Source organism: Netta rufina, assembly GCF_964035555.1.
Source record: "Netta rufina genome assembly, chromosome: Z".
NCBI lineage: Eukaryota > Metazoa > Chordata > Aves > Anseriformes > Anatidae > Netta > Netta rufina.
In genome coordinates, this window is record NC_140126.1 from 2,152,774 (window position 1) to 2,296,952 (window position 144,179).

Genomic DNA, 144,179 nt, shown 5'->3' on the forward strand with positions numbered 1-144,179 from the left:
GGCTCAGATTGCTCAAGTTGTTTGCAATAAATTGCAGGCCAGGACATTCAGGGGTAGCACAGAAAATTTACATCTATTAGCTGCTGGCTAAGTTTTCCCCCTGCTCTTCAGAACTTTGAAGGACGGTCAAAAGGGCACCCTCAAAAGCTGAAACTGCATAGATAATATTGATGAATGTAAATTTAACGCTAATTACAGTAAAAGGAGTAACAAAGCAGCTTGTTCAGTGCAGATGAGAAAAGAGGGATAAAGGTTTCCTAGCAAAGATGAAGGCTTGCTTCCAGGATCCAAAATGAAATAATATGTTTCGACAAGTCACCAAGTTAGGCTCATACATTAGTCTTTTATAAAATCCAAGCTCCTATTACACCTTATTTTGCAGATGGGTAGGGGGAAAAGTAGCTAATTTAATTTTATTTGACAGATATCAAAGCTAAGAACAGCATTTTTAGTGATATTATGCTGAAGCTAGGAGGCTTATCTTATCACTTTTAATACACCTGTCCATTCTTAATAGTATAACAGTTGAAGTTGTTAGCCAATTTCAACCAGCGAGGTCTCAAGGACTTTATGGGTTTCATGGAAATGAATCTTTAATCAAGAAGGGAGAACTTATTAATTTCTCTGGTGCTTAAAATGGCTGTAGTCTGAAAGCAAGAATCATTAAAAAGTAAAGCCACACCAGATATTTTTATGAAATCCCTAGCTTTAGGAAAAAGACAACCAAAAACCCATACCATCACTATTTGTACTTTAGCAAGCCCCCAGAAATTCAGCTAAGAGTCTACTCCATAACATACTGATCTCCAGTTCTTCAGTGGTTCCTCCGGTCAAAGAACAAGTGGTTATGGTGTATTATTTTGGGACTACAGAATGACACTTTGGAAAGAAATATGACAAGAAAATGCTTTCCTAGACTGGATTTTTGCTGCTGTGATGTAGAACTTACTATAAGTAAAATTTGAAATAGGCACCCTGAGCCACAGCACAGGTGAGCTTTCCTCATCCTTTAGAAAAAAAAAAAAAAAAAAAAAAAAGAATTAAAGAAGAGCTTTTTCTTTGCTCCCGGTACTGAGCCACTGAATTATCCCCCCTAGAAGCAGCACATCATTTTTCATCTCTCTTACCAGGTGACCTGTAGGCAGTAATTTCCTTTGGCAGGGGTCTCTTTTACATACTTAGAGGCAACGACACACAACTTACAGTGGCAGAATCAGCTCTACAGACCTTCAGGGGGAAACTCTTCCTTTCAAAGCAGACTCATGTACAGCTATTTTATGCTGGATTATTTTCTGTAGCTAATAGTATTTCCGTATACTGTAGTTAATCTGCTCAACAATACAGCTCCACCAGTTGAAAAAACTGTTCTGTAAACTGAATTGAACTAAATATATATGTACAAATACATCTAGAGATTTTACTACTTTGGGAAAAGGGAGAAAACCCTAATGAACATGATCCCATTTGTCAGCATAACCAGGTCTGCTTTCATAGCAAGTCACTACATGGAAGAAGGGAATAATTAAAGAGAACAAAATCAGTATATGCTTAGTTTTAGAAAAACGTCCAATCAAAATGTCCAATGAGAGTCATTGACTCACTAGAGTATAGGCTAGACTGTCTTATGGATTAAAACTAGTTTTTCAGAGCTCTTTGTCTTCAGGAATGCTATCTGTAACATCTTCCACCAGTCGATGTTCACATGCCTTTTCTGCAATGCATGATAATGTGAGCTCAGGTACAATTAGTAATTAGCAGCCAATAGGCTACAACTAATGGATATGGAAATGGGTTCTGATTTTCCTCTTTTCTCTCTTCATTTTTCAGCAGAGCATTTGACTAGTCAGGAACAGGAGAGATTATACTTTAAAGCCAATTAATATCAACCAATCACCAAAACTAGCTGTTTTGGGAGCTCTAATAAACGAGTTCAACAGCTCGGTGGATTGGAGCAGACAGCAGGATTCTGGCCATCTTCTTGCTCTAAACCAGGAGTAATTCTGGAATTAATGGTCTGGAAAAGGGCTTCAGTCCCTGGTTTGCAGCCTGGCACCCAAAAATGTCCTTGACTTTGGCCCACCTTTTTTCTGGAAAAGTTTTATAAGTAGCAGGCAACTGATATGATATGGCTGGACTGATCCCATGTGATGTCTGAGTTTCCTGAAGGGCATTATACTTCCTCAGAGCAAAGCCATCTCACTGAGCCTGCCATGAACTGAGATCACCTGCTCTCCGATTCCTAATTTAAGTTTCAGTCTTCTTTAAACCTTGTGAAACAGGCAGAATATTGTGTTTATCCTGAGGCACAAACTTTAAGGTCAAAGACAAAAGACAGCAATTGAGAGACATGTCAAAGTCCTGCATGGCACAGTGGGTGGTGTCAGCACCAGGGACATTCTAAATTTTCATTAAAAGACATTTCAAGCACTTTTTTTTTTTTTTTTTTTTTTTTCCCCTTTTAAGATCTCACTACTTAAATTAAGATTTTTTTTTCTTTTTTTCTGCATCCAGTACTGTTCCCTCATGTTTCTTTTGTGTCTGATGCTTTAAGTGTTCTGTCATCACACATGATGGAAAAATATTATCAAAGCAACCAGACTATAGATGAAGGGATTTAGCCACTTACATCTGTGTTCAGCTCTCAGATGAAGCTCATGACAGCTGCAGAAAGCAGCAGACTCAGTTGCCAGGCACAGCAGGTCAGTAGCCACCCAGGGCAGACCTGCGTGTGTTGGGGAAGGCTGGATTATGCGTAACACACTCAGAGGAAGAAATAGATGATATATTCCATAGGGTATTTCTACTCAAACAAAACTCAGTTTTTCCAGGTAAGTTACTAACCTAGATTTCCTCCTTTTTAACATCTCATTCCAATAACTTGCAATTCAGGCAACAGGAGGAAAAAAACAGCCTAAAACCAATACGGACATATAATTGATCTGGGTTCCTAATCGCCACTCCACAGGGACAGCAGTGCTTTAAAAACAAGATGTATTTAATCACGGTGTCCCACTGACATCAGTTCAGAGGCAGTTTCAGCTGCTCTCATCTTCAAGAGAGAACTTTCTTGCCCAGACTTCAATTAATCCCCATGCTGTCTAATTTTTCAACATTTTCAACCTTGTACATTCTTTGCACAAAATCCTGTCTCTTTCACTTGTTTTCCTCTCAGTTTCAATATGCAGGTCTTCAGCCACAAGGAAATAAGAAAACTTTCTTATGCATCAAAACTTTTCCTTCCCTGCACTATGATAAGACCTTAGCTGCTTTTTGATTTGCTTTATTTATTTATTCCCAGGACTCAGTCTCCTTTGTTCTAGTCCATTATAGAGATTGTCAGTTTTCGGTCTTGTGCAAATTAAGTTCTTTACTATTTTGCCTATGAATTAGTGATAAACTGTTTCTTCATCATATATTCCAGATTTTCCTGAAGATTCTTTTTTTTTTTTTTTTTTTTTTTTTTTAAAATGAGAAACTCTGATCTCCTAGTAAACACATATACTTCTATGTCTTGCAAAAAGAACAAATTTCCTAAGTTCCATTTGACTCTGTCATTTTATTTATATTTATATGAGTCAGACGTATATCAAGTCTCTGAAAAGCATGCTACATTTTCACTCGTAATTCCATAAGTTTTTTGATATGGAATTTTCTGTTTTATACATTTAATTTCAATTTTAAACATCTTGAAACAGAGTACTAATCAAAAGAAGACATGGGAGTTGAACTTTCTTGCTCAAATCTGCATCTATGCAAATACCTTGTCTCTACTCAAGGCATATTTTCCTTCTCTAAACTAGACATCCATTTCTGTCTTATAGTAAGATTTATTATTATTATTATTATTATTATTATTAAAGAATTTTCAATGAAAAAGTATCACATGTTGCACATTATTGTACTTCTAAATGTATGACCATCTATGCAAGGTCAGCTCCACCACTGATCAGTGACAAAAGCCAAAAGAAGAAGAAGAAGGAGAAGGGTAGAAATATGTTAATACACCTCTGTTGCAGTCTCTCAGTTTCCAATGATTTGTAGGTTCAGGAAATTCAAGGACTGTATATAGTATTGTGTTTAACTGACCTTGATGAATGTTTCTTCTGTGCATTTATCTAATCGCTATTTAGCATCCACAAAACACTATGAAAATGAGTTCCACAGTTCAATTATGCACTGTGTAAAAAGCACTTTTATTTGTTTCAAACCTTTCTCTTGCTAATTTCCTTCTGATACCATCTGTTCATTAAGAGAACAAACAATCCTTTCTGTTTCACTTTTTTTTTTTTTTTTTTTTTTTTTTTAACGTATTAGTTAGGATTTTCACAAAATCACTGAGGATGGGAGAGGGCTCTTGAGACCACCTAGTCCAACCCTTCTACTCAAGCAGATTGTCAAGAATGGTACCTCCACCGGTGAACACCTTAAAGTTTCTATGGGCAACCTATCCCCATTAATAAATAAATAAATAAATAAAGTTTTCCTGTGTTTTCATTTGTGCCCATTGCTTCTTGTTTTGTCACCGGGCACTACTGAGAAGAGTCTGGCTCCCTCTTACCATCAGGTATTTATGTACATTATGTATTCCCTGAACCTGCTCTTCTCCAGACTGAACAAACCCACCTGTCTTAGACTGTCAGAAAAACAGACAAGTCCTATGATCATTTTTGTAGCCCTTTGCTGCATTGATTTGCTTGCATTCAGCATAGAGATGCACATGTATACAAGCAGTGGGCATGAGGATGTTTTCTGTACACTCCCTATTCCTTTACTAAAAAATTCCTAACTTTCTATTGCTCTTTGACTGCTACTGAGCATGAAAAGATGTTTTCCTGAAACTACGTATTTGAACTCTAAGACATCTTTCTTGAATGAGCATTTAACAGATGGGGCTGTATAATGCCAATTTTTCCATATGGTATTATTATTATTAGAATCACTTCTGAATGTTTCCTTCTATTCTTCCTTCAGTTTTTGCTTTGCTTTCTCAAAAATTGAAAAAAAAAAAAAAAATTGATTTTGCATTAGCATTTCAGCCCCTTTTCAATTATTTTCCAATAGGAAAACATGAAAGCAAAAGGAGGAAAAATAGATAAGGATAAAAAGAGTGGAAATGTGTAAAGACATGGTATTGAAGTAATGTATTGATTCTATAAGTGATTTTCATTTCAAGATGGTTACAGCATAGCTTTTTGCCTTCTACACTCACATTCTGGTTTACGTGCTGGTCTAGAAAATGACAAGAGTAAAAAAAGGTGAGACTAAACCCTACAGGATTTGATAAGAAAGAGCTGTTCTGGGACAGAAGAGGTATGTCACATTATGAATGAGGTAGGACTTCATTCCAAAAGGATAAGAAATACCGAAAACATAGTGAGGGTCAAAGACACAACTATTTTTCTACAGGCAAATCTTAGCTATTTGTTTTTGCAAACCAACATGAGCTTCTTGGCATAGTGTCAGAAACATACAGGAATATATTTCTACCATCTTGACAGTAATATTTTTCTGACTGAAGTTTAAGAAGGAATTTCTTCTCCACATAAGAGTAAGGGGTGCAGAGATATTTGAATATATTTTTTCTTCTCCACCATAAGCTATCAGGTACAGTGCAGCAGAATGACAAAGGATTTCATCGGGTGCTTATACCCTTCTCACTTTGATATTGAAAACAATTCCCCCATATATACAGGTTGACCAAAGTGAAAGTGTGTGAGGTAAATTATTTCTAGCACAATGTATACACCTTTTTCAGAGGGCTTCTCCTATGTTCTTTGAAAGGTCCCTTCTCATTTTACAGCAGATTAACCAGCAACACCCAGACATATTATTTACATGTGCCTTTTGACTTGAGCTTGGACTAATAGTTCTTTCCATAATTGTTTCTATTACAGGGGTGCTCAGAGATTCCAGGCATATGAGAATCACTTTGCAAGTGTAGTATGATCCTTGCTCAGATGAGCTTACAAATTTAAAAGGTCATGAGAAGACAACACAGATGCAACAGTTAAAATAAGAACCACTTGGATCCCTGATGCCAGGTATATAGGACTTCAAGGAGACTGGATAAAAAGTTCATACATATGAAATGGCAAACAGCTGCATGATATCCACAGAGCACTGGGATCAGGTCCCTTCTTTATTGTGCCAGCAGAAATTCACTGTAGTGATTTCAAATTCCTTTCGAGTACAGCATTCCTAATTTATTTTGATCAAAAACTCAAAACCAAAAGCAAGAAGTAGTCTTCCTTCCCACCCTCAGTCACACTAGATTTTAAGGGATTAAACAAAATAAGAGGAATAATCAATGAAAGTTTCAAGACATTCAAAAACTGCAGTCAGTACAAATTCACCTTTAACTTCAGATTCATTTTACATCATTAAAGTTAATACTTTATGACTCACTTAGCATCATTCCAATACCAGTATCTAAACACATTTGTTATTGCAAGCTTCACAAAACACCTGAAACAAGAGATCAGAGCAAGCACAGCTGAAACCTTGTTACCATTGAAATTGGATGCTACGTGTTGGTTTAGAGCCCAAAGCTGGGCATAACAGTTGATCTCCTAGGGCAATGCAGTCATCTACTCAGATATAAACTTGGCTGATGTGCCTAGTTGTGTGAAACACTTTTGACTCTTCTCCAGCTTCTGAGAAGATGGCATTTCCAGAAACGTGGCACCCTCTGCTGCAACATCATCCAGTAATAAACTTAGGTAAAAGTGGTCTGTCTTGTTGGGACAACATCATCTGCAGTTCTAGGGGGAGATCTCTCAACCACACCATGCTAGTTAAGTTCATGGACATCTGAATGTGGGTTAAGTATCTCAGTGTTCAGCAAAAATGTCTGTACTCTTAGTCCTTTACTAAAGGTGAAGCTCTGGACTTCTGCAGAAATTGGGTTCATGGAAATAGGTCTTTTTTAAAGATTAACTAGATGAAAACCTGACAGAATTAGCCCTTTCTCTGAAGATTCCTGTATCCTCAAAAAACCAATATGTGTGACTGTACAGTCAAAGTAAAGCCTAAATGTAAGTTGGATACATACTTAATCCAGCATGATCCATGGAAATTACTCAGTGCAGTAAGTGAAATCTAGTAGTTTCAGAATCAGCTCATCCTACAGCAGGCACATATGCATTGATGCAATTTGGCTATAACTAAGCATGCAGTGCCATCATTTGAAATGGTTTGGGGGTAGTCAAGACCTCCATGACAGGCTGGTAAATATAACATGGAAACTATAGGTGGTTCATGGTCTTCTGCAGCTGGAGTCCACGAGAGATACTGGCTAAGTCTGTTACCTACTTCTAACAAAACTGATTTAAAAATCGTCATCTACATGTATGAACCAAATATCACAATATAAAGCTAGGGATGATGATCCTTATCTGCTTGACTAACAAGACAAACTGGAAGGAAGAGATCATTCAATAGCTATCCAATGGCAGCAAAGAACTGACCAGGATCCTGCAGATGCTCTTGCCCACAGGATTAGAGCAGGCACACAACCAGCAGCTTTTGTCTTGTTATCTGCCCCCAAACTGTGTCTGTATGGCACTGACTGCACAGCTCCCAGATTCCTTTCCCATGCTCCTGTATTACAGTACAGTATGTTGCTCAAATACTTGTCTACAGCTTTCAGTGATTGGACTGTGTTGCTGCCATCTTCAGAGTTATTCTTGTCCAAGTTCAACACGCTGCAGGCACAAAAATTAGGATAACTGGTAACCCTACCATCGTACCTGTCCCTGCCTTTGTGCTGGTACTAACACCATGGCTGAGAAATGGCAAGCTACAACAACAAGGCACTAGAGCTCAGTACGTGAAAAACTGAGCAAAATGAACAGTTCCTATGTCTTGAAAGGCTTAAAACTAAAACTGCTGTTGAGGAGCATTAGTTGGTACACAACTAGGGATTTTAACATGTGCTGCATAAAATAATGAAATAGCAGGAAAACATATTCTAAGCCTTTTGTAAACATACATAATGGAGGTGTAAGACTGAACTGTGGGTATGCTGATTTACAACTCTTAAATGAGTTGGACTGCTCACTTATTATAAAGCTTTAGCTGTAAATGAGAAAGTTGGAACTCTCAGTTCTTAGCTGTACTTGAACACACCCATTTACAATCTATGCAGTGCTAAGCTAGAAAATCTGTACAGCTTTAAGCTATCCTTCTGGCTATATCTCATTATTGAATAAAAGAATTTATCTGTTGCTGCATATTGCATCAGGATCAGGTACCCATAAAGCTGATGATGTTCATGCATAAAATGTGGACCCTGATAAAAAGGGCCTGACAATATGCCTTGTGGCTATTGCTTGCTTAAGCTGAATACACAATCATCACATTTTGCTGTGTTTCAGTTAACTTTTTTTTTTTTTTTTTTTTTTAATATATATATTAGTTAATGAAAGCAAAGGAACATTCTAATTCTCCCTCTTTTTACTACAGCTTTCTAATATTGACAGAACCAGCAAAGCAATGTTTGACAGGAACATGAGCTCCAGCAAGTACATTTCTTCAGGCATCTTTCAGCTGTAACGTATGGGATGAACACAAGCCAACAAACCAAGGCTGAATGCAAAATACAATCAAAATGAACTGCTGCTTGGCAGATTATAATAGCGCTTTCTGGATCCATCTGTAATTAGAGCCCCAAGCTATGGTGTTTTTATGTGAGAAGTTAGAAATGGGTCTGCACCACCAAGTTTACAGAGCTCAAAGGGAAATGGAAGTTCATAACTTGAAAGATCTTCAGGGCCAATGGACAATGAAAGCCACAGCCAGAACTGTAACACAGTTTCTCGACTCTCATTTCAAAAGCAGTGCCTGTCAAATTTGAAGCAAAACTGCAGCCTAAATCTGTCATCTCATTTGTAGATTAAGATGCCACTCAGCACCTTGTTGATGGCATCTTGTTTGCAACTTGGAAAACAGAAGTACAATATAGCCCAATATGGCAAGCACAGATTTTAGTAAATTGTGTAGACCAGCCACACAAAACACCTCCAAATTACGTAACACCACTTTTTTCCTCATTCATTATTTAACAAGTACTGCTCTTGTGGTAGAGAGTTCTCTGCTGCATATTTCATCTCTAGTAAGGCCTCATTCTTCCTGCTAATGTCCGCATTGTTGCTGTGATCTCCCTTGGAAAAAGAAACTGAATTAAATTCTAGTGTAATTCTGCCTTGGCAGAATCTGGTCAGAAATCTCAGCTGAATCACTTCTTTAAAGAAAGCTTCCTGTCATGTGTGCTCTTGTCATAGAATCATCAAACGGCTTGGGTTGGAAGGGACCTTAAAGATTATCTACTTCCAAACCCCTACCATGGGCAGGGACACCTCCCAGCAGACCAGGTTGCTCAAAACCCCATCCAGTCTGGCCTTGAACACTTCCAGGGATAGGGCATCCACAGCTTCTCTGAGCAGCATGTGCCAGTGCCTCACCACCCTCGAAGTTCTGAGTGAAGAATCTCCTCTAAAGAAAGGCTGCTGGAGCCTTCTTTTCTGCAGGCTGAACATCCCGAGCTCTCTGTCTTTCTTCATAGGAAAGATGCATCAGCCCATTGATCATCCTCGTAGCCCTCCTCTGGGCCTCTGTCTTTCTTGTGCTGGGGGCCCTGACCTGGGCACAGCACTAAGTGAGGCTTCACAAGGGCAGAGCAGAGGGGCACAATCCCCTCCCTCCACCTGCTGCCCACCCCTCTGTTGATGCAGCCCAGGATGCAGTTGGCTTTCTGGGCTGCAAGAACATACTGCTGGCTCTTGAGCTTTTTGTCCACCAGAACCCCCAAGTCTCTATCAGCACTGCTCTCAGTGAGTTCTTCTCCCAGTCTGTGCTCATGTCCAGGATTGACCCAGCCCAGGTGCAGCACCTTGCATTTAGACTTGTTAATTCATTCCCATTTTCTGTTAGGAAGCTGTTTATATATGACTGTGCCAGAAAAGACGTCTATTAAAAAAAAAAAAAAAAAAAAAAAAAAAGCCATTTTTCTTTCACAATGTGGGTTCTTTGTCTCTAATCAGACAGAAATGCTGCATTAAGCAGACATGGGAGAGAAAAGCCTTTAGTTACAATTAACTTCACAGTCTGTTTCCAAGTAAAAGAAGACACTGAAGAAATGACTGCACAAAATAATCTCTGTTTTATTGATCAAGGACAGAAGCAGCAGTTAGTTTGGAAAGTGTATCTGTACGATTTACCCATTACATATTCCAAATCATGTTTAAACACCTAACAAGATAGGAAAAGAGCTGTTGTACACGTTGGAGAAAACTACAGCCTGCCCGTGGAAGAACAGATACCAGAGCTCCCCAGAGACCCCCACATTGTCTCAATCCTCTCTTCCTTGTCACTTTATTTATTGTCTGTCACAGTTTATGAATAGTAAATCCTCCTCTTGAACAACTCTATAAAATCATCTTCTGATCCATCAGCACTGATGAGGAGGATGGGGAAAAATTTTGGATAAACACGTCTGTGAAGGGAAGTAATTCATATTGGTTTTGTTATGTTTTGCACAACCTCTAATTGTGAAGAGGTTTTATTCAGAATGCAAGTACCTTGCTGTCGCAAAGCTTAATCCACTTTGAAAGGATCATCCCACACACCAGCTTAACTGATTAACGTTGGTGCATGGATGAGCTATGAACTCCTCTCCAAGGAACACTCCTGCAGTTTCAGGTTAGAATCCGTACAGGTGAACCACTTCATGGCTCAGTACTCTAGAAACAACTGCCATTAGGGATATTCCTCTCCAAAGAGAAATGTATTCTCTTAAGGAAGAGTCCCTTCTAAATCACGGAAGCTTGGAAGGACAGGAGGGCACCAATATTGTACTCTAAGCAGCTTCACTATTACAAAGAATCATCACATCAGCTGAAGGGGTTACAAAAATCTATTTTAACACAATCTGCCTGCAATCTGTTTTCAATGACTCCCTTAAGACTCCTTAGATGTACGTACTTCAGATACTTCATAATAACTGCTGTATTTTCCATCCACTGATGATACTAGGTCTTGTACGTAAAACCTCTGCTGACTACAAAAGAAGTGTCATTTAGCAACATCACTCCACTTTGCTACAAAGACATCACGACGCGGTGCTAAGATTCACATTCTCTGCTCCTCCTTCCCCTTTCCAAAGTTATTATTCCCCCAAAGACTTACAAAAGTGCACACAAGAAGGCAAGATAACTGTCTATAAGAACAGGCACATCTCCTGCTGAAGAATATATGACTTTTATATTAAAGCTAAGAGCCCCTCCTTTTTATTTTATTTATTTATTTTTTTTCCTTCTCTCCATGAAATATATATTTGCAATTACTGCTTGAAGACACACATACACCCCAGAAAAAAAAAAAAAAAAAAAAAAAAAAAGGAGAAATTTGCACCACTTTCTGCTCTGACAATTGAAAACAACCATGATGAAAGGGCATAGGCAGGGGAGGGAAAAGGAAAAGGAACTATTTATTTTGCTTCCTTCACTTTCAAACCCAACAGAAAGACCAGACTGCAGGAAAAAATAAAATGAGGGTGAGACCATGAAAGGCATGCATGCCAGTAGGCAAATAAAGAACTCACAAGCTGGCTTTCTAATGCTTTTTGTCCCTAGTTATACAAAATACAAACGCAGGGTAAAACCAGACCTTAGCAAAACTATTTTCTGTCTGTTGTATTTATTTTTCTCTGTAATGCTTCCTGGAGAGATTTAACAGGATGATTTTTGACAGGTTACTCTGTGACTCAGCTGGCACAGCCTGGTTTTCTACCAACTACTGCTTCATGCTTTGATACATATGATGGAGCTCACATCCTGACTCTATGTAAAATTTTGTGCGTATTCAAACACGCTCTCTCCATGTATATGTACAAATACTTGTTCAGGGTGATACTGCTGTCTGACATTCCCCTGGGAGCTTTCTTCTATGATCTACCTTTGTGAAACATGTAGGGATTTCACCTTTAAGACTCGCAGCATCCCTCAAGTCAAAATTGGCAGTAGTTATTCAAGGGATTCAGAATTTATTGGAGACAGACACATAACACATGCTCACAGTACTAGATTACATAGAGCCATGATAGAAAACATGTTAAACTAAGCATTTTTTATTCCTGTTAGACAAGGTTTCAGCCTAACATACTGAAAGATAACTCCTCATTTAATATAAAATAGATAATTCCTTCCAAATTCTACTTTTGCTTTGCTTTAAATAATGCTGCATAAAATGCTGATAGCTGTTAGATTTTACAAAACCAAGTTGAAATCAAGAACTTATTTTGTGTATCATGATTTGAAATATATCTACTAAAAACAACTATATTGATTTATATACTTCTAAGTACAATTTTCAATGATATTTGATGATTTTCATACAATACTTTAAGTAATGAACTTACCTACAACTAGTATATTGTAGCAGTCAGCCTGAAGACAGTCATTTCTTAGATCAGAGACACACCTGGACAATTTCTTAGCACTCAGCTGGTGTTTATCAAATTGTTAGGAAAATATACTGAAAAAATGTGTGGTTAATTGACAAGTAGAAACAGATAAAGATACTAGTTGCTTCTCTTTCACTGACTCACACAACCTTTTTATTTCTGCTACATAGATTCTTCATTCATAATGTGATTTATTGTGAAATCAGTGTCTTCCTAAGCCTTGCATATCATACTTAGATCTCATTTTGGATTCACGTGCTGACATTTATAACTGAGTTAATGTACGGTGTTTATAGGTTGCTGCACAGTCCAGCATACAAACAAGCCATTATATTCACTTTAAACCAGATGAAATAGTGAAAACCCTCTATTCGTTTGTAGTGTTTATATAAAAGTTATATTTAACACTTTATAAATACACTTGAAAAGTGCTGTATAGTCAGGCTGATGATGCCTTCTGGGTTAATAATAAGGAGTCATTCCTGTCTGGAATAAGGAGTCAGCCTGCCTGGTCAAGTGGTACAGCCTGCCTCAAGCCTACATGTTTTCATAATTACTGTTATGCAGGGAGAACAACAAGATCAACACTTGGAGTAGAGTTGAATAACAATGATCAACACTTGGAGTAATGTAGTTACTTATTACTACATGTAGTAATTACTACATGGCTCATATAACTATGAGGCTTTTATCTCTAGTAGAGTATAGCCTTCAACAAATCCACTGATCAGTGGAGATCAAACTGTCACCTGGCAAGTGAATCACCAGCTGGAAAATAGGAAATTCAGTACGTGTATTCCTCTCAGACACCATCCTGCAAGTCTTAAATTCATGTGGTCTGCAGCAGCCACATCCTCAAGGTTATGCAGGGCTTTGCACAGACTCCCAGTCCAAAGGGGTTGTTGAAGTGTACCATTCAGACACTGCTCAAACAACCCTGAAACACCTTTCACGTAGCTATCTGTAGTACAGAATGTTAATTCTCTCTTCCTGCAGATCAATTTCAATCACCATATGAGAATCGTGGCCCAGTTTCACTGCTGAAGCTCAAGATGACAACACTACAGAATTCCTAAGCCTAGGGACACCAGAAGGTTCAAACACCAGAGTGCACATTGGCTGTTGCTGCTTGCTGTTTTTTAGCACTGGACTGAAGCTTGCATTTTGAGTCAGAGAGTATTTTCCTTCACATGCTCAATGCCTGTGTGCAGCAGGACAACGGCTATATTGATGGACCACAGGACAGACGATTCTGACCGCCCAGCTGGCTGGTCGGTATGGTATTGCAGTCAAGTGCAATGACTGCCATGCTGTCTACAATCTGTGTTAGGGTGCTAATAATTTTCTTTCACAAGGGTCTCAACATCACTCCCTTTGTGTATGCCTGGCCCTGCCTAGCACTCACAGCCTTGTGACATGACAGATAAGTCCACCTGCACACCCATATCTCAGAGTAGAACAATTTGATGAACAGCATTCTCCTAGCTGTGAGGACTCCTGCACCTCAAGCAACTTGCAAACATACACTTTCTCTTCACCCTTTCCAATCAATAGACCTCCATCAACCGTTCTCCCCTTTCCTTTGGACATATGTGAAAAAAACCTAGAATTATCAATCTTCTTTATACATCACAAATGTTTCTCACCTTGCAGGTTCCCAGAACCTTTTATTCTGAATTGCACTTCCAGTTCTCTTTGCAGCAGGTCACATAGCACAAATAGCTTAACTGACACCCTGAACGAAAACTCTTGCACTGCTTAATGGACTGGAAATGAATTCACCAACATGCATCAAAGCATAACTACGGACCTTCCCAAAACATGATTGTAAAATTTAAAAAATGGTATTACTCAGTGCTGTGAATATAAACTCCTAGTAAATAGCCAAGTATCTTCATCACAAGACAGAGAAGGACAAAGTGGTTTACTGGTGGAAGGGGATGGGGAGCAGACTGTGGCCCTCACAATCCATGAGGAAATGTTTAGTGACCTGCTACGGCACTTGGACGTACACAAGTCGATAGGGCCGGATGGGATCCACCCAAGGGTACTGAGAGAACTGACGGAAGATCTGGTCAAGCCACTTTCCATTATTTATCAGCAGTCCTGGCTATTGGGGGAGGTCCCAGTTGACTGGCGGCTAGCAAACGTGATGCCCATTTACAAGAAGGGCTGGAGGCTAGACCCGGGGAACTACAGGCCTGTTAGTTTGACCTCACTGCCAGGGAAGCTCATGGAGCAGATTTATCTTGAGTGTCATCACGCGGCACTAGCAGGACAAGCAGGCTATCAGGCCCAGTCAGCATGGGTTTATGAAAGGCAGGTCCTGCTTGACAAACCTGATCTCTTTCTATGACAAAGTGACGCGCTGGGTGGATGAGGGAAAGGCTGTGGATGTGGTCTACCTTGACTTCAGCAAGGCTTTTGACACTGTTTCCCACAGCATTCTCCTCAAGAAACTGGCTGCTCTTGGCTTGGACTGGCGCACGCTTCGTTGGGTTAGAAACTGGCTGGATAGCCGGGCCCAAAGAGTCGTGGTGAATGGAGCCAAGTCCAGTTGGAGGCCAGTCACTAGTGGCGTCCCCCAGGGCTCGGTGCTGGGGCTGGTTCTCTGTAATATCTTTATCGATGATCTGGGTGAGGGGAGTGAGTGCACCCTCAGTAAGTTTGCAGATGACACCAAGTTAGGTGCGTGTGTGTCGATCTGCTCGAGCGCAGGAAGGCTCTGCAGGAGGATCTGGATAGACTGGAGCAATGGGCTGAGGGCAACTGTATAAAGCACAACAAGGCCAAGTGCCAGGTCCTGCACCTGGGGCGCAAGAACCCCAAGCAGAGCTACAGTCTGGGAGATGAGTGGTTGGAAAGCTGCCAGGCAGAGAAGGACCTGGGAGTATTGGTGGATAGTCGGCTGAATATGAGCCAGCAGTGTGCTCAGGTGGCCAAGAAGGCCAACAGCATCCTGGCTTGTATCGGAAGCAGTGTGGCCAGCAGGGCTAGAGAGGTGATCATCCCCCTGTACTCGGCTCTGGTGAGGCCACACCTCGAGTAGTGTGTTCAGTTTTGGGCCCCTCACTACAAGAAGGACATCGAGGTGCCCGAGAGAGTCCAGAGAAGGGCAGCGAAGCTGGCAAGGGGTCTGAAGAACAAGTCTTATGAGGAGCGGCTGAGGGAGCTGGGATTGTTCAGCCTAGAGAAGAGGAAGCTCAGGGGCAACCTTATCGTTCTTTTATTAGTACTTTAAAGGAGGCTGAGAGAGGTGGGGGTTGGTCTGTTCTCCCACGTGCCTGGCAACATGACAAGGGGGATCGGGCTAAAGTTGTGTCAGGGGTGTTTTAGGTTGGATATTAGGAAGAACTTCTTTACTGAGAGGGTTGTTAGGCATTGGAACGGGCTGCCCAGGGAAGTGGTGGAGTCACCATCCCTGGAGGTCTTTAAAAGACGTTTAGATGTAGAGCTTAGCGATATGGTTTAGTGGAGGACTTGTTAGTGTTAGGTCAGAGGTTGGACTCGATGATCCTGAGGTCTCTTCCAACCTAGACAATTCTGTTATTCTGTGAAAGTCTCCTATAACAGAAATGGGATACTGTCCCTGATTTTGGGGTTGATGATTACTGCAGTGCATGTGAACACTATAGAGCTAAGCCTGGAGCAAGTTCTCTCAACTGCTAAACATCTGCTTCTGAAGTTTTCTTCAAAAGAACTGGAGGAAAATTTCAATATATTAAGTGCAAAGGACGGGATCAAAGTGAAGAGGTGAGATGAATGAAGTGCGGCTACATCACAGAAATCAACAAGTTTTATGAGCACATAGGATGCCCCTTCAAAACAAATTTTTTAATTTTTTTTTTTTTTTTTTTTTTTTTTTGTGCAATGTTCCCTAAAAGTAGCGAAAATCCCAAGCTCTCAGAAATACCTTAGGAAGATATCAAAAAGTTCTGCATGTAGGATGAAACAATGGGAAATACAAGCAGTAGAGAAATCCGTATTTCTGACAGATAAAGCAAGACTAAAAAACAAAAACACCCCACAACGATAATTAGTGCTCTTCCGAAGAGGAGTCAGCTGAAGATTGGAGGTACTGCTGTGCCCCCTCTGCAGCAGTTTTGCCAGCTAACACAAACATTAACTAACAAGGGTAATATAGATCCTACTAAGTAGCACCTTATATGGAGAAGAGGAGCTGAAACAATGTTGTGTTTAACTAGCTAATTTGGGTAATATGCTGAAATAACTAAGGGCCTATTACAGCCATTGCTGGATTTTCCTCCATCAAAGCACTTCTCATGTTTGCAGAAGCAGTAAAGTGCAAGACTTGATTCACAAATACCAGATTCAGATTCAAATCAGTCCTTCTTATGTTCATAATTGGGAGGGCTCTCCTCCTGACAAACAAAAAAAGGAGTGTAAGTGCACTCTTTGAAAAGATCCACACATTCGTGAAAAGCTAATTACACTGTTGATTATTCAAAACAGAATCATTATGCACTCAACATGTGGCACAGAAGTCATTTTATTAGTACCCTTATTCCTGAATCAAACAAACACAGTAGTGAAAATCCTTGCAGAAAGCCAAGAGTTATGAACATAATCCTTTAGCATGCCACATCTCAGCAGGTAAGATGAAAAAGACAAAACAGAATACCTCAAGACTGCAACAACAAAGAGTTTATTAGTCATGAATATATAATTGCTGTACAGAAAACATTCAGATTTAAAGTGTGAAATACTGAACGCCTCACTGTGCATTCTTGTTGCTGAGCCCGTTAGTGATGATTTAATTGACTGCCTACAGATGACTAACTTATCAGCACTTAAAAACATTTTTGTAAGCAGGGAAGAAATGATCGTCCTTTCTAAATGATAACATTGCCCAAGGTGGGAAATAAAGGAACACACGAATCATGTTTAAAACTTACTCAAGGATTAGAGTTAGTAGGAGGGGAGAAGAGGAGATTAACATGGTTTCATGTTTTTCTGTACTGAAAAACTGTAGACTCACTGCTGTGCTTTGTACATACACATATTCAGTGTAGCAATGATTTCCGTTTTTAAATAAGAAAATATTTTAACAGGTACAAGAATCTACCATCAAATCCAGCCTTTTCCAGTTATCTTTGGCTTGGGAAGATACTCACTTCAACCTTTGAGGCTGACATTTTCCTTAGAAAGAAATGCCATCGTATGTGAGCCTGAAGGACGGTATAAACATTCTCCTTTTTTTTTTTTTTTTTAATTAAAAAAAACCAGGTATTTTTAAACCTTTAAAGAAATGAGACTCAAAAAGCTTCTTTGCCTCCTGAGTTCTCAGTTCTCCATGCTACCAAATCTGCAGCTTTAGCCTTCCAAAACTGCTTAGTGAAGTCCGTAAGGGCTTGAGAAAGTCTCTTTCTTGAGCATTTGCTGAGGCTTGTTTCCATCACAGGAAGGTGACGGGCTTATTTTCTCCAATACTACAAGGGAAGAAAAAACAGAACGGAATTTATTTAACCTGGCTTATTCTCAGGGACCAAAAGTTATGTGTAAATTGAACTGGGTTTAAAAACCATTGAACACAATCCTTCAGGAGACCAGACCATTTGGAAACCAACACTGTCTGACACTGGACAAACAGCTTCATCCAATATGCACGGTCCTGGTGGTAGATTTTCCACTTGTTTTATTTTCAGCATGCAAGACAGGCTTCTCCAAAAGGAGAAAAACAGAAGCCTTACTATGAGTGAAAGGAACCACAGCAGCACTTGGAGCACAGCTTCTGAATATCATAAAACCTCTTTACGTTTACAGTTTAAATTGAGTTTGCTCCTTAAAGAGCAACTGCCTATTAGTACAACCTCAATTGCAATACTATATTTTAGGTGGGACACCCCTCATCCCTCAAGTTTTCACTCTTCAAAAATCACTGATTAACAATGCAAATTACTTAAGCTGTAAATTTACAAGGAAAAAATGTGAAGTTAGTCACTTCAAATTGAGACTGTTTCCCTTCTTGGCAGAAATAAATAATGCTAGAATGAAAGTGACTCTCCTGGGAGAAGTGGCTAGCCAGTCTTCATTAGTATCAAGTGAAATTACTATGCGCTTTTTCTCATCTTGAGCAGTTGAGCAGTATTATACCACACCATTAACTTGTTCTAAATGTTAAGTTTATTTACTTTTGAGACAAGTTTGTTGATAACCATTAAGAAGGAAACAAATACATAGCACATAAAAGGGCCTGTAAAATATCTAGTATGACAATAAATTACAGATACATTAGAAACTAAGGTTTCATAGCAGAGCTTTGACATGAACCCAATTTATAATATTGTTACAAAAGAACAGGACCAAGATGATGCCAAAAAATCTAAGAGTGCTTTACTGAAGAGCTCCACTTTCATAGGGAGTGACGCAGAATGCTCACACAATGGTCACTACAATAACTAACCTTATTAAAAAGCTCTTAACTACTGCAGTAGATATCACAGATTCCCTGTAGACCTATTCTGGAGGCAGCAGGATAATAAATATCTATTGATAAATTTAAAGAAAAACATGCTTAAGAGCATTTCAAATGAAAAATTGTGTGGCTTTAGGTCCAAATCTGCTATTTAAGCAGGTGTTATTATACCCGCATAGTTTTTTTTTGTTGTTGTTGTTTGGTTGTTTTTTTTTTGAGACAGTTTTTATTACTATTTAGAGCAAGGTAATTCAATGCAGCATTATACAGGAACAAATTGAAAGCTCCAACTGGCCATTGTGTAAGATGACCGCTTTACTGCAAATTCAATTATGCATTAATTGCTCATTTGTTCAACGATTTAAAGACTCTGAAGACTTCAGCAGCAAATTCTTCTAACAAAGACAGTCTCAGAAAAAAAGCAATGATTTTGACTAATGAAGTACTAAATATCACTACAAAGTGTCCTACCTCACTTGTAGTATAAAGATAATAGACTTATTACATTTAACTTTGATGGATTTTTGGTGATTTTTTTTTTTAATACACGAACACATTTCAGAATCTTAATACACGTCAACTGCCAATTCATTTATGACTTAATTTCATGTCCTCCTCATGCTGATACTACCCAATATTCTTGCAGGGGGAAGCTTGCAACTGTAGCTGTTTACAGAATATGAATGAAGGCAGAAATCAGAACTCTGAAACAAGAATCCTACATTGCAAGAGGTTAAAAATGCCTTAAGCATTTAATATAACACATTGTTGTTCACATTTTAATGTGCAATTTCTTGTGATCCCAGGAGAGAAAAAGGACACCTTAAAGGACAGAAGTGTCAACTCTTCAGCAGCACATAGAGTTCACAACCTCATGAAAAACAGCTTGTTACTTAAACCAGGCTTCCTTGGATCTAAAATTCTTGGGTTCAAATTCTTAGTTACTTTACATATCCTGAACAAATCTGTCTTGCAATTTTAAAAGCAATCTTAAGTGTTGAAGAAAGGTCAAGCAAGTATACTTCTGAATGGAGAAAGGAAAGGTCACCTAAATCAAATCCATAAACTTTGACTTACTAATACAGCTTCAGAAATACATTAACAATTATCTGGGACAGACTGCCAGTCACCTAAAACCAATGAAGTAAAAAGATGTCTTAAATAAACTGTCGGTATGTGATAAAAGCAAGGTCTAGGCACATACTGGAGTCACTTAATTTTAATCTTTTAAAAAGATTACATCTTTGTAATGGTCTTGTTTATTCTGAAAAACGTGAGGTAGATGCTAGACTTTTTCACTTTGTCTTATGAAATTACCATCCTACATCCTATGACCGAAGTAATCCATGAGGAATAACAATTTTCGCAATACTTTTGTGTAATTACTCTTTTTTTCTCCCACACTGTGCAAAAGATCACCCTTGTTAAACACATATGCAGACAGAAAAGATGTTTTTACTTTTTAACCTGCACTGTAGTGAAGTTATTAAAAATAAAAATTTGATTTGCAGGAAAGAATAGATTAGTTGGAAAACCTTCAACAAAACAGATAGCCATAGAAACCGAGAAGTGTTTTTATCAGATTTTGATCAGTTTTGAATGAATTTTTTCAATTCTATTTCTTGTCAGGAGCCTAATACTTAAGGCAAATAGCATACTACCTTAAACGCCTGCTAAATATAAACTAGCCAGAGAGCTTTGAGGAAGAAGCATTATAAATTCAAAAATGAAATTTGAATAACAACTTTCAATGTAAGATTTTTTTTCCTCCTCTCATGGAACCCCATCCTTCCAATTTGCAGTTCTTACCCCTGGTAAGATGATGAGTTACACTCCAATTGGCATGTTTGCCAAGAAGTTTATAAGAATTTCCTAGTACCACTGCAAGCTTGCACTCCAGTCCTGGCAGCAAGAACACTTAACTTGTATGAACTACGACATCATTAACAATGAGCTCCTGTCTTGAACTTACCACTCTGGACCTCTCACCTTACTCAGTTTTCAGTAAGACTACCAACTGAGAAGCTCTCTCACCTGTGCAAACTTATGTATCTGTTCCACCACAGCTGCAAAAAGGGCATGGACACTTTCATCAATTAGACTCTGCATATAATGGACAGCTTCTTCATCAGACAGGTCCAAACGGAACTTGTCCTGCACCTGGAATGAGTTGGGGAGACAGAAAAGATGACAAATGTGATTTCAATCAGACTTACCCAGTAGCAGACATGATTTAAGCTGTCAAAATTTAGTAAAGAATCTGTATTTTACTTCATATGTATTTTACAGCAGATTACTGGATATTAACAACTTTCATTTAAAATGTCTGATTAACTTTTTCATAAAAATGAGTGTTTAAATAAGTGAGAAACCCCTCCCAACTCCCCTCCATGAACAGTCAGTTGGAGACACTGCTACCCCCTACACTGTTTTTTTATTTGACAACATATTTTAACTATTATCATTATTGTACCAATAACATATCTTGCTTGGTACTTACAATTTCCCTAAGAATTAAAGCAGTGTAATTAAGAATAGAATACCAAGATCTATATTCCTCTATTACAGCCTTGGTAATGCCCTGACCCATGAATATTTACAAAGGTACAGTGGATGCCTTTTTGTGAATTCCAGCTAATTCCATGGCAATTGTTCAGGACTGCTCCAGATGGCAACATCTCATAAGAACCATTACTACAAACTTTTCTTTTAATATTCAGAACCTCCATACATAGAACTGGCAAGAGCTTCAGCAGTTTCAGAAAAAGAAATAACATTTTGCTTTTTGGGAGCCAAGTTAGTTTTGCAGACATGCCTTTTTGCTCAGAACACATAAAAGGCAGATGCTTAAGTAAGCATTTTGGGTGAGTTCATGTAATTTGATGCACAGATTCAGTAAAATGATAAAAAATATCAAGACATCATGATTTTCTAAGTTTTATGAGGTGATGTCTGTAAAGCAAGACTTGCAAACAGGAATGGTGAGTGTTCAGATTTTTTCCAGGAAAAACAAATCTCTTGCGTAACAATGTTACCTATGGGAGGTCAATTTGGAAAGCCTTTTGTGCTGTTTAAGAACTCCTAGCAAGTCCTGATTTCCCTAAATAAAATTAAGGATGCTATGATCCCAGCATTCTTTTTGCAAAGTAGCACTGGTCACAATATAAAAATTCCTCAGCAAATTTCCAACACTTGCAGAAGATAGTTGCAGCCATCTAATCACTTCCTTTATGTTCATAATGGTAAATTTCAAGGGATGTGAGCTCTTCTAGAGACTGTCGTATCCATCTACTCAGTCTCTTGCATAATGAGCTAGGTAAAATAGTATAGACTTGATGCAAAAATTGTTTGATAATTTCCAGTTTATTTGTGACAATCTCTTTTACAGAGTCTCTACAGTGAGAGGGAATGAATCACATCCTAGGTAGGTTGTTTCAATGATTAATTGCCTTGTTTAAAAATTGTGGTTTATTTCCTATCTGAACTTGTCCAATTTCCATCTCAAACAGTTGAGCTCATTAATTTTTTTTTTTACATTAAAGAGCTGTCTATCACAAATATATTTCACGTAGGCAAATATCAAATGATTTAAGTTGCTTCTTAACCTTATCCTGGCTAAGACTGAAGAAACAGATTATGAGACAGAATAACATCTCTCCTGAATATTTTCCATTCATTTACCTTTACACATTGAAAAGAAATACCAAATTATTTCAGCAATGTTCTTAATAAAGACATTAGAGTGATAATACCACCTTCTCTTCTCCTTTTGCATTCTTTTTCAACATTAAGGATACCACATAGACAACCGCCCTCTTTATGATAAGAAAAATTCTGAGATATCAGTTAATTATTACTCTGCATCCTTTCCAAAGGTGAGGTATTGCAGGGGAGTGCCCTTCAGTGCCACCATAAAAGCCTAAGTTAGCCTGCCAGGTACAGAAAGACAACACCACTTCACTCAAAATACAGTTGTAACTCTAAACTTACTTCAAACATACTGCTACAAATTGAGTTTTTCTGCAACTTCAAAGTTTCATCAGTATGAAAGCCTAGATTAAGCTGAAAAATGTTCAAACTCCCAAGGAAGCAGATCACAGGGAGGAAATTAAAAGGGTATTTCAGGCTAATTTTATACAACTTTCATTTTCATAACAAACATAATAAAAGGTTTGTTATCTCCCACATATGTTAGAAGTTTGACAGTCAATAAAACATGCAGAAGAATCCAACTGAACTTGGACTACTCACATGCCTGCAATTATACACAAGCTCAAATACCTCCCCAAATGAGTCCACAGATATCTGTCACACCTTTTTAAATGCTTGTAGAAAAAGTGATGCAATGAGATTTTAACAAAATTTCTAACTGCAGTTTAAAAAACAAAAAAAACCCTAACACTCTTAAAACTCTAGTAATGGAGCACTTCAACTGTTTTCTAATCCGTTCACAGAACTGCAGCTACTGATGTTAAAATGCTGCTTTACTCTATGGGATTTAGGATTAAACTACTTCCCACCTTCCCCAAGAACAGACTGGCATACTGATATATGTGGAAAGAAATTTAGCCACAGCTAGACCCTAAAATCAGATTGCAATTAACAGCAGGATCAAATGCTGCTGAGCACTAGATCTTTGCCTGGAAGTTTTTCAGCACTGCAATTAAAAATGACTGCTGCAACTTAGCTGAGAAGAAACATGGCAAGATGACAAATTACCTCTTGAGCTGTAACAGCAGCAACAAGATTAATATATACTGACTTATGGTTCTTGTAACAAAACCAATAGTAATTGTTATCTGAAATCTCTCAGCTCCAAACTAAACCATATATTGTGAAAGACAGTGGCTTCTCACAGAGGAGGTGAAATTAGCAAGAGATTTCTGCATGGTGGTAGAAGGGAATTTGGGGGTCAAGTTATGATGAGTTATACAATTATCTCATTCTACACATTTAAGAACAAAATTTATCATTCTACACATTTAAAAGAAAACGGTCACCATGAATGCATCAAAAACATGCCACCTGAATTATTTACCTGGAGTTCTTGTTTTGGCAATTGAATTATATTAGTCTTGTTAACTTGCTATTAGCATTAGTCAAAAAGAGGAAAGAAATATACTTGATGAATCTAGTTAAGCTTTTGTTTCCAGAAAGGAAAGTTTTAAACCCCATACTGTATGCACACGATAACTTTAAACACATTCCTTTAAACACGTCTCAACAGTAACCTTGAACATTTAAGGGTGAAAAGGCTGTATAAAGAATGACAGAACCCATGCAAATACTGACATTCAGCCTAAAGGTTTCAAATTGCCCACTATCTATCCACCTGCACAGTGGATAATTTCGTACTAAATACAGGGTAAAATAAAAGAAGTGCATAGTATATGAATTTACGTGACTAGGAATTTTATTGTTGTTCAGTTAAATTGACAATCACTTCCTGCAGTCACATGGAAGAAGAGGGAAACTTTGCAAAGTAACAAGCGAAAAAAAAAAAAAAAGGAAAAAGTTCTACAATGTAACCATGAATAAATACCAATCATCCCATGAAAAATCACAGGCTTCTCACCTATGATAAGTTTGCTGGTGAAGCAAACTCAAGTGAAAAGCAGTACAAGAGGAGGAACTGGATACTTAGCAGCCTCTGCACCTTCCCCAAATTAGAGGTCAAGCACAGGTAGCAAACAATATAGTAACGGAAATAGGATGTTTGGTTGGTAGGGTTTGGTAACTGATACTGAAATATCAAAAGTCTTCACACAGCCTTTAACTGCCACTCTGCAGAGAATTTTTCAGTATCTGCAGAGACTGCAGATTAAAGCATTAAATGAAAGGTCTTCCTTTTCTGTGTAAAGATAAACTCACACAGCACTTTTATTATTGTCTAAAACTGCATTTACATATTTTAAACAGGTCACAATTTGCAGCTATATAATTATGCTTTTATATTATTATGCTTTCTAGAAAAGTTTAAACAAATGGAAAGGTGTTAACATTTAGTGCACGTGGGGTGGTAACCAAACAGTCATCAGTTCTGAGTACCCTTTTGCTGCAGAAATACCTGTGCTTCATTAGAAAGCATTCTTAATTTCATTAGAAATGGAATTAAAATTAGAATTAATGCTGCCCCACTCTCCCAAAAAAAGAAAATCAAGTAGTCACTTTATCCATGCATAGCAGAAAACCCAGGATCTTATAATGATGCAACCTGATCAAAGCAAACAAACTAGAATCCCACCAGCTACCTTCTGGAATAATTAAAAGATTAAAAGTAGTACCACAGCACAAGCGTTGTTACTGGGAAGTAGAACATCATGAGAGATCAGACTACAGCAGGAATTAAACTATTTCATGCAAAATACTGATAATTCTCACCACATAATCCTGCACACCCAAACACCCATTTCAAATATATGAAATTTCAAAGAAAATTAAACGTTAGGTATACTTACACTTCATGTGACAACTCACTAAAAGGGAAATTGCAAAGGTAACTGATATGGAAAGAAGATAATATCAACCAGAATAACAGACAGTTATCTGATGGTAAATTCATAATTCATTTTTGCTTGATGTGTCTTCACAGAAAACTAAAAAGACTCATTTTCAAAACAGTAATGATGTGTTATATGAAGCCCATTTCAGAGAAAACTCCACATCATGTCCACAGATCTATGTACATTATAAAAATCCAGATGACAGCATAGAGGAGACTATACTCAAAAGCCTAACCACCTAACAGTCGTAGGAGAAGTGTTTAAGATAATGGACAAGCCTCTGTTTTCTTCCAGCAAATAAATCTCCAGGTTTGTCCTTCTCCCTTTTGCTATTTTGCATTTTTGGATGTGTGACAGGCTTGAGATTTAGATACCATACTCAAACTCAGTTCAGAAATACTGCTGGTGTAGTTAACCAATCTATGTTTTACAAACATTTGCAGCTATGATTGACATAATTACTGAGGAAAGTAGCAAAATATTTTGAGTTAATATCACATGGACATATGAAAGCCCTTTCTCCACCCTATTTTTCTCAGACTAATTGCAAGTCAGCCATTCCAAGACTGCTGGCTGCTCTACTCTTATTCTTCCAGCACCATTAGGCAGCACTGCTGCTGTTTACTGCAACAACTAGCTAAGTAGCTAGTCATTGTGTAGTTTTATCACTTTAATATGGGATTGCTCTTTGCAAAGTCAGCTACTCAAATTGAATAGAAGCTTCAGTGTTCTTTTTGATTGGGTCTTAATATGCATCAACTACTATTAAAGCTCAAATAAAATAGTTGATAGCCAAACAAGTAATGTTTAGTGAGGTTTTCATGATTTTTACTGTTTTGCCGTAAGATTGTTCCAACAGTCAGCATTCAATGTACATGTAGCAGAAATTAGCACTAAATTCTTGGCTTAACCCTTACCATGTTTCACCTATTTCAGCGAAGGTCTTTCCTGCTTTCCTTGCTGCTTGATTACAACACAGTCCGAACAACTCACTGTACAGACTCTTCAGATGCTCTATTTGCATGTACAATTTTATTTGAAGGACTATTCTGACAACAGCTTTTGTTTTCCAGGCTTTGATTTGAACAAACTGCACTTTCTAAACAAGCCTGTGCAGACTTCTGTTTAAAAGAAACAGAACAAAACAAAAAACGGAAGCTAATAAACCCATTAGTGAGGATCTAATTGAGCTTCCAGAAAAATATGGGTTTTAGCTGACGCAATATGCAAAGGTCATACTGTTCCTGTTCAGAATTTCATCATATTGGCCAAATAATTACGACCAAATGAACAGCATGATATAAAGCACCAGGAACCTGGGGTGTTCTTGCTCTCACTTCACTCTGTGAAGTTTATTCCATCCTTTCTGGGTTTCAAAATGAGTATACATGCAGAATCAACAGCCTAGAAAGAGAAAAGCTGGGTGTGCAGCTGCAGCATCATTACCCAAATGGACAGAAAGATGAACGTCTGCCTAGGCAAAATGAGCTCAATGTCAATGTGACACTATTACAAAGAATAAACCTCCTCTGAGGAGGAAGTAAATATAAATACAGAAACAGACAGACTTACCAAGCAAAACTGAGTTTATTTCTCCTACAGAGAAATAATACTAACTCTCTTGACATTAATAAACCTCAGAAATGTTTCCTAGCTCCACCTTTCAAAAAACATTGTTATTTTCAGTTAGGTAAACAGGGACAGATATCTACTGCTGTCTAAAAATGCAGATCAGACAACAAATGAGAATCCTTTTCCTCTTCACTGACTTGTGAACTTAACTCTCAATTACCCATTGACTGACTTCTGGGAAGGAGGGAGAAAGAAGAGAGGGCGTTTTACTACAACCTCATAAATTAACTCAGCGTTAGAAACAAACTGGCTCAAACTTTCTCTGCACCTTAAGTCACATTGCTTCTCTGTTTCAGCTTTTCTGCCTGTAAACAAAAATTACTGCACTTTGATGTGTTTAATGCAAAAGAATTAAAGCATGCCTGCTTTCTCTTCTTCCCAGTTTTCAGACATTTCTACCACTTGTTTCTCATCAGGTGTAGTGAGACCTAGTTAAAGGTTACATAGATTTGAAAACACGAAGTGTTCTAAGTGGTCCATTCTGTAAGAAAATTCCCCACTCCACTGAATCATGAGAATTTAACCTTTTCCTGTGTAAATCCAAAGGTGCTATCAAATTTGAACAGGGCTTTCAAAAAAAAGTTACCTTCCATCTACAATCCCTTTAAGCTCACCTATAAATGACACAGTTGCAGCATCTTTGCAGCACCTTCTTTAATCAATGGGCATCTGAAACACAGTTCAGTCAATTATAACACTGTCCTTTAATGCCTGCCGAGTTCTTTGTGTGCCAATGAATCACCGGTCCCTGATGTTTTCTAATTTAAAGGTCAAACTTGCTATGAAGGACAGACACAAGCCATCTGGCTTTCCTGCAGAAAAATCAGATTTTTTTTGTTGTTGAGAGACGACAATGCTGAATGCATTTGTTACATTGGAAGAGTGATGGCATAACTCCTCCTTACACAAAACTGCCTGCGTAATTGACTGAAGATTCTAGTTACCACTGTTTAAAATTATAGCATTACTTCAAAAGAGTAACAATTGTCAATTAGCATTGCAGCTGCATGAGAAATACAAAGGCAAGTAGCAGTGGCAGAAAAAAGGGGCGGAGGGGATTTGCATTATATCCTCAGTTATGCACTGACAAGTCAATGTAAACAGATTTCAGCCCAGTCCTTTTCCTGAAAATTGAGATCTGGAAAAGAATAAGCAACGAGTGGAAAATTAAAGGCAATTACCTCAGAGGTCAGAGAAAGCAAGAGGCAAACAGGGGAGAACCTTCCACTATTTTCCAATTTAAGTTCATTTTGTAACATTTTTGAGCCAAAGGGGGTTCTCAGAGAAGCCTAAATCAAAGGGTAGCAGTAGGAGATGGTATCCTGACCCATGAGGTGAAGCACACTAGTCCACCAGGTTTCTTTATGAATAGTATGGAGAGGACAAAAGGACATGAAAGGTTAAAAAAAGACAACTAATTTCAAGCTTTGCTGATCCTTTTTCTTGGTCAAAAATTGACAAATGTTTTCATGTTAAACAAAACATCAAGAATCTGAAGAGGGTTTCTATGGTTTTATGGGTTGGAGATAACCTGTATAGTTGACAACCACTTTTCTGCTTTGATTTGCAACCCCTTTTATCCCCTTCTTCACCCTTCTTTTACTGGGAAAAATACTGATTGAAACTGGATTGAGGGAATTAAATCATTAAAGCAAAACTTTCTTTCAATTTAAAGGCACTAGATGATCTACCTAGTGATACACACTGGAAGTGGAGAGATGGTTAAAAAAATATTTTCTATACATCAAAGAATAATGGTGAAACTTGAAACCAAGAGCTTTCCTCTTTCCTCCAGCCCAGCCAATACTGACATTCACATTTTCAGTTTAGTTTTAGGTGTAAGAAAGCATCATTAAGGTCAGCATTGGTTTAATTTCTGAACACAGATTTTATACAAAGCAAGTAAGAAGGTACTGTCAAATTGTAGTGTGTTCCAAATCCACAACTCCAGCTGTAATCATCAGAAGTTCCTGGTACATTTAACATTAATGAGAAGAAAATACCCAGTCTTCTCCCCCAATAAGCAAAATCAGTTTGTGTAGAGCTTGCTCACTTCTGAACAAGAAGAATGTGAAAGTACCTTCAAAGATGATATAAACGGAGAGCCCAACTCTGCTTACTCCATCCTGTGCCATAAACCATGTCAAACAGGTGTAATCTATACTTATTTTACAGAAAGTTGTACATGACAAGCTGCTATTTCAATTTTGCCTCGACTCGATACATATTTCTCCCAAAGACATTTCACAGGCATTGGACAGAAATGACACCCAGACAACATGCTTTTTGATAGAATGTAATTTTATAATCAGCTTAAGATCTTCCAGTTAGCTCCTTGGGCTATAACGTGTTACTGGAAAGTAGATGTTTCTTCAGCAAAAACAGCTTACAACTAAAGATCCTGCCTTCCTTTTTCTTCCTCAGGTTAATAACATTTTCCTTAGGCGTACCTTCTCATTCAGATTTCTCTAAGAAGTTTATATTACCATAGCAGAATGAAACTGTTAAAAAACAAAGAACAATTTGTATCATCCACAGCCTCAGTGAAGAGGGCATACTCTACATCATAATTTTTCCATTATCTTGGTTTGTTTTCTGATTTGTCTGAAATTAAGGCAAAAGATGGCAGACTTCCAATTACCTTTTCAAACTCATTAGTTAGTGTCTTGTTATACATACACATACCACAGGTGACAAAAGAAAGTACAAGAAATGAAGCCATACAAAATGGCTGTAGTGTTCTTTCCTCTACTTGAATTAAAATAAAAATTAAGCACTCATTCATACTCAAAGAATTAGGCATGCTGTTTTCTGTAAGTTTAGAAAAGAAGAACACCAAATATTTCTGATGTTATGTTTTACTCGTCAGAGTATTTTTATATATTGTCCATCAGCAGACAGATATTTCTTGCAGCATAAAGTACCTCTAATTCTTGCTCAGAAGCAAGAATGACACATTACATCTCTTTGCAAAGCTGCTCAGAACACAGCCCAATGTACTGCCTAAGCATAATGCTTTCCCTTTGAGAAATCAGAATAGTAGCCAAATCTCCCTTACTACCTCAACTCCGTGGACTGTACTCTAGCATACCTGTTTCAATGAGAACAGAAACCTGTGAGGCAAGAACAGCTCAGTAAATGAATTTGCTCAGAATACATTCATTTAAGTATGTTACAAGGTGCCTTTTTTCTTGATCCTGTTAAGAGATACCTATGGAAGTATAGTTAGAATACTTTATACCTGCTCCTAATAGGATTGCTGCACCTACTAAAAAATTCCAATGTCAAGGAATGCTGAACAGTTTGAACACCAAAATATATTGAAATATAATGTTCCACCTTCAATAACTTTCCTTTCTTTAAAAAGGAAAATTAAATTTTGTACTATATACATTTTCTCACAGTTTCATCCTAAGTAATGTTCTGATATCTGAGAGATTTGGAATAAAGATAACCCAACCTGTTTCCTCAGTGACCTGACTTCAGCTGCCTGTGAGATCAGAGCCTAACTAGATCACTGGCCTTCTAAAAAAAAAAAATGAAGGCTCTACAAAACAGAGAGTGAGTGATACTACAGCACCAGTAAGGAAAGTAAAGAAAAAAAATTTCCACCATAACTATTATAAGAAGGATACCTTCTTAGATACAGAAATGTTTGTACATCTCCACCTTTCTTTCCCATGAAAGTGATATCATGGCTGAAATGGCTATTGACTTGACTCATATAAAGGTAATTTAATTTTACGGGTCAGTCCAAAATGGATCTTTAGCTAATTTGAGTCTGTTGAAATATATATGGATTTTTTGTTTAAAGCTTTAAAAAAAGGCAAACAAAAAAAATCAATTGAGATGCTGAAGGCATTTATTCAATTTTCCTACAACAAGGTACAGTATTATCTTGTTAAATGACTGAACAAACTTGCCACTCAGCCCAAGAGGTACAAGACACCTTGTTTCTCTTTTCTTATTGGTACTAACAAAGCTCAGAACTGATTTGAGACAGGCTAATGGACATTAAACATTAAAAACAAAATTTCTATGACTATCTAAAAAGTGACCTCTTCACTCTTCTACAAAGAATTAAGATGATTTTGCTGCTTAGCCATTTTATAGCTGTTTACCTGATGTTTTTCTTTAAAGTAAAAAAAGAAATAAACCAAAACCAAAATATTTTCATAGTTGCTTTGAACATAGTTGTTTTCATCCAGTAGATCATAATAACAACACTTGCTTTATAAGAGAGTCCTCTATTCACCTGCTCTTTCAAGATCTCACCATAATGTATCATTTTTGCAGAAATTCCAGAAGTTTATTTATTCTACAATTCTTAAACCAAAAGGTCCAAACCTGAACCTCTCATTTGGGATTATAAATTGCTGTCCTGTCAAAAAAATAGTTTATTAAAATAATTATACTTGGGGCAAAGGATTGAGAAGACTATGAAGTAAAAAAACATTTATGAACAAGCCAAACAGTTATCTTTCTGATAATACCGTATTGTGTTTGTTTTATTCTGTTTTCCTTTTTTAAGGAACAAGCACACTCTAAATGAATTTACAGAAGTTGTGACAGCGAAATCTGTTCTCTCAGTATATTATCTCTACCCATTTATAATTATTTTGCATGAAATTTGAAGGTCTTCACTCTTCCCCAACTAAACAACATTTTAAAGCGTGAAAGCAATCTGCATTCCTTATAACAAATACTTGACTCACTGACTCAGGTCTAGCTCTCAACATTTTCAAGCCTCTAAGATGAGAATAAATTTCATCAGGGTAAAAACTGCAGATCTCAAAGTTGCAGCATTGCCAGAGCTCAGTATGACAACAACTCTGTTGTATCTGACCTAAGTGACCTACCAGACAGCAAATAAACATACACTACTTTCATCAAAAAAGGGACTATTATTTATACTTAGTAATGAAATATAGAGGTAAGTACATTGATCTAATTCATATGCCTATGAACTTCCCTTCAGATTTTGCTTCTTTCTTCTACAATACACGTAGGTGTATTATCTCTGATTGGATATACTATAATCAGGCTTGAGATAAATGTGATTTTAGCTACTGTATATCAGTGAACTGTAACATACTTCTCAGCTGAAGAAAAGACTTGTTGGCTTTCAATTCTCTATCTTAATTTAATATTTTATATGAATTAATATTTCAAAACAAGGGAGGAAACTTCTATTAAGTACGAATTTTATAAGCATCTGAAACACTCAGACATTACTACAGTAAAAGCACCCTTTAAAAATATTTTAGAGAATTTGACATCCTACTATCATTTGCTACAAAAAAAATCTGCTCCTGGTATAATTCACAGGAGTGTTGTCCAAGATAAAATGTGATGCCAAGATACTAAGAAGAAAAACGTATGTTAATTGGCAATGGAAAACAAGGAGACTGAATTTGATTACAAAACAAAACTGACAAAAAAAAACACACTATGTCATCATTTGCAGAAATGAAACAATGACTATATGAGCTCTTCTATATCAATTTGAAATTAGGAAACGCTAAACATAGATGTATATTCTTACATGCTAAAAGAAAAGCTTCGTTGGAGTCAATTCACTTACCTTCAAGAGAATTGCATTACAATGTGAAGTATTAATTTAAATAATTGTGGATCTTTGCTTTCATAGCTTATTGAAAACACTAAAGATCAGGTTGATCTTTAGAGAAAGTACAGAGCTTGAATCAGAAGTGAACTGAACTGATTTTCATTGGATTCACAGGCTCCACAAAGTCTTTTGTGGAATTAAAAGAGATAGCCCTTCGCTAGAAATCAGGTTATAAAAAAAGCCAACATTTGCCTAAAACGTAAGTGCAATGAAATTTATGGGAACATTTACCCGGTATTTTCAACGTCAACAGTAGGTGAAACACCAAATAGAGAAGAATGATTCAGGCTGGAGCAACAAGACAAAATCAGAATTAGGGGACACCTGTTAGTTTGTTTTCACAACAAAGATTTCCTAGTGAAGAAGTAAAAACAGTCTCAGTTACTGTTTTATAAAACTATATGTGACTGTTCCACCTAGTTTATAATCCTGCAATCTTTCATGATACAATTAGCGTTGACTGCTTCAACGCATCAAAAGCTTTTCATTAAAGTATGATCACCGTTCTTAGCAGAATGTTGAAATATCACTTGGAACAGAGTGCTAGGGCAGACTAGGCATGGACTCCATGGGTGATCAAGATCAATTCTGCGTATATGGATGAGCACACATACTAGGCAACTTCAAATGTATATTCCCACCTTTAACCTCAGTGATTCTAGAAATCACTTAGACCTCACAGAACAAGTGCAAGCCTCCTCAGGTCATTGGTTACACACAAGTCATCAGAAGTGACTGAAGATTTCATAATATGATGGTTTTGGTTAATTAAAGACAAGGAAAGCTTTCCTGTTACCTTTTTTACAGTCTTGTCAGGTTCAAGAGCAATATCTGGAATGTTGGCATCCACCATGAGGGAAAATAAGTTCAAGATCAAGTTGGAATACCTGAGTAGAAGAGCATATTAGATAAATACACTTTGTAAAATATACAAAAGACAACATTTTGTGAACAACTTCATATAAGAAATAAGATCAACTTGAGTTGGTAATGTTTCAGAGATGCATACACACCACTTTATTTGGACATATTTAAGATATCCAGTAATATGAATGACAGTTTAAGCCTTGTCTTGAACTGCCAACACTGAACACAGACCATGCTTTTTTTTTATGTTGGATTTTTTGTTGTTTTTTAAACAATCTTATAAAAATAGCACATATTTTAGAACAATGTTTATCCACAGACACACCAAATATAAGCAGTTTCAAATACTGTAAGATTTAATGCCTTCTCCCACTCCTAGGAGACCAAGCATAAGCTTGGATATTGATTCAAAGGTTAACTTTATTAATTGGGTGACAGTTATATAGCAATATTATATATATTAGCATTCAAACAAATGAAGTCTTCACAATTAGAATGATTTTTCATGTTGCTGTGAGGGCTTTTGCCATAACAGGTTGACTATGAGTGGTTCAACCAGATCTAAGTCTGCAGTTGCTCAGTTAAGCTGCAGTAACTTTGGTAGTACAGACGTCAGTTATAACCATTTAAAGAGAAAAGACAGAGTAGTTTTAAGTTTTAATATGGTGTTGGTAGTACTTGCAAATCTTTTAAAGAACATAATTTTACCCTTGCAGGAAATTAGCTCTAAGTTGCTATTTGAAAGGATAATTTCCAAGCTGTTCAACATAAACTGAAACTTCCCTTACTCCCTTAAAAGAGAGACGGTTTTCTTTTAGAGACAAAGTAAGCAACTAGCTTCAAAATCTGAAATACTGCTTTTCGAAGACCCGCAGGAGCTTCTCGGATGATAGAAAAAGAATTCTTAGTAGTAAAATTTATTAGCAAACTTGTAAATGCATATAAATTGGCAATCATAATAGCATGAAATATTTTAACTACAGAAAATGACTCTTAGCCATACTCTACAAATATTTCTCAACAAAAATCTCTCTTGGAAAGCTTAATTCTACCAAAAACTATTGACACCTAGTAACAGGAACTAGCAGTACCTAGAACATTTCAGTGTAAGATCCAACTCTTTAGAACACAACTATTTTAAACTGTTTGGACAGAAATCTTTTGTCTAATTTGTTTCAGCTGTTCTGCTTCACTTTCCCAAGGGCAAGGGGCTGGAATCTGGAAAATGTCTTTTAGCACGATAAAAATTACACTACTATTTTGTTTCAAATCTGGCTACAAACTCTGGCAGTCGATAGCAATAGCAATTGCCAAGGACAGACTACTTTCTTCACTTTTCATGCTCCTAATAATAGCATTCAGATGTAAGCAACCTGAATTATGTAGCGAGAAATTGGGCAGAAAGAGAAGGGCTGGACAAACCAGAGACTGAACAAGATGTGTAACAGGGTGTGATAGACAAAGGGCAAGAGTGCAGAGACTGATGCTAACTCTCGATAAGGTCTTATGCAGGTGCATGGTATGCCATGGACAGGCAAAAAAAAAAAAATAGAACCAAAAAAAAATAGAACCAAGAGCCAGAAGCAAGGGTGTATGCATACTGGTGCATACTGGCACCTGAGACACAGGGTGTCAAGATGCTCACAGCTGGTCCACAAACAACCCAAATTCACCCTAACATTAGACATTTTGTTGGAAAAATATCTTCAGGTGTTGATTCTAGATTCTTTTCTGACAGATCCTGCTGAAGAGTTGTAAACTGGGAATTCAAAAGGGAGGGAAAGCTGACACACAATAGGACTTGAGCGTTTTTAAGTAAGCTCAACATGTATAAAAAATGTGTAAAATGCTGCTATGCCACAAATGAGGATACAGCTACAACCTGCCCTGCAGCACATTCAGCACACGTGGGCTGCTCCTTCATTACAGCACTGCTGACAAACACATACAACTGATCAGCGGTGTTCAAAAAAGTGGAAAGTCATCTCTCCCCAGGGGAAAAAACAAAAACAACACACCAACCACAAAAGTCCCTCAGCAATGATCATATGCAAAATTTCTTTCATCTAAAACTATGAACAAACTTTTTCCACTTATAAGTTGGAAATTGTTTTTGTTTTTGCTTTGCAACAGTATTCTACCAGGAACCCTGAAAGGCAGATTCAGCATTTGAAACATGCAGAACACTGTCTATACCCCAGGGAAATGAAGAACAAAACAGGAACTGATAGAGATAACGAATAGGGAATTTGCATTTCGATTTAGCAATTAGAAGTTATGATTTCACTGTACTTAGCCAGAAGTATCTGTGAACAGGTTGGCATCAATGTGCAGAACCGTTAGAGCTAAGACATTCCTCCTTTTTTTTTTTTTCCTGACTCAATAAACAAGTAATCTTGATCATTTTTAATTTTAGCTGCTTAAAGTAATAGTTATTGTAATACCAGTATTATCCTATGCCTCCTCTGCTATCCTATGCCTTAAAGAGAGATCCAAAACCATTTAAAAATGTTTTCCTATAAACCTGAACAAATATTGGAGACATAATTACAACTATAGTCCCAGAATTAAAATGAAGTTATCTTGATTTACAGTTCAGTTTTATACCAAAATGACTGCTGCACTCCACACTTGAATATCACCTCTGTAGCAAAACATTACGTAAACTAGTTAATGCAATGGATAATCCTTCACTGACATAACAGACCTGTTCACTGAAAAAAACTAAGTTTAAAAAACAAAGAAAGTATTACTTTCATAATACTGTATTTCTGATTTGTGAAGTTTTGAGAAAAATTCAGAACACTGAATATATATTGGCCTTCCTATTAGACTTCTCTGAAGTCAAACAATCTTTGCCACTAACATGCTATTGCTTTTTCATTCTACTGAAATGCTTTTAGTAAGTCTATAAAACAATGCCATATTCTTTTTCTTCTTTTAACAAGGGAGAAACCACCTGTGACTTTTTCTGTTATCATTTAATATCATTGGCTATGTACTTTTCATATAGGTATTTTCACATTCTTTTAATATTTCTGTTTTATTTCATATATTTGAAGGTTTACATCGTCTGATCTAAAATGACGTTCTTTCATCTCCGGGGAAAATGTACTAAATCAGTCACAGTACACACCAAGAGTGCTTACATGCATTCTATGTTCAAACAGAAAGATGAGCTACACAGCTCAGAAAGCTGATGGAAAATTATATGGTCACTGCAAAGGAATGAAACTGCTTCAAAATCTGAAGGTGTGATCAATTCCTCCATAAACAGAAATCTAAAGAGGCTTTAGCTGCCATTGTTCTGTCTATCTACAAAAGCTGCTAACATACTTGACGACCACACGCAGCAGCTAGTATTTGTTCTGTGGGACGTGCATCCAACTAAGCTTATATATACCATCTTCAAGGCAAAGAATTTGATTTTGATCATCACTCGTCTAAATTGGAGGAGGGTAAAGCAGCAAATTAATAATGATTTAGGGTTAAAAGGATACCAGTTTACTTGATCACCAGTAATCAGAGAACTTGCTTAAGGGCAAAAACACGTCCAAAAAAACAATTTAATACCCCCACAGAACTTACGAAAAAGATATGTTATTAAACAAGTAAAGCTGAGGACCTTAACTTAAAAGGCAATTATATTCAAGCTCCGCATTATACCAGTGTTTTAATGGTTTCCTTCCTTTGTTTTGTACAAACTCGTTTGAATTCTGAACATATACACAAGTTTTGAATTTTTAACAGGAATATCTTCCCTGATATATTCAATATTCTATTTTACTGAGGCTCTATTAACTTATCCAAATAGTTTTGTTACCTGCGGAGATGGAGAAAAGCTGTGTAGCACTGCTTACGGAACTCCTGGTACTGCTCACTCTGTGTGCCTCCCATACCTTCCACCATCTCCTTATTCAGCTTCATTGGGGGAGGTAGAGGCTTAGGGTCCCGACCCAGAATGTAACCAAAGTCAATGTGAAACAGTTTACCTACAGATGAAAGGCAAACATTTACCTCAGTATTTCACATATCAAATTGCAAAAATACTCAAAAAAAAAAATAAATATTTAAGTACAGTTTCCTGAAGATGCTAAATTGCTCTCAAGAAATACTATTCACTATTTTCTATGAGGCTTATAACTATAATTCACGTTTTCAGATATCAACTTGAAATTATAGACTTAAATAAAGCTGATCTCAAATTCACTCAAGAGTACTAACAAATAAGGTAAGGATTTTGCTTGCTTTTTAAACATATGGAATATATTCATAAAGACTGAACCAATGTTCAAAATAAGTAGACATCAAATAGACATTAAGTGCATAGTCATGTTATAGATACTACTACTTCTTTGCTCCTTCTTAAGAACTTCTTAACAAATCAAAGTGTTAATGCACATATTGCTTTTTTTCCTAGTATCCCATTTGGCTGCCCCAGTATACAATAAGTTATTTTAGTAATACATTATATTAACCAAAGGGAAAATAAGAATCATGATCTTAAAATCCTTTTAAGAGTTGTCCGAGTACATACAAAATTTAACACCTCTGAAATATTTCTAGAAACATGTATTTCAATTGTATTTTGAATGCAATGTCTCAACATACTCCATTTGTACAAAAATGCATGAGTTACACCACTTGATCTCTACTTTTCCCTTCTCAGCGCAACTATGTTTGTAATGTTCCTGTCATTAACTTGACAAAAACTTACATACATCTCATTTCAAATGCACAAGGCAACTTTTGTTCCTATAAAGAGTTTGTGTATTTGCAAGATTGTCCATACTTTGTTGGAACATGTTCACTGTGTTCCTTTTTACTAGTGCCAAATCTTACGTGAGATGCAACATGGAGCAAAATAAAAAATTGAAACAGCAATTTCCAAAAAACAAAACAAAACAAAACACTACAATATATTCATACGATAAAGATTAAGTATTATATGAACATGCAAACAGAAACAGTCGTCAAAAGCCTAAGTGGTTCAATTCACAAACCCTACGAAGCCAGTTTTTAGGAATATTCTTGACTTACTAAATTGAAAATATTGACCATACAGAGAAAAAAAGGTGTTTGTGAATGTGTTTTGCAATCAAATTTTCAGTTTGATACTAAGCTTTTGAACTGCAGAATTTAAACAATAATAAAGCTGAATTAAAAAAAGAATTCAGTTCTGCCAGTGTCCAAATGTGCATATAGAAGGTACATAAATGAAATTTCATAGAACCACCTAGCTTGGAGAAGACCTTCTAAATCATTGTATCCAACCGTCAGTCTGACCCTACTGAGTCCCATCACTTAACCATGTCCCTTACTATCATGACCGTATCTTAAATATTTATCTCCAGGGACGGGAACTCCACCACTTGCATGGGCAACCTGTTCCAATTCTTGGCCACCCTCTCCATTACAGAAATTCTTCCTGATGTCTCTCCCCTGGCTCAACCTGTTACTGTTTCCTCATATCTTATCACTTGCCAACTGAGGAAAAGACACCCCCATTGATGCAACCTCCTTTCAGGTAGGTTGCAGAGAGTGAGGAGATCTTCCCTACACCTCCTGCTCTCTAAACTAAACAACCCCAATTCCCTCAGTCACTCCCCTATCTTGTTTTCTCGTCCCTTCAGCAGCTTCACTGCCCTTCTCTGCATACACTTGAGCCATTCAATATCCTTCTTCTAGTGGGGGGCCCAAAACTGAACATAATATTCAAGGTGCAGTCTTACCAGTGCTGTGTACAAGGGGACATTCACTTCCCTACTTCTGCTGTCTGAAGGCAAGTGATTGCCTTTAGACAAAGGAAACACGTTCCTGAAGACCACATTAAGAAGGATTAGGAAATAAGTGCAAACAAGTGATGTGCATTTGAAATGTGAGGTAAGTTGAATTTTGCATCCAAAGCAGAGCTCTGCAGTAACATTAATAAATTTATTTTTAGATGACTAATTCATAGAAGAAAATGACATGGATAAAATTAAATGTGGATATAAAAAAATTGAGAAACTTCTAAATAATAACTAGAAAATGATTATCATGACCTATCTATTCCCAGATACCACAGAACATACCAAGTCTTGCTTCATCATTATGGAACTGAACTGCATTATAAACAGAGATTTGTTTCCCTTCGGATGTTTTAACTTGCACTGTCTATATTCATTTTAATATTTTCATAAGTTTAGACACTCATCACTCTTGGAAAAAAAATTGGAACGTAGTATTTTTCAATTAGTCATCTCTCTGTCCATTTCATTGAATAATAGATGTTCTTTCATTGGAGAAGCTTGCTTGAAATCTGTCATAAGCACTCTTCAAGCCAAGAAACAAACTCCATCACAGTCAATTTTCTAAGAGAGATCACAAGGATGCTTAATAAGCAGACTAATTATTCACTAGTTGATAAATGCAATCATTACTTGTTGCATATCTAATTGTGCTAAAGTATTTCCTTCAGTAATTTTTTTTCAAGCTGTTGCTGGTTACTCTTAGAGTTCACTTTTGTAAACTAAGTATTTTGAAGTAGATATTGATATATACAGACAAATTAGATGATAAAAGGTGTTTAATTACAAAGTTTGGGGAGGGGTCTGTAACTTATTCAAACCTGTCATCATGAATCAAAGGAGAACATTTGAATAAAACAATAACTTTCGTGGCAGTATTTTTTTCTAGTTTGCTCTAGAGATAAAGAATAATTAATAATGTAGCCTGGTAACTAAAATGTATCTAAATCATTCTAGAACAATAATACTTGAGTGATATACATAAACATACATTAGTTATCAAATACTTTTTTATATCTCAGTCCTAAAAACGAGTAAGCAAACTATAAGGTGGGACCATCCTCATTTAACATTACAGCTTCCCTAGCTATACTCAAAATTTAGCGGATTTTTAGGCTGACTCAAAACATATGTCAAACGCTTTAACTTGAATACAGTAAATATATTTAATACTTTTCAAATGCATGTACTAAACACAGACACTATTCATTTTCATTTGGAAAGTTCAAGATCAATTAAATCATCATACCAAATTACAAAATAAAGACAGAATGCTCCCTTGATATTAGCCTGAAGCTGCTACTATGCTCAAGAAAAGACTGACCAGCCAGCTGGAGGGAACACTGCTGTTTCAGGGCTTTCTACAAAGAAACTTGACTTATGCTGTCCTTGAGGACATAACTAAAATTGGAACAAATGAAGAACAATCTCATTTTGAACAAATTAAATTGGTAGTATAATATAATATTGAAAATTAGGTGGAACTTACATTATTAATGTTAATAAATAATAAACTTATCAAGATACTTTTAATGACTTGATTTTTTTAATACTAAGATAAAAGGTTGCAAGTATCTCAAGTGATCATCTAAAGCAAAATTTGTATCAGGGCATGACAACCAGCATCTCACTTTCAAGATGATTAATGATTGAGATAGCTCAGCTGCATTCTTGGATATTTTTAGCATTTTTTAATCCCAAGTTGATGATGTTGAGGATAGTGTTTTTTCCTATGGCACTCTACTGAAAATGTCACTTGTTATATCTCATAAAGGTGACCTATACAAAAACATGTTATGAAAATATAGTGTGTGGGAGATGCTACTTCCTTGTATTATACAGACAGCAAAGAACATATCAGGTAAAGATGCAACAAAAAATAAATCAGAAACCAAAACAAAGAGTGCAGATTTAACCAAAACCTGCTAAAATAATAAATAGCAGCAGGAAGAGAAGGACAAAAACAGGAACTTGAACTCTCCAGCTGTACATAATCTGGAACAGCAGCTTTGTGCGAGCTTCAAACAAAATATCACTGTAGTTGGTTTGCATGGCAAGGTTTTGGTAGCAGGGGACATAGGTGTGGCTTCTGTGAGAAGGATCTAGAAGCTGCCCCATGTTAGGTAAGGGCCCTACTGTTGGCCAGAGCTGAGCCAGTAAGTGATGTTGTTTGCCTCTTTGAGAGCATATTTAAGACAGGGGAAAAAAAGGCTGCGCCACACAGCAGCTGGTTGAGTGAGAGAAGTGAGAAACAGCCTTACAGGCGCCAAGGTCAAGAAGACACCAAGAAGGAGGGGGAGAGGTGCTCCAGGCACGCAGCAGCAGTTGCCCTGCGGCCTGTGGAAAGGCCTCTGGTGGAGCAGGCTGTCCTCCTGCAGCCCATGGGTCCCATGGAGCAGATCTCCACTCTGCAGCCCGTGGAGAGGAACCCATGCAGGAGCAGGGGGGCTGGGCAGCTGCTGCCCATGCTGGAGTAGTTTGCTCCTGGAGGATGGACCTGTAACATACATGTCATTCCTGTTACACACCTGCAATGAAGGATGCAAAAGCTACTAGCAACTTAGTTTGTCAGCTTAGTCATGATCCTTCTCCAAGATCTGATCTCCTCAAAAACACAACATTCAACATTCAAGATTTGTCAGCCTCAGATGTGACAACTTTTTCTTAAAAAAAGAAATAAAATAAAATAAAAATAAAAATATTGCACGTAATCACATCTGGAAAAAAAATCTACAGGAGAAATCAGCATCATATCTAGGCAACTATTGAGTGAAGTTTTTTGATTATCAAATGTCACACAACAAAATTTATGACATCTTCAACTGAAGGTTCTTTAAAGTTACATAGATGGTTTCTTACCAACCAACTTTTCTCATCTGAATTTAGAGGATTATTCTTAAAATTTTATTTCACTGAATGGTTAAGGTTGGAAAGGATCTTGTGGAGGCCACCTGGTCCAATTCTACTGCAGGTCCACCTAGAGCTGCCTGTCCAGGATCATGTCCAGATGACTTCTGAATATCTCAAAGGATGAAGACTCCACTGTGTAGCCTGTACTAGGGCTCTCGTCCCCCTCACTATTTCATACCGCAAGATTTCACACCACATGTATTTATATACAGTTATCATAAATCTTGCCAGTATTAGCCCAGTTGTGAAATCTGTGCAACATATTGCTTTTCTGAAGGCTTTTAAATTCCATGTTTTAAAAACAAACATTTTCCTCCTTCAATTTACAGTTAGTGCCATAACACACGTACACCTCGATCTTTTATCATCATGTTTTTACTCTGGCTTATAATCCATCTTCTTCAGAGTTATTACATCTTAATTTGAGAAGGCTTTAAATTATTAGCCATGCTTATAATTAAAGACAAAAACAGATTACAAATACTAATTTACTACTGTTCCTGAGTAACTTCTAAAACCCAACCCCCCTACCTGAGTGATTTTTTTTTTTTTTAACAGAAATAATTTAAGAAAATGAGTGAAACATTTGGTCCTGAGTCACTTTCGTTTTTGTACATCTAGATATAAAGGCCGTGTATTTCTAGTATCTATATACTGAAAGCTATTTAGAAATTTGAGTTCCTTTAAAAAAAATACAGGACTTTAGGCACTTGAGAAAACTACACATACGGATTTAGGAAACGCATTAAGAGAGAAGTACGCCTGAAATTCTTGCCATATTTTAATTCCTGCCATATTTTGAGGTTAGAAGCAGGAGTACATGTAGGTACCTACATATAGTCAAGTTACACAGCTTTGTGCAAACATTTCTGACTTTGAAAGCGTCTCACTTGTCAGAAGTCTTAAGGACAACATTAGCATCCTTTTAGAAGTGGGAAAGACTGTGGAACAACTTCAAGTAAACTCAGATCTTAAAAAATAGTGCCCTAACCATTCTCCACTCCCCTGCTCAAGGATTTTTACTTTTACTGCAAAAACTCAAATAAAAAGCAAGAAAAGGCAGTTACTGATTGGAAGAGAATCTGATATTTCCAGAAATATGCAATTATAAGTGCACAGACAAAATTGAGTTCAAAACTTAAGAGCTAATATAGTTGTATATTTTAAACTTTTTTTTTTTTTTTTTTTTTTAATTTTACAAGGTTGACTGTCTTTTCCATATGTTCAGTACCAGGTGTTCGGTAGAAAAATGGAGGACAGGCCCTTGGGGAGCTCAAGGGAATGGCAAACATATAATGATCCCCTGACCAGCAGTCAGGCCATAAGAGATCTGAAAGTCAGTTTTAGTTCCTTCCAGCCTTGAGACTGAAGCGAACTTTGATTAAGTGAAACATGAACTTATGGAGACTAAAAATTGATACCTGGTGCTTGCACTAGGCAATAAAAAAATCGGACTGCAGCTGGGAAGGCTGTTTTTTCCATCTTTTACTGCTAATATCTAGACTCTAATGCAGGAAAAAGTTCCTATATAGCAGCACAGAAATTGTTTTATTTCTCTGGAGTACTATTAGGAAAAGCTACTAACAGCCTGCACACAACTCCAAATTCCTTAAACAAAAGGCAAAGCAAATTAGACGCAACTATTAAAAACTGCCACCAGTCTTATTCTATTTTAACAGGCAAGCAAGCCTCAAGTTATCCCAAAATTATCTGTTCCCACTACTGGGAAAGAAAAATCAAGTTCTGAATTTCAGTGTACTTTCTGTAAACAGCCATCATTATTATTTTAATGTGGTTCATGCAGAAAAAATACCATTTAGTGACTACTTTAACTGAATTCCTATTTTAAATACGAACAGGATAAAAACACCTCTGATGGAAATAGTTGGGGAGACAGGGTTATTTCCTGGATTTCCCAGCAATTTCTGGTGTCACCATCAAAATATCTCCTTCACTAATAGAGCAATGCCATAGTGAAAAAAATACCAGAATGCATAATTTGTCGTTAGTAATCACATCTTCTAACTTTTCTAAAACCGTGCAAAAATAGGAGAAAATAGTATGAGCTGTTAAGGACTTATTTAGGATACAGATTTTAACTCAATATGCTGGTAGAAAAGCAAGTTGTAGATAAACTTTATTATCATCATCCATATAATGGATAAGGGCACAGCTTGTGCTAAGCATTTTAATATCCTTCCCCTAAGCTGTCCATTATCAAAATATATTCTTATGCTATGCCTACATACAGAGAAGATATCAGGTATATATTTTTATATAGGTAATACCTTTAAGTGGAAAAAAATCAGCAGTTCAATGGGTAAATATATATTTTCTTTAGAACGCATCACAGAAATGGGTGTTACACAGAGAAATCTAAAGAATAATATTATGTCTTAGTGTTCTGCTTTTTTTAAAAAAGATGATCCCCTATGAAGATCACCAATATTTATATTCATATTTAAAAATTTAATTGCTTTTTACATGCTATTGGAGTTGGTGACATTAATAAAGGTATTTAGCAAAGTACTTATCTAAAAATTAATGCTGAAGGAGTGTTTGACTCCTTTTTTTTTCATTGTTGTCATCTTCAAACATGCTTCTGCACAGATGTTATTATCTGAAAAGCACTGAGTGCACTATCTTGCATATGGAAATGTTCAGATGTTCGCTGTCTTACCTTGCAACTCTTTCTGAGATTTAACTTTTTATTTTAAACATTACTCACAGATAAGGATGTTTTGCCTTCCTTCTAGAAGAGAAGCATCTCTTTCCAAACTAAATACTACTGCTGCCTGTGAAGTAAAATGGCCCAGCATCTACAAATCTTAATACTTTTTTTTTTTAATTGATATGAACAAGCCATCATATTTCTAGAATCAGAGGCAAGGAGTCATAAAAGATGATGGAATTTTTTTCAATTAGGTGACAGACATTCTCACCCCTCAGTGCAAAAGAGTTTGAGTGGGGAATAATTTGTTTTTATGAACTTCAGTATCTGTTGCTCAATATTTAAATTATACCATATCTGTTATAAACATAACCACCTACATAATAAAAGATGATGCAACAATTTTACTGGAGTGAGTCCAACACATACAGATACATCAACCAAACTGAAACTCAGACAAACAGGTAGGTACAACAAATGTAATGATATACTTTGTTATATTAAACAAAAATTATGTGAACCCCAAACTGGGACTCTGTCTTTTACTCTTAGAAACTTCAATTTTTTAAGCGTAGTTAAGAAATGACCACATATATGAATCCTATCATTCATTAAGAAAGTTCTTCTAGCTTAGATTCTTCTAGATAAATTAACTTTTTCATTATAACTCAATGGAATTTTCAGTAGCAAGAAACAGAAACCTTGGTAACAAGTCTATGCAGTGGTTGAAACATATGAATTTCTCTTGGTAGCTTAACAAAGTCTCTTAAAATATGACCAACATAAACCTCTCTTGGTATGTTACAGAACATAGGTAGGAGATGAAAAGAATGTCATACTTAGAATTTACCGTGGATGTGTGCTGCCCTCTGCTGTTCTGTTTAAATTTTTCAACAGTGCCAAACAGCCATGGTTTGGTTACTTTTTAAACACAAGATATACATTCCCTCAAACTAACAGACTAATTACAACTCTGAGTATCCAAACAGTGCCTGCTATAGAAAATGCTTTATATCATCCTTTGACAAGTAATAGGGACCTCTCAAGAGATATTTTTAAATGTCCACTTGGACAATCCCAAGCAGATAAGGAGAAATACATTTGATTTAGGTGTTTGTTCCCCCACGAGTTTAGATCAAGATCTTCCACTGGAATGAAGGCCAGATGTTTAATTTTCACATATTCCTTACATAGAATGCTGACTCACATTAATACATGACTCACATTAATACATACTTCAGGCCTACTGTAAACTAACAAAATATTATGTTTGTCTTTTCCACAAATAAGATTTTTGTTATTTACACATTTTTCCTTCAAGAAATTATTTACTATATTATAAAAGCAATTTCTAACTCTTCTTCATGAGGAAATTAAGGTATTCAAGGTGTCATAACACCTACACAAGTATCCAAAATATTTGCTAAGAGTTTCTGGACTTTATCCAGCTAGAAACAATAATTATTTTAATTTCTCTTTAACCCAAGGCTTGATGTTCAATTGATACAACTCTTCCAAGACTTTTTCTCAATACTCCCAGTGTTCAGTTAGAGGAATTCTAGAAGATGAGCTGATAAATGAAGCCAAGTTAGCTAGAATTCCACCTGCCAAACAATCTACGACTCAGGAAAACAAACATTCCTAACTGCCAAGTATATTATAAACAAAAAGCTGTAAGAAAATAGATGCTGATTGTCTAAATGGTTTCATTGTCACTTGCAATTAAGCTGCTAATTGCTTTCATGGAAAAGTTTCCTTATAGATCGAACATTTCATTTTTTGTTGTTTTTTACTGTTTTTTTGTTTTGTTTTTGTTTAAACCTCTCCCACTCTCTGAAAAATGAAACGTTTAACTTCAAATTAAACATTTTTTTTATACTTAAAAAAACACACAAAGCACAATTCAACTTCAAATAAGCACAGAATTCCTTCTGAGTTGCTGAATTATGTTAGCTAGAAAAATGTATTTTTTAAACTAAGTTATTGATTTAGAATTACTATAATTATTCATTCTACCTGGTCCATTTTTAATACACATAATGCAACAAAAATGGCATTAAAAAGTTAAACAAGGTAGGGAGGGAGAATCAAAACACTTACCTCCTATTTTCAATTTTTGAGATACATAGGGTTTGCTACAAAGGACATTTGAATAAATGGCAACCTTTTTTATTTTCACTCCTTCAACCATGAATTTGTAATAAGTAGAGCACTCTGTCTAGTTCCTATCATTTTACAGAAAGCTGGAGAGAAAAAAATAAAATAATTCTGCTTGAGCAGAACAGTCTAGTCCATCAGGCTGATGAAACACTTGGATTTTTTTGTTGTATAGTGGCTTGGTTTCATCAAAAACACAAAATACACAAGTAGGAGAAAATGCCAAACTGAACTTTGTTCTGACAGGTCTTAAGTGGCATTCCCAGTTTTGGGATGCATCATATTTATAATTTTTTAGAAAAACATGCAGACCTGGAAAGCTCACAGAATCAATTTTGTTAAAAGAAAGTCCAGTCTGAGACAGAAATTAGCAAGGAACTCACTGAAGTCATCAAGATTATACCCAATTCCATAGGACTACTAACAATACTTGTCTAAATATCTACTGTATTTTGAACAGTGTACCTAAAATTATTAAAATACTTCCACTTAATAGATCTTGAAATTGCTTTCTGACACCATGTTAGAAAACCAACTAAATAGGAATGTAACAATTTAGAAAATTGTTTGATAAATAAAATTAGGAAACTTGGACTTAGAGTTACTTTACAAATACTTATTACAGCATCCTTTTTCCAGCTTTCAACAAGTTCTGAAAAAAAAACCAACCCAGAAAGTATGATTTTTACCAAAGTTTCAGATGACAGTGACAGGTTTCATGATCTTAAGGAAACACAGTCAAATTTTACCCTGTAGTATGCCTGTAATACTTTAAAAAAAGGTCAGCATCACTCAAGAAAAAAACTTGTGCTTAACAAAAATAACTTGCAAGTCCAGCTTTCATGCATCTAAGAAGTGTGACAGTAGAACACATGGCTGTAAAATAAGCCAAGTGAAACCTACACAAAAATCCAGTGCTTATAAACATTCCTGAGTTTAGGTAAACTTAGGACTTCCATTACCTACAGATGCATAAATGGCTGTTACACAGACATCAATACCACATATTGGTTGTGTTATCTCTTGCCCCATTTGATTATAGTGCACTTTATCTACTTGCTTTCTTATTCTTCAACTACCATTTCACACTACTAACAGTTTAAATCTAAACTTTGATTCACTGAATCAAATATTACCTCAGATGAGCCAATATATCTTTACATTTAGAATACAAGAATATTCTACAGTACTCAATGGGCTGTACCTGCAAGCAAAATGGAGCCAACACATTTGAATGTTACCAACACACTTGAAATTAAACAACTGCTGTTATAAAATTATACTGCTAAAAATAATTACCTGTTTTTGTTAGCAAAAGATTATCCAGATGTCTGTCTCCAACTCCAAGGATGTAAGTAATTACACAATAACCAGCTGTAACAAGTAAATTGTAAACATCAATACAAGTACCTTTCCTGGAAAGAGCAACAAGTTCCACACAATTAACAACAGCATATAATGTTATCTTAATTCTTGTTCACAAGTAATAAGTATGCCACAGAGGCTGGGAAGGTGGGAATGAATAATCAAGATTATCAGCAGTATTACTTTGCGTTCATCATAAATTAAAACTCTGGAATATATTTGGTACTGCCTAGATTCAGCTTTTACTACCCTATTATACACCTAACAGGAGTATAAAAAACACTTCTGTTCAATATTAGGATTAAGCTATTTCAAAGTAAGATGAGGTATTTTGATCAAAATAAATCATAGAATCATAAAATATCCCGAGTTGGAAGGGACCTATAAGGATCATCAAGTCCAACTCCTGGCACCACACAGGTTTGCCCAGAAGCTTAGACCATATGACTAAGTGCACAGTCCAAACGCTTCTTAAATTCAGACAGGCTTGGTGCAGTGAATACGTCCCTGGGGAGCCTGTTCCAGTGTGCGACCACCCTCTCGGTGAAGAACATCTACCTGAGGTCCAGCCTAAACCTCCCCTGCCTCAGCTTGACACCATTCCCGCAGGTCCCATCACTGGTGATTAAGGAGAATAGGTCAGCGCCTGCCCCTCCACTCCCCATCACGAGGAAGCTGTGGACCACAATGAGGTCTCCCCTCAGACCCTCAGACCTTCTCCAGGCTGAACTGGACAAGTGACCTCAGCCGCTCCTCACATCTTCCCCCCTAGGCCCTTCACCATCTTCATCACCCTCCTCTGGAGGCTCTCCAACAGTTTAATGTCCTTTTTGTACTGTGCTGCCCAGAACTGCACACACTACTTGAGGTGAGGCCGCACCAGTGCAGAGTAGAGGGACAATCACTTCCCTCAACCGACTAACAATGCCATGCTAACATACACATTTTGAACACTAGATACTTACAAAACTCATGAACAAGCGTTAGACATCGATGTGAATTTGAATGGGTATGTATTTACAAGCTAAGCAGTAAGGCAGAAGGTGGTAAGTTATAACTAATGCAAACTGTTACATTTCTTTCACCCACTAACCAGAAAGGTTTAAATAAGTTTTAAGGATTGCACTGTCAGAAAGAAAAGCAAAGCAGAAGATGTGGTACAGCAACAACTGAATGACTTTTTGATAGGATAAAGCTTTTTAATTTAATGGACAGCAAATGCAATGTTTTAACGTCAGCATCAGTTTACTGAAGAAACACACGACTACAACCTCCATGAAAAAGATGACTTTTTACAAAAACGAATTGAACTTTTCTACTTCAAATACTGATGATTCATTACTTTACATCTCCCCAGATGATGAATATCCCATGACGTGGAGGAAACAAAGATAGGATTTATTTTTTTTGCTAGAAAGAAGAACGTCCTTAACTTATAATAACCTTCAAGGAGAAGGAAAGAGGTCTGATGAAAGAAATAGTGTGTCACATGTCTGACTCAAAAGTACTCTTTTCACTAGACAATGCCATTCCCTTTCAAGGGCTATGAAGACTCCTTGAGCACAACAGAAAACATAAGCAAAATAATTTTACAATGCTCACAAAAGGCACTAAATGGAAAGAAAATCCTAGCTCTCATGTTCCTTTATCACAAAAATCTATGCATGGATGCTAATGACCAGGAAAAATTATGACCTCTAATTCCACCCTGAAACCTACAAGAAACATGAACTGGTACGTTGTTGAAGTCATGACAAATGAAAGATTAGCTTTTCACTTATTAGAATCTGACAACTAGAAATGAAAATTTAATAGTAATAACAAGAAGGATTCATCTCCAGATTAAGGCACAAAGTAAACATATAGCCATCTAAATATTAAACATAAATTGCTATTACAGTCAATTGAGAAATATATGACACTTAGTCGAATCTTGACCAATTCAAACCTACCCTAATGCTGACACTGAACATGACTGGTCTGCTGAATAAGTGTTAGAGCTCAATAGCAACATTAATAAGATCTACAACAGGTATTCTGACTGTAGGTAAGGAACTATGCAGGTACTTGCTATCATTTCATCTTAAGTGTCTCAATAGCTCACTGATCCCATCCCTTGTAATTTGTATATGAAGTTATCAGTTGTAGGAGTTTAACTTACCACAGCTCTTAACATACGTGTCCATCACCTCTGCACTTATTCCATGAGGCCCAGTCTCACTCGGTGCATGCTTTCTGAAGAAGTTCTGGAGGGAAAGTCATCAACATATTTAGTTACTACACATGATCTCAAATGTGATTCTTATACCTAGTGATCAAAGATTTAAAACAAGCCCACAAATGCCCAGTAGTGTAAACTGTTAAACTAAGAATCATCCCCAGCGAACCCAGTGAGATCTAAATTTACTTCTATATTGCTATCTTTATATTATCTTAATCATCATATTACACTCAGCAGGAAAAGATCTGAAATTCAAATTGAAATGTACTTCTTTAAAACAGCCTTAGAAGATTAGCAATACATTCAAGATTTACTTATTAATAAATATGAATACAAAAATACTTCCACAGGAACAGGCAGGCTTATATGAGATTACGGAAAACATACAGGACTAAGTTCAGATCAGTAACTATGTTTGGGACACACATTCTAACTTATAAGGTTTAACACGATATGCCTCTATATTCTTCTATACAACTGAAGTTTAAAAGTAAGATCTAAATCACTAAATGGTACGTGGATGAGGCCAAAACAGTCCTTCCCACTACTTAAAAAGACTTTTTCTTGACCAAGATAAAAAGATATGTAAATTATATCTAAGCCTAAACCTAAGATTATTCCACTGAACGAAAGTACAGGCACAAAAGCTAAGCAAGCACTACAAGAGGAGCTTTCTATGTATCTACACAACAAATAACTGCCCTAATGAAACACTGAAATGAATTTCACAAAATAAAGAGGTGCTGAAAGCAGGTACCTTCTGACTATTTAAGAAAGTTTTGCATGAAAAGCAGCCTTGTTATAAATGGAAAAAGCTTTAATTGCCTTTGTTTACACAGGAGCAAGCACTTCAAAGACATGTTCAAGAAGCTGAAAGTAGAAAGATTCTGTTGCCTATACAGAGTTAGGAGCTGGATTCAATGATACCTGTGCATCACTTCCCTTTGGATACTCTATGATTCTTATAAATGAAACCCATAAAACCAATGTGGAACAAAAATTTTAACTGTTTAATAGCGTAGTAGAAAATTCTAGCTCCAGTGCTCCAAAACTTTGGACACTGTATGTTAAAAAAACAACTTCAGAGATTCCAAATGGCAAGCTGTGCGGAGTGGAACACAAACCCTCAAAACCACAAAACTAAAATCAAGATTATTAATGTAAGTTAAGTAACATTCAAACATCAAAATGTTTGTTGTTTTTTTTTTTCTTTCCTGCAGATCTGTATTATCAGTCCATATTAAATTACTTGCTTTGAAACTTCAAAATACTTTTTTTTTTTTCATTTTCAGATACTGTCAATTTTTATTAAAACACCTGTGATGCAAACAAACATTTACAAATACAACAGAATAAACTTTCACCACACTCAGTGCTCTTTTAATTTTTACTCCTTGGCCTACAATGCACAGCTATTTTATCATGCTTCACAGCACAGGAAATCTGGGTTCTGTAATGTACTTTGTCATTACTCTGCGAAGTAATCTCAGATTACATTTCTTTTTGTTGTCTTGTCTATTTAGATCAGTGGTTCCTCAAAGGAAGAATTGCTCCATATGTCTGCAGAGCAATCAACAGTGAGGCACCTATCTTAGGTTGGAATAGGATGTTATAATTGCAAAATAACAATTTCACGTTCATTTCTAAATGCATTATTCTATGAAAACATGGAATAGAATATAGATAGTAGGATTCTAAGATCACAAAGGACTGCAGAGAAGAAAGCACTTCAGAAACTGTATGATGACTGACAGTGTAATCACAGAATCGAAGGGGTTGGAAGGGACCTCGAAAGATCATTGGGTCCAACCCCCCTGCCAAAGTAGGTTCCTTAGAGCAGGCTGCCCAGGTAGGCATCCTGACGGGTCTTAAATATCTCTAGAGAAGGAGACTCCACAACCTCCCTGGGCAGCCTGTTCCAGTGCTCTGTCACGCTCACCATGAAGAAATTCTTTCGTATGTTGGTGTGGAGCTTCCTGTGCTCTATCTTGTAACCATTACTCCTTGTCCTGTCCCTGCAAACCACTGAAAAGAGGTATAATTGTAGCTTATCACAATCTTCACAGAAGTGAGAAGAAAAGTGTGCAACTTTATGTTGGTCACTGTCCAACTGGACAGAGTAGTGTTGTTTGTTTTTTTTTCTGTATCTCCATATTTTCAAATGTGTAGTTAACAGAAGGGTGTAAGTATTTATTTTGACTCCCAGTTACTGCATTATGACCAAATGCAAGCTTCAGTATTAGCTATAAAAATTGAAAAAAGGTATGAAAAAAGGTAATGTAATGAACTAAATGCAATATAAATACACTGTGTTTTCATTCAGAACGTACTGTCACAAAACGGGTAATGTTGACCCAGACATCTGGAGGTTACTTGATCCAACTCCCCTGCTGTAGCAGAATACCCAGAGCACAGTGCTCAGGTTCACATCCAGTCAGCTCTTGAAGATCTCCAAGGAGACTCCACAGGCTCTCTTGGCAGCTTATTTCAGTGCTCTGTTACTATTTATGTCTATGTATCTTATATGGAAGCTTGGTATATTTTATTTAGCTGTATTTATCCTGACCAACTAAGTGAGCTCTGTAACCTAACTGGTGCTGTGCTTGAAGCTATCAGGAGTTGTATGTGTCATTATTCAATTACATATCCCTACTCAATCCTATTATAATCAAAGAAAGCTTGCTCCAAATCAATCACACACATCGACCACACATGGAAACAGATTTCTGATGTTACACAGATGAGCTATTTAGTTGTTTAAACTAGAAAGCATTAATACATGTTTGCTTTGACAAGGTGTCAAGCCTAGTGGCAGCTAGCAAATGTCACACCCATCTACAAAAAAGGCCAGAAGGAAGACCCAGGGAACTACAGGCCTGTCAGTCTGACTTTGGTGCCAGGGAAGCTCACGGAGCAGATCATCTTGAGTGCCATCACACAGCACATACAGGACAACCAGGTGATCAGGACCAGTCTGCATGGGCTTATGAAAGCCCAGTCCTGCTTGATCAATCTGATCTCCTTCTATGACAAAGTGACGCACTTAGTGGATGAGGGAAAGGCTGTGGATGTGGTCTACCTTGACTTCAGTAAGGCTTTTGACACCATTTCCCACAGCATTCTCCTGGAGAAACTGACTGTTCATGGCTTGTCTAGGTGTATGCTTCGCTAGGTAACAAAACCTGTTTGAGTAGCCAGGCCTGAAGAGTTGGGATGAATGAAGGTACATCCAGTTAGCAGCTGGTCACTAGCGTTGTCCCGTAGGGCTCAGTACTGGGGCCAGTTCTACCATATCTTTATCAGTGATCTGGACAAGGGGATTGAGTGCACCCTCAGTAAGTTTTCAGACAACACCAAGTTAGGCACAAGTGTTGATCTGTTTGAGGGTAGGAAGGCTCTGCAGGAGGATCTGGATAGGCTGCACCAGTGAGCTGAGGCCAACTGTATGAAGTTCAACATGGCAAAGTGCCAGGTCCTGTATCTGGGGCACAACAACCCCCTGAAACACTACACGATGGAGGAAGAACGGCTGGAAAGCTGCCTGATGGAAAGGGACCAAGGGGTCAATAGCCAGCTGAACACAAGCCTGCAGTGTGCTCAGGTGGCCAATAAACAAACAGCATCCTGGCTTGCATCTGAAATAGAGTGGCCAGCAGGACCAGGGATGTGATTGCCCCTCTGTACTTAGTGCTGGTGAGGCTGCACCTCAAGAAGTGTTCAGTTTTGGGCCCTTTACAAGGAGGATACTGAGGTGCTGGAGCATGTCCGAAGAAGGGCATTGAAGTTGGTGAGGAGTCTGCAGAACAAGGCTTACAAGCAGTGGCTGAGGGAGCTGGGGTTGTTTAGCCTGAAGAGGAGGCTCAGGGGAGACCTTACAATGCTCTACAACTACCTCAAAGGAGCCTGTAGGCAGGGTGGGGTCAATCTCTTCTCCCAAGCAACAATTTCCTCTTATCCTAAGTTGCCCAGGGGAAAGCCAGAACCTCAATATCATAAATGAGCTACACTTTATTTCAATGATATTACTGTTAGGTAATAAGATGATAGGTCATAGGATGATTTAAGTGTTTTCTAAAGCAAAAAATCTGATTTGTTTCAAGTCTGTCTTCTAAACAGTAGGTAAAGATCATTTGAAAGACTGTAAAGACTGATGTGTGAGATTTAAGGCTGCAATTCATACTGTGTTATCAGTAGAAGACTTAAAGAACATACCATCACATACCTGTATACTTTCCTCAGTAGCAAGAACTTCTGCAACTGGCACTGACTGAATAAACTGCATGAAACCTGTGATACAAACCAAAAAATCTCCAGTGCATACAAGTTAGAAGCTACTCCAGAGCCTTTTTATTAAAGGCCACCACTAACACATGGTTTCATTCAACTGCTTCTCTATAGTAAAAAAAATCCCCCAATTTTTCTCCAAAATTCAGTAGTTCTTTAACAACCAGTTTTAACTGCAAGTTGTCCAAATTTTCATGAAAAAGGAAATAAACCAGTCATTTTATAAATGTTTATCCACAATGCATCTAAAAGCATCTAAGTTTCATTTTGTTTTGGTCTTTTTTCCCCCCCATCTTCCTGCAAAGGTCAATTAGAGTATTAACATGATTTGCCCAAGATCACACTGCAAGCTTGCACTAAAGATAATGCTGTAAATAGTCTAAATGACTGTCACGCATTTCAGAAGTTAATAACAGGTTTATTTTATGAAGATATTTGAGTCACCTGTGGAATACCACAGCCATTCAACTTGTTTACTTCCACAACTTATAGTGGGACAGGATTTCTAACACAAGCTCTTCTTTAGAATACTGTCTTAAGCAAAACATCTGTCATGAAAATACTATGTCACAACAATCTAAGAACTGAAGGAGAAAATTATTCCCAATACTATACTTTTAGAAAACCAAAGTATTCATACCATGTTTTGTACTAGTTGCCAGCACTTTGTAAGGTGTCAGCTTCAAATCCAGATTCTCTTTTCTTAACAGCTGGGAGTGGGGAGAAGAAAAAAAAAGTGAAACAAACCATTTTGTTTTTTTTTAAACAGGAGGCACTGATCTACACAGTTCTTCACTGAAGTTAGTGATGTGCAAAAGCCAGTTTGCCATTTTTTTTAGTTTTTGTTTTTTTTTTTTGGATCTACACAGAATCTATATCTGTCTATAAAGAAAAAAAGCCAAGTGAAGTCTGAAAACCCTGGTATGTGTTAGCAACATCAACAGCCATGCTAGCCACATGAACATTTTCTACCAGTCTTGCTCTTGACCCAAAGAATCAAGAACTTAGAACGACAACATGGGTAAGTAATTCTCACCTTATCCATGAGTGAAATAATCTGAAGAATAAGTTGATCTTGACGTAAGTCATCACCATGCTTAAAAATTACAGGATATTTACCTCCATCTTCTGTCTTGAAGAATAACTGAGCAGGCATTAAGGCACTCTGGAAAAGGAAATTTATTCCACTAAGCTCGTTCACAGCAATGTTCACATTAATATCTTGCTACAGTGGATTCCTGAGACACAAATCCTTATTTACTGTATTATTAATTCCTGTCTAGTTCACATATAATAAGATCATACTATACTGACATAAATTTCAGTTAGAAAAAGGTTTAGAATAATCTTATTGGTTACCAATAGCATAACAGCAAGAACCAGAAGTCGCTTAATGTTCCTCAAATACAGCAGTAAATAAGCAATTCTAAAATTCTAAAAGCAGTTACCTACTGTCTAGGATAGAGTCAGACCATGTCATTTCCAGTTACCAACACTATGATCTAGGTATGTTTAAACAAAACAACAACAACAACAAAAAAAACACCTCAGGTTCTCCACTGTTTAGAGAAGAAAAAACAAACTAGAAGTACAAAGGATACATTCTTCCCCTGCATGCCACCCCATCCCTCACGCAACTGAAGAGGAAAGGACAGAAGGATTCAAACTTTGTTTGCATGCATGCAACTCAAACCAATGTAAAAAAGGTCACAACAAAACAAATTGTAACTGACGAGATCAAAAAGAGACAATTACAGGATAAACATTGAAGAAATGCTAGGGGCAAGTCATCTTAAACAATTAATTACTTTCTTAATCTATTTAGTAAAACAAAAAAAGCCTTTTTACATTGCTGTTTGTGAAGAACAATTTGTTTGCTGTTTCTCTGAACAAAATGGATTGAAAGGGATCAATTACCTACATGAATTTCATCTATTGCAACTGACCAAGTTACTTCCCTCAAAGCAAAAACAATTAAAAAAATCAATAATATGGTTTAATATTTTCACATGCAGTAAATGTTTCAAAAAAGTTTCATAAATAAAAGAAAAACGATTCTTTGAATAGTCCTACAAAAGCTGCCACGTGATAACCAAGAGTACCAAAAATTAGTCATTCACCTCTGACTATTATCCTGTAGCACAGGATTATAGATTAAGTGGAAATGAGTAAGCATTCAGAATCAGGACAATCAAAACCATCTCTGACTTCAAAAGAAGTTTTAAGAGCATGGAATGGTAGATGGGTCCTCTTCTACGTAACTAATAGGTATATAAAGAAACAAGCCAAAGGTGGGGCACCAAAGGTGGCAGAAAACTATCAAAAATGTTTAACTCTTATTTTAAGTAAACAGAATTTATTGCATTTCACAAGTGATTCCCATAAAACTAGAAGGTATACATTTACAACCTACTAGAAATCATGGTTAACATTTGTTGCAACAGAAGCTTGAACTTTTTTCCTCCCCCTCTTTTCTTTAAAACTAGCAGGGAATGCCTCCTGGTTAGAGGCCTGACTGGTAAAAACACATTTTGGTCATCTTAAAACTGGATAATAGTCAACTAGATGGCTTGAAATTACATTTATGATGAACATGGGCTACTTACATTCCAAGTGGCATATAAAGCAAAAGAATTCAACCCTTTTAACAGCATACTGACTGTCCAATAACTATATTAAGGAACGGCTATGTAATTACAAGCAACTGATCTGGTTCAATTTAAGGAGTTATTTATACTTGGGATACATCATCTATATGGCAGTCCACAGCAACATAATGAAATGGACCACCTTATTTCCTCCTACTCCCTAGGAAATAAAGTTTCATTTTGCAGTACAATAATGTTAACATGTAGATTAAAAATCAAAACAGGTATGCTACATGTAAGATTTTAAACATAAGTGATGCTCCCTCTGGACACAGACTAAGATTCAGAGAAGTTCTGAACTAGGAAGCATTCAGCTACCTTGGAGACTGTCTCCGGCTTGTGAACCACTTACTCTAAAGAAGATTTGCGGATAACATTTCACCTTTTTCAAAAGTAGATTATAGTTATTTAATAAAGTATATCAGTCTTATAAAAGCTGCTGTGAATTTAGTACATTAATTTGAAATCAGCTTTAGAAAAAACAATCACTTTAAGAGCACATTACAATTAGATTTCTCCTCGACTACATCAGCCTCTTTCAATCTTTCAACTGGTATTGCTAAGCTTGGTGCTCATTAGATTTGTTTATATTTCAGCTATTCAGACATTATTTACCTTGAAGAGTGTGGCTTTTTCAGGGATTATCCCTTTAATTTTCACCTGAGGCTCCAGAGGAAGTGGAATAAGTTCCATATCCGCTAAATTCATCTTTTCATTATCTGCTAACAACGCCTGAAGCCTCTCATTCTGAAAGAAAAAGAAATTAAAATCTTGTGTCTTATCCCCCCTCCAACAAGCAAAACTATTAGGCATACATGAACAGTTAAAGACTTAACAGCAGATAACTGTTACTAATAAATCACCAGCTTCTTCAATTACTACTCTAAAGAATCAAGATTTCATTCTTAAAATGCAGTGAAATAAATATTCTCTCTATATAATAAGAACACAGATATAAGAATACCTGAGGTTGGTCCTGGTGGACACCAAGTTAAACATGGGCCAACAGCAGGTTAAGGGAGGTGATCCTTCCTCTCTACTCAGCACTGATGAGGCCATGCCTAGCATATTGAGCCCAGTTCTGGGCTCCTCAGTACAAGAGACATGGACATATTGGAGAGTGTCCAACAGAGACCCACAGAAATCATCAGTAGACTGGAGAACCTTTCCTAGGAAGAAAGGCTGAGAGAGCTGGGATTTCTGAGTCCCAGAGAAGCTCAGGGGAGATTTTAATCCATGGATATAAATACGCGACTGGAGAGTGCAAAGAACGTAGAGTCAGGCTCTTTACAAAGGTGCCCAGTGACGGGACAGCAGCCTTGGGCAAGCTGCTGTAGGCAGACTTGCAGGAAGGTAGGACAAAATGACCTTCAGAAGTGCCTTCCAACTTCAGCTGTTACATGACTCTGTGATGATTCTCGTATCACAACAAGTTCTGCTCCCTTCTCCAATCTTCTGCAACTTGCTCACCCTCAAATCACTACTTCTTCAATGATTTCTATACCTTACTTTAGCAAAAATACCCTGAGACATTTCTGAAGGCCTCTTTTCCTTTTCCATTTCTGAAGTTTCAGAACATTTAGTAACTTTAACCCATCTAATCCCTTCTTAGGGTTCTTTAAAATTAACTAAAATTGTTATAGGATAGACAGACATCTGTTATACATTTAAGTAGTAAGAATTTTTAGCAAAAGGGTAACATTCATTTCTGGGAAGAATTTGACAATGTAAGTGTTCCAGTGCTTTATTTACCTTTTTCTTACGATTCCCGCTTTCACGCTGCACTGCTTTCATTACATGAACCAAGCGATCTACAAACGTCTGCTGGGCTGCCAACAATGAACGCATCACCCTGACAGATTTATCACCCTAAATGAATTAAAAGAAACAAAATTAGTTATTTGTTCCATAATTATTTTACTTAGAAATATTTTATTCTTTATTCTTACATCTTTGGGCTTTTAAATTGTACGTGAATAAAGATCTATTTCCTCCCAATTCAAAAGATGTTTTCTGTAAAGCACGGTCAGAATCATTGGAGCTGACAATAAATTATCTGACCTATCAGTTCACTTCAATTTGATTCAACAATTTCAAATATGAACATTCATGCAGGAAAAAAAAAACGCTCACACAACCAAAATAAAATAACAACAACAAGCACATGAAATACTTTATAAAAAGTGTTGAGTAGCTTTCCTAAAATGGGAATTAATGTGAAGTATAAGATTCACAGTCTTGCTTGATTTTAGTGCATCTACTATAAAATTATAAAATAAAAAAGCTTTTATGAATTTCAGTCTGTTTTTGCTTTTTTTCTCCTGTTGCTACAGCACCCTTTGCTGTTGGCACACAGAGCAACACAGCTTTTGGATTCAAAAGACAGGCCTCTTGTCTAAATTTGCACTGGTAGAGAAAGATTTCTAATAAAGAAATTAAAAATGAACTAGACTGATCATACAAGGCATAGGATTTCAGAATCAGCATGTTAACGGGAGCAATAAATAAGACAGACAAAAATGTTCTTGATTGTTGTTCTTTGCTTTACCACAATCACTGAAAATACAAACTGAAGTAGAAGCTTTCTAAATTTCAATACATGATATGACAAGCTGTCCTCTATCTAGACACTTGTGTCTTTTTGAAAGAAAAGAATCACCAAGTATTTTCCTTACACAGAGGCATTACCTTTAGCAAAGCCTGACTAAATCTTCTCATCACATTTAAGTACATTTCATGAGTCTTTGGGTCCCTCTGCTGAGTGTCTTGGTCTTCACATTCCACTATTACATACCTGTAGCACAGAAACAATTCAAGTTATATTGTACTCTGGCGCTGTGTAATCTGAGTGAAATACTGCAGTCCCGTATTATACACTTGGAGCTAAAAATAAAGTTGTTCAAAATAAAGTTGTTCTTTGAATAATACTAGCTGAGCTCTTCAAAATCGCTTAGTCTTAAATACCCATTTGGATAGGGCAGCCTATAAAAGTTTGAGGTGCTTCACTTGAAGCAGTCAAACATCACTTAGACAGGACAGAAGTCTGAATCACAAGAACACTCCAAACAGGGACAGCGAGTACTCCACTACTACCCTCCACAGCCCAGAGATAAAATTGTTGCTGCAAACTTGCTATTCAAGTACACCTTAAAAAAAAAAATCCTATCCTACTTGTTCCTTATTTTACCATTAGCAACAGTGGAAGAAACTGTATTGATCCTGAAATAGCTCTGCAAAGGCTACATTTCAAATCTAGTTTTCACTTCTAGAATCTTCCAGACAGTTACTGTCAATTTATTTTGATGTGCTAATTAGCAGTTTGGAAACACTTTTGTGGTTATTTCTGTTCACAGCACTGAAAAACAAAAAGTAGCTGTGCACAGATCTTCCTTCTGTTTACCAATATATTTCATAGCTTTACCCAGGCTAAACAACCCCACTTTAAAAAAAAAAAAAGGTAGAGATTAGCAACTGTTTTCAAACACTGAATTTGGATTCAGAAGTGGCTCTACATACTCAATAAACATGCTCACACTTCACAATAGTGATTAATTTTTTCTTTTTTTTGGACTTGTAACTTCTTTGCAGGTGAATGATTATAGGACAAGATTATAGGTCTTGATTGCAGCTGAAAAAATGATGTTTCTTCTCCTTTACAGATCACTTTTCACATGGATAGAAGCCTTTCTGTAAACAATCAATAACACCATATCTGGGGTCTTCTATAACTTCAGCTAGTGCTAAAGAATGTTGACAGCAGATGAGAATCAAAGGAACACTACATAGATTAACTTGGTGGTGGTGGCTGTTACATTTTAGTTTTAAACTGATTTCACATCAGCTTTATATGTTAAGAAATGAATGCCAAAATACCCTGGGTTCCAATATTAGCTGATAATCCAGAAATTGCTATCATAAAAGGGAGCACTAAGGAAATCACTTGTCAATAGCTTAAGTTAAAAACAACTCCCTTGCTCTATAACTCAAACCTCCTTCCTCCTGAAAAGAAAGGGCAAAGTAAGAAAGGCACATCCATCTGAAAGTAAATAGCTACAGACCTGCACATCCCTGGACTGTTCGGAAAGTTACAGACAGATATCCTGGAAAATTTCACTGCAGCTTTAGTGTACTTCTGATTAAATGATTTATTTATTTAAAGTTTTGGATGTAAAAAAATCTGAATTTTCTTTTTCACATTGATATAAGAAGTCTACTAGAAGTGATTCAAAATTAACTTTGTGTCAAATTTGACTAATTTCATTTACAAACGTGCATTATATACATTAAGGTACACATAAAGTATTTTATTCGTATTATCTCAAGAAAATCTATAACCAGAAATTACTTCAAAATATTGGCTGATACTTTTTTCTACACACTGTTACCTTACTAAAGTGATAGAGTTAGATTGCTGTAATATGAGCGAAAATAAACAAACATTTAAAAAAAATCTGTGCACTAAAACTTCTGGGGAAAAAAGGGTGTCATTAATTGAAACACGTCTTTTTCATTTGTTAAAAATTTGGGCAGTTTCTCAAAACCAACTTAAAACAAGGAGGAAGTAACACTCCACACACACAGGTGTCTCATACATCCAGATGGGGGTGAAGTTAAAAGCAGTAGCAGTGATTTCTGCAGGTACTGTTAAAGTATAAGAATAGGAGAACTTTACAATGACAAGTGAATGAGCAGGGAGGTTTGATTTTCAAGGGATATTGTACTTTTCCATTGATTATTTTGGTGCACATTGTGTCTTGATAGATGAAACAAGCAACTGATCAGCAGCCACAAGGATTTATGGCTATGTCAGCTCAAACAGTGGCTACAACATTTGTATTTTGTCACCGAGATTAAGATGTCTGGAAAGAAAACAATGAATGAATTGACTCTTCTGTGGTGGTGTTTTTTTTGTTGTTGTTGTTTTGTTTTTATTATTGGTCTATTGTTTGCTTCTGCAGTTGGAAGACAAACTTTGGAGTTCTGGAAACTTTTAAATATTCTGTAGATTCTGACAAGTTGCAGAGCTTAGCTCATTTTTATTATGTTGATATAATCCACTAACATTTATTTTCATAAAGAAAGTTTAGTTAAGTCAAACATTTGGCTTCTACACACTCCAATTTAGCCTGCAATTATTTTAATCATCTACATTTATTAACATCTTTATTCTGAAGCCAAACATCATATTTTCCCCTACAAAAGTTTCCTTGTAAGTAATGTTCCCTATTTAAGTAATGCACTTGAATTGTCTTTCATTTAAATTACTGAATTACACGTCTCAAATTTCTGAAAAAGCAACAGAATTGATGAAGAAAATTACAGACTGGGTCACTCTCAAGACAGGTTCTTAAATTTAAACAGGAACAATTTAAGTTTATACCACCTAAAACAGCCAATTCACCTAATAAGCATGTACTAATGCATAGGGATATTTTAAATTATTATATGCATCTAAAAGAAATCAAATGATTATCATACGTATCAAGTCATTTTTAACCATATGAAAGGTACCTAAGCTGTTCATTATAAAAAACATGCACATATACAAGTATATGCTCATGTGTGTTTATATGCATATACACGCAGACATTTTCAGGGAGTACATTTCATGGAGTACAGCTCTAGTCACCTCAGCTTTCCTATAGTGAGATCATATCTGAAAATGCTTATTTCATTAAGTACAGAAGGCATACAGATGACTAGTTTAGGCATTTAATTCTTAAATTACATGAGACAACATCTTACCTCTTCACCACCTACATGAACTATTCATAAGTAAAGTTCCCCCTAAAGAAAGCACACATCTGCAATGACTGTGCTTACAACACAGCCACAAATTGAATCTAAAAAACCAATTAGATTAGCACAATCTGATTAACGACTTTATGAATGTTTATAAAGTATGCTCTTGACTTATTTAAGTAACTTTAATATTCTAGTCAACACTGCCAAAAGTATAAACACAAAGCAAACAAAAGTAGTGCAGAAAATGATCTTGATTTCCTACTCAATACCAGAAACAAAGTGAATGACTATACAATAAAAACTATACAATCAGCCCCTCTCCCCCCAAACACAATACTTAATGCCCTACAGATCACCTTCCTTTGTCTAACAGAGAAACACCTTTTTATGCTTTAAAAATCAGTGTCCTCTTTTTAGTGATTATTCTGTTCTGCTGTGTGTTTTAAAAATACTACTTTATCCCGGCTGAAATTGAGATTCTCAAATTCTCTATTGCTTTGCATCCTTCTGGGCATTATAGCTTTGATTTCAATTACATATTGATACAGAATGAATAAATAGTTTCTAACATACCAGTATAAGTAGTTTGCCAATGTGGAATTTTTGCATGCTCGTGATATCAAAAAAGTGCAAAGGTCTTGCTGAAAGAGATTTAAGAAAAGCAAAATTACATTGTAACATAAGTCTGAGCATATCATAGAGATGAAGATAAGGAAAAAACACAAATGCATGAAGGTTTGAGAGATGTTCCTTTGTAAAGGCTGAATCCGATCCGACCTATGACTGAACTCCTATTTTTATTTTTACTTCAAACATTTCCAGCAGCAACACTAAGTAAAGTATATCATGGTTGCATATTTGCTAATATATCACAAGTACATGATGTTATCCAACTATAAACCTTCAATGTTAGCTTTCTATTTACAATACCTTACTTTTCTCCTATGCAATTACCCAAGTGTGCGAATCAACCCTGAAAGGGATTTGCTACCTGTTTTACATCCAAAAGAGCTGAAACTCATTAAGATGGTTTACATCTTAATATAAAAAACAAATTTGTAGAGTATATACAGCATTTAGCTGCTTTTCCAAGGTGTAACAGTCCAACTAAAAAAATATGAACATCTTTACCTAGATATTCCTTTTGAGCCTTAATTTCCATGCAGTCCTGAGACCCAAACAGGAAGATTTACAAAGACAATGGATCTTTTGTTCAAAGACCAATTAACTGTACAACTGTACATCAGATTAAAAACAGACTCCCCCAAATTGTCTTTACCTTGCAATTTTCCCTCCTGCAATTTCTACTAAAAGAAGAGTAAAATCCTTGGCAGATATAAGTCACAGCGTCTTTAAGGTCTATAATGATGGCACAAATGCCGAAGAATCTGGGCACAGGAAGAACACATTGCAGGTATTAAAAAAATACTTGGATAACTGTTTTCTATTTAAAAAAGGGTGGCTTTAAAACACCTCAAATTCATGTAGTTGTCAGTATCTAACCAGCACGTGATCATCTTTTCAGTAATTTTCTACTTTAAAAGACAGGTATTACAAAAAAATCAATGCCTAGTCCCCCAGTTTTAGGTAATGGGACCAAGAAGATAAATAGACAGCCTGTAAGAGAAAATCAGATAACCTATTGCTATTTTCTCAAGCATTTAAATAACATGCATGTTCTTAGAGCACTTCAAGTATTCAGCAAAATATAGTATAAAAATTCAACCATGTATAAAAAGGTAAAAATAGTATTAAGTCCCGGAGGTCTCAAATATCACAAATGCAAGTTAAAACATTCAACTTACATCAAGGTTCTCATTGTCTGCAGGCTCCTTTGTTTTAGAGGTAAGAGGTGGCGAGGAAACAGATGGCATAGGAGTCATGATCTGGGAACTACATAAAGGAGAGCATATAACTGGCATGATTCTAAGTTCTTGCTTGGAGGACGGGGCACATACAAGAAAACAGCAATGCATTTCACTTCCACAGCATAATAAATTCAGAAAACTGTAAGGTAAGTATCTTTAAAAAACACCCTCAACCCTCCTCTCTCTCAATTCTGTCCTGGAACAAACTGCATGAACAACAGCTTTGATCGCTGTGTCTGGTTAGTTACACAGCTTATGGTTGTAAAAGACATTGGGTTACATCAATCTTAGTATTTTGTTCCAACTTGCATAAAAAATAAACAAACATTCACGGGAATTTAGCAAATCCACATTTTCAGTATAAGTTTTTGTTTTAAAAACACATTTCCAATTAAATTACCTACACACAACACCTGCAAGCACTCAGATCTGGAATACAATCACACATACCAGAGTAGACAAATCCAATGCTTGCTATGCAAAATTTTTACTTTCAGGTAAATTTACTATGTGATCAAACAGATCTATCGACGTCAAAGTGTCATTGCATCATGCATTCCAGGACACCTATTCTATAGCTTAGTGGTAAGACCAGTGGAAACCTTGTAACATAAAGAGTACATATGAGTGGCACAAGTGATTAGATAGTGAAGCTTAATACTAGAAATTTGGAAACCTGTTATACATATTCACATAAAGCTCAGAAGGAGACTTCTGTTAACCAAGTTTGTTTGCACCTTAATCAGGTATTAATCAGGTATTTCAGCATTTGTTTGGGATTCCAAGTAATAGAAAGTATGCCGCCAGCAGCTCCTTCATATTCACAGGATTATCGCTACATGTTCTTTTGAAGGAGCAGGAAGAAATTTATTTCCATTTCAGACTGATCAGATGTTTAGATTCATATTCTTTGATGAAATTCAGAAATGGAGTCTCATGAAACTGCTTCATGGGAAGCAACCTACCTTCTGTAAGGACAGAAGGAAGCAATGTCATTGCTCCTCCTGAAGTTACCTTCCCTCTGCACAATAAGGTCAAAGGCCACAACTTCTAGATTGAGCGTGTTAGTTCTGTAAACTATCTCTACTCAGTAAATACATTCTGTGAAAGGTTAGGATTTTTGTTTGTTATTTAAATTAACATGTCACCACTTCAGATTAGATAAGAACACTGAATATTCAACAGTCCCTAAAAAGGGGAAAGAATTTGAAGACTTGTTACACATTTCTGTTTTTCTACTAGAAATCTTAGCTTCTTACCTGTCTATTTCTGTACCATTAGCTCCAGATGTTGTCATGCTTTCTGACACTGAACCTTGACTATCTCTCTTGCTAGGTTCCAGTCCATTCTTTATGTCATCAAAGTTTTCATATTTCAATGCCTGGACTAGTTGTAGCAGATACATCAGCAAATCCTTATGGAGGGGAAAAAAAAAGGAAAATTAATCAAGAGGATCAAAGCTGCACAATTTCTTAATCTCAGAAAAACTTGGTCAGAATTTATTGACTATAAGGAACTGGAAGAGAGTCTCATCAGAAACAAATATACAACAGAAAAAAACTGATCTAGGATGAAGTTTGACTCCCAAAGACAGCAACTTATCACATCACTAGTTCACTCAAATTTATTAAGTGCTAGTTAAGGATTTTAGTGAAAATGCATCTTTAAAATACACCTTTAAGCCCTACTTGCTTCTGGCATCCACGAAATAAACTTTCCAGTTTAGGGCTTCTGAGAATGAAACTTGAGCACAAAACGTGGACTGTGGTACCAGGAATTCACTTTCTTTCCTCCTCTCTTCTGTACAGTATTTATTTTTATCCTTAGTAATGAACCAGTGCATCTGATCTATTTAAGACTGAATAATAGAATTTTAATCACTTGCTGGTTATAATGAATTAATTTCCTCTACTATTCAACTTGCTCAGCTGGCTTTAAATGTTTTGTAAAAGGTACTCTATAAAGACAAAGCAGTATGACCTTGGCTATTGAAGAGGGCTTGCTAAAATTAGAGAAATTTATGCTCCCTATTTTAATCTGGATTGAGTATCAAAGATTCAAGAGCTATGGCAATACATTCAGTTTTGTGTTTTTTTTTTTCTACTGTCAAAAGAAAAGAAAATACATAATTAAAATACTGAAGATTAGCAACTATTAAGTGGGCTCTACTCACAAATCACATCTCATCACATTCTAATCAGTATACAATCAGAAATACCTTATTCCCACATACATTTTTCTACTCGTTTTCTTCAGAAAGTTTGTGATGATATACTGCTTCAATCTACCAGACAGTTCTGTTTGGAAATCTTGTAGTGAATATTCTTAGTTCAGCATAGTTAATAGGTTAACAGAGAAAATTTATCACTGGTTTGCAGGGAGAACATAGGATTCTTTCAACTTCACAAAAAAGTGCTGTCATTGACTGTTCAAGCTAAGACAATTATCAATGAATATTCAATAATAGCAATTAATATTGTAATCTTCCCTCCATAAAGAGTTTTTATTAAAGAGCATCATTGTGAATTTTTGTTTTAAACTTCTCCATTGCTGTTATCACTTAAATGTAGCAAACATTTGAAGTACTTGGTAAGAGTAAAAAATCCTCTCTGCTCCAAGCCCAACTTGGAGCTAACTTCCACATGTGCTCATGAAACAGTGAATACCTCATCATCAGCCTGCTGAAGCCTAGCAACAGCGTATCGTCGAACTGTTGGATTAGTGAAGTGAGATGACAGAAGTTCTAGAGAATCTTCCACATCCATTGGCTTCCATTTGCCAAGTAGCTCCAGCGCTTGCTTTGCCTCTTGAGGTAGGTCCCAATTGACACACTTCAAAAATTTTGTCAAGGCCTAAAATGAAAGATGGGACAATTCGACAACTGAAACCTGGGACAAACAAATAGATTTCAGAAATCAAAAGTTAAGGCAAAACTAGATCAAAACTATCTTTACATAAGCACAGACCTATGAAGCTTTACTGACATAAGTGACAATACAATTTGAAGTATTTTAATAGTATTTTAATAATGAAGTATTTCATCTTTTGAAATTGTAGAGTGATATTTAAGCAAAATGTAAAGTCAGTGATTACTGCTCAACCACCATTGCAACTATACAGAAATATTTACTGCTGGGTGATTACTTTATATATTTTGATATACCTTGGGCTTCTGGTGTTCTGCTACGTATTTTGGTAGCATTAACCCTTTTAGAAAAGGGATGAACAACTACTTTTTAAGCATTTTACTTTGCTTCAGGAGAATTAGCATCACTAGTATATTAAGCTGTCACTTGGGTTTTGCAGAAAGACTGCTGCAATAATAGCCAGTTACTAGGATTTGAAAAGGAGAACTGTGGTCTTTAATTTTTAAATCAGTACGACTATAGAAAAAGTTAAAATAATCTTGAATAACTAAGACAAACTCTGTATCTGCAAGAACAAAACATTGTAAAAAAATCAGTGCCAGATGAAATGCTTCTTGCATTAATAAATCCTCTCAAATAATTCAACTTACCTTCTCCTGATTAGTAAGGTAATATCTGAATTTCCAAACTAGATCCTGTTCCTCGTATGTCAGCTGCTTTGTTGGTGGATAACTCACTATGATCTATTAGACACACAGTCAGAAAGTGAGTTTAAAACACACAGGCAGGCACAATCACTGAGTTAACAGACTATACTGTGACAAAACACTGATGAGACAAAAACAGCTATAAAAAAGCTTTCCAACAACACAAATTTCTCGCGCCATTGTGGCGATGCTCCTCAGTTATGTTGAATGAACTGGCTGTGTAGGAAAACATATGCAGTTACTTTTAAGACTACCATCAACACCAACATATAGGTATATGTTCTTATCCAAACAGAACTGCAGCAATAGTTAAAAAAGTACATTCTCCTCATTCCTGAGTTGGACCGATATAACTATGTAAGAAAAAAATGTTCTTTATTAATGATTTTCTTTAAATTGTGGTGAAACATTTCCCTGAAGTTGTCACTACGTATTAATACCAAGCTACCTAGTAACTTCAAATTTAGTTGTCAGATGAATGACTTACATTAAGCTGATCTCGTGTAGCTGCATTAGGCTTCAGATCATGATCAGAAGGTCCACTTCTTAAACTTCGAGCAAGCTTGTGATGTTTGCTTTCTACTAAGTTCTCCTAAATGCAGAGGGTAAGTCAATATTTATAAATATTTAAACTCGAGAGAAAGTTACTACTGAAGTGAAAACACCTAGCAAAAACTCACCAGGATCTTAAATAATGCATGACAATTAAAATTCACATCTAAAACTACAGCATCTTCTGGATTGTTTATTTTTCATCATTGCTGTTTAACAAGATATCCTTCAACAATATGCTCTTTTACTCATTAAAAGTAAAGGTTGTTGGGGTTTTAGTTTATTTAACTTCACTTGACTTACAAGCCCTATGTTGCCTTTTGGTGAATTGCTGCAGAATGCAAGTGTTCCAGTCAAGGCATCTGTGATTTAGACAGCACTCAAACGTGCTAGCCGCTTCGAAAACATTTTTAGGATGTTTGCAGTATAAAGCTTTGTATGCAAGAAAAACATTCTCAAAAAGTTTTCCCACTGTTAATAACATGTTAGCAACAGTAGGAGCCACAATAGGAGCCACAGTGTCAACAAGATTTCAGCAGCCAAGGCAGTTTTCAGCATTGTCAGACTTGCTCTTGCAGTGTTAGATTAAACAGTGCTCAAACAGTGTTGCCAGTAGAAGCCCACTTACATTAAGGTTCCCAAAGCTGCCAATACCAGTCCCACTGAATTGGCATCCACAATAATGGAAATCTTTTCTAGAACTGTATTTAGGCACTGTCTACATGAAAGACAACATACAAGAGAGCGTAGGGAGAAAATATTTTAACAGATGAAGTGACCAAGAGTTACTATACTTTCGTCTATACTTGATTTCTTTCTTCTTCAGCTCCTTCTTACCTTATATTCCCACCCTCTCCCCTCTTTTACCAACAGTCCCCCTATTTTGCTTTTCTATACTTCAGAAGCAAGCACATTAGGTATGGAAAGGAAGAGAAGCATCACCAGCATTAAATCACTTCTGGTATTTTAAATCTACCAGAAGCAGCAATAAAAAAAAAAAAAAAGTCACACCAACATACTTTTCAACAGGTCAAATACATCTTTGCAATAGAATTTTGAACTACTACAAACTAGAAATGATATGAGTGATATGACAAACTTAACTCCACTTCTGAAAACTTCTCAGCAAAGTACTGTTATACACATTGCTTTACATGGACGCTTTACACACAATGCTTACCATAGACATTTGTGGATCTGGAATCTTAACAATTTCAGAACTCGTCAAAATTGGAGAAGACTCATCACCATCCTGAATGACAGAAAGTTAAAAGCATACTTAATATTTCCAATTCTTAAAATAAAATAGCATGTCATATTAAAGCATTATATAACATACTGAAGTAAAAAATTTTGCAGCCACACCTTGCAGAGTTTTGTGGGTATAAAGGGGAAAAGAAAAAATGGATTTTTTGGTTAGTTTTCGCTAGATGATAAATAAGATCACAATAGAGATGGAAATTCATCTGAGGAGATGCATCTTGGCAACTCACTACCATGGAAGCAAACAAGCAAGTGGAAAAAACTGCTGTTATCATTACTCATGTCCTCTGGAAGCGCAAAGAAAAACTAAATCAGGGTCCGTACTTTCACTAAAAACAAAGAGTTTCCTAGAAACAGCAGCAACATGGCAGAAAACATTTCAAAACAGTTCAACAATAAAGGTCCTCTGAAACAGCCCAATGTAGGAAGGTCTGTGCCCATCTATCACAGGTTCCACATACAGTGTGGTATGGTCTTCTCTGGAAGTTCATGCTGTACATGCTACTCTGGAGCCGTAAGGCAGATGCCTGATAATTTTTTCATTTAGAAGACTAAGGTGTTGCTGGTTTCAGTGGAGAAGCAAAATTTTTCTTGTTTGAATCTGGCAGAAAGAAAAAATAAAGTCTGCCACCACAAGACAAGATCCAGCAACATCATTTCCCTGCTTTTCAGTCACATCCAGAAGACTGGTTTTGTTTTATTTTAGAAATGCAACCAAGCATTAATTGACATGATCTACAGAATATTTAAAAGACAATATAAACCAGTAAAATAGAAAAGTCATCAAAAAAAACCACGAAGCCACTAGCATAATACATGCTGTACTATACTTAACTAAGTTTGTTCTCATTTATTTCAGAATAATTTTCAGGCATGAATCCTAATGAAAAGATTTGATGCCAGCATTGTCAAACAGGACAGAAGTAATGGCAAAAATTCTAAAGGCTGAATTGAACATGTAGCCCAATTTCCAAATGTAAGCAGGGACTAAAGATGCAAATAAGGTGCCTACTGGAATTATTATCTCAATCACAATGTATATTTTACCTTCAAAAACTAAGCCCTGAGGGTTTAATCGAAAAGACAACCGCTAACACTGAATCTTCCCACTGACTTCAGCAAGCTTAATTTGTTTTTCATCTGCAATGTGTTGCCTCTCCACAGTTTCAATAGGATGCATGGGGAAGGGAAAGAATTGCTAGATCTCAATGAAGTATGCAGCCTTAGTTAAAAAAAAAACAAAAAAACAAAAAAAAACAAACAACTAAAAGTTAATGGCCAAAAGATGTTCCATATAATCTATTCAAATCACAAATAAAATAGTTTCTTATATTTTGATTTTCTATATTTTTATATTTATGCACACTGTATATATGTGTTTTGGTTTTGTTTTTTTATGAATGTACACATATTAAACACACAAAAATATCAAACCTTCATTTCACACGAATCTATTCTAGTTTTATTTAATTTTAGAGTATAATACACATTACAAAGGTAAAAGCTAAGGCCTTCAGCAACTTCATTATAAGGGAAACAGACATTTCCACTAAAATCAATTTTTTTTTTTTTAAACATAACTCTTCCGTCAGTAATGCTTTGAGGTAATTTGTTTTAGTTTGCTTCTGCCCAGCCCCCTTTTTTTTTTTTTTTTTCTTTCATTTTTCAGTCCCAAACGCTTCTTGGGATGCTTTTGCTTTTATATTTTTCAGAGGTAACTTTCAAAGAATTGAGGAACTTGTATCAAGGAGGAAAAAGGAAATAATTATCAACAACAAGAAACAGGAATTAATAATGCCTTCACCATTTCAGGAGAAGGGTATTTTATTAACTTATGTATATTCTGTGTTGCTGACTACAGTAAAAGATTTCTTAATATTAAAAAAGCATGTTCAAGAAGACAACTCCATATTAGTTTCTCATGTCTTTCTTAAGTACAACTCTATGGTCAAAATAATGGCAACAACTACACATCTATCCATCCTAGTTAAATGTTTCGTATGTATATACACACACACTCTGTGGCTGATGGCAGTCCCGAAATAAGCAGTACTGCTCTTCCAAATGTATGCAAAAAAAATGTATGCAAATGCACACTGAAGAGGACACTTCACATTAACCTAACTCTATAGAAATACTAATTCTGAAGTAGTTCTATTATAGCAAAACTACTACTGCACTGATATAAACAGTAGACTGAATAAAGTAGGAGATAGGCACATCAGTGATCACATTGTACTAACACTTCTGTGACCTCACTGCAAGCAGCTTTCAAATCATGACATTAGTATTAATATTACTAAGTCAAATTACATAAAAACAATGAAATATTAAGGAATCGTGTTTTGGCAGGAAAAACTGTCCAAGAAATAAATTTAGTGACAAAGGATGACAGACCAAGTTTCATCAAGTAACTAGTTATCTTCCTAATCAAAACTGTAATAAGACTTCAATCCAATGTGGCCTTTAAAAGCAGTGGAGGATTACAAATGCCCCAGAGACAAACAGTGCTTCCCCTCAGTTTGGGCCCTTCCCACAACAGCACTGTAGGAAAAACTTGACACAGCAGTGGAATCAATAACAACTAATAGATGTTCAAAACCCATACTGAAGCATTTTTAACATCCATATCCCATGTAGAGTCTCTAGGGATAGGCAGTAATGATACTACATCTTTCCCTCAGTAAATACACTCAGATAAAGTAGGCAGCTGAAAGAAGACAGAATTCTGACAAAGGTTTTGGACTTGTAAAATGGAGCACCACAACCAAAAGCCTATGACAGAGATTGCCAATTCAGAGCTTATTAGGATGAAAATTATTAAGTGCCTGAAATCTGCTTAAACAAAAAAATACAGAAGTTAGAAAGACACCAAGCTTTCCAGTGACTAATGTCAAAATGTTTATAGTGCCCTCTAAATGCAAGACTAGTATTAAAAAATAATTATTTCCAAGCTCATTGGTAATACACCTCTGTAAGCTTTTGAAAGAATAAGGTCTTCTTTATCCACCTTTGCTCAAATGCAGTTTTATAATGCTGAAGAGCCAACCTAGAAAGTTCTGGCTATTCAGCTCAAGTACTAGGAAAACTTTGTTTCCTTTGTTTCCTAGTGTTTTGTTACATTTTAGAAAACAAAACCAGAAGCTTCAACCAAAACTTGCTGGGAAGCCAAGTTTTGCCAAAGCATATATGTCAAATTACTGTCAGCAGTTACAAACATGTTAAAAACTGACTATTTTATGAAATCCTTAAAGAAGGTCAATGTGAATAGTTTGCCTGTGAAGGAAGTCAGCTGTTTTACTCACCTTCCAATTAGATTAGTGCATAGCTCTAATTCTGTGTCATACTTGGAGAATATCACATGGACCACCGTGACCCCGACCATATAAACTTATTAAACCACACCAAGGTCTGAGAGTCAAATTTCAATTTGCATTTTGAGTTTGGTCAGGTGCATGCTTTTGAAATATCTCTCCTGATTATCCCCATGTAATAAGAATTGATTTACAACACTCAAGTTTTAAAAATACCCTCCAACTGCTAAGAGTCATTCAACTTGGGGGACTTGAGGAAAACTAGACTCAAGTAAGAGAACCCAATGCAGACATTAGGCCTTCAGCAACCATTTCCTCATGGGAAATCTGCTTCTATTTACTGCCTTACTTGCTAACACTGCCAGAGCTGGAGAGATGACCTGTTGTTTTCCAACTAGGAAACAAAAGCAATGACAATACTGAAGAGCATTCACTTGCTTTAAATTAATCTTAAGAATTTTAGAAGCACTTCAATACATTAAGGTCAGTGAAGAACTTTAAATAGTTTATAATGTTTATATAAAGTCAACAAAATTTGCAGCTTTGTAAACCCACAAAGTTCTTACCTGAAAATTAATTTCACAGTATAAATAAATAAGGAAGTTCTATTTATCTTATTCTTTACTACTTTCTTCCAAGACATGAAAGAGGTTCTCTGGGAATGTGTCACTGTTAAACCAAATGCAGAAGTGCAATCAATTTATTCAAAGGTTTCATTTGGAACCTTTGCAAGAATACACATTAATGAAAAATCCTGATGTTATTTGCACTTGGAAAATCACAGGGAACTTTTGCCTGAATGAATCAGAAATGATGCTCTTGTCACTAGAAGGCTGCTATCCTTCACATCATGAATGTTGTATTAAAATTAACAGAGAACATGGAAAGAGCCACTGCCACTTTACGTCATTGTAATTGAAGGCTGAATCAAGCAGTAGCTGATAGAATTTGAGATTCTTTAACAGGCTAGTTCTTTGTAAACACTTGAAAACAAATTTATCACCCAAACTGTGACAAGTAATCTTCTCTTCACCTATCGGTCACAGACAGGTGACAACAGAACCTAGTTTCAATATCCTGGGTATGTATACTGTACACTGTAATTGAAAGCATGAAAATACTGAGAAGATAGGCATTAATTTATGTAGTTTCCTACTGCTGCCAGAAAAGGGTCAAGAACTTGCTGAAAAGCTACTTCATAACAACAAACCCCTATAACTAACTGCAGCTTGAGTTTTAATATGTACTATTACACATTCAATTACTTTATCACCACAAGAGCAGACAATTTATAGTTATTTTGTTCCATGCATTTTTAATATGCCTCAGTAAAATCTGTCAAGAAATAGATGTATGTTTCAAGTCTGAGTCTTCTTTCCCTCACTTTTTATATCTTTAAGACTATAATGACGACTGGAAAAAATTGTGTGTGCAAATCAGGTATAACTCATCTACAATGGTAGGTTTCTGGAGGTTGAGGAAAGAAACCAGTTTTAGGAATATTGCATACAACTATATAAAGTGTCAAGACAATACAAAGCTGCATGTTAGCCATGCTCATTAGTTTGCACCTGTGACACACACAACACATTCCTTTAATTTAAGCTTTTACCCTACTGCAGAGTAAACTTGTTAACAATTCTTAGTAAAATGTTTGTGTTTTGACCATGTTCCATTATGCTCTCCAAAAAAATACTTCCTTGATTCACAAAGAAGTAAATAACTATTTGGTTTTGAAGAAGAATTTGACACATACTAAGTTGCCTTGTGTTTTGTAACACCATGGAATTTTGTCACAGTAAGATCCTCTAAAACAGCTGGTTCTAAGAGAAATCTACAGAAACACTACCAAACAAGCTATTCTAAAAGGCAAAAAAAAAAAGACTCGGGAAGATGGGTCCCATTTTCAAATACAGTCTGCTAGAACAAATGCTAAACAAACGCTTGGACTCTCAAGCAGTAAGCAGGTAAGCTGAGCAGGTTTTTAACCTAGACACCTGCCTAAGGCACAGAGTATCAACATTTTATCTTTTTCAACTCCACAGGATAGTTTTGGACTTTAAACGAGCTCTGCTCATTTAAAATGTTAGCCTTAAATTCTTCTGCAATGTTTTAGAAACAGACACAGCCATAACAAAGCACCTAACACTTAACGCTCCCTCTGGTCAATAAGCGCTCATTCACAAGTGACCCATTCAAATAGGACAAATACTTCAAAACTTTGAGACATAACCAGAGACTGGAGTATTTGATGCACAAGTATATTCAGTATATCAAGCATATTTCCTCTAAGCACCAGAGGTGCACCAGGAAAGCACAAATAACTTCTGCCTTAAGACATCAGCTCTGTCATCAAAAACAGGGAATTGTGAAGACTCAAGTCTAACTGCTGGTTCTGTGACAAGAAACACAACAGTGGGACAAGATTCTAGATGCCATTTTTAGAAGGCACCTCTCTACTTGGAAGCCAGAACACCTTAAAACATAGAAGACATAAAAAATAAAAGACATGAAAACATAAAAGATAGCTCTGCAATGGAGTACTCATCCCCAAACCCAGCAGTGTTCCCTCTTATCTGGTTAAGGTCTCCAAGTTCATTCTGAGCCTCTTGTTGTCTGTGGCCCTACAGACAGCCTGATCTTATCTGCAAACCAGCTTCAGAGTTGCACCAACCCACTGCTTGGTCATCAGATTTGCTTTAGTGTACTGGAGAATTTGGTAAGAGCCAAGTTGAACCACCGTTGCCTCCGGAAGCGCTACAGAGACAGCCACCACTACATGGGACAGAACATAACATCCACCTGCTTTAGTTCTATATCCTGTCTGCAAGACTGAACTTTTACAAGGGTTTGCAAAATTTCTTAATCAGCTGCTCATTTTTGGTATGACAACAGGAAAAGATAATTTTTAAAATTAATTAAATGTAGTAATTTAAATAACTAATTTCCAACAGAATAAAACTTAAGCGGGTTGTGATTTGTGTTTTCTCAGGTGTTTTTTTTTTGTTTGTTTTTAATGCTGTTTTTTTTTCCAATTTATTGCTGTATTTCTCACTGCCTTCTGGTACCTTACCTAGATCACAGTGCTACCTTTCAGACCAGTTGGTAATGCTGCCATGAAAATAATTCTAACCTATCTTCCATCATATTATAATTTTCTATATTGAATCACATTCTTTAAATTCTCAGAATAGATGCTACTTATAGTGTCTCCAAGCTTAACAGGACTCCAGTCTATCATCATCTACTTTCTCTTTTCCATACAGCTGCCTTATTCACTAATTTTCTGAATTCTTATTAATAGAAACATACTGAAAACTTTAAAAGGTAATTTCTGTTGAGTTTTCTTTTTTTTCTGAAGCCAAGTGATAGAGATGCTGTCATCTCTATCTCAGTGGATCTTTCTACAATGCACAGGTCCGTAGAAGCATTGATAATGCCTGCCAAAGACACAATACTGCCTGTAAAGCTCACTGTTAATCCTTTGTTTCAAAAAACTTTAAGTCACAATACTGATGTCACTGCTTATTTGTTTCACAACAACTTTACGACTTGATCTTTTTGGTTTCGAAATCTACTTTTAAAGATTGCATTTTTCTGGATACTTCAGAAGAACAAAATTAATAAGCTGTTCCAGAAGCTTGAGTTGTGGTGTTTTAACAATTAAGTTTTGCATGCATACATACAAATTGGCAAGCCCTATTGCAGACGCTGAAAAATGACAGCAGGATATCCCTCTTAGTAGCGATTCCTACATACACACTTTCTGTGCAAGAACATTAAAATAGTTACTAGCTTCATATATTGCTTTAGAGATACATTTCCTGTAAACAGGAAGAAAAGACGGAAGACACTCTGATCAAGAGTCTTCTCCTAAATTAATTTTCATAACATTTTCAACATCGAAGTATAAACTTTTATTTGTTGATTTTAGAGAACGTTCACAAGCTGAGCACCTGTGCGAAGTTTTAAAAGCTTGTATTTTATAAAATCACAAATCAATACAGGTACACTTCTTCTTGATGAGACAATTTTACATACAGCTACTCTGAAAGTACCATTGGGCAACTGGAGGAACAATATATCAAAAAAGTTTTTAATCACTCACTTAAAAATTCTATAATCTTGAACTGTTACATGAATGAATGACTTCTGTAATTTCATCGCATCCATACCATTTGATTTGTATGTACATAAACAGCTGCTACTGACAGCTGCCTGCTACTATCCTGCAGCAGAATATTTCACCTCAGCAGAAAAAATTATCTATTTCAGATGCACACACTGCTTTTTAAAGAAGACCATAAAGTCTGCAAGGCACATACCTTTTCGTAGTAAACTATTCCGTATTCTTTATCATCACACTTGACACAACGGAATTCAATCATCAGGTACATAAAATTAGAACTTCGTTTTTCCCTCTGAGAAGAGAACCACCAGATGTGTATCACATATTAAAGAACATCGATCTTTAGCATTCACAGTACAGCAATTACTCTACTTCCTTTGTGCTGTAACTGATTAATTAGATTATCAGTTGCTGAAGCAATTATTCAGTTAATCATTTCATAGCACTACTTGAGACCTTTTTCCTGACATTCTTCCTTAACTTACATTGCCAACTCACAATAAACATCCACATGTAACAAAATCATAGTTTTAATCAGTAGTTTGCAATTATGATTCAAAAGCCTGCAAAGAAGCAATGAAGAATAACCAGTTGACTTTTGTTTTAAATGATTACATGTAATTATGCACATCAGTCAAAACCCAGAAGACATGAAAAATGACTGCTTTAGATGAAACAATGAAAGAGACAAATTAAGCCTAGACCAAAATTAGACTTGCAGCTTTTAGACTTTCAGAGGAAGATTTGCTTGTGTATGTGTTTTTTAAATGATTTATTAGTAAAAGTGTTCAGAATTTTAAGATTTTTGAAATCCAGACGGGTAACAAAGAAGTTATACATAAAACCACTATCGGGAACATTTAATAAAAAAAATCATGCCCTTTGATAGCAAGCAACTCAAGCTCATTTCATACGTTCGTAATGGATTCAACTTGCCAACAGAAACAATGCAATTTTGCATTTAAGACACAGCTCTAGGAATCAGAGATGTTGAATTCTATGTAGTTTTATAAAAACCAGGAAGACGACAAAAATACCCATTTCCAACACAGGATAGGCTGAGTTCTCAAGAAGACTTGAGAGGTTATTAAAACACAAATATAAACATAAAATCCCAGACCTCTAATTAGCTCTAATTAAAGTAAGATTAAAAAAAATCTCAGAATACAAAGCAGAATACAAAGGAGTTCTGTTGTGCAAGATAAGTATAATCAGTTAGTAAGTCTGCAGTCATTTTTCTCAGTGAGGCTTAACACCTCATACAGGTGTTAGGTTGTGGTTTGTGAGTTTGTTTAATTCACTCAAATCTTATGTTTTTCTTCAACACCCAAAAATCAAAACCAATAAAGTTAAACAGGTCTGAAGCCAAAGAAAGTCTATATGGCCAAAAAACTTCCCATCATGATCTAAATCCTAGAGGTTATTTAGTTATATCTAACAACATTTGCTCCAAGCTATACCAAATCACTTACCAAATCACTATACCAAGTCACTTAAAAGTTGATAAAAGAGCTTTCTATTCCCATAATTGCCCAAGTCAAGTCCAGATGGGAAGCTTAAAGAATTATTTTTCCTTTAATTGTATACATCAGTGACTGAAGAAAAATAGGACCAGTTAGTTTCCCACACATGTGAGAGTTCCACATTAGCAAGATTCAAAAAGAAAATTACAAATCTGATCGAGGATGACCTACCTCGTTTATCATTTCTATTTCTCTAAAGGTCAGCCTGTCCAGCCAGTCCACTTTCACCATGTGGCCTTGCCGATGAGACTTCGTGAGCTGCATACAAAATCACAATGATAACCTTTAAATTGTTTCAAGTAAGAAAAAGAATATCAAACTCAATTTTACAGATACATTAACATAGGATATAAGGGGGAAAAAAACTGTAGAAAAAAGCCTGTAAATTATACATACAGCAGATCCTCATAAACAGTTAAGCTGTGCCATAGCAATACTTCTAGTATCTCAAAATATCATGGCAAAATATCAAAACCACTCAACAAGCACACGATCTCTGAATGCGTGAAACATTAAAACAGTAACCTATTTTTTAAGCAGTCACATAATAAAAACACTTGACTGAGTTACTGATTTTCATACAGCATAACTTACCAGGTAAAACACAAAAAGGAGGTATTTGAGAAATTATCCCAACTGAATAATTCTACCTTTATAAGCCTTACAAAAGCAAAGTCTCAGATTGCAACTTACACATTGAAAAAGATCAATGAAGACTTACAGCAAATCAGAGTTTGTTCTCCTTTTCTTTTTAGGCATCTGAAAGCAGCCTATCAGAAAGCCCAATAGTATCTGGACGGGAAAGGTCTCTGCTTAGTTGCTATTTCCCAAGGTACACAGAAGCTGTCACTCAGAAGGAAAGCAGCATGTCACCAATATTCCACCTCCCTGCTTTGCTCAGCACACCCTCACCTGCCACAGCCTTCTATTTAAAAGCCAAAGAATGCTGTTGGAAGGACTCTGGAAATTACCTAGTCTCAAAGCAGGGTTACTGCACATTGCACAGGACATTGTGCAGTCAGGTTTTAACTACACACGGACAGGGACTCCAAAACCTTTCCCAGCAATCTGCTATAACAGTGTTTAACCACACTTACATTTTAAAAAAGTTCTGTGTTTCAGTTTGCACGGACACCTTTACACACAGTAGCATTAATAGGCATCCAGCAACTGATGAGCCAAAGGAAAATCTGAAGCTGGCTGTATTCAAACAATGGCTATTTAGGAACGACACACCACAAGAACCTAGTCTGCTATGGAAACAGCTATACAGATGAAAGCTTACACAGACACTACTCAGAAACCCTATTTGCTTTGCTAGCCAGCAGCATCTATGGATAAAATGCCTTTACAAAGAAACACAACAAAATACCAGTGAAGAAAACAGTAATATCTTTCAGAAATTAGTATCTTGAAAAAACAGCTTTCAAAAGAGAAGATGGTGTTAGCTATGTTAGTAGCTATTCATTAGAACACTTATTTGGGATGTGAAAGAAACCCATCTTCCTGAAATGCTTTGGGCCCTCATTTCCCATCTTCAAAAGAACAGGCTAGAACAGACCCATGTATTTTGAGATTGCAACACCTAGTTATTTGTGTTTGAGTAGGGAGCAGAAAGGAGTGATGGGGAAGAAAAGCGCTGATAGGGTGTGATCACGTTTGCAACAAATCTAACATGAAAATGAAGATCTACATTAATACCTTTCTCAGACACCCATCACCTCCATCACATAACCATGCAACAAACTACAAAAACAGTCCAGATACTCAGTGTCTGTCTACAGAGCTTCCATGGGCTAGATGGGATTTAATCTGCTAGGATCAAGAAATGGGACACCATGGCTGGTAGAAAGCTTGAAGTAGATGCACTTAAGCAGAACAGGAATATACAACTACACTAACCCAAGACAAAGGTAAGTTTGTCCTCTGTCAGGTATATAAAAGCCTCCTGGCATATTTTCCTGCTCCTCTTTCCAAACCAAAGCCTACAGTTGTTCTTTTCAAGAAACGTATGCTCACACCTGAGCTTCTACTGAATAAAGCAGGTTTGCACATCCCATGCTTTCTTTAGAATACTATACAATGTTAATAGGAACTCGCAACAAAAAATCACTATTAAGTTACCCAATTACATCACTTCTGTATCTCCCGAAGAAAAATATTTGCATCTCAGTGTTCTTGTAAAGCCACTGTTGAAACAAACAAACCTTCTTCATGATAGTGACCTACTACCTACAAGTCAGAAAACATGAGTTCTCCATTATAAATTCGAGGTGAGCAAGACTAATTAAATAGACTGTAAATCAAAGTTTATTTCTGTGACAGAACTCTAGATGACAAATTGATGTATTTATGGCACTGGACCTTTCTTTCACCTGGAGCTAAACAAAGGCGAGGATGAAAACTAGGCAGCCAAGATTAAGATGCAAGTACATACACTAAATAAGAAGGGCTGAGACATCTGGCAAGCTTCAGGTAAGTTCACCTGAAGAATGAGAGATCAGCTAGTAAAGTTCAAGAGCTAACACTATGAATTCCAGAGGTAGCTTTGATGGCAAAAATAGAGTTTGCCAACAAGCTGTGAATAGAAATATTAATATGCACACATATGCATAATCTTAAATTAATGCAACTTTGGTTAATTTTTGCAGGTCTACCTTTTTTTTTTTTTTTTTTCCTAATGCAGAGGTACATCATAACATGCCTGAACAGTACACCAGACAGCCCTAAATCCAAAGGACAGCTACTGAAGGAAACTTTAGTGTCCTCACAAGCTACTCTCAGGAGCTACTCCTCTTGAACTGGATAGAGTTCTGTTTCTGAGCATTTTCAAGGTGCATTGATATTTTCATTTTTCACAAAGAATAAGGATTTTAAGTCGCTACAACAGAATGCTACATATATCACAAGTTTCTTATGCTGTTCAATGTATTTATGTGTTAATTTAAGGAATCCTTGTAGCAAGGGACTTTATCCATTTGTGTAAACCCTATAAAATACCTAAATCAAAGTAAGGTAATTTTCATGTGAGAAAACACAAGAAGTTTATCGTTATTATAGTCTAACTTTGCTCCAATGATAGTTCAAACTTTCCATGTACATCTTAAAGGTTGCTATTCTACTACCTTTGCCAAGCGGCTCATTTGATCCTCAGAAACTGTGCTGCTGGTTCTCCCAGGAGTTCTGGTGGGCTCTGAGCCATCAGCTTCTACGTTGGGCCAGACTTTCAGATCATGCATTCCTTGACGAAACATACTGCAAAGAAAAATGTGGGATCACTTCAGCAAATTGAAAACACAGCTGTCAGGAATCAAAGTACAGTGGCAGCTGCACAAAAATGAATAGGATTCCTCTGCCAAACCTACAAACATGTATTACCATGCATAAGTTAACTGAACTGTAGAAGTGCCTAGCACCTTATCCCCTCTGTGGCCTTCATTTTTATTGGCACATGAAGTTTGAAAGAAAATGAGTAAATCTGAGATAACTTATTTGGCAAGTGGAATTAAAATGGATAATTCCCAAAGTCAATGGGGTGGTACAAACCTGAACTGAAGAGAGAGCCTGACCTTCATAGTTTTATTATTTGTAATGAAGCAGAAAGAATTCCTCTTGACTTGCAAATTACAATATTGACTTTAGGTCCACCTAAAAAAATTAAACTATAAAATGTAAGTTTCATCTGAAGGTCAACTGATAAAAAGCAGCTTTCTCAGCTGAAAAAAAAAAAAAAAAAAACACAACACAACCCTCACCATACCATTTTCTCCATCTATGCCTGAAATTGAATTGATAATTGAAATTGTGCAGTGAGCAGAACTTTGCATGGAAATTCACCACACCTCTTCTATTCAAAACCCTGTTTCCCTTGCATATTTGTACCAATTCACATATAAAAGGTGCCCCAACAAACTGGGTGCAATATTTTTTAAATAAGAGCTCATAAACTGACTAACATCTTCAGGGATATACAACTTTGAATCATCATAGATTAAAAATTATTAAGAAACACTGACTAGAAGGACCATCTCACCTTAAATTCGCACATTGTTGAATACTACTGCAGGGGTTACCATTTACAATCCAATAAAAAAAATGAAATAGTTATTTCTGTCCATCCCCCACGCTCTGGAAATAAATGTAATTTATAAAATACTATCTTTTTCAGGAATTACGCTTTAATATTTTAAAAAACTACCAGCAATCTTCAGGCCACAGTCCAATTGATCCAGTTTAATTTTCTGCCCTAAGACAATGTCAATTTTTTTGTCAAAGGAAAATCTTCAATGACAGAGATGCAACCTCCCTCTACAGAGATTTTCTACATTCACTACCACTAGGACAGTCTTCTTAGTGCCAACCATTTCCTATCACCAACCTAAACTTGCCCTTGCTCAGCTTAGCTTCATTACTCCTTACCCACGCACAAGACACCAAGGTTACTTGTCCCCCTTTTCCAACACTACCTACACAGTAGCAAAGTGTTCCCAGACTTTTCTTCAGCCCCACCTGTCCTTACTCCTCCTCCATTACACTTATTTCCTAGATGTCCAGTGATATGGACTCCCTTGGGCTCCCAGCTGCCAGAAACTTGTCTGAAATTACATAGAACTGGACACATTCCCACAGAGGAGACAAATAAGAAGCAGAAGGATATAACCTTGTCCCTGATGTGCATACTCGTGAACTGTTTATATATTTAATATTGATGCATATTTCACAACATCATGAATGAATCGTGTAAATTAAAGATACACTCTAAAACACATTTTTTTCCAGTTTTCTTTGTAGGTACTCTCTATTTTCTCTACTCCGGATTTGAATACAATTAATTACACAATGTATCCTTAATTGATATCAATTGCACACAGTATCCTTAAACTGTATCCTATATTTTTCAGTCCCCTTTGTACTTAGTCGAGATCCTTTTGGTGTCCTGTCACTTTCCAGTGTACTTGTAATCCTTTCCAGCTGCATATTATCTGCAAATGTACCGACCTTGCTCTCTACGAAATCATACAGATTATTAATTTTGAAAATTCCCTATTTCCTGCATTACATGTTGTTTCTTATAGATAATTAACAGCTGTATTAACAGACAAATCATAAGGCAATTAAACAAATCATGTCAAGTAATCAGAACTGGAATTAATTCATTAAAAATATATACAAAGTGGTATTTTTAAAAAGCCTAAGCTTTGGCTTTTTACATGAGAAACTATTTTTTCAAAACCATAGCACATATGAAGCTACAGTGGAGGGAAGGAAGAAGGAATAGAGTAAATCTGATTTTATACACACACACATAGATATATATATATAAAGCATATATATATTTTACCCATATTTCCCAAAGAGCGAGACTGTTGTTCCTCCCACAGGAACTGCTTTACCAGGTCCATATACATCCCAGATGGTTAGAGCCACCTGTGCATTGCGAGGTAAGTCTGGATACTTCACAGGAAGTTTCAGCCATTCATTCCAGCTGCAGAGAAACAGTTTTTATTAGTCATAAAACCTCAGAATTCAAGTTACCCTACAGTAGTTTACAGAATACAAATTCTCCTCAGACTATGAACTTCTAATGACAGACTGACAATTTACCCATGGGCTTTAGTTATTCAAACACTTAAGTGTTGTCTTGAGTCACTACGTTCATGTATGATTAAAAGGCCATCAACCAAAGGAAAAGTTCCTGAACTTTACAGCTAAGTGCCCAAGATCAGTCTATCCAGTAAACAGCGTAGAGTGTGCTAGTCCAGGCCTCAAGAAAGTTATTACATTAATGAACCATGCCCAAATACACAACCTAATTTTTTCTTACCCATTACGCACAAAAAAATTGCTTTTGTTGTCAGGGCAACAGCTAATAACTATATAGAGACTTGAAACATAAGTTACTTGAAAAAGACAAAAAAAAATATATTTTTTTCTGACAAACAAAACCCGCACAATTACTTATAGAATATGATGTCCCAGTAACCAAGATATATGAAACAAAAGGCAGTCACTTACTTCCATCTAGTGCTAAAAGCTTTATAGGAAGTTCTAACTGGAAGAGCAAGAGGCTTCCCTTCTGCAAACACCTGACAAGTTACATACAAATCAGAGCAAGTTTCTTGGTACAGTCCTGAGAACTTGAGCATGGGGTCTTCCAAGAGAGCTTTGTAACTCTTCTGTTCTCTTTTTCCCTCTAGACTTCCTCTATAGAAAAAAGGAGGTAAGAGAAAGAGGAAAAAAAGAAATAAACCACAGTTTACTTTGTGCATGCTAAAAATTCTACTGTATTTCCATAAGGTATATTTAGACTACTCATTATGGCAGCTATATTTGTTTTGAATTACTAGCAAGCAGTGAAATCTAAATACCTGAGAGAAACTCTACATTTGTTCACCCTGAAGAAGAGAAGGCTCCAAGGAGACCTCATTGCAGCCTTCCAATACTTAAAAGGGGCTTATAAAACAGATGGAGAGCAACTTTTTACTCATGCAGACAATGATAGGACAAGGGGAAATGGCTTTAGACTCAAAGAGAGGAGAGTTCGGTTAGATGTTAGGAGGAAATTCTTCACTCAGAGGGTGGCGAGGCCCTGGCATGGCTTGCCCAGAAAAGCTGTGGATGCTCCATCCCTAGAAGCTGGATGAGGCCCTGGGCAACAAGGTTTAGTGGGTGGCATCTCTACCCATAGCAGGAGGATTAGAATTAAATGATTTTTAAGGTCCCTTCCAACCCAAGCCGTTCTATGATTAGAAGTGATTAAAAAAGTACAGAATTCATTGCAATTTAGGAGAAGAGGAATACTGACAAACGGAATAATTACTTGTTTTCCTTTTCAATTGAGGTAACTTCTAATACACCTTGTAGATTCTTAGACTGTACCCTCAAGCAGGGCAACAATGAGATGATATATACTGCTGTCATCCAAAATGAAAATTACATCAGTAAGTATCAGCATAAACTTGCTCCAAGTACAACTTAGAAAAAAGAGCAAACCTTATTTTAAAGCCATATGAAATTTGAAATGTACGACTGACTTTGGATGCCATTCACTTCTAACCCATTCACAATCAAAGGTCAGCTAAGCGAACTATTCACACCAAATAATTACAATTTTGGTGTTGGTGTGGAAATGAGTAAGATGTATTTTCCAGGAAACAATAATCTTTCAGTACCATAAAATAGTCAGAGTAGATAAACAAGTTTCTTGCAAGAAACAAGCACAGTACATTCCAGGAAGACACACACTCTGATGCACAAACAAAATCAGAGTTTTTGATAGGCAGTACCAATTAGCAAAGAGGACACGTACATCTCACTTTAGTTCCTATTTTCTATTCAGATGAAACTATTTAGGCCTTAATTAAGCTTCCTCAAGTCAGTTTTTCACAAAAGAGAAGTATAGCTCAATGTAACTACATTAGGGATACATTTCAGAATCACCCACATTTACTCTACAAGAATTTAAGCGTCGCTGTGATGCAGGAAAAGAAACTGTAATAAAATATGAACCAGAAAATACATCAGTACGTGCAAACACTAGGTTCAACAGGAGTGCTTGCATATAACCAGCTAAGCATGTACTTACACGCTGTATCTCTGCCTATAATAGAGAACCTAACAGAAACGTGCTTTCAAAGAAGCATGCAAACAAGTAAGCGAAAGAAGTGTCTTCAGATTATCTCCTGCCTTTATCACTGAGGAGCTGCAACACCGGCTGGTGACAGGTTATCAGAGGCATGAGGACTCAGCTCAATCAACCTGTGCCTTACAGCACTGCCCTGCCCCACACAACTTGAGGCCGCGAGCGCTTCTAACGCGGCCGGGGCAAAACCAAGCTGCTGGGCTGCAGGGGAGCTCATAGCCCCCAGAGGGGAGGGCACAGCAGCACCGACCCGGCCCTGGAGCCCCCCAAAAAGCACCGCTGCGGGATGCCCGGGGTTCCCAGCTGCGCTCCCCAGCCGCCAGCACGGCCGGGCCCCTCCTCAGCCACCCCCGGAGCTGGCGGAGGCTGAAGTCCGTGCCCCTCTCACTCACATCTTCAGCTGCACGTTGATGTCAAGGTCACAGCTATACACATAATAAAGCTTCTCAGCCTCGCCCATGGCGGCTGCTGCTGCTGCTGCTGCTGCTGCTGCTGCTGCTGCTGATGATGATGATGATGATGATGCCGCCGCCGCCCGCCTGCCGCCTCAGCGGCGCCCTAGCCCTGCAGCGTAACGGCCGGCGGGGCCGAGCGGCGCCGACATCTTAGTTAAGGGAGGAAGGAGCACGGACACCCCTTCCCCTCACAACTGCCCTTCTCTAAGATGGCCGCCAGCCTGCCCCTGCCGAGGGGGCGGACCTAAGATGGCTGCGCCCACAGCGCGCTCACCAACATGGCTGCCCCCAGGTGTACGGCGCGCAAGATGGCGGCTCCTTCACTTACGTTACCCCCGGGTGGAGGCGAGATGGCCGCCTGTGCGGAGAGCACAGGGCGAGGGCACGCTACAGCTGAGACTGAGGGCGTCAAGGAGGTGACTCCTGCCCCATTTTCTAGCAGGAGTCCCCAGCAACATCTGCATTTTCCCCCTTCTCTCTCCCTCTGGTTGTTATTCTCCATGCTGCAGCACAGCTGAGGCAGTTACAACAAAGTCTGTCCTGACTGAAACCCTTCTGTGCCCCCAGAGATAATGCTTTCTCATGGAGCAAAGGGATGATGTGCATGGTGTACATGTGCATTTCTAGCAGCTGTCACATGCTATTTAATTCTATAGTCAATCCTTTTTATTTCAGATTACTGACACCTCTAAAGAAGGCCAAGCAAAAATGGCAGTTGTATTCTCCCACAAAACAACAAAACAGTACCAGCCAAGATGCGGAAATTGCAGGTTGAAGGCTGTATTTACTGTAATGATTTTATCATGAATCTCACTACACTTCATTTGGCAGTATTTTTTGTGTGTGTGTGTGTTCTTTTTTATTATTTTTTTTCCAAAGCCTCAGCAGCTAGAATCTGTAGTTGATCAGCAGTCATCACCTAACAGCAACAACAAAAATATATTTGCAGAATGACTCTATAAATGAGCCTTACAGCCAACCAAAAATCACACAGAACTTATGTTTTGTAATAAAAATATGGTTGTGGAAAAATTCTTAGTATTTTGAGGGCTATAAGGATTGCGGGTACTTCAAGCAACATAAATATGCGTGTCATCACTATTGTATGCCAATTCTTTCTATCTAGGCAGAGCAGCAAGTAGGTGATTAGAGAGGAGGTTGGTGTTTTCTGATCACAGACACTCCAAACTTCTCAAAACTGCTGAATGCAAGTATGAAAGTGCTATTTTGGTGTAGCTGACTGGAGTGATGGCACACAGCAGCACTAGTACTGAGGGAGCATCAAGACAGGTGAACTCTCCTAGTCTGTGCTGCTCATACTACAAAACAAAACAAAACAAAACAAAAACAAAAACAAACAAACAAACAAAACAAACAAACAAAAAAAAAAACACCGGCACGTTCTACTCTATTTTCACAACAAGAACCATTAACTAGAAGGTATGGAAGGGCATTCATCAACTAGTCCTGTCCTCTTGCTAGTTAACTACAAAGGGAAAGGAGGCCTCTTTAAGGAAAAAGGGCCATTTCACCTCAACACCATTTTTTTTCTTTTTCCTTTTTTTTTTTTTTTTTTTTCCCCCCCTCAGAGGGGGTAACCAGGAGTTTTATTTTTGTTTGTTTGTTTTGTTTGTTGTTATCTTTTTCTCCAAAATATCTAGCAAATTGGAGAAGGCTGTGGCCCAAAACCATGTATCACTAAAATGAAGCCTTTGCTTTCCAGCACTGCCAAGCTGGTGTGTGTCATGAGTGAAAAACATAATTTAAACTCAATTAAATTAACAAATTCCTTCAAACAGATTATATTAAACTAACATTAAAAAAAAAAAAAAAAGGATCCATTTTCAATTAACTGGATTAGTAATATCAGTTAAATAATCCCACCATCGATTTCACCGTTACAGAAACATTTTTAGGTCATTATTCAAGTTCTTTTTTGTTTCTTAGAAATAGGGAAAAATATAGAAGACCTCTGAAACTGGCACGTGTTTTAAAAAAAGTTTTCAAAGTGGTGTATTACCCAGTTTTCTCAGATCCTGGTGCGTCTAAGTAAGAAAGTAAATTAGGTCTGTGGGAGGCAAGAGAAGAGAAAAATGTTTAGGAAAGACATTTTTGACAGTAAAATTGTGGAAAGATGCAATTTCAATCAAAAGTGTCATTTTATACTACTTTCTCATATTAATAACCTTAGATTTAGAAGTTCTCAAATACTGCTATGATGGGGATTATGACATAGAGGCTGACAGAAAGAGTATTTTTCATCTTGAAGGATCTTAAAAGACTATAAAGATGCAGAAATGAACATACCATGTATATCTGTGCATCACTGTCTACACCACTGAAACATAGCTTGCCAGAGATGACATACATGTATCTAAGCTGGTGCAGTGTCTACAGTGTCTATATATACTGCTACAACTGGGGTAACACAGTAAAGCTGAACATATCCATTTGGTATTGAGCAGATGCAGAGCTAGATAAGGACATTATCCCATTTACATTCTGCTGCTACTTTTGTGGATCCTTCAGGGCTCTCAGCTTTGATGGCAATGTCTGTGCTGCTGAAAACAGTTACTGTAGGCTGTTGCCTTTGCATCAGCTAGCACATGGGGCTCATATCTACCCTATCTTGACCTGACCCCTGCAGACTGGACCATCGGTATCCCAAATGCAATAATATTTGGCCTGTCTCTCTAGGTTTTGATGGCCATTCTTGTGGCCAAAAGACATAATTATTTCTGTACGTGTTTTTTCAGCTCAAAGTGCCTAATGTAGTGTAAGAACTGTTTTGCAGCATACAGGAAGGTTGTTTTTATAGCACGACATCTAGGGCATGGCATGAAGAAATATTGTGGTATTTAAGTATTTGTGTCCTACTACAATAGTATAGGATTTTTCCAAACACTAGGTATCAAACATGGCACATCTTTTTACTCTACAGTACACCCATAAGCAAACTATCCTGGCAATTCTACTGGGGTTTCCACATGAACATATATATTGTTCAGGGAAATGTATATATGCATATAAGTGATAGCATGATCAAGTTCTGGAGGTAAACTGGAGGATCAAGATTTTCAGTGTCCTAAGCACAATGTGTAGCAAACTCTGACTTTCATCATGCCAACAGAAAACAGAAAAAAAGACATCAATTACTTCTAGACCTCTGGTGAAACTATAGGCCTGAGGGACAAAAAGGCCTTAATGGTCACCAGTTTCCCCTGCCAATGGCCCAGGACACCCCTTCGTAGATGTCGGCTTGTCCATGGCTGAGCCATGGGCTTCATTAAATGAGGTCACACTCATGGACTGGTGTCTTGGCCTGGCCTTGGCCCATCCCAAAGGGGGTGCCTGATGCCTGTGGCTGCTCTGGCTGCCCTCTGGCCTGGCCTGCTCACTGGCCAGGGTGGTGGGATAGGCCCTGGCTTTCTGCAACAGCTAGGTTTACCCAACTGCTTTTGTCTTGAAACACCAATTTATGCATGGAAGCATCTACACATTTTTTGAATAAAGGTAAATAAAGAGAAACCTATTCTGTTCCTCTCATGAAGAGTATAAGGAACTGTCTAGTGATGCCTAGATTTAGTTACCTACTGCTGCTGTGTCTTTCCTGTCACTGGAAAACCTGTAGTAAGCGATGCAAAACCATGGGCGCTCTTCATTACTTTGCTCATGCATTAAAATGTTCCTCCTTTGTTTTTCTGTTTCTCAGTTTGATGTTTCCCTGAGAGGTCCCTGAGGCCTGATGACGTGAAGCATCAAGAAAACAATGGGAGCAGTAGAGAGCACTGCTGCTGACATGATGCTCTTTGGAGGGAATGGAGCTATTTCCTTGCTTTGAAGCAAAAGTGTCACTTGCAGTCCATATTCTATTGATAGCCGCAGATAAATATGTCATCTCTCAGTCCTGGTAAGAAATACATACCATCTGCAAGAGAACAGCATGCTTCCTCATATGCCATCTATCTTCTGCTAGTGGGACTACCATGATAAGCAGGGCAATTGATCATTTTGGTTGTTCAGCCAGGTCTCACATTCTTGGCAAAGACTTTCAGCAAAGTTGCTGAAGGTAGCTGAGTTGACAGACTTGCTGTATTTCTTTCTTTCTGAGTGTGGACATCTGTCCACTAGAAACAGGACTGAAAACTATATATAACCCTTTATACATCAGTCAGATGGTAATGACTTTCAGTCACTAATGAACTGTAACAAAACTGAATAGGCAACAGCCTTTTTCCCTCTAGTAATATCCTGAGAAAGATTTTACATACTGAATATACAACTAAGAGAATTTCTGCTGTTTGAAAACCACAATGATGGGCAGGTCTTTGGAAACACAGGAGTGATTATCATATGTCCTTTAAAAACGGATAAGAAGCAGGTTTAAGAAAAGACCTTTCCTTTCCTCAAATGTATGTTTTATGTTTATTTATAGATGTGTGAAAGTGCCATCAATTCATACACTGTAGATATTTAAGAATTGTAAATACCCATGTAGAAAAATAGTTAAGTGTTACAAAATAGGTATCATTACCAGAGATACTTATTGGAGCATCATTTTGGTCCGCAAAAAAATTACCCTTCTCACAATTCTAGCCTTGGAACAAAAGTTCCCCTTTAATGTGCTAATAAAACTTTAGATCTAGAACATATAGAGCAGGGAGTAAACATCTGTCGTGGTTCCGCTCGAGTGGGCAGCCGAGCTCCACCACAGCCGCTCTCTCACTCCCCCTCCTCAAAGAGGAATGGGGAGAAAATATGTGAAAAGGGCTCAAGGGTTGAGACAAGGATGAGAAAATCACTCAGTAATTATTGTAACGGGCAAAACAGACTCGGCATAAGAAGATAGTAAGATTTATTGCCTATTACTAACAAGCGAGAGAAGTGAGAAAACAAAGGAAAAAAAAAACAAAAGCACCTTCCCCCCCATCCACCCTCTTCCACCTCCTCCCCCCGAGCGGCGCAGGGGAACGGGGGAATGGGGGTTATGATCAGTCTACAGCAGTTCTTCTCTGCCGCTCCTTCTCAGTCACTCTCGTCCCCTGTGCTGTGGGGTCCCACCCACGGGATGCAGTCCTTGATGAACTGATCCAGCATGGGCTTCCCACAGGCAGCAGCTCTTCCAGAACTGCTCCAGATATGGGTCCGTACCACGGGGTCCATCCCTCAGGAGAAAACTGCTCCAACCTGGCTCCCCTACGGGCAGCAGCTCCTGCCAGGTCATCTGCTCCTGCATGGTCTCCTCTCCACGGGCTACGGGTCCGGCCCGGAATCTGCTCCGGCAGGGGTCTTCCACAGGCGGCAGCCTCCGTCGGTGCAGGCCCACCTGCTCCACCGTGGTCTCCTCCACGGGCTACAGCGTGGAACCCTGCTCCATCGTGGTACTCCATGGGCTGCAGGGGGACATCCTGCTTCACCATGGTCCTCACCACAGGCCGCAGGGGACTTCTGCTCCGGCGCCTGGAGCACCTCTCCCCCTCCTTCTACACTGACCTTGGCACCTGCAAGGCTGTTTTCTCACTCCCTACACTCTCCCGGCTGCTGAGTGGCGCAGCGTTTTTTTCCCTGTCATAAATATGTTCTCACAGAGGCGCAAAACAACATCGCTTGTTGGCTCAGATCTGGAAAACAATGGGGCCCTTCCCAAACATGGAGCAGCTTCTAGATCTTTCTCACAGAAACCACCGCTATGGCTCCCTGCTACCAAAACCTTGCCACGTAAACCCACTACAACATCCAAAGCCTATCAGAGTGTCTGGCCAACAGCATATGCTTCTTTAGAGAGCTGAGGCCCTCACAAGGGTGATTCTGTGGATTCTCATCACATAGCACAAAGCCGTGCATAAAGCTCTATTTGAAAACAGGGCACCAGTAACTTAGGTTTATGGAATGATGTTTTACTTAACAAATGCACTTTCCAGCTGATTATATATCTTTCCGTAATTAAAGACTATTAGATTTAGGTTTGCATTCTTTGAGAACGAAATCATCTACGCTTCTGCATTTCTACCGTGCTTCTATATTACTGGATTTAGCACTTAAACATTAGTGTGTGCTAGCCCTCTACTCAGTGACACTGACAGTAAATGAGCTTTCAGTTCCAATTCTTGTTTTCTCAACCTTCTTCCCAAGCACAACAGCAATATTCCTTATGCTTAGAGAAACTTGGGACTTGGAAGAATCTCTTCACATGTTCTGTCCCATCTTTTACTATTACCAGTCACAACTGTTCAAATCTGTCACATCAAGTTCCACTTTACAAGCAAAAAGTGTTTCAGCTCACCCATGAGAAGCTTGTCCCAGAACACTTCTGGTTAGGAACCTTCTTCTATTTTTCTTCACACCAATGAAAATCTGTTTTCACTGGACCCAATGCAGACTGGTGCTGCATTACTGCAGTTATAAGGAGTCAGATCCTTATAGTGTCACTTTGCTTCTAGGACCAGTGTCATATCTGTCTGTGACCCCTCTTTCTATTGGCATTGATGTAGACATTGTGGAGAAGAGAAAATGGCCATTCTGGTCAGCCATAGAAGTCCGTGCTCTAGGTAGACATGAAAAGGAGTATTATTAAGTACATTCCTGATAATATTAAAGGATTTGTTCTAATCCATTAAAAGGAGATATGATTTTACCATTTTGTGCTCTGTACCCTCAGGTTTTGTCCCATTGGTTGGAGCTGAAAGCATGAAGCTTCTTGCAACATTTAATTTCCATTTAAATGACAACAAAGCCATGGACTTCCTTTTTATTATAGAATCATCTTCTGCAATAACCCTCTTTAGAAGAGTCCCTAAACTCATTCATCCCCATATAACTTTAACTCAATAAAGTTGCACTAGGGAAGAATTTGGCCCATTAACTTTAGTTTTCTAATGCTATTTAGTCAATAAGCCATATAATTCCCAAAACAAAGAAAAAGGAATAATAATAAGAAACATAAAATATCAACACAGGCTGTTCGGAAAAAGAAGAAGGAAAGTAGGAAGGAAGGAAGGAAGGAAGGAAGGAAGGAAGGAAGGAAGGAAGGAAGGAAGGAAGGAAGGAAGAAGCTAAAGCAAAACAAAACTACTGAGTTGGGTCATCAGCTAGAGAAAATCAGTGTAACTCCAGTGAAATCAATTAAATGATACTGGAGGATCTGTAATGTTTTCTTTCTTTCTTTCTTTCTTTCTTTCTTTCTTTCTTTCTTTCTTTCTTTCTTTCTTTCTTTCTTTCTTTCTTTCTTTCTTTCTTTCTTTCTTTCTTTCCTTCTTTCTTTCTTTCTTTCTCTCTCTCTCTTTCTCTCTCTCTCTCTCTCTCTCTCTCTCCCCAAGCCCCATTATAGAATCTTAAATCACAATTTATTTAAAAAAAAAAACAAAAAAAAACCAGTCTGGCAGATTTTGCAAGTTCAGTACTCTGTTAACTGAGTAAGTAAAGATATAATGAAAGCAATAAGTGCTGAAACATCACACATGCAGTACGTATCTCCAGCCAGTCCAATTTTAAGCCTAAGGAGACTGGCAGAGTTCCTGCTGCGATTCAAATCTTATGTCAAATTTATAAACTTGTTTTCTCCATTCTGCTCTCCTATCCCTGTGCCCCATCAATCAGAACTTATACCTGCACAAAAGGCTGATTCATCATTAAGGAGGCAGGTTGCAGCCAAATGTAAATTTGCACTTAAAAAAAAAAAAAGGAATGATACTCATGCTGCAGGGCAGGGTCACCCTCTGACCCTAGGCAATCTGATTCTCAATCTGCAGAACACAGGCTAAAATAACATGTCCGCCAAACAAGCAGTAAACTTTTCTGCTTCTGCCTTTTTGAAGATTCTTGGAGTTGCTGCGTCTGCCGGCTGACACTGTCTGTCTTTTAAAATATGAAAATCTCCTCCATATGCATTGAGCTCAGTTTTCTACTTAGCATTTCAAGAGCCCTAAGGACCTTCAGGGGGGGAAAAAACATATTCTGAATTTTCAATTTTGATGACAATTTGCTTTCCCTACAGGATGTGCAGAAACACCTTGAAAAACTCGTCAGCTGCACTAAAGGAAATGTTTCTTGCCATGGGAATGAGGACACATCTCTTTCAACTAACTTGGGGAAAACAAGTTTGACTCTTTTGTAAGAATGGGCTGGTAGTTTCACCTGCACCCCTTGTTTTCCTAAAGTAGCTGAACATCTCTTTTAGGTTGTTCCAAATACGAAGCAGCAATAATAGCAACTTTTTTTTTTTTTTTTTTTTTTTAACAACCAAACAAATGTGTGTTTTTCCTGTACAGTAAAAGGCAAAATGTAGCCTGCCTATCCCTTCCTCCTTCTCTCCGTCACATCCTGCACCTGCCCACCCACTGTCCTACTTACAGGAGAGTCCGTTCTCATCTGAATCCAAATAAAACTTCAGGCCATCAACAAAAGATTGATCATTTCTTCAAAATTAGATTGCTAGAGCAAGATGTGTCATTTTGTCTCATCTAGGCTAGCCTCACCTTGCTTTAGAGTCAATGGAAGGAGACAGTAACATTTAAGAGCAATATAATCATATTTACCTTCAATAATTTTGTGAGGCTGGGATGTACCACTGTTTACAAATCTTTTTTTTTCTTTTTTTTTTTTTCTTTTTTTTTTTTTTTCTCCCAAACCTTTGAAAGGAGCCTAGATGACCTACTCGTATGAAATACTGCTTTTATAAAAATATTAAGTGAGGTGGATCCCACACTTAGGTTGAGATTTATATATTTTTCTCTGTAACCACCAGACCACTAGAGGGGACACTGCAAATGCTAGTTCTCTTAGCACCAGACCCATTCTAAAGCTTTCAGGTAGGTTTTTCTGCTTCCATACCACAGATGGGAGATATTGAGGTACCGGTATTATAAAGTTCATTTTTTTTTTCTTCAACTGAATTTAATGACAAAAACATAATTGACCCTAAAGGGATCAGGTACAAGTTGTACAGTCTGACTTCTCAGAAAACCCAGGTTTACAGAATTCCAGGTGAAATCACTGGATTTCAGTGTTCTGCTTGCTCAGTATTCAACCTTCATTAGCTCCTGACAGATGAACCAGAAGTTGAGTTAAGAACAGAGGAGATAAGCCTTGATTTCTGGGCTTGTTTTCCAGCCATTAGACAGCACTTATCTTTAATGTTAAACTCCTAGAGATTGGACTGATGACAATCAGTGTTTTTTGTTTGTTTGTTTGTTTGTTTGTTTGTTTTTTGATATTACCAATATCTCTATGTTCTCCATGGAACAGACAGAACAGCATGAATTCTAGTACCATTTTGTGTTTCTGTTGCTAATCCTGGTTTAGCCTTGACACAGATAAATCTGGTATTAAGCAAAGGAAGATGTTGCATAAACACAGTAAATGTTGTCTCTCCTCCTTTCAGTAGGCACAGAAATGCACACCAGGGCAGTCAGTTGCAATGTCCAGTTTTCAGAATATTTAATTATCTTAAAATGGGAGGGTTCATTGCAAATGCCTTTGCTAGCCTTTTATCCAGAGTAAGACACTAATACAACAGTGACTGGTAAGCACAGACATGTAAATGAATGTGGAAGTTTGCGTAAACTGTATTTCTTTGCAGATGTGGAACAAATTCTGCTCTTAGTTATACTAAGGCATCAGCTATTGATTTCAGTGTAACTAGGAGTAGGCAACTGAGGACAGGACAGATCCATCCATCCACCTATTGGCTGATCAAACCATTACAGCATTTAGCATGTAGCATCACAACTACAGCCCCATGACTCACCCCTGTGGGTACAGAGGGACTGAAGTCCCCCTGGCCTCCCTGTAAAAGGGAGGGCTAGACAGACACCAGCATTTGGAAGTTTGTTCCTTTCTTTACAAAGATATTTAATAAATAGCCTAAGCTCAAAAAGAAAGTTAAAAACTCATAATCAATTTTGTCATTCTTGCTTTCCTTTCTTATTTGTAGGAAAAAATTAATCACTTTTCTCCCACCCTCTGATAAGACTAGGCTTTTGCACTCTATTAACCCCAGGGGCTAAAAGATACACTGTTTTCTAACAGGTGAATTAGTGCTAGATAGCATTACCACAAATGCCAAGTCATTAAACATGTAATTGGAATTTTTTTTTCCTATCTTAACTTTTCTACATTATAAAGGATCTTTACAAATTAATGACAGAATATGAAGCTGCCCTGAGAGCTATTTGCCTATTAAAAATAGGCATGAAAAACTCCCATCCCCATCACATGAAGAACTATCCCACCAATTTCCAATTACTTCTGCCACTGACAGTTCACTGGACTGTTAAGTTATATTCTGCACCATGCTGCTTAATGTGGCTAAGTCGTGCAGGTATTTGCTACTCTTCTTTTTTCATTCTTCTTCTCCTTTCTAATTTTTTTTCCCCTGATTGTGAAGCAATTAAGCTATGTCACTAATAAAAAAAAAAAAAAAAAAAGAATTTTAGTGCCAAAAAGGCACAGTTAATTTAAAGATGAATCCCTGGCAATATCTAAATCCTCACAGCACTCCGGTCCTAATATATTCTGGAAGTTTATTCGGGACCTTCAATAAAAGCCTTCTGATGGTACTTGCAGATACTCTGACACACAAAGTCTTCATAAAAGGAGCTAAAGATTATGTCTGCATCTGGTAATGACAATGGTAATATTAGTGGTAATGGTAATAAGAAGAAGATTTCACTGTGGGATTTTTTTTCTTTCTATTTGATGAAAACCTTCAATTGAGAATGCAAGGGAAGATTGACAAATATGATCACTTATGTCAAGAACTGAAAACAAAAAAATCTCAGTCTTCGGAAGTGTAAGCAAAACGCCAGTTATTCAGACTGCTTTGAAGCTCCACGATGGGAAAATCAAAGTGTCAGCATGTACTAGCTTTAATATAAGGGGGTGGAGCCTTTAAACAGAGATGTTAATGGTATCACTGGGTGTTGAATAAGACACTTCTAAATTTATGGATGCCTCTGTCTGAGCTAGAGCTGCTGGGCTGCGGTCTTCTCTGTCTTCTGTGCAGTTTTGCTTCTCACCTTCCTGGGGTGCTTATGATGTCTCTAATAAGGCATATGCTATCTGTACATTAGTGAATCTTACCTCTTAAGCAGCACCCAATTCACTAATATTTATATTCAATCAATATAATTTATGTGTGAATATTTATTAAATATCCATGTGGACAAGGGTGAGATGATCTCACTGCACATATATATGCCAAAGCATTGTGTCAGGCATACATCTTTTCTTCAGAGTTGCTTGAACCAGTGCTGTGATTCCATCTGTAAGATGAGACACTTTAACCTAGCCATTTCTGATTTCAATAGAGAGATCATCAGTTTTTTTACTGAGAATGGGGAAAGATCTGGACTTTCTAGAAGTTGCATGTGTCTATGAATTATTAAGGTAATGCAACTATAAGACAAGTACAAAAGATTTCTGACAGAAACTAAAAAAAAAAAAAAAAAAGACGCATCCAAAATGCAGCAATAGAACAGGACTATTTAAATGAAGAGGGGAATAGAGAACCTATTAGATGTGGAGCGATTAAAAGAGACAGGGTTGTTAAACCAAAAGAAGTGCGGGGAAGCAGGAAAATAATACTATGAATGTCTAAGTATCTTTCCTCTTGGGAGCAAATCCCTGGAAAGAGAAAAAGTTATCAAAGTGAAAGAAGAAAAATAATAGAAGCATGAAGATAAATGCATACAAACTGGATAGCTGGGTGTCTTCTGGATGGAGAGAGCTGGAAGATGCACAATAGCATTTTGAAACATCCAGTATAACATTGCTGTGTATTCCCAAGTACCTCCTTATCACATGCACTCCACATACGTGCTCCAGCATGTCTAATATGTGACTTCTTTGGCAGCCTAAACTCAGCAAGTCACTCAAGCAGATTAATGCTGGGATATTTCTGGGTGAGTTGTTTTTTATACTGGAAACAGTAACTCATTCCATGGTGGCCAGAAAGCAGACTTACAGACCCAATAATTTCCACTAGTGCAGCTATTTCTGCAGCCTGTTTCATTTGCCAGACTTTTCTTTCCTTCATCTTCAAATCTCTCACTGAGATCCACTTTGATGGGTTTTTGTTTGTTTGTTTGTTTGTTTTTAATTTACCTTGGCTCTCTGATTTTGAGGATTAAACTTCACTTGCATAACTAAACAGAAGAAAACAACAACAACAAAATAACCAACCCTTTAATGCAGTAAAATACATATATATATTTACCTTCTTGCTTTTCTTTCCTTTATTGTTCTGACTCCTCTGGCTTCTAAGATCTAAAGACAGGGATCTAGGTTCAAATATTACTTTGTTTTATTTTATTTTATTTTATTTTATTTTATTTTATTTTATTTTATTTTATTTTATTTTATTTTATTTTATTTTATTTTATTTTATTTTATTTTATTTTATTTTAAACTTGTGCTTATTTACATTGGTATTATTATAAGGTGAAATACGCCAAACCAAAGGTACATTATTTAGCACCTATTTTCAGTGTTAGAAAGATAAACCTCAGCTAATCATTTCAGAGATGAAATGAAGAATTGTGTTTTTAAACGGCTGCATGCAGTTCAAGGACCTCATTGCTGTTCTACAGAGTGTATACAAATAGTACAATGCAATAATGAACGGGAAGCCTCCCGCTTCAACCTGTAAATTAATAGTTGAAATGTGCTCTTGTGCAGACAGCCAGTGTCTGGGCCGGTTCACACCTGGCATCACACCAGGGCCCACATGAAATTCAGGCGGGCCACGGGCTTTGTGCTAGGTGTTTGAGCAGGGCTATTTTCACTCTGCAATGAGCAAGTGCAGTCATATGTTTCAATAAGGGACTTATCCGCTAGCATGTGAAAATGTTACCGCTAATTTTACACCTTGAAAACAAATCAGGGTTTCACAGTTTAAAAGCAGAAAACAACCAGCTATAAACCGTCAGATTGACTGTGATCTTGGAATTGAATAGGTCTATTTGTTCTAACAAACAGTTAGGCCATTAAATTGCAAAGCCTTCCAGTGTTTGTCCAGGTAAATAAGGACACATCCAAATTGATTATCTGTTGTTCGGAGGTAATGATACGTAATAAACTATTCGCTCTGGGTAAAGTAACAGAAATGTGCTTTAGTGTGCAGATGTGCAGGATCTGCCAGTGAAAGAACAGGAGACAACTACTAGGTTGTCTCAAGCCCAGGGCTTCATCACACCCTCCTGCCCCCCATTCTTGAGGGTGAAATACATTTGTCTTATAATACAGAAACATACATTTTTCTTCCTCCATAAGCCTGAATGATGCTGTTGTTTCTGCTGATGGGGAGTCCTCAGAAATCTGCATGTGGGTACACATACAGAACAACAACAACAACAACAAAAAGACTTCAGGGACTTTAGGGTTGATTCTGTTCCTTTCAGTGTCATTATACTCATTTGAAAGAGAAAAAAAAAAAAAAAAAGACTATCTGTCATCACAGACTTCAAATCTACTAGCTGCCCAGCAATAAATCTTGTGCTCATGTCAAAATGTCTCCCACAGAATTTCTAAGATGAAACTTCACAGCTCAACATTAGGCAGGAATTGATGATATATTATCCAGGCAGCACGAGCAGTATTCTAACAGGAGAAGTGGTAATCTAAATTTTGTCAAATAGGAAGCAGTTAAATGATTCTTGCTTTTCCCAATTGGAACTTAATTGACTTTTTTAAACTGTCATGTAAGAATTCCTCCTGTGCACAGTTTCTTGGTATCTCCAGAATCAGACTATGCCTACCTACAGCTCTGGCTGGAAATCTCCAGTACAAGGGAAAGGGAATGAGAAGCAGAGACCAAGAACCAGGGACAGAAACATTTTCCATCAGCAGCAGGACCTTCTTTATGGGATCCTGCTCCATCACTTGTGACAAATGCCAAATTGAATGTTTGTGGGGACAAATTCTGAGAGGGTAATAGCCCGTGCTGAGGCAGTGTGGAAATGATAAATGTTTTATTGTCTTTATTTTTCTCACATCACTTGCCAGTTAGACTTACAGGATGAAATTAGCAACCTTCCGAGGTGGAATTTGTCTTGCCAAATTTTAGCTGACTAAAACATTGAGTGGGATGGTGTGCACAAGGGAAACACGTGAATTTAGATACCACGGGATGCTGATGCTCAGGTGGGTGTTTAAACTGTCATTAGAGCTGGCACAGAGCTAGTCAGTGCTGCCAGTGGCTCCAGGGACCTATTTCAGCTGTCCCAATGCCTGCTTTGTGTGAGCAGCCTTGTCCCCAGGCCCCAGGGTCTGCACTGATGTCCCTCCCCTACACATTGGGACAGCTTAAGGACATGCCGGGACTCACTTCAGGCTGTCTGACTTCAGGTTCTTTGAGGTCCTGCTGTTAGTGCCCCTAGTGTGGGCTGCTGTTCAGGAAGAGGACAGGTCTTCTGCAAAGGTGTTTGATGCTCTCCTGGCCCCAGACACCCTGCACAGCCCGGGAGAACTTGATGTTGATGGTGAGGAACTGAATTGTGGTCGGATCATGCCCCTCACCCAACCTGCACTGGTAAGCTGCCTCTGTAATCAGAGGAGCAGGCAGGTGCCTTCAGCAGCATTTTCATTTAATCTATCTTAAATGCCTATTTTAGGATGATACAAAATCTAATTTCTCCCAAATTATTATTTAAATGTGACTAGCTAAGTCTTACTTAACTCATGTTAGGAGCCTTCTGCTGGAAAAGTATCACAGAGATTTCATGGAAAGGAGGGGACCACCTCTACCTAATTATGGTGTAACGTTGCTGGTATCAGCAGCAGAGTGCTGTGGGTACATTTAACCAATGTCCACTGAAATAGAAAGCAAGATAACTAATCAAACAAGCGAACCAGGCATTATCTCTCAGTGATAACAAAACAGATGGTAGGCAATATGGAAAGGGGAACACACAAAGAGAGATATTAATTTAAGACAGACAGAGAGATGGAACAATACTTTCAAATAAACAGCTCAAATTGAAGGCCAGATCTCAAATGTATATTCAGAGACCAATGAATTCAGCTCTCAAAGAAAAAAAAAAACAGATTTTGGCTTTTGGTGTGTGTGTGTTTTGTTTTGTTTGTTTCTTTTCTTAATATAAGTAGAAGAAAGATCATGCATTTATATTTATTATTTCTTTATCCAAAAAAAAAAAAAAAAAGAAAAAAGAGGTGAAGCTACATTTTTTCTTGAGCCCTTTTTCACTAAATTGCTAAATATTACAGTTCCTCTGGTGGAACCGAGGCAAAGTGGTTAAAAAGACACAAATGTTTTATTTCTTAAAAAAAAAAAATAGAACACTAATAAGTGGGAAAGTATTTCTTTTCCTTTTCTTTTTATTTTATTTTAGAAAATTATGAGACTATATAATCTGCAGAAGGTACCGAAATCTAAATCTGAAAATCCTCGGACAGACCTGCAAATATATTTTTAACCACTAGATGGTGCTTAAAGTACAGCGTTGAAGTGAACTGTTGTACTGTGAAATGTATAAACAGGGTACCTATGTCTGAGGCTTGGCGAGGTAGAGGTTGTTTTTATTTTCTCCATATCCAGGAGGAAAAAAAAAAAAAAAAAAAAAAAAAAAAAGACTAAATCTCTTCTCTGACTTTTCTGACTTAAAAAGAAAAATGGACATGGCAAAAGTGTTCCTGATTAGATTGGTACAAAAAGATGATGCATTCTTTCTGGATGAATCAGGAGATATGAGGTTCTGTCACTCTTTAGATATAGACCTGAAATAGTAAGCTCAAATTTATAGCCTCTTGAATGAGCCACAGGACTCTGTTTACTCATACAGTAGAATTGGGTGCAGTTCCAGCAGTTCTTCTCTGTGATCAGTTACTTTATCACCTTGATCAGTTCAGAAGATACAATAACTCTCTTTTTTAATACATCCTACTACAGTAGATCCTTTATCAACCTTCTTTGGTTTTAATCACACTTCTGGGGCAGAAATCCTCTCCCAATCTCTCTCTTTGACATGCATGCAACCACATGCTCACAAACCCAGAAATGCCTATGTGTTACTTTCTGACCTTTCGCAATTTTTATATTTTCACAGGAAAAGGATGCAAGAGGTAGGGAGCAGGACCTACAGAAAAGATAGCTCAATTACAGCTGCTCCTTTCTGCCAGTTCTGATTTCCAAAAAGATATTCCCCACACAAATTGTTCCAGCAAGAAAGAACGCTGAGGAGGTCAATGAGATTTTACAGGAAATTGGGAATAGCAAATATTTCCCTGGAGCTCCTCCCATCGAACACCCTGCTGTGCAACAGGGAGCACTTCTTCCTGACCTCTTCTGCCAATAAACTGCGCCTGGAGGTATGCAGATCAATACCATTGCTTAATGTACATGAAGAGGTTATTCTGATTCCTGTTCTTTAAAAAAATAGCACTAGATCATTTCTAAAAGTATCTCAAGTGATTTGTCTCTGAGGTTTTCCATGACTCTGAGTTTTAAAACTGGCAAATATTTGCTTGGTATTGCTAATTATCCCAAAACAAACAAACAAACAAACCTGCTACATCTTTATGTATACAACCATGAGAGACATTAAAATTGGAAAGGTGGGTCTAGAAATGTTATAAAGTATTAGGTCATCCAGAGAGTTAGTAGAGTTGCTTTGTTACCCAGATCTAACTTTTTTTTAAGGAAAAATATGAAGCTCTGCATGTCATAACAAGTGTCACCAATCCAAAAATTTGGGCTGGATCCAGAGCTCCTTGTGTCTGGGACAAGCTTTCTCTGAGGTCAAAATCTATTTATTAGCTATAGGAATATTTTTCACACAACCAGTTCAGAAATAGCTGTAGCATTGATCTCATCACTGAGATTTACTCTTGAATTAATTGCTTTGCACCAGATGACCTGGATTTGGTAATGAGTTTGTGTGTGAAATCTTTGAACGTGAGGTTTACCCTGCAATTCCTGAGTAGCTGCTGGAGAGGACATACTTATTTTCTAGAATCAAGGTTGTTTAAAAGTAAACTTATGAGCAGTTTTCATTTTGCTCTATGGTGTTTCATAATGATGCGTTACAGGCATCTTCAGAAGTCACACGCTGGTTGTATGTATTGCCCAGATGTGTTCTCTAATGTGGACATGTTAAAGCACGGACCCAGCTGTAGAACGCTTGAGGACACTTTGTTCTCTCTTCCAGCTGGTAACTTCTTTTGTAGTAATTGCAGCTTTCTTCTAAGCCTCTGAAATTCCTTTCCAAAATTAGGTCCTCAACTGCAGAGCTCCTAACTCAGCCATGAAATTATTCACCTTTTCTTTTTCTTAAAGCAAATCTTATCTGTTTCTGTCTGTTGCTCCATCTGTCTGTCTAACCTGCTGCTCTGCAGTCTAGAAGGGACTGACAACCTTTTGGGTTGTTTCATATACCTCTTGTACCCTCTTGCAAAGCAGCAAAGCTTTACTCATCTGAGCCAAACTCACCTGTGATGGTGAAAGTTCATTGACATCAATGATTTTATACAGTGGATGGATTTGATCCACAGTCTTCCCTGGGGACCACTCCAGACACAAAATGTGTGTCTGTGCACAATCAGAGGTGGGGAGGAGAATCCAAGGTAAGGTTTTGCAGAGATTGTTCCAGGACAATAGTAAATCATACACTCATTGCTGCGCTGCACAGAATACACTAAAGGAGAACAAGAAAAATGAAGGAACATGCAATTCTGCCCACTTCAGCAGTTAGGTTTTTGTTAGAATACTCTTAAGCAATTACAAAGCTGCCAGGACTGTATTTAATTAAATATATAAATATAAGTACAAAAATAAAACCCAAGCAACACTTACATCATGCCTACAAGGTGTTATTGTTCTGTTTATTTTTTACAGATGGACATTTTGTCAGGGAGAAACTTGCCAAGTGCTGTGAGGGGGAGAGGGAAAGAAACAGAAAAGGTGATGGAGGGATATAGTGAAAAGAAATGTCAATGCTACGGGAGAAATGGCAGCTCTTATATTTCAGAAAGGCAAACACACTACAGTGCATGTGTGATAAGGAAGTGTGACTTGAGTTCCCTACTTAAGGCTTCACTGAAATTGCCCAGTACTTACATAAAAACAGATAACAGAGTAATTAGAGATGGTGCATATAATTTGTCATCCATGGTCTTGAACTTCCTGTAGCTGATATGAATGACCAGATGATTTTTTCTTGTAGACTGTGTGTTTGGGGTGAGTGGGATGGTTTGAACAGAACTGGGTAACAACAAAAACTCTTATTTAACTAGGATCCTATATTTTTAAACCCCAAAATACAAAAGGCATGCCTGCAGATGTTAATACAAGGGGAAATACTCTGCTGCTCTTTCTGAGACAGGTTTTGCACACCTAGAAGCACTCACAGCACAGGGCATCCCAGGAAAGTATGGGTCTGCTTTGTTGCTGATGGAAGGAGAGTCCAGGTGTCTATAATTTAATGAATGCACTACAGCTTTGCCTACACACCTCCGTGTCTGGAGAGGATAACACCCTGTGCTGGAGAGTCTGGGGAGCCTGGGTGTGTCAGATGGGAGTGGGATAGAGTCTGGTCCTGGATTAACAGCAGAACAGCCTTTGCAAGGTGCTGTCTGGCTTCTGGCAGGATCAAGCTCCTGGAAAGATCAAATCCCAGGATCATATTGAATGCTGTTTTCTGAAACGTTATTGTGCTTCACAGATTCTACCAAGGCACATTTCCTTTTCAGCTGCCACTATTAGAAAGTATTAGACAGGTATTTACCTGTCCAATGTGCAAAACAATTTTTAATTGCACTGAAATCCATCAGGTACTGTCTGGAAATCAGATGTCCTGCCTCAGTATCCACTCAATTCAGCCAGTGTTGTGATGGTTTCCTTCTGCCCTAGGAGGGAACCAAATTTGCGATCACAACTCACTGCTCATTGCTTTGAGGGTATCACCAGTCTGAGGTGACACCCAGGGACAGGACTCAGTACTTACCTTGAGCAACAGAGGCATTTTGGTCTAGGCTACATGCTGGCTGGGTGCTATTGCAAAGGATGATGATCACCCCAAACTAATATGGCCTGTACATGAGGCTTTCTCATCACTTGTTTTGCATGTGTTTTGCATCCCTTCATGATCTACAAGAGTGTGAGACTGCAAAGAAAGAAAGCTTTTTTTTAGAGAAGGCAAAAATGTGCACATTGTTACCAGAGGACGTGTCTTTTTCAGCCCTCCAAATGGGGAAAAAGTGTGTTTGAGATGAAAGAACAGTTGTATTTTTCTTTTACTTTCTACAAGCTGTGGCTATGGTTTTCAGAAAGGCTAAAGGAATTAAGTATCCATTTCTTTTTCAAGTGAAAATCCAAATCTCTGACCTAAGCCTGTAAGATAAATGTTTTGCTTGCTGTATTTTAACCTCAGAACTGACCATGTGTTGAGTTATCCGTGCTGCTGTATTACCTTAACCATACCATGGCATTCATTATCCTGGTTACAGACACTATGTTAATTTACAAAGAGAAAATCTTAGGGATGTCCGTAAGCTCCCACACAGAGGCACTGGTGAGGAAACAACTTAGCACTGGGTGCGCTCTCTCTATTTTTCGCAGGCTATCTCAGGTAGTGGCTGCAAAATGGAAATGCTCAGCCGATAAACACTTGTGAATGGTAGGTGAAGGGAGCTCTCATTTCAGGTGCAAATCCAATAGCTTCCCCTGCGGTTGGAGGGAGAGGATTAGTTCCCTTCCCCACACGTTGCTCATACCTCCGCCCACCCCCCACCTTCAGCATCTATATCCAAACCCTCCATCTGAACCAAAAAGCTATATCCGTCCCTCAGTAAAACATCTTTTATTTGCCAACTTGTTTTTCCCAAAGCCTCCCGCTCCCTTTTGTGTTTGCGCTAATGTTCCGAATGTCTACACCGCGTAGCCGATGATTATTTGTGAGACAGAGTGAGTTAATGCAGATTTGCAAGCTGTTCCCATTTGTTAAATGTCAGAAAAACACATGCAAGTCACTGGCTTTAGCACTTAGCTGCCAGCTGGCTCTTCTGAAAGGAGGGGACAAATGACAGTCTATCAAACAGCATGCTTTCAAAGAAAGAGGAGACCTGTTCCAGAACTGCAGCTTCAGAGGCTCTTTTAACAACATAAGCAAAACTGGGAGCCAACCTCATTTTTTCCCCCTGGCTGTAATGAACACATAGCTTAGCTACAGCATTCCCCCACCCCCAGTAAAATGAACTGGAATTACAAAGCTTCTGAAGAATACAAGTTTTTTCTCTTTTTCCTTCTTTTTTTTTTTTTTTTCCAAAATTTTCTTTCCTTTTTTTTTTTTTTCCCTTTTTTTTTTCTTTCTTTTTTTTTAATTTTTTTTATTTTTTTTTATTTTTTTTTTCCTTCTTTCTTTCTTTTTGGATAAAAAGTAAGGCCAAAAATGTCAAAAGGGAAAGAAATGGGGTTCTGAGATCTGTCTCAAATCTCAGAAGGAGAGTTCGGGAAATGGTGCCAAATGGAAGTGTTTATACATGGGTAAGTGCCCAGTGTAGATTAACATATTTTAATTATGGGCTCCAGGTTTGCTGTGCTCCCTGAAGAATACATGGTTTAGGCCTCACTGGTGAGCCAATGTAGCCGAGGGGATGTTTTGTTTGCCATGCATGCTGTCGGGAGCTCTGTCCTCAGGATGGGCAGACAGTGCTGGGCAAGCGGCAGTGAGCCTTTCTCCTCTGGAAATGCTGCTTTCTTTGTGCCACCCAACGTGCTCCAACCCTGACCTGGAGGCTGACACTCCTCTGCTGCTCTCCTATGTGCTTCTTTCCTGGGTGATGTCCACCAGGACCTCTAACATCACCTGCTCATTAGGATGTCTCTGAACAGCTGTCATGTGGTGCTGACTTTTTGTCACCGCTGACAGCGGTGAGATTAAAGCAGGTAGCCAGAGGCTGAAAAACTCTCTGTTTTTTTACAAAGCCCCGAGTCGCCTAGCCCCCTGTTATAAATATGAGGTGTCAGGCTTTGATTCACTGAGTGACTCACAGCCTTGGGTAGGACCCACTGCACAAATGGCCCCATTTGTCGTCGCAGGACTGTTGTTGTACATTGCCATAATTGTCAAGATATCAAAATCTGGCCATGTGGGTTTAGTGCTTCATAATTAGCAAGCTGCATTGCTCTAGTGAATGTCTGCTGATTATACAGTAGGTCACTGAAATCAGTGGTCAGTTCCCAAAGTTTTCTCTGGTTCAAATTCAGTGGCCCAGTGCTTCACAGAGAGATATATAGGGCAAGATCCATCTTTTCTGCTTTGTTACCTGAAGTCAAGCACTGTCTAAGCTAAACAGCCAGGTTCCTTCTCGTAGGCAAATGAGAGACAGAACTCTGAAGAAGGTAGTTCATGCTGGGTAGGTAGACAAGGGAATCTCTGTTGCTTCCCTCTGTTATTGGAGGGAGCCCAGGTGTCTCCAGATGCCTCTAGGCTCAGTGCTACCCAGTGAAACGGGACAAGTGAGATGAGATGAAACCTATTCTAATTATGGACACTGCCTGCAAAGCTCATTGCTCTGTAGCCCATGAGTGCATCTCAGCAGCAGTCCCAAGGAAGGAGTTCGGTGCCAAAAGTAGTCTCAGATCATCATCCAAACCACACCTCCTTTCAACTAATCCAGAGGAAGCATAAACTCTCTGTGTGTGTATGCTTTTTCTTTGAAAACATGCCCTGGGCAACCCAATTTGAAAGCAAGGTGGTTAACTTATGTATAAATCCTCTTGAGATCCAGGAATCAGGCAAAATTAAGCCTCTGAATCTGATAGGTACAAACTGATCCATCATTGATGTCTTCAAGTTCAGCACATGGCCTTCAGTCAAGGCCCTTTTCAAAGATAAGACAGGTCTATCTATTTAAACAAAAAGTGAGATGTCCCAAGTTCCAGGCTGTCTTCATTCAAAGGAATATGAAATAAGAGACTTCAATTGCACTAAGGTTCTGATTATAGTCTCCATCTTTAGACTTAAGAGGCTCTAAGAGTTATTACTCTGCAGCTGGAGGAATCTAACCCCATTTTGAATTGTGAGTGTTCAGGGTCTTCACAGCTAGATCCACTGAGAGATTTAGACCCACAAAAATTTTGGCACCTAACTGCTATTTGTCTCATCACCTCATAACTGCTCATTGTCTCATAGATCACAGCTTGGATGTAAGGAGTAACAGAAAATGAAAATACCAAGCAATATCTGCCTGTAGATACAGAGAAGACAGTTGCTATCTGAAAATTTCCTCCACATTAAGTTCTTATTATCTTTTCTTTTGCACCATCAACTGTTCCATGCAATTGTGCTTGGAATCATTCAACTGAAAAGAAAGGCTCCCCTGTCCATCTTCCTGGCAGACCTGACCAAAAGCACCTCCTTTTCTCATTCCCTTTCTCAGATCTGGCTGGTGAAGCTTATCAAGAAGAGCATTACAAAAAAGTAACCTCTCCAACTCTCCAAAGTCTGACCCCAAATACTGAGATCACCATTGCAGCAATTTGTTGCAGGTTAGCATATGGCACTGCTACATTTTTCTGTGGCTTGAGAATATTGCTAGGGAAAGACAGCAGTCTAACAAAGCCAAGGCTACTGCAGCTCCACACCCCAGATCCAATCAGTATGGGCATGTATTCCCAACAGACACACACACATATACACACGTATACAGCATATATATATATATAATATAAATATATATACAGATCCACACAGATCACAGACAAACACATAGAGCACTCACATTAACAGTCCACACCAACAGCCTCATCCCGTCCCCCCTCTGGCTGATCAGGATGAAAGTCTGTCAGTGCAAAATACACATATATGTATGTATATACATATATAAATATAAAATACAGATCCTCCAGTAATTGGATTCAGCCACTCAGTCTGCCCGGTAACTGCTCCTGGGTCCCAGCCTTACCAGCTGCTGGCACCTGGACACAGGAGGCCCTTAGGCTGCAGCCACCTTCTAGTTGCTCCAGGGGCACAGACCCCTTGTGTACACCATCAAACACACACACACACACACACACACACACACAGAGTGGATCCAGACAGGCATGCTGACCAGTTCTTCTTTTTTACACAAAGCCAGCCATTTTTATCCCCTTTTTACTAAATTTTCAGATGCTGGTCCTCCCGAGCAACCTTGACCTCTGCTTTTCCCACCTTTGTTTTCCTCCCCTAAACATCCCCAAAGAGATCCCATTCAATCCCCAAATGCTCATTCAGTGCATTCCATAACGTGTCCCTGAACAGTGATCCCTCTCCATCCCAAACTGATCCAGAGAGCAGCTCCTGTATCTCACTGTGGGGTGCTGCTCTCACAGGACAGCTCTGGGAGGGACTGGGGCTACTTTTTGTATATATAACCTAAAGTGTTAAATAACCTAAAGCTGGGGGTGGGGGGGGTGGGGGGGAGCCTCAGATTATTTTGGTTCCTCCCCACTGCTGGGCTCTGTGTTCCTGTGTATGTGGAGATGAGCCTTTTATCTCACAATCTGACAAATATCTGCTTTCTGTGAGATTTTTTTGTTGCCTGGGTAGATCCTGTTCTGTCTCCGAGGCACATAAATTGTCATACTCGTTACATGAAGAGCATCAGGGTGAGAAAGCCCTTTCCCTTCATTTTCTTGAACAATGTCAGGCTCAGACTTAAGCAGTGAGTGCTGGTAACAGCAGAAATGTGGTTCATGCAGGGAGATGGTGAAACAAGAGCAGTCTAGTAAATAGAGCAGGGTGTACCTAGCAGTGCTCTGGGAGTCCTGGATCAGCTCATGGACTTCTCACCAGATGAAAGTCAGCATCCCCATTTGAGAAAAGGGGATATTACTGCTAGCGTTCTCCTAGGGCATCAGAGGCTGAAAGTAATGTTAGCAAAATATTTATGCTACTAATAGACAAGTAAGTCAGTAAGTCAGACAAGTAAGTCAGACAAGTAAGCCACTGGTAATATTGAAATATCATTTCTAAGTGCACACAAGACAGATTTTCAAGGATGCTTAGATTAAAGATCAGCAGATGTGAGGGGGGATTTTCAAAAGTTGTTATGCATTTCATTCCTATTAACTTCAAAAGAATATAAGCATTATTTTGTAACTTAAGTTGCCACCTATTAGTATCCTTAAAATATCTAGATGTCTTTAGAAATTTCCCTAGGAACTTTTAGATAAAAAGTTCTTCATTTTAAAAGTGAACACTAAGGAACATTTATGTTTAGTTGTTATATTGTTGGTATCATAATGCAATGCTTATCCTTTTTCTGGGGAATGGATATTCACTGACTTGCTGGCTAAACTGGATTCTTGGACACAATAAAGGGCACACTAAACATGGCAGAAGATGTGAGAAGAAACAAAAGCAAAACATATATCTTGCTTTTGGATTCATCCTGAACCCTGTGTTATCTGCAAGGCAGTTGTGCTTATACACTGGGCAGTCATGAAGAAGGGCTTGTGAATGGAAGCATTATTTTGTTGTTGCTGTTGTTGTTTTACTGCTTCCTCAGTGATTTTAGGAAGTTATCCTGGGCGTCTGTGCTCATATTTGCTTAATGCACCTCAGAATACTGCACATTGAGCCAGCTATGAACAAGGGGGTTGCAGGACCTCAGTTCACCAGCACCAGGCTAGGATGGCCATCCTGCTCCTGCAGCCAGGGCTGGCTTCTCTTCAGGCGACAATGCTGCAGTGCAGACAACCAGCTATTTTGGAGCCAATTTAAATCTCTGTCTCACAGTGATGTCTTACACAGAGCGGGCTTACGATTAAAGGTTTGTCCAGAACCCCCAGAAATGGATAGGATGATATCCATTGTGCTTCAGTGAACTCCATCTAAATCAAGAAATTCTCCCCACCTCACTTTCCTTCCTTGAAACAGGGATAGCAACCTTTTCTTAACACAGTACCCATCTTGCTCTACACAATAGATCCCTAATCATGCAGGGACGGAGAGTGAAGAGGGGAGGGAAGGGCAGATGGCATCATCCTAATGCAAATAATAAATAATCACAATAATCCCTGCATTAGGAGTTACATTAGGTGCAGAACTGGGGAAAAACACTGCTGCACTCCCCAGGAGCAAGTCAGAGAGGGGGATGTGATATAAAGTGCTCTCAAGATTTTTTTTTTTTTGCTTGTGTTATACTGATGGCAGAACAACGTGGGAGGGCAGAGGTAGAAAATTATAGTCCTGGAAACCAACTTCTGTGTTTAAAAGATTTTTGTCAGCATCTCATGAGCTGGGTGACCAAATGCTCACGTTGTAGGGGTCTTGTATTCATGATCTGCATCCATATGTCACACACTTAATCAGCGAGGCATAATCGTGGGATAAAGCAGGCAGATCTGAAATGTCAGTGCTCAGGTAGAAAGAAATCCCTCTTTCTCCTGACTTCTTTAGCTGAGATGTTGAGCACTTGCATTCCTATTGCTGCTTCTTGGTTGGACTGTTTCTATTTCAGCAGTGTCCTCATGCCTGTCATTGCTTGGACCTGGTTCAATAAACACATTAGCCACATCTGAGAGTACAAATATTTCTTCAGAGGCTTAAATGTCTATTTGAACATGTGATTGCAGTAACTGCACGTGCAGTCAGAGTCAGCCCTGTATACAGCATCAGTACTGACATGTCCAAATTTAGGCAAATCACGCATGAGAGGAGGAACCACGCTGGGGTCAAACAATAGGGAATAGTGGCTGCTTGCATCATCAGGTCTGTCAGAGGTGGTCCAGTAAACAACCTAGGAGGTTGGGTGGGACCGCCAACCTCTTGCAAAAACTCAGTGAGGAGGATGCACATCACTGTCTAACATGTGGCCGTGCTTCTGAGCATGGCTCTCTGCCTTCTTGCTCCTGGCTGAGGCTGGGGGTGACACCTCTAGCCCTGTTGATGAAGCATCAGTACTGGGGTGCCAAGCAGAAAAGGGCCCAAGGTGGCATTTGCTGGTCTATTGCAACCCCAAAATTCACTGTGGAATACCACCATAGTGCCACCCTACTATGTTGACCCAGAGACAAGATATCAGATTATTCCAAGGGAAGTGTTGCTGTGAAGATTCCCAATTTGGAGAGACTGATACAAGTGGAAACTCAGCTGCACTCCTGAAAAGGGGGATTTCTTCTCATGCAGTTGTTTCTAGCTGATACAGGCTTTTGCAAACAACATGAGTTGAGCAAAGTGAGTATTTAATATGTGAAGAATGATTTATAATGTGCTTTACAGAAAAGTTTTCGACAAATCTGAATTCTCTATTAAAAGCTGCTTGCTTCATTACAGAGCTACCAAAATAGGCAAAGAAAATATTCTTTGCTTATCCCAAGACTCCTTAACTCCTGACAATTTTAATAAATCAAGGAACATTTGTAAGTACTAAATGTTAAATGTGTATTCACAGTTAATTTTTAATCAACTAACAACGGTGATGTGTTAATTGAATGCCATTAAGAAACCATAACTTGATGCATTAGCTATTTTCCTATGCAGGGGAACTTTTCCCAAGGCTTTTAGTTGTTACCCAGGCTTCTTTTCTTGTGGGAGAAAAAAAAAAAAAAAAAAAAAAAAAAAGTAAATTTTAAATGTGTTTAGACCTGGACTGTTCAAACCCTAAAATCGAGCCAAGTTCACAAGGTTCTCTGAGGTTCATAGTTTTGTGAACCCAAGTTGAATTTTAAACAAGCCTGGGCAAAGTTTCAAGTTATCTTGTGCCTTAAGGTATGACTTACAACCTACAAAGTGATCGTGTAGGCTCAACATGTAGACTTCTGTCTTCAATATGAATTGTTTAATTTTTGGCATGTCAACCCAAAGATCAAAGAGAAAGTCTGAAGGGTGACATTCACCCCTCTCTTTGAGACTTTTGAAACTTGCTGGGTTTGCATCTATTTTATCAGGCAGCTCCTTAGCAGTAGAGCTATGCCACTCCTCTTCTAAAATAAGGACGAGCACTAAGGCCTTGCTCACAGTCTCTGTGGCTGCAGTGTCACCAGCTGAAGAAGTTACTGTTACAGCCCCATCTATTCACCGCTGCTCTCCCTGTCTTTCTGGAAGGACTGTTTGTGTAGCTTGCTCTTACCTCTCTTTCTCTAGTGAAAAATCAGATTAGCTTAACAGCACTGATTAAGGAATCTTTGCAAACCTGGCTGAATCTGGGTGATGACAGACAGCATTCACAGAAGCAGCTGAGAGGGCAACACTCATGGGATGACTAGCCCTGGCAGAACAACTGGAAGTAGACTGTGGCTACTCCTTTTGCCTGCTATGGTACAGATAGCAAAAAAGGTGGTGAAACCCCCAGCTTCTCTTCCGTACATAGTCCTTGTATGGATGCTTTACATATTTCAGCAGGGTTTGAAATAAGTCTGATCAGAAATGCAAGGAGGAAAGGGGGAGGAGAGATGTGAGACAAAAACAGCCAAGTTATAAATATCTCTATTTTTAGATACTCAGATGAAATTTGCTGTGGGGGTTTTTAGTGATGGTAATCAGGAGAAGAATGAAGGGCATCAGTAAAGATGATTGAAACCTATCCAACAAAAATAATCTACTGCAGTTGGCTCATTTTCTTTCTGATGTTGTGCTCAATGAAATGAATTTAAACTGTTTATTTTACAATTAACATGCAATGTGCATTTCCAAAGTAATTTATGAGAAACAATTTTCATTTTATGTGGGGCTGCGGCAGACAGAGAGAAGAGCTTCAGTTCACAACTGCAAGGTGAAGTTCAAGGGAGGGGGAAGGTGCTTTCTCATAAGTGAAATTTGCTACTTTCTATAAAAGCTGCAAGTCCTTTCATGGTTCTTGGCTGTAATGTATGTAGAAGGAGATTCCCTGCACCTTTTAAGGGTACATGGTCAAGGAGGGATAATAAGAAAGGGAATCAGTGATGGGAACAAAGTCTAGTCAGCCACACTAGCTGATGGTTATATGAGAATATGGGAATGTTTATTTCAGCAGGGTTATCTGACAGAGGACTCCTAAATTGGGAGACAAGGACTGGATACAAACCTAGTCAGTTGTACAAATTGATAAGGAGAGCGAGAACCTGGGGATGTGGATTCAAACATGGTTTTGTCTGACTGAGGATTTCTGAATAATAAGAAAAGCAGAGTGAACAATAATCTGAATGCTAAGACACAGACTTGATAAAATAAAATGGAGACAATGACCAGAAACAAACCTCCCAGTCAACACTAGTTTATGGGCTCCAAAGTAGACGCCCACTTCCAGAAAGATCAGCCTGGACTTCGCAGCTGGTAAAAGGGGCCCAGACTGGGAGGGTGCAGAAACTGGGTGCCATGGGGGGGGTGAGGGGGGGAGTGCAGGGTAAGAGGAGCAGCAGGATCAAAGGGGAATCAGTAGAAAAGGTGGAGAAGGGCTGGTTGAGTGTAAAACAGGGAGGTCAGTGTTCTTGTCTGGTCAAGCCTGTGTCTGGTCACTGCAGTCTGTCCTGTGCTCTTATATTTTCTTATTAAATCTTTTCTCAACTCTCTCTCTTTGCATATTTACACTCCTTCCCATGTGTATGTGTGCTGAAGGTCCAGGTGCCAACTCACGGTGGGACCTGTTTTTGTGTGTGAATTTAGTGCCAGCTGCTGGCATCAGGCCAGGGGTGTAGGCCCAGGCTGTGGTGCCAGTGGCTGAGCAGGAGCCGGGCTGGGCTTGAGCAGCTGGAGGAGGCTGCCGCGCTCTGCACCTTGCCTAACATTGACTAACTCATGGGATGCTCAGGGTGCTGGGAGCAGAAAAAGCTGGAGGAGGAGTGCTGGGGTCATGGGCACTTTGTGGTTGCAGCATCATCAAGGCCATGAAAGTCAGAGGACAATCAAGAAGGCCTTAGCCATTGCATTAGCAAAGGATTGAAGCAGAACTGTAGGAAACAGTCTGCCTCATGAGGGGCCAAAGCCATACAAAGTTGAGATCAGAAGCTCTTTGTGTTGTATAAAACTTGATTTCTTTCGTTATCCTCCAGCTGTGGCTCACTTGCCTATGTGTGACTGTAAGAGTCAGAGGTAACACTGTCCTTTCTTGCAGTCTCACCTGTAAAACCCTTCTACATTATGCATTAATAACCATTATCCACCAAAGGGCTGTCAACAGCAAGGATGAGCTGATGATCTGTGTATTATCATGAGATTTTGGAGGCTAAGGTTTGGTTTCTTGCTCTGTCACACTTTTACTTTGTGACCATGTGTAAGTTGCCTCCTAAGGGAAATATGCTAGGTCATAAAAGGATCTTGAATCTCAAAAATAAAGTCTTAACAAGAGGCAGTGGCTGAAAGCCAGACAAATTCAAATGTGGAAAAAGGTACACATTTGTACTGGACCAGGGAATTAACTCTCAGGACAATATACAGAGATGAGGGGGATTCTTCCAGTTTTGATATGTTCAATTCAAGACTGAAGAGTTAATGCAGCAAAATAGAGATTATGTTTTAGCCAAACCCATGTAACTGGGGTTAGTACAATAAGTGTATGTCCATAAATAGCTAATGATAACCAAGTGGTTAGTCTAGGTGTGCCGAAACTCTTTCCAGGCCTCCTTATACTCTCTGAGCTTATAAAATAGAAGTTTTTTTTTTGTTTTGTTTTGTTTTGTTTTGTTTTGAAGGACCATGGCCAGTTCCCACCTCAACAGTTAAATGAAATAAACATGACTACATAGGAAATACGTGGTATGCGATTCATCTCACCTCACTTAAGTTGTCTATAAGTAATCAGTAATTGGATCAACAAGTGTTTTTTTTTTGTTTTTTGAAGTTGATGGCAAACACCAACACATATCATGGGCATTTCAGCCTGCCAATGTTGGATATAGAGAGCTGACCACTCTCTGGTCACACTGTCTCATCAGCTAGAAAAGAGCCTAGATGATTAACTTGGACCTGATGATGATCTTTCAAGTAGATAAAGGTGGATGAGATAAATTCCAGCCTGTGCATTCTTATCTCAGATGTTTAGCACCTATGCTGTTATCTTCCCTGTTTTTGTCTCACAACACCTCTTCTTATATTTATCACTCTTGCAAGACAGTCCTACATCTCATATCCACCCCAAAATGACTTTCACTTTACCAAAAGCAAGACTGAGCCTGCAAATTAATTGCCCTCTGAAGATGTTTACCACTTTTTATTATCTATGATAGAGCTTAGATGTCTAGCGCAGACTTAAATCATTTTCTTTCCTGAACTGTACAGTGTTGTTAGCAATGATAAAAAATCTGCTGTGTTTCCTAGCTGTGCCTGAATTTTAAGAGACGATTTTGCAAGGAAATCTGAAATTCACCCAGATGACTGAAAATATGCATATCATGAAGCAGAGAGAAGATCTCATGTAACTTCAGAAGTTGCAAAGTTATAACATTAATGTCTGACTAGTCACATCAGGCTGACACCTGTAGCACTGATGTCACTAGTTGCAGATGCCTGTTCCAAGATGAGAACAACTGCTGTACAAATCAGGCTAACTTCATTGATTTCAAAGACCGTGCATGCTTCTTCTCTGCACCAAATAAGTACAGGCATTACTTTATGTAGATGATCAAGGAATTTGGAAATAGTAACCAAATTGTATTCAATGTTTGGCTTTTCAAACAGCATGCTAAATGAGTAGTTCTACATTGGTTTCTTGGTCTGGGAATAAAATAGGCAACCCAAAAGGGTCGTTCAACCCCCAAAAGGTCACCTTCTCAAAGAGTATCTTTCTCCCTTTGCCTTTCTCTGAACAACACAGAAATTCAAATGTGACCAACTTGTAACTTACAGCCAACAATTAAATATATAAGATTAGAGAGGATGGATCTGTGGTGACATCTTAAAAAGCAAAGTAACAGAAATTTTGTTCTCTGTCTTAGTTATCCTTTTTTTTTACATTGCTGGAACCAAGATGCATTTTAATGCTTATTCAAATCTCTCTCTATAAAGGTATTTATATATTCATTGGTATATATTTATTTATATGCATATTTACATATAGATCTCTTCACCAAGCAATTCTCTAATTAGATCTTGTCAAAGAAGAACAGTCTTTCAAAAACAATTGTTTTGGATTTGGGGAAAGTTGGCATGAGGTAGCAGCTTAGGCCCCAATCTTGTAAGCACTTACTATATGTTAGTATCACTACAGTGTAATTTATGGTAACGATTACATTATTAACATTATCTGTGTAATGCTAGATCCCATCGTGCTAGCTGAGGTACACATATATCATATTTGGATATAAATCAGCTATAAGTCATATGGAAGAAAAGCATAAAAATATGCCACCAGATGGATTCCTCTTATGGTATGGAAGTTTTCAGTGGCATTTTGTTGTGTTCAGGCATGATATTTTTGTTTTATTTACTGGCTGGTCATCCTTTTGCAATCTGAGGTAGCAAGTGATAATGCAGCCTATCTGCTGACAGAGGCATTTAAATGTTTTCAGTTTAAGAACCTCCATGAGGTTTTCCATTTCAGAATTGTAATTGATATTCTCTTCTCTTGGCAACTCTCTCTACAAAACTCTTCACTTCTTCAGCCTTAAGTTCACAGAGTGCGCCAAGGAATGGACACATTTATCTATGTAGGTGACCTCTGAGAGAAGAAACAAAACAGATTTCTGGACAAATTCTCTCATGTCATCTGCCACCTCACTTCAGCTCCTCTTTGGTCTACAAGAAAGGGCAAAACTCCTTCTTCTCAGCCCTGAGATGTGGTTTCTTTTCCTCCAGCATTTCTCTGCTCCTCTGTGTGAGATCTTTTCTCATTGTAGAATATGCTTTCATGGCAGCCACATGTGCCTAGAGCTCATGCAACTCCTTGAAAAGAGTAGTCTGCTTTGATATCCTCACTCAAGAGGAAGACGCATCTGGCTCTACAACGGGGGGAAAAAAATAAAGAAAAAAAAAGTCAACCAAATGCTTATTGGAACATCAAGAAAAGATGTAATTTCAACTGATTTGCATTTCATCCCAAACTATCTATTTTGACCCCATGTATAATCTTCACCAACACTATCATTCCTGTGTTGATATAAACCCAAACTGCTCTTAATTTGGAGAGGGGGTTATTTTCCAGCCGCAAAATGAGTGACTGTGCAGTTTGAGGGAAGACTGAGCCCAAGATTCAACATCAGAGAGTATCTGGCTTAGTGTAGTGGTCAGGATATAACTAGATCTGTACAATCACTTCTCTACAACTCAAAAGGGATTGGAATTTGTCCACCTACAAAAACAACATTCAACACTGCTAGGACTTGAGGTCTGTGGTCCTGACATGCTTGAGCATTTTAAAGCACGTTAAGGGACCATAAAAGTTAAGCAGATGCCCACCTAACAGGACTGATATTTTCCACAAAGCTAAAGGTCCTTCATTTGTGAAATAGTACAGGTATGCTGATGGCAAACTTTGATTATATCTAATCCTCTTTCGACTGTGGGGGAATAAATCAAGACAAACATGAAGCAAACAGCAAAGAAATATCTATTTTCCAAGGAACTTCATGATGTATATTCCTTATCCCAGCAAAGTCAGGGATAAGCAGATTTTATCTTGGTTTGCATCTTCACCTGGAAAGCTGTGCCTCAATTTAAACGGCCAGGTCTTGCTGCCCCTGATGGGAAGAAGGAAGGATGTCGTTTCCCTGTATTAGATTTCCTAATATTGCTTGTCTGACAAAAGTTATTTTATCTTGGCTTCATTCCAGTGAGATGAAGCTTGAGTTCATTATGAACTCTTTTCCTGTGACCCTTATTCTTTAGTGGTGATATTAACATATAAAATACTGTGGTCTGGATTTAAAAATAACCTTCTGTTTTCATCTACCTTTCATGCTTGAAAGGAAATTTGTAAATTGTCAAGTTGACTTAATTTTTCCTCTGGACTTGCACCTATTTGCTGTAATAAGAATTTTCCCCTTGGGTTTCACTCATCTCCAGCGTGTGGCAGGAAAAAGGGATTAGGATTGTATTTGTCTTCTTTCTGAAGCCAATACCCTTTCAGCAAGTCTGCTATCAGTTCTGGCTGCCAAAACAGCATCTTAATGCCTTACCTGAGGGTCAAGTATTTTATATTAAGTTAACTTTTGCCTCTGCTGACTTTCAGTATTTTATTTACCTTGGAATCCTTACTCCTTATGGAGCTTACTATTGTTTTATGTTCACTCAAACCTGTATTATGCTTTTTGGTTCTTTCTGCTAACCCTACAAAGAAATGGGGAAGGAGTCTTGGGGCTTCTTCTTCCTCCAGTAATGGCCTATTTTAATGAGTTTATCTTGTGATTTGGAGACAGTCAACCCTTTGGCATCAAGAGATGGGATTTCTTGACACTAAGTGCTCTGCAAATGCATTTTTTGTCAGAGCTACAGACCGTTGGTACCTGGGGGGATTTACACAGTACTTAGCAGACCCATTTATTTGCAATACAAAATAATGTTTTGTTTACAGCATCCTCCCCATAGGGCATTAATCATACAGCACCTCATTCCAGCTGCAGATTGTCAATAATCTGGGGCTCTTTTTTGTTCATTTTATGTCATAGTATAGAATATCTCTTATGTCTTGTGTTGAGAAGAAGGATGCAGGAAGTTCCATGTGGAGATTTTCCAAGATGACTTGCAGTTCTGGGAGGTTTGTAAGTTGTAGCTCACAGACTGATAGGTGTGCATAAACTAGATGGGCACAGCTACCTACCTCTAAACAGATGGTATTGTCACAGGCTGTCAATAAAATGTCTGAAACAGTAATATAGAAGGGCAAAATTTTCTATCAGCACACTACTGACATCTATCATTTTACCTGAAAAATCACCTATAAGCTCTTACCTCCTATATCAATTATCTCTTGTGCTGAAGGACGTAAGACAGTAAAACAATGATGATTTCTTTCAGTGGAAGGCTGAGTTTTGCATTCCTCATACCATCCTATTGGAATATTTTCCTAGTATCTGTGTCCCTTCATCTACAGATTTAAAATATATCAATATGAGATAAATAAGCCCCCCAAAAATTAATATTGTGCGTCTGTAAATTTGTCAATGGATTAAATAGAATTTTCCAAGTGATGCAGAAAACATATTAGTGGTTTTTTTTTTTTTTTTTTTTTTTTGAAGGTTAATGAATTGATACAAGGAAAATCAATGTAATTTCACCTAAGGGGATACAATCTAAGTAGTAGGCCCTTCAGTTACCTAAATGTAGGTGTCATTTTATACCATCTTTGTCAGGGAGACATCCACATACATGAAAACTGCCAGACTCACCTGGGCACCTGAACCACGCACTGGGAGCTCTCACTGACTGTATTTTCACCTTAGCAGTATTCATCTTTACTTTGATCCTTCTTTGGCCTTTACTCCCAACATTCAGTCAAAGTGGCACATGAGCATATAGGAAAATAAGCTTTAAACAAAAAGCCAACCAAACAATCAAAGCTACTGGTGATTTCACTGGTGATTTCAACTACACCTCAACATCTTCCCCTTGCATTTCCTGTTATTGCAGTCCTGCTGCACTTGTGAATCAAGCTGGGTTTGGACAAACACTGAGTCTTCTTGCCCATCACAGATTTTCTCTGTGACTTTTTTGCATCAGTCCATACCCAGCCTCAGCCCTGCAAGCTGCTCTTCAGTGCAGAAGACTCAGTGGTTCAGGATGAGGGTCTGCCCTGTGGAAAGTCTGCCCTTTCCACAATGGTTAAATCAGAGTTGGCTGTACTGCAAAATTACAAAAATAGTGATTATTGTTGCCTGAAACAGTAGTGCTTTTAAGTGATAGGCTGAGATATCTAATTTTGGAGATTAACAGCTACTCCTTGTGGGTTTGAAGAGACCAATAGCTTCCAGTTATAGGGCTTGTTGCTTTCTGCAACATCCCTCAGCAGGATCAATCCCTGCATGTCAGCATTTTCACAACCTGACAGTAATCAATGTACATTTTAGTTGGATCAGATAGTCTTTTTTTTTGTTTTGTTTTGTTTTGTTTTGTTTTGTTTTGTTTTGTTTTCATTTCATGAGTGACAATTTCCCTTTCTACGAGATTGAGTTTTACATTCACCTCTTCAGGAAACACACTATCCGCTACCTGACATGTCATGCAGCATCAGAATTGTCTGCCATCTTCCATGAGGTTATTATGACAGGTTCCTGTGTTTTTGTGGCCTGGCTCCATGAAGCATGTCACATTTGATGAATGTCTGACAAACGTGAATTGCTATTTGTAGGCTTGATTTAGATGGGAAGGAAGTTTTTCTGGGAGAGCTGTTCCCCCTGGATATGATATGATTCCAACCCTTTCAGTTCAGGACAGTCAGTTTGCAACCCTGACTGAATGACGGGTCGATATCCAATAACTCATGATCAAAAAGCTGAAGTCTTCTTAGTCAGCAAGGCTTGGGTTTCCTTCAGGGGATGAGAACACTGTGCAACCACTCTGACAGAGATGCTATTTCCATTTCCCTTTAATCTGAGGACACTACAGGCAGAGCTAGCTTGGCATGAAACATTTCTTACATTAATTACCACAGCAAGATAAAAAATAATAGAATATATATTTTGGTGCCCAGCCAGTTATGATCAAACCCAATTCATTTTAGGTCAAAGCTATGCAATTAAGGTCGGGTTTTCTTTAGGATGTGTGTTTTCTGCTTAATTGAGCTATACTGTCTGCAAGTTAACTTTTTTCCTCCAACTACATGCAGGAATATTAATAAGACATCACCGAGGTTTTATTTTTTCATGACTAGGTTGCTAAGTGTCACATTCCTTTAACTCAGTGACTCGGAGAGGAATGACAAATGGATCTGATCTATCACCATTCACTGTGGTATCCAGGTACAGAGCATTAAAATTTATGATGGTCAAAAGATTTTGCCATAAAAAACCCTGCTGTCTGCTGCCTAGTTGAGCCAGCATTGGAGATTTCTCTGTCTATGCTGTTGGTATCAGTCAGGTGTCAGACCTAACCAGTTTTGCTTTAGGGACAGGATCTCTCAAAGGTATATGACACACACAGCATTTGGCCAACAACTTCCTGAACTGTTTAGACCATATCAATCATAAGCTTCATTTTTGCCTTCTCCTTTCACTGTTTATTTATTTTATAGAAGGCATCTTCTATTGTTTAATGATCAAGTGATTTTTCAGGCATATAATTTGCAGTATTCAGCATTATTTATAGAAATTTGTCATTTCTCGGATAGCACATTCTGAAGCTCATCTTGGAAAATTAACCCATGTGTCTACAACTTGAGGAGACGAGAAAAGGATTTTGTAGAACTTTTGTCCTCTCAAGTCCTGGGCCCTAAAATGGAAAACAGCACTGTGCAGGACTTGCATGTGGCAACATGGTGGTGATGGAAAAAGCCTTGTGGCTCTAATTCCTTTGAAAGCCAAAGTCAGACAGCACTAACCAGAACTAAACACAATATGGGGAAATATTTAATGACTAGTATTTCTGCTAACTCAGAGGAAAATGCCAAAGCACATCCTTAGTTAGACAAACACTGAACCTACAATTTAAATATCCCTATTGACCAAAGCTATTACCTCTTTAAAACAGATGGAAAGGGATTCTGTTAACAGCAAAAGTTTTGATCACCAAATTTCTAGGGTGTGTTTGGGATAAATGCAATCTCCCATGAGAAGGAGAGCTCATTTTGTGTGTACCTGTAAACAGACCATGGTCTGGCATCGTTCAACAGCTAATGCCAAAAGCCATCTAGCCTTGCCCCTCATCCTTTACATTTCTTCCTGTTTTTAACTGTTACTCATTTTTACAACACCTCAGGTGTGTAAGGTTTTCTGAGCTATCATAAAAGCCAAGCGGTCCCAGTCCATTAGTGACGCGTAAAAGCTGTTTGCAGTTTTATGTCTGCTAGTTTAATCGACTTTTCTGCAGACTACCACATGGCGTTCCTTCCATTATATCACACTGAGGTATAGCAAGAGAGCATTCAGTGTCAATAGGATCAAAGCACAATGAGCAAGAGCCATATGAAAACTGAAGAGCTGCTATATGAAAAGCACTTCCCTTTTAAGCTGGTTAAAGGCCCCTTCCTGCCTCTTGTTAAAAGTGTATCTGAATGGGACACTGCAGTCTTGCATAAAAATCAGAAAAATCCTCCCAAAGAACAACAGATATCATATTATACAGTATACTCCAAAGCTATACTGACAGGAAAAGAAAAAAAGGTACTGAATAAGAAAAAGAGATGTGCTTTACCTAAAGTCAGTGATAGAAAATTGGGTCACTGATGATGTCATCTCCAAACAGAGCCAATGCTTCATCTCAGTAGCTCAGAAGAGTGGAGTCAGGAGTAAACTCTTGAACGGGGAGAGGAGGACTATGTGCAGCTTACTGACTGAAACACATGACTAAATCCTACACTTGCCTTTTGCTTAGAGAAAACTAAAGTCAGTCCTGTCAATAACAAGCATTAAATCCATCATCTTGGAGACCCTCATGTATCTGAGAAGTTTCAGAGATCATATGTGGGTCTGTGGTGGTCTATGGCCCCTCTCTAATTATAGTGGTCCATCCTCCTAATTAAGGAAATAAATATATATATATATTTACGGTAGTTATAAAGAAAACTCAGAGAGTTCTTTAAGAAAATACGTAACAGTCAGGAAGACTGTTTTAGAATCGTTTTAGTTCTCTGTAAACATCGGCTCAATGCTCAGTAGCGATGGAAATGGTTAATAGCTTGTTAGTAATGAATAGGAAAGGAAATGGTAACTGAATGGAAAAATCCTGTGCTTGCAGGATGTTAATAGATCTCCCTGATAAGTTCTGGGCAGGAGGGGAAATTGTAGGCTACAAGTCTAAAATGTGACATGCTGTTATGCTGTTTTACTTAATGCAGTAGCTGAGAGCACACTCTGCCATTCTACATGTAATTCAGCAGCGCAGTCTTGGGAGTAAAAATTTGCCTGATCAAGTTCAGTTCACTGACAGCCTTGGACATAAAGGCTGCTACAAATATCAGTAAAGTAGTAAAAAAAATTGAGAGAGAGAAATCATTTTGGTCAAGTGTTGCATAACTGAATTAGTGGAATGGGAGTCAGCTGTGGAAAATGTAAGATGAATAATTTGCATTTCAGCACTGCTAAAACAGGCAGAGTAAGCATTTGAAAGAGAAATATTAAGAAATATGCTGTGATACAGAGATGATGGAGATTTTTCTATCATGCAGGTAGACGGTAGGAACTCTGAGTCTGGTTCTCGATCCGTTATGACAGTTTGCATCACTGTTGCTCCATTTATTTCAGATTTACACTTTGGTTAGCCTAGACAAGCATGAGGGTTCCCAAAGTCGTATTCTTGTTGCTAAATGTTCTCAGCGTTTCTTCATTCACCCATGTATGTCTGGTGCATATCCCGTGGTTCTGTGGGCTGAGATACTTTAGAGTTATTTCCCATTGAGTTGCTTCATTATTTATCTGTCCCTGGAGGAGGATTTGTGAAGATGGCATTGGAGAACTGTCAGCACTTATATGTTCTTGTTTGCATCCTCTTGGCAAAATGAGTTCCAGATCAAGCAAAGCATGGCTCAGACTTGAATTCATATCCCAAGTAAGCACATTTACAAAGAGAAAAGCCTAAACTCTTTACGGTTTTACAGGTATTTGGCAGGTGTTGGGGGGAAAAGTAGAGTGTGTAGTCTGCAGGTTCATTTTTATTTAAGAGCACAGTGCAATATGATTATCTAGACTTCTCTGGGGAAAATCAGATGGTGACATATATGTGTCCTGTGAACATCTCTGCAGTAAGGCTAAAGAAAATGGATTTTACTTCTCCTGGTCAGTTTTCTTTTGCTTTTCATACTGAACAAACTGTCCAGAACAAACTGGGCTTTCAGTCTTTCAGGACTTGAACTCCTTACTAAGTCAGGAATATTAAAATTGTATAATTAGTCTGAACAAAGAGTAGGGGAATCTCATCTAGTGGTTGTTACTAAAATAGAAAGGCTAGGTGAACAACTTATTTTGATATTTTACCATGTGTCAAAGACACTTAGTATGAGATAAGGGATTTGTGATCCATGTTTCATTTCCTCCTTAACCTGTTCTACATTTTGTGCCCAGTTGCCTTCATGGATATTATCTGTCTTATCTTATGTCTTGTTGTCTGTTTAGCAGTTCGGGGATGCTCCAACTCTCTGGGACAAGAGGGAATGGCCTCAGGTTGTACTAGGGGAGTTTCAGGTTGAAAATGAGGAGACGTTTCTTCTCAGAAAGAGTGGACAGGCATTGGTTGCACAGGGAGGTGGTGGAGTCACCATCCCTGGGGCTGAAAGGTTGGATGTGCTGCTTAGGGACGTGGTTTAGTGGGTGATATTGATGGTAGGGTGGTGGTTGGATGATCTTGGAGGGCTTTTCTAACATTAATGATTCTGTTATTCTGTGAACCCACTCCATGTACAGCACTTGCCACAGTGGCTGTGCTGGAGTTTGGGAGCCAGTCTCCCACATACTCCAACACCAGTCAAACTCCTTAATATCTTCACCACACAAGAAATATCTCCAAACTGATGACACCAGTAATGCAAGAGTCATTTTGCTTATGATGCAGTTTTGACATTTATCAGGAAATTTACTTTATAATGAGGGTGAACAAAGATTGACCTTCTTAATGTTTATGAAGTAAAACAAAAATAGGAATTTTCCTCCTGAGTACTGACTGAACCTAAATATTACTAAAACTCAAGGTATCTAGGAAATGGCTTATTAGTTTATGTGTTTCTAGAGGAATACTGCATATCTGTAGTCTCCTAAGGTTTTGTAATGATCCACATGTAGTATTTAAAGAAGAGAAATGAGAAAAGTTGAAAGATAAGCATGCCACAACAAGGCACAACCTCCCTGTGCCAGTGCAGTGTCAGGACTGAGCTGAGTGAGTTTTGAATGGAAATTAAAAGTCTCTGGAGACACCCAGAGAGAGACTTCAAAGGAGACTTTCTCCAGAGAATAAGCTAACTCTGTTGGAAAACATGTCTTCCACAGGAGAAGGAGTTCTGCCTAGTGATTTGGGGGCAGGAGATGGCAGGAGATTTGGAGTCTGTTTCTGTGGTGATGGTCCTGAGCAATAAGATGAGCCTCTCTAGGCCTGTTTGCTTATGGAAACTTTGTAAAAAATGCTATTAGTAAGAGGAGGCAGAAGACCCAAAGTGCCATAAATTATAAACACACAGGGCAAGACTCAGATTGTTAACTTTGGCATCTCAGTATCTGACAAAATAAATGCCTGGCCACAGTGGTGCAATTCAGAGTGGGATTTGGCTCTAGATTCAGACCCCTAGACATAAATGTTTTTGTACGTGCTGTGGGTGTATATGTCTGTTGCAGTCAGTACTGTGTGGTCAATAATCTTAAGAGGTATTCGTTGGATTAGTTAATCATACCTAGCTACAGGTTGGCAACTGCCAGTATCCATTTTAGGGTGGGTTGAATACTGGTTGAATCTCTCTTGATAAGTCATCAAGAGCTAGCCAAAAGGAAAACAAGATGCAGAACTTGTCTCTAAGGTTTCATGCTGCTGGCCCTAGCTTTGTGAGTTGTTCCTTTCCTCTCAGGATATTCCCCTTGGCAGGGAGTTGAGGGTGGCTTCCTAATTCCAGTTTATGATAAGCTCTCCCATGAGATAACCTTCCTTCTATTGAGGCAGTGAAGGACCCCAAACGTCATTGGTTGGCAATGATATACAGCTTTTGATTTCTGTGGGGCATTGGCTGCACCCTATGAATAAATTTAATGGTAGTTCTAACAACAATCCTGAGCCCTGATCTATCCAGTGTTGCTCTCAGCATGTTATATATCTTGTAATCTATCTTGACTAAGAACAATCAATACATTGCTCCCAGATTTGCTTAAAACTGTTAGAGTTGAACCAGTCATAGCAAGTGTGGGAAACACTTGCAGAACTTCCCCTTAAGATATACAAACTTAAGACGCTCCCCCCCACACACATACACCTCCCCTTCATGGAAAGCAATGAAGATAATGGCTCAATTCCTGTCTCGTGGGTGTTTAATGAAGTTAATGGCCCCTTTATAACCAGTTTGAGATCCTTGAATGGAAAATATTACTGCAGACCTAGGCATCGTCTTATTTTTCTTTTTCATCCCTTTTGAAAGGGGAGCATATCCTTCAGAGTGTTGTGTTTTGCATCTGCATTGTGAAGGTTGTTGGTGTATAGAATCGGTGCTTGGTGTATATAATCTATAATGTCTAAAAAGGATAAATAGCCCAAGAAAGAGGAGTGATTTGTGTGTTCAAGTCCTAAGAGTTTCAAGAGGAAAGTGAGTTTGTTTGGGGAATTGTCTATAACTTCCTGCAAACTATTTTTAGCTTGCTTTTTAGCAGTGATGTTTCCACTTACACTGACAGAATTTAATTTTGAAGGCGCTCTAGCTCGGACCTGACTGGTGACATCTGCCCAAACCTGCTGCAGTCAGTAGAAATGGAAGATACTGAATATCTTCCAGGCAGAGTCTAAAACTCTACACATTCAGATCACAGGCATTACTGGTATCACCAAGATCATTTTGATAGGGATAAAGTAGAAATGAATAAATTTAGCCTGGAAAAAAAAAAAAAAAAGGTAAGGATTGTAGCTGTTAGTGGAAAATGGCTGTGGAACTTGTCTCCTTTGGAATCAACAAGACTTAACGAGGTTTTAAATAGTGTTCAGTACATTTATATGTGGAACTAAATTACAGGTGAAAGCATGGATCCGGACTGGACACTTTCCAGGCTAGATTTCTGATCTGATGTACCTACATTGGATATTGGCCCTTACATTCACATTAAATGGGCGGGCTGTCTTCAGTTGTACTTAATAAAAACTAGAGTTGCCTGAGTAATTATTAAAAAGCATAATTATTAAAAAACCATAATGTGCTTGATGATTGTTGAGGACCAATGTAGTCAAAAAATGTAGTATCATGAATCAAATTAGCTGTACTAGGTACTCTAAGAGGCATTCCACATTAAAAAGGAGGAAGGTAAAGCAAGGCAAGGCAAGTTTTAACTAGAAACTGTCATGAGGTTTTGTTTCTTTTACTTCGTAAATGTCTTCAAATTCCTGTGCACTTTTACTGTTATTATTGTAACTAAAACATCTTAAAATTTTAGATTTTGTTGATACTGAACCCGTAAAATGCTGAGCATGTCTATATTGTTAATGGAAGCTGAGATTATTCAGCAGCTCACAAGTTCAGGCCCAAAATGGTTGCATTTGGTTATATAAAATGCATCAACCTCTTAACCTCATTTTACAAAAGTTTCACATTGTTATGGAATCAGCTTAAATGATTCTGTCTTAATGGAGCTCTTGAGTAGTGGTTACCAGAAGCTCTTTCACAGGTCAGCTAAACACTATTATGTTGATGGCTCCTGCTGACAGAGACTAGCAAGAAACAAGTCATCATATAAGATAAAATACATCTTCTGTTGGAGGAAGTAGAAATATTATTCTGTATTTCAACTTGCCCAGACATACACTGCAACATTTAACCTCATGGTAACTGTGTTCTTCCCTCTATAAAAGAATGAAGTATTCACACACAAAAAAAGCAATTGTTTTGTCGTGAAAATGGAATGAATACATGAATCCAAAGAGGGTTTCTAAACTTGCCAGCATCATTATTTGCAGAACTCAGACAATTCCGATTATAAGAAAAAATATAAGGGCATTGGTTTGTTAGCTGCAATTGGTATAAAATGAGTTTCCTACATTATAGTGTTAGACCTTGTACATTCAAATCTTGTATAAAACCAACTATTATTTCATTGTGTGGTGTTTTTACTGTGCTAGGCAGCTAAACACCACAACTGCTCTTTCACTCCCCCTCCTTAGATGAGGAGGGGAAGAAGTAAAGTAAAGAACAACTCACGGGTTGAGATAAGGATAATTTAACTAAAGGGAAAAAATAATAATAATTATTATTAAGGAAAGATTATTATTAACTAAACAATTTAACTAAAGGGGAAAAAAAGGGAAAGGGGAAAAAGGAAAAGGTAAGGGAAAAAAAAAGGAAGAACAAACAAACAAACAAACAAAACTATGTTGAAGTGCAGAGGAAAGAAATTACTTTCTACTTCCCATAGCTGAGCGATGCTTGACCATGTCCTTGAAGCAGGGCCTCAACACATGTAGCTGCTGTTTGGGAGGAGGACTGACGTTTTCATGAGAGCCCACCCCTCCCTTCTTCTTCCTGTTTCCACCTTTTATTGGAAATATTGCCAAAGTGGTCACTCATGGCAGGCAGAGTTGGATGTCTGGACGCCAGCACCAGTTTAGCTCAAGTCCTTGTTGCACTGCCTGGTTCCCTGCAAAGCTGACCTGACGTTGATCCTGCAGCATCTTCCCACAACATATAATGTAGATTACAGATTAGTTTTCTCTCAAGATTAAATCTCCTTGAGGCATGCACTTGATACCCCCATTCTTTTGCATGACCCGCCAGGTAGACCCTGGTCCTTGGGCGAAGACAATCCCACGAGTGGGTTTGCCTTTTCCTGAGGCAGGAGCAACCCACACTACCTTCCCCATCCACTTTCGTACAGGCACTATGGGGAGTTCAGCTCCTTTCACCATATGTAGGGGTTTTGTTTCGGCAGGACCAGCATGGCTGTCAGACGCCCCTATTGTTAACCAAGTGGCTTCTGGTAGATTCCGTTGTTTCCATGTCCCATTCCCAATGGTCCCATTGTTTCCATGTCCCATTCCCAATGCTCGTAACATAGTCTTTAACAGTCCATTGTACCTCTCAACCTTTCCAGAGGCTTGTGGGTGATAAGGGTTGTGGTACACCCACTCAATACCATGCTTCTTGGCCCAGGAGGTGACAAGATTGTTTCTGAAATGACTTCCATTGTCAGACTCAATTCTCACATTGCCTGTTGGCAATTATTTTCTAAAAAAAATGGCATCAACTAAATCAAGACTTTTGCTGGAACCTATGGTCAGTGGATAATGGAGGAAACTAAGTGGATGTCTGTAGTCCATGAGGTCCATGGTCAGGAGGAGACAGTATGATGTTCCTCACCTGAGATAGTGGGTGTTGGAAGTGAAGGCACATTCCTCTGGAGACTTTACAGGTCCACAGAGCAATGAATTTCCATTTCACAGGCACCTCAAAGCACAAACAGCTTCCAGCAGCCTTCCAAACTGACCACCACTAACTCAGCATTCAGAGGCCATGAAAACTATTTTGTTACCTCACCATTTGGTGGTCCCCAAACAATGAGAAGAATGAGTCTCCAATAACAGTGTCATAGAGCAATCTGGATTTGCTGACAACTTAGCTTAAATAAACCAAACTTATACGACGAATATGAAAAATGAAGGCAGCAGTAAGTAATGGATCTTTAGGATTTACTCAGCTGGTCAGGAGCAAAACTCAGCTCCCAGCTCTCAGGGCAATGTTATTGAATACCAGACAGAGGTACCCCAGGAAAAAAGTATCCTACAGTCCTCCAAAGGAGCATTTAGGTGCCAAAAGTCAGTAGTCAATAAGATGCCTGGCCCAGAGGGAGGTGTCTGTATGACTTGGGAAATTTTTCTTTCCACTTCATTTCAGTTTCCCTCCCCTGGGTGCTTTGAATCATCCGAGACAACCTCGGGTGTTCAAGAGATCCAATTCTGTGTCAGAAATGGTCTAGGACCTATGGAAGAAGTGCAGTTTTCTAAGATGGCAGAGAGAGGCCAGGGGCATGTCCTGGGGCATTTCAAACAGCCTCAAATTTCTACATTTGAACAAATGTGAACAAATGTGAGCAAATGAGCTTAGTTAAGAAAGAGTGCCCTTGCTTTGCCCTCTTCTCTGCCATTGCTGAAGTGCAGTCAGTGTTCTGTGTTGCTTTAACAAGGACCATATTTCAAATACCTCTTTCGCCCTCTCTATCTGTCTCTCTTTTCCCCCCCTAGAGGTTTGAAGGGTAAAATGGAGCTTTTATGTTCAATTGGTTGGATTCAGTATTTGTTTGCAAACACAAGATGTGATTCTTTTCTCTCTGACCACAGGCTTACACAACTGTACATGCACTAACTTAGCTGTTCTTGTAGTCATCTACATAACTATAAAAGGAGAGGCAAACTGGCCTCCTGCTTCTGGTCTTGTTTCCATTCATTGCTTGCCCTCATCTGCCTTAGTTAGAATCACTAAACAACAGTAACTGATTTGTTCTTAAACTTTAGGTGACTATAAGCAGAGTAATAAAAAGGAATTTTTATAAAATGACTGTATCCAGGAACCTGCAGGGGAGAGGGAATTAATACACTTATGCTGCTGACCCATTTATTTTAATGGTTGGTTGTTTGTAGGAAACATCAAAAAGTCAACAAAGGCTCAAGAAACAAAAAGGGGTAAAAAAACCAATTTGTTCCTCATTAAGGTGCTAGAAAAGTCCAAGATAAACCTATTTAAAATTGATCTGATAAGCTGGGGAGCTCTGATTCACTGATGTGTTTTTCTCTGCTAATGGTCCTTTGCTAATATTTATCCATTGCTTTGAGTAACTATTAATCTCCTAAGTTGAGAAACTCTACAAATGCAATTTCTAGAGCATTTAACCTTTCATGTTTACTGCCTCCAGAGTTTGGGTTGACTTGGATACCAAGCACTACATTTTACTTAGGTTCCCTGAGCTCTAAATTGCCAAAATAATGGCACAAAGGCTATGTGAAATTAGCTTTCCTTTTTTTTTTTTTTTTTTTTTTTTTTTTTTTTTTTTTTGTCCGCCACTAAGTATAATATCTTTCCAAAATGTAAGGAAGTTGAATTCACTTTTGCTTTTCCACTTTTTTTGCTCACTTCTGTCCATTACTGAAGCTCCTTCAATTGCCACGTGCTTGCAAGTATCATTTTTTTCCTCTGTAATTTGACATTAGAAATGGACACAAAGGTAACAGATCAGCAGCATGAATGTCTTCCTAATGATCTCTTGGAGAAAAGGAGAAAAATATCTCAATACCAGCCTAATAATTCTAATATCTGGCAATAAATTGTGATTTTAAAAAAATTGAAAATTTTCCATAAACTTCCTCATATGTGCAGCCACCAATGTTTATCCTTTCACATCACAGCTTTTGATCCTTTTTTTTTTTCCCTCTCCTCTCTCCCCCCCACCCCCCCACTTTTTTTTTTTTTTTCCCTATTCTATTCTGGCCATGACAACTAAAGGCTTTTGAAAAAATGTCCAGGGCTCTGAACAAAGCCTGTTGTTGCAGGTAATTGTTGAAATATCAAGGGTATTCCGTCCTCCATTACTTAAGCTTTCATTTGTGGCTTTCATGGTTTTGAGGAATGTTTATGGCTGACAATTCTTTCTTTACGGCTCTATCCTTCAAGCTCTGGCTGATACCGCTGAGAATGACCGCATGAGTGACTGATAAAATGTCAAGATGCCATTATTTCCAGGAGAGTGTTTGGGAGCAATAAGATCCGTTTCAATTTATCTCATCCACCTGACTTTAAGGCTCCAGGTTTTACTTCTTGGACTGCTACAAGGGAAAACAAAACAAACCTCCCCCCTGCAACAAACAGAAAACTTACAGCTTCTTAGTGCTCCAATCTAATGTTATGCAGATGGGTTATAATGGCAGCAGTGCAGTGACGTTTGAGCTGTATTTCACAAAGCACGTCGGTTCAATATTTTGGACTTAATTAATAATCTCTGTGAAAGCCAGTTTATGGATTGTAATAACCATATTTTAAAACTTGTGAAATACCGCAACAAAAATGCAATTCGCAAGGCAGATGGTGAAGCGGGGTCTGTAGAGCAACAGAACAGAGAGATTTACAGCAAGTTTCAAAGAGTCTTCTGCTAGAATTTAGCCCTTGCCAAAACTGTACCACTTCTCAAATAGTCTCTGAGGGTTGCCAGACTACTGATAAATCTGGGTTGAGAAGACGAGGCAAAACAAACTGTCAAATGAAAGAAATAAAGATATGAATTAATATTTTGCATAGATGGTTTTCTAATGCGATTACTCTTAACTCATTGAACCCATTTTAAATTAAATAGCAATCACTTTATGTACTTCAACTGTAAACTTTCTTAAGTTGCAGATTGGCATTTTGTTGTTCATTTACACAGGCTCTGAAAAATTTGGGGATTGTTTCTGTCTAGTAATTGTAGGAAGACCTGGCACAATAATAATAGAATTAATAATAGCAACAACAACAATAATAACGTTTAATGTGATAAAGCTACTTTAGCAATTTACTGAGGCTCTGCTCCTGTGTGTCAGGAGGCAGTTCTTGATCTTGATCAACCTGTTGTAGGTAGTCCTGCTTGAGCAGGGGGCTTGGAGCAGATGGCCTCCAGAGGGCCCTTCAACCCCTTATCCTTCTGTGTTTCTGTGATCTTTTCTTCAGGAAGGAAATGATGCACTCATGTGAGTCACCTCCCATTCCTAAAGATCATATGATCATAGAATATCATGAGATGGAAGGGACCCATAAGGATCATCGAGTCCAATTCCTGGCACCACACAGGTCTACCCAAAAATTCACAAGAATTTTGAATTCTTGTGAATTCTTGTGAATTTTGAATTCTTTTGAATTCTAAGAGCACAGTCCAAACGCTGAAAGATGGTGCTGGAGAGCTCATGAGTGTTAAGATTTGCCCTTTGAAGGACAGAAAGGTGGTTTCATACTGAAGAGAAAACCTGCTGCTCTGACTCAGCTTTTCCGGAGACATTTCAGATACATCCTGTCCAATGTGTAAGGTACTCATCTGCTAAAGTGATTAATCTGAGCTACAAGAATGTAATTAACTGTCATTTAACTAACAACTGCAGTTAAACTAGCATTTAAATTTGCTGAGGCATAGATTTGATAAAAGGTCTTGAGGTGTGGCAGAACTGCTGATGATAACAAAAAGATGGTCCTGGTCTGGTTTAAATTAACCAACCTAGTTTTAAAACCTCAGTCTTGTTCAGAGAAACCTTAATCTAGCTGGACTGTGAGGCTGTGCCTCAGACCCATTTCTAACTTAGACCATTTTATTAGATGTTTAAAAACCAGTCTAAAATCTCAGTATCAGGCATATTTTACAGGAAATTGTAACAAATGAATGTTTTCCTGCAGTATCTATGCAAAGACACATTGGGCTTCATTTTGTTTGAAAACAAAAGAAGAAAACAAACAAACACAAACAAACAAACAAACAAACAACAACAACAAAAAAAAAAAAAAAAACAGAAATGGAAATAGGAAAGACAGAAGTTCACACACTCACTTTTTGAGAAAATCAAAACAAAACCAAACCAAACCTTAGCTTTCATGAAGTTGTTAATCCCAGTTTTGAAAGAGATGCTTTATAACAAAGATTCTTGGCCACGAAAACCAAGATTAATGAGCATCCGCTCTTGCTATCTAATCAGAAAGGTTGATTCTGTATTGCTCTACACAGTGAAGAGGAGGTGCAAAACACAACTATTAAAATTATTTACACCCACAGTGAATTCCCTGCAGCAGGTAAATGTCAGCAGTGGAACAGCAGAGCAATGAAAAGTCAGTGCTAAGTAAGCCATCACTTTGCTTCTACCTTTATAAAGATGAGGTGAATGGAATCAAAATTAGTATTCAAAGCGAGGGTGCAGGGTTGCCTTAAACAGGCCGGAGGCCTGTGACTATCGGTGTTCCCTAGGGGTCGGTGCTGGGTCCGGTCTTGCTCAACATCTTCATTGACGACCTTGATGAGGGAATAGTGTCTGCCCTCAGCAAGTACGCTGATGACACAAAGCTGGGAGGAGTGGCTGACACGCCGGAAGGCTGTGCTGCCATTCAGCAAGACCTGGACTGGCCAGAGAGATGGGCAGGAAGAAACCAAATGAGATTTAATAAGAGCAAGCGTAGAGTCCTGCACCTGGGAAGGAACAACCGCATGTATCAGTACAGGCTGGGGGATGACCTGCTGGAGAGGAGCTCTGACGAAAAGGACCTGGGGGTCCTGGTGGACGACAGGTTGACCATGAGCCAGCACTTGTGGCCAAGAGGGCTAATGGGATCCTTGTGTGCATTAAAAGGAGCGTGGCCAGCAGGTCAAGGGAGGTGATCCTCTCCCTCTACTCTGCCCTGGTCAGGCCTCACCTGGAGTGCTGTGTCCAGTTCTGGGCTCCCTGGTGCAAGAAAGACAGGGATCTCCTGGAAAGAGTCCAGCGGAGGGCCACAAAGATGATACGGGGCCTGGAGCGTCTTCCCTATGAAGAAAGGCTGAGAGACCTGGGTCTGTTCAGCCTGGAGAAGAGAAGACTGAGAGGGGATCTCGTCAACGTATATAAATATCTGAGGGGTGGGGGACAGAAGGCTGTAGCCAACCTCTTCTCAGTGGTTTGTGGGGATAGGACAAGGGGCAATGGCTGCAAGTTAGAGCACAGGAAGTTCCGCACTGACATGTGGAAGAACTTCTTCATGGTGAGGGTGGCGGAGCATTGGAACAGGCTGCCTAGGGAGGTTGTGGAGTCTCCGTCTCTGGAGATATTCAAGGCCTGTCTGGATGCCTATCTTCGCAGCCTGCTCTGAGGAACCTGCTTGGGCAGGGGGGTTGGGCCTGATGATCTTTCGAGGTCCCTTCCAACCCCTACAGTTCTGTGATTCTGGGATTCTGTGATTCTGTGATTCTGTGATTCTGTGATTCTGTGATTTTATGTTTAAACAGTAAAGCAATTCTGCTTTGTTTCTGTCTTCTAGTTTATGCATACCTACATGAGGTAAGTACAGCCATACAGATATACACATCTCTTTTCTGAGTGTTGTGGTGGGCAGCAGTCAGAGCCAACCTCTGCGGGGGGATGGGTACCAGGACCAGCCTGCATGGATGTGAGGTACTGCAACAACAGCTGAGCATCCACTGACTTTGGTGGCCGTGGAGGAAATGTACATCAGGTGTGGCAGAATACTTTGACAACCAGTTCTGTTAAGAGGGACTAACTCCATGTGGGGTAACTGCTGATCTGTATTATTCTCACTGCTGCAGTGGCTAGTTCTGGTTTTCAGAGATTTGGGAGTGAAATAGCATGACTTTGGACATTTTGTTGTTCCCAAACTGTTTTTGCTGCCTTAGGTGACTGCCTTTTTCCTGGGGCTGGTCTTGTTTACAGGTAATCTGAAATATGAAGTTGCGGAAGAATCACTGGTAACTAAAACTCATCTCTTCTTCCAAAGAGCATCATTCTCTTTGCCAGTTCTGAATTTCTTCTGCTATCCATCACTCAGGCTGCTTAGTTTCTCTGATGATGCTCTCAGTCTTCTTGAATCTTGACTTGCTCGTGTGTTAAGTAAAGCTTACTTCTGTGAGACAGGGTAACAGTTCAGGCAAATCCAAGCTTTTTCTCAAAAGATTATTTTTCCTGTGCTCATATCAGGCACTGGAATAATAATTATTTTGTCCTGTTTAGAACACTGAAACATCTGTTCTGTGCCTCAGAAGTACATATGATGGGATTAATTTCACTCCCTAGACACCATTTTTCCTACCAATGACATGCTGGACAGCAAGTGGAAATCTTGTTATAATTCTTAGAGAATCTGCTCATAGATTTCTGGTCTGATTTCGCAAACTGAAGCAACAAGATATACATTTAACCAGAAGACTTCTGACTGTAAAATGAAGTCCGAATGGTTATCGCCCATTTATAATTGCATCAGGTAGTCCTCTCTGATATCAGGGGCTCTCTTGCTTTAACAGACAAGACAGGTGAAAGCTGTTAAGGGAAGTGAAATTAGTCACAAAGCAGATTAATGACAGAAACAAGATTCCTGACTTCCACTCCTGTAAATTGGTCACTGGAGCATTACTTACCTTCCCATACCAAAAGCCTGTGCTTGTGATAACTCCTACTTTACTCATACAAAGCTTTCACTCAGGCTTAACTTATACTGGGGTTCTTCATGAAAACAAAGGCATAGGTTAGTCAGTAAAATGGAGCTTCAAACTTTCTAAGCATCATCTGTTGCTGCTGCTGGGTTTGATTCTGATATGTGTGTCTAAGCCAGTCATCCTGGTGAGTGAAGGTGGCAGAAACTGGTCCAGGCACATTTAGCCTTATGCCAGACAATAGTAACTTACTTCCTGGGCATGTGTCATCTCTCTAACAAGATGTGCTTTATAATATGTAGTCCCTTACACTACCAAAAAAAAAAAAAAAAAAAAAAAAAAGGAAAAATAGTGTTTTTTTTTCTTTATGTGAATAAAAAAAAATAATAATTGAAAACCACTTACCTGGTCAACATTATTTCATAGGGTGCTGAAGTATAAATCAGACATAGTACGACCTTCATAGAAATTTCAGATTTATTTACAGTGGTTTGCACTGATCGCTTTATCTACAAGGAGCTCAGTTTCCCCTTGGTGACTCATAAGTAATGTGGTCCACGCAAACCCGTGTAAATAGATCCAATATTTCAAGGAAGGTCATGCTATATACTCTCTTTATTTCTCAAGAATAGATGATGGCTTACTGCAGGGCTGATATGACATTTATCTTCATGAGTGAGGAGGTTGATTGTGTGGCCCAAAGGGCAGTAGTCATGGCTGGTGGGCACCCAACGGGAATGAAACACACCCCATAAAACTCTCTCTATTTTTGTGTCTACGTGATGAAAGCTCCTTACTCTCCAGATAGTCTGCAGAATACACTTAATGGTAAAGAACAGTTTTCTTTCAACATCAGCAAGAGAAGGGAGATAAATCCGTATACTTTCAGACACAAGAAGATATCAACCTGCTGTGGGAAAGGAAGAAAGTTCCTTTGTAAGAGAAATTTCTTGAACCTTCTTCTGATACCTCCTTGGTTACAGCTGGATGGCATGCAGAATCAGGTTAGCTGTTGGCTTCTCGCAGTCCGGCACTGCCTGTTTCCTCACTCTTCTGCAGAAAACTCAGATCTATAGGTAGGGCATATCACCTCAAAGAGTTGAAATAAAAGGAAATCGGCACAGTGGTATGCAGTTGGACTTTTATTTACAGTTTCATGTACATTTTTGTTTTGCTTTGTTTTCAAATCTCACCTCGAATATCATGAGCCTTGTAGTTTAACATAACACAGTACCAATGTGCTGAAGAGTTTCCAGCTCAGTGTCACAACACATGCTGATTAAGAACGTGGCTCAGGCCATGTTTTCAGGAGAAACATCTAATAAAATGATGAATCTTTTTCTTTTTCTTTTTCTTTTTCTTTTTCTTTTTCTTTTTCTTTTTCTTTTTCTTTTTCTTTTTCTTTTTCTTTTTCTTTTTCTTTTTCTTTTTCTTTTTCTTTTTCTTTTTCTTTTTCTTTTTCTTTTTCTTTTTCTTTTTCTTTTTCTTTTTCTTTTTCTTTTTCTTTCTTTTTCTTTTTCTTTTTCTTTTTCTTTTTCTTTTTCTTTTTCTTTTTCTTTTTCTTTTTCTTTTTCTTTTTCTTTTTCTTTTTCTTTTTTTTTCTTTTTCTTTTTCTTTTTCTTTTTTTTCTTTTTCTTTTTCTTTTTTTTTCTTTTTCTTGTTCTTGTTCTTGTTCCTTTTCCTTTTCCTTTTCCTTTTCCTTTTCCTTTTCCTTTTCCTTTTCCTTTTCCTTTTCCTTTTCCTTTTCCTTTTCCTTTTCCTTTTCCTTTTCCTTTTCCTTTTCCTTTTCCTTTTCCTTTTCCTTTTCCTTTTCTTTTTTGAATGGCTGCAACAGTGTTAGGCTTCCTGCTGTTGGAGCTCCCTAGGTATGTGCAGCACATCTGCACACTGAAACTTGACATGGTACTGGCAGCCTTGGTTGTTTTGTAATTGCCCTAACAGGGCATTTTTTCTCTCTCAGGGAGCCATCTCAATAGGCTGAGCCCTCAGACAAAAGATGAATCCAAATTATCCATTAATTAAAAGATGTATAGTGCAGTGATTTTCTCGAGGATATCTAGATTGTTTCATATTTCATCATCTGGATGATACTATATTTATTGAAGCATTTCAGTAAGTGATCCAAATGTTTTCTCTTTTTTTTATGTTATCTTTTAAATTTTGTTTTCCATATAAACTAATGGAATTATTTGTTGTTGAAGTAACAGTCTGTGACTATGGAAATCAGGATTAAATTCTTTGTTTTGCAACAGATTTTGCAGGTCAGCTTTGTGGAGTTCTTCAAATTAGGTGGAGAGAGCATTTTCAAGTCGTGAGTATGCAACACTCTTTTCCCTCTGCCTCAGTTTCTCATTTTAGAAATAGGTGTAATTTTATTTCCTTTCCCTTATTTCCATTTCTACTTAAAATCTTACAGTTGTCTGTTGGACATCATCTGTGCAGCTCCTAGTATAATAGAAGCTGATAACAAAATACCTTCATCCCCACAAAAAGATTTGGGAAATGAATAATGGTATACAGTAACAAGAACTTAAATCTCCATCATGTTTACAGTTTAATGGCTGTAAATAAAAGATTATCAACATGTTATCAAGCCTTTCCTGGAATACATTCAGGACTGCATCTATGAAAAAATAAGTTGTATAATACCTTTGGCCCACTTTATTTATCATTGTTATCATTGTGCTCTATGTGTTTTCTGGTCACTGGATGCAACATACTCCTAGTGTATGAATTTTTGTCACTCTGTCCATGTTTATCTTTAAGAGAGGCTGGGAAAAAAAAAAAGCCCCACAAGGCAATAATTTCATTGTTCAAGAACCTCAGCCAGGTCTGACAGCTGGTGAGGAGAAAGGTCACCTCTTGACGACTTTTGTGGTGGGTGGGAGGGAAGCGTGGAGAACATAAAGATCAGAAGGTGAATGAGATGCCACCAGGGACAAAATAGATGACTTTAGAGTGAGGGAACATAGAAAGATTATTTAAAAAAAAAAAAAAAAAAAAAAAAAAAAGAATGAGTGACTCCAGAAACGTCAACAAGTAGGAGAGAAGTGGCCAAAGTAGGCAGGTATTACTGGATGATTTCTGTAGATGCAGAGTATGGTATGCAGGGTTATGATAGGTGGTGAGGCTGTTGAGACTGACCTTGCAAATGTAGCAGCTTCTGAGAAATCCACTTTGATTGCCGCAGAAAAGGTAGCTCTTATTTGGCTTCCTGTGCAAGGTAAATGGAGCTCTCTGGATTCTACAAAACATTGTCTATGAGCAGTCCTCCAAAAGCTGAATGAACTGTTGAATGGAGCTTTTTGACTCAAAAATAAATAAATAAATAAATAAATAATTGAATTTCACAGGCACAAATATTTGCAGTCATATTTTTTATTTTGTTTGTTTGTTTTGTTTTGTTTTTCCTTTTCCAAGTGGTCATGTGACTTTTCTGGTTGACAGATTTGTGGACAAAGCATTCTCTATGGGCAGGTTTTTGCAAGTGGTCCACGCATTATAGAGTTTCTTAAATCCTCTTCTGAAGTATCTGGTCCTGGCTGCTGTTAAAGAAAGGATACTGGAGCAGATAGGCAGCTGTCAGTCATAGCAATCTATTGGTTCTGAGAATTATATTTTACATGTAAGAGTAGCTGCATAAATACTGATTCTTTACAATCCAGTATCCATAGCCAAAACTTGTGGTCACCATAACAATGTTTTAAAATAAACATGGGTGTTTCTGAATGTGGAATGATGGACATAAACTAGCTATTTATGAGGAAGAAAGGTCTTGTAGACAGATCCTGGCAGAGTGGCAGCACACTTCATGTAGGTGTTGAGAGATGGCTGCCAGGGTTGCTCTGAACCCTGGAAAGTCCCACCAAGTACCATTTTGTCCCCTTCCCACTGTTGCAAATTCTCGTTTCATCTGGTTATTGCTATGAAATTCAGTTGCACTTGTTGGAAAAAAGAACAAAATTGGAAGTGTGAGAGTCTGGCTGGTTGGCACAAGTGCTGTCCTACAGCTGCTTCTGATGCACAGTCAGTGTCAGCTCACTGTCTCTGCATGGTGTTGCTTTGGCCGTAGGAGATGTGTCTGTAGTGGGTTTACGTGGCAAGGTTTTGGTAGCAGGGAGCCATAGGGGTGGTTTCTGTGAGAAAGATCTAGAAGCTGCCCCATGTTTGGGAAGGGCCCCATTGTTTTCCAGATCCGAGCCAATAAGCGATGTTGTTTTTCGCCTCTGTGAGAGCATATTTAAGACAGGGAAAAAACGCTGCGCCACACAGCAGCCGGGAGAGTCAGTGGAGCGAGAGAACAGCCTTGCACCAAGGTCAGTGTAGAAGGAGGGGGAGAGGTGCTCCAGGTGCCGGAGCAGAAGTCCCCTGTGGCCTGTGGTGAGGACCATGGTGAAGCAGGATGTCCCCCTGCAGCCCATGGAGTACCACGGTGGAGCAGGGTTCCATGCTGCAGCCCGTGGAGGAGACCACGGTGGAGCAGGTGGCCCTGCACCGACGGAGGCTGCCGCCTGTGGAAGACCCCTGCCGGAGCAGATTCTGGGCCGGACCTGTAGCCCGTGGAGAGGAGCCCACGCAGGAGCAGGTGATCTGGCAGGAGCTGCTGCCCGTAGGGGAGCCAGGTTGGAGCAGTTTTCTCCTGAGGGATGGACCCCGTGGTACGGACCCATATCTGGAGCAGTTCTGGAAGAGCTGCTGCCTGTGGGAAGCCCACGCCGGATCAGTTCATCAAGGACTGCATCCCGTGGGTGGGACCCCACAGCACAGGGGACGAGAGTGACCGAGAAGGAGCGGCAGAGAAGAAGTGCTGTAGACTGACCATAACCCCCATTCCCCGTTCCCCTGCGCCGCTCGGGGGGAGGAGGTGGAAGAGGGTGGATGGGGGGGGAAGGTGCTTTTGTTTTTTTTTCCCTTTGTTTTCTCACTTCTCTCGCTTGTTAGCTGTAGGCAATAAATCTTACTATCTCCTTATGCCGAGTCTGTTTTGCCCGTTACAATAATTATTGCGTGATTTTCTCGTCCTTATCTCAATCCTTGAGCCCTTTTCACATATTTTCTCCCCATTCCTCTTTGAGGAGGGGGAGTGAGAGAGCGGCTGTGGTGGAGCTCGGCTGCCCACTCGAGCGGAACCACGACAGTGTCCTAAGAGGTGCACAGTCAGAGTGGCTGCATTAGTGCTCTGGCTGTCTCCTGCAGAAACTACCAAGCAGAGTCTTGCAAAGCTTTGCGCTATCCTTACAGTACCTCATAGTGATAATCTTATAGCTATTAAACAGCTTTGTCTGCTGAGGAGACTGGAGTTGATGCCTGAGGAGTACGGAGTTAGCAAAGACAAATCAGACCCAGTCCATCCTGAGGGCTGCAGCCCGTGCAAGCCTGTCCAATGACCTGGAGAAGATGGGGAAAAAACAAACAAACTAAAACAAACAAACAAACAACAACAAAAAACAACACTGCAGATGAAAAGAAAAAAAGATGCAGAAGCAGAACATGGGGCATACTGAGCAGTACAGCCCATACGGACATCCTGACTATGCTGAGCAGCAGACAGCTGTGTGCAGGAAAGGAATATTTTTCAACGCAAAGATGCTTTTTTTGGCTGGCTGTGGGGCACTCAGCAGCAAGCGGGTTAATTCAGCAGTGTCTCACTCCGAGCATATCTGAATGTTCCACTGGTCGCTCTTGAGCTACTCTGTGTCTCAGGTGTACTCTTCAAGTATTTTAAGAGGGGTAATGATTTTT

At 38.2% G+C, this 144,179-nt stretch overlaps 1 protein-coding gene across 2 annotated transcripts; it reads right to left on the minus strand.

Moving 5' to 3' along the window:
* Positions 1-17,012: 17,012 nt before the first annotated feature.
* Positions 17,013-87,813, minus strand: PIK3C3 (phosphatidylinositol 3-kinase catalytic subunit type 3). 2 transcript variants are annotated; one of them, XM_084305019.1, is made up of 26 exons: positions 87,575-87,813; positions 85,556-85,744; positions 84,882-85,025; positions 82,666-82,795; positions 79,712-79,798; positions 78,214-78,309; positions 70,492-70,563; positions 69,940-70,029; positions 69,247-69,351; positions 68,703-68,795; positions 67,852-68,037; positions 66,445-66,599; positions 65,123-65,210; positions 63,891-63,958; positions 60,261-60,366; positions 59,325-59,441; positions 58,188-58,319; positions 55,961-56,089; positions 55,565-55,634; positions 54,863-54,927; positions 50,581-50,665; positions 48,354-48,428; positions 37,351-37,519; positions 33,457-33,547; positions 20,931-21,056; positions 17,013-17,910 (listed from the first exon to the last, which is right to left on the minus strand). In XM_084305019.1, the coding sequence occupies exons 1-26, from the start codon at positions 87,640-87,642 to the stop codon at positions 17,896-17,898; spliced, it is 2,751 nt and encodes a 916-aa protein (XP_084161145.1). In that variant the 5' UTR covers positions 87,643-87,813; the 3' UTR covers positions 17,013-17,895. The 2 variants fall into 2 exon arrangements, with proteins under 2 accessions (XP_084161145.1, XP_084161146.1); XM_084305020.1 differs by lacking the exon at positions 69,940-70,029.
* Positions 87,814-144,179: the final 56,366 nt, after the last annotated feature.

What these genes read in the sequence shown, in the direction of transcription:
- PIK3C3 (XM_084305019.1), bottom strand. Translation starts at nt 87,642, where the DNA reads ATGGGCGAGGCTGAGAAGCTTTATTATGTGTATAGCTGTGACCTTGAC. An exon ending in TTAGTCAGGCTTTGCTAAAG is followed by an intron (nt 59,442 to 60,260) that starts GTAATGCCTCTG and finishes TAATTCATTTAG; the next exon opens with GGTGATAAATCTGTCAGGGT. An exon ending in GCTTTTCTCCATCTCCGCAG is followed by an intron (nt 33,548 to 37,350) that starts GTAACAAAACTA and finishes TCTTCTACTCAG; the next exon opens with GTATTCCAACTTGATCTTGA.